This window comes from Ipomoea nil, unplaced genomic scaffold, assembly GCF_001879475.1.
Source record: "Ipomoea nil cultivar Tokyo-kokei standard unplaced genomic scaffold, Asagao_1.1 scaffold2957, whole genome shotgun sequence".
Taxonomy (NCBI): Eukaryota; Viridiplantae; Streptophyta; class Magnoliopsida; order Solanales; family Convolvulaceae; genus Ipomoea; species Ipomoea nil.
The window spans coordinates 2,984,918-3,128,297 of NW_017619385.1; the positions used below are offsets into that span (position 1 = coordinate 2,984,918).

Here is a 143,380-nt window from a genome sequence, read left to right on the forward strand (position 1 = left end):
TAAAAACTTCCCCAAATTGGTCCTCCGTTAGAAATTTCATCTATTGGGTGTTAAAATGAAGGGCACTTTCGTCCATTCACTTATTATATGCCTAATATACTCTGAAAAATAGTCGATGGACCATTTTGGGAATAGTCGAGGGATCATTTTGAGAAAAACTCATTTATTTATTTCCATTTTTTTAACACTATCAAATTAAAATTTCTATACAGTTTTTCTTACAAATATAAATAGTTAAAATTCACAATCAAATCTCAAAATTTTAAACGTTCTCTACAATTTTTTTCCTTTTGTCTAAGCATACAAATTTTTCCCCTATCCCTATCAAGTTTTACAATAAATTTCGTAACATTCATAAATACTCATATACTTTTTATTTTTATCTTTTTATGTTCATATATATATATATATATATATATATATATATATATATATATATATATATATATATATATAATCATATAATCATATTAAAACTTCAAAAGACAATCAATCACTATGTATTACATTAAATATTATTTTTATAGTTAAAATAAAATTATTATTTTTTACGTACTTTGGTAAACAAGTTTAACATTCAAATTTGAGCTTATTAACATTCATACATAAAATACAAATAAACTTCAAAATGACAAGAACTTGTAATATTGGTAAATGATGAGACTTTAGGTTTAGAATTGTTTGTTTTGTGCTAATTATTTTTGCATTTGGTTTATTTTACTTGTCCTTTAAGACATAAAATTGATAGCCATAGTTCTAGACTCTCTTTAGCATGATGTACTTCTGGGTAGATAGGCATTTGGAAATGGTAGCTATGATTTGTACTAACTTTGGAATGAAACTAATGGCCTTACAGGCTAAGTTAAGCCAACTTTCCAAAAATATTTTCTAAGATTTTGTCATTGACCGAGAAGTGACGCGTACTTCTCAGTTCGAAGAAGTGACAGAGCATAGCGATTGATCGTAAAAAATAATAATTTTATTCACAAAAGGCATAGTGACCGAGAAGTGAAGCGTACATTTTGGGTGTCTAAACTGATAAAAATAGTAATGTTATTTTCAATGGTAAAAATAATATTTAATATGATACATAGTGATTGATTGTCTATTGAAGTTTTAGTGTGTGTGTGTGTGTGTGTGAACATAAAAAGTATATGAGTATTATATTTTTTGAAATTTACAGAACTTATTGTAAAACTTGATAGGATTAGAGGAAAAGTTTGTATGTTTAGACAGAAGGAACAAATTTGTATAGAAAGTTTAAAATTTTGAGGTTCGATTGTGGATTTTAACTATTTATATTTGTAAAAAAAAAAATATATAGAAACTCTAATTTGATAGTCTTACAAAAATAGAAATAAACAAAAATGAAATAAATAAATGAGTTTTTCTCAAAATGATCCCTCGACTATTCCCAAAATGGTCCCTTGACTATTTTTCAGAATATATTAGGCATATAATAGGTAAATGGACGAAAATAACCTTCATTTTAACACTCAATAGACGGAATTTCTAACGGAAGACCAATTTGGGAGAGTTTTTAAAAGTCAAGGGACCATATTGGGTGCAATTAAAAGTCGAAATGCAAAATTGAGAATGAGCAATAGTCGAGGGACCATTTTGGGAAAAAACTCTACTTATTAGACAATAGAACTATAGTATCCTTCCATGGCCCAAACCCCACTACATGGTAAATTTTTATGTGGATCATGGTCTACACAGTATTGTGTTGACTATAAAAAAAAATACATTTTTAATATACTAAAAGTACATTATTTGTGTACTAAATGTATATTATACAAAATAATGTACTTTTAGTACTCAAATAATATACTTTTCATGAATACAAGATACATTTTTAATATATTAAAAGTACATTATTTATGTATTAAATGTAGAATATGATATAGATAGGAGTACATGACCATATTATGCTCATTCTTTATTGTTTGTCATTAGTACTATAGCACAAAGTAGAATAAAATAGGGTTCTTAATTAAAATATTTCATTAGTCTTAAATTAAACAAATTGTCCTATTTAATTTACTATAAACATTTTAAATTAAAGTTAGTAGAGAAAGACTACATTTCTTTCCCAGGGCGTTTAGTTGGAGAGGGGGAATTACGTGGGAAAGGAATTGTAATTCCATGAGAGATGAATTACTGGGAATAAAGTGTGAATTTAAATTCCAGTGTTTGGTTTACGGGAATAGAATTATTGGGAATTTCAATTCCAATGTTTGGTATACATTGAAATTGAAAGGGAATAAGTAGTATAAAGTCAAAAATGTCCATTGTTGTTGGTAGGCATTAATTTTAGGTTAAAAAGAAAGGGGTAATTTTGACTCATCACTATCTTTTTTTCTTCCTAAAATCCCGGGGGGGGGGGGGGGGGGGGGGGGGGGGGAGGCATGGGATTTTAATTCCATGAAAATGGGAGAATTGCAATTTCTTTCAACTAAACAAGGAAATTTTGTGGCTTTTAGAATTAGGTGGGAAGGGAATTTAAATTCCCTTCAACCAAACGCCCTATCATATTTCCCAGTGGATAACTTTTTGACATTTGAAGTTAGGGCTGTGCAAAACCGACCCTACCTGACAAACCCGCCCGACCCGAGATCCGTTGCAATGCTTCCGAATCCGAGATCAAAAATCCGATCCGCCAAATGAAACGATGCCGGATTACGTGGTCGGATAGGGTAGGCAAAAAACACATCCGACCCGCCCGAACTATCCGATCTTTCCTAGGGTTTGCTAAGGTTTAGAGTGGTATGACGTCGTATAAGGCTGTTATATATGTAACCCTTAGCTACTGCGCAGCCATACGCTCCACTCGCTGAGACCCTTCACCCTAACCTAATTCTCTCAACCTCTCATTCTCTCTGACTTCTCTCTGTCTCCGATTCTCTCTGTGACTCTGTGAGACTCTCATACTCTCAATCTCTCAATCTCTGAGAATCTCAGTCTCTCAGAGTCCTCTCTTCTTCTCTAATCTAGTAATCTCAGTGACTCACTTACTCGTTGAGTCGTTGAGACCCGTGCACTGTCCGGCTGTGTCTGATTCTCCGGTGGCCGTTCGAGGCTTAGAGTGGTGGAAGCCCTTCTCTCTGGTGATTACTGGTTAGAGACCCTTGTTCTTCGGGGAGTATTTGGGGAAAACAAGTAAATCGCTAACCCTAGTTTTTATATTTATGATTATTCACTGTATTTTGATCTATTTGTGTTATATGATGATATATGTGTTATAGTGTGATCTATTTTGGTGAAAGTTGTTTTAAACCGAAACCCTAGTTCTATATTTGTGATTTATGTGATATATTTTGATGTATTTTGGTGGAAACTGTTTTAAACCCAAACCTTAGTTCTATATTTGTGATTTATGTGTTATATTCTGACGTATTTTGGTGGAAGCTGTTTTAAACCCGAAACCCTAGTTCTATATTTGTGATTTATGTGTTATATTCTGATGTATTCTGGTGGAAGCTGTTTTAAACCCGAGACCCTAGTTCTATATTTGTGATTTATGTGTTATATTCGGATATGTTATGGTTGAATCTGAATTCTGATGGCCCTTAAACAGTTAAAGGCTTAAATGTGAAATGGTGGAAGCCCTTAACTGAAATCTAGATAGTGATGAACTGGATACAGTTTCTGAATCTGGATTTCTTTGTGAATTTGTTTATGGATGTATGACCCTTAAATGTTCTTAACTGTTTGTGCATAATGTAAATATGTAAATGTAATATTATGAAATCTTGATAGATGATGACACAAAGAAGTGTCTGAATCTGGATTTCTTTTCAATTGTTTGTATGCTTGAATGCTTGATCTGTTATTCTATATGACAAACAATTGTTTGAAATCTGAATGTTGATGCCCATCTTTTTAGATGGAGAGCATCAGTCAACCTAGTTCTGGACCCCAACCTTCAACTCAGGAGGTACAAGGACAACCCCAAGGCACTGAGATACCTCAGCAGCCTCAGGTGACTCCTGTAGTTCCAAAGAAAAAGAGAAAAGAGGTTGAGTCCAGATCCAGGGTGTGGGAGCACTTTGTAAAGATATATGATAAAGAGGACAATCTGATTGAGGGGAGGTGCATATATTGTGCTAAGATCTTTTGTTGTCAGCCAAAAAAACATGGCACTTCATCTTTAAGAAATCATATGGTGGCCTGTCTTAAAAATCCTCACTCGAAGGATACAAGGCAGTCACTTCTGACTTTCAATGCTGTCTCATCCTCTGCGCCAGGGGGTTCTGAAGGGCTAATGGGGGAATTAGGCACATGGGTGTTTAATCAGGAAGCCATTAGGAGGGCTTTGTGTGAGATGATTATAATAGATGAGTTGCCCTTTAGGTTTGTTGATGGGATAGGGTTTAGGAGATTTATTCTAGTTGCCTGCCCAAGGTTCCAAATTCCTTCTAGGTGGACAGTTTCAAGGGATATTTTCGAAAGATACCTAGATGAGAGATCAGTCCTTAAACAAATTTTTAAGGGTTGCTCCCAAAGAGTCAGCTTAACCACTGACACATGGACCTCTGTACAGAGGATAAATTACATGTGCATTACTGCACATTTCATTGATGATCAGTGGAAGCTGAACAAAAAAATCATAGCCTTTGTCCCTGTTTCATCTCATAGATCAGAATGTGGCTGACTAGTAATTGGTATTTCCCACATTCTGAATCTGGTGGTGCAAGATGGGTTGAAGTTTGCTGATACTTCAGTTAAGAGGGTTAGGGAAGCAGTTAGATGGGTTAGGAACTCCCCTACAAGGCTAAAAAAATTTAGAGATCTTGCTGAACTTATTGGGGTGGAAGCCAAATCAGCTTTGTAGTTGGATGTTCCTACAAGATGGAATAGCACATATATGATGTTGAACACTACAATCCAGTACCAAGCAGTCTTTGATGCCTATTTGGGAAATGATCCCTCATTTTCTGATGACCTGGGTACCTCTGTGCCTACTTTTATGGATTGGTTTGATGTGAAAAGTTTGGTAACTCTGCTAAAAACTTTCTATGACATGACTGTGAGGATTTCTGGTTCTCTTTATGTTACATCTAACACTTTCTTCAGTGAGATCTCTGATCTTAGTTGCATGTTAGATGACATGACTGGTGGTGAAGCTGGTTCTGAAAAGGTAAATTACATCCCTTAACTAAAATGTTTACTGTTTAACAAATGTGTATATTAACAAGTCTTTAATTATTTGGTTTTTTACAGGTAATGGGCACCCAAATGAAAACTAAGTTTCTGAAATATTGGGGGGACCCTGAAAAAATGAACTGTGTGATCTTCTTTGGCACTATTTTGGATCCTAGAGATAAGGTTGAGTACATTCCTGCCCAGTTAACTCAACTTTATGGTGATGATAAAGGCAAATCCTGTTTTGAGAAGATCCAATCTACACTTCTTGAGCTGTATAATGTTTATGCTGTCATTTACTCTGTGGATGTGAACCCTAAACCAGCTGCTGTTGCCCAACCTTCTCAAACTGTCTCTGTGAGTGTGCAGCCTAGTGCTGTAACTGTTGGTAGGCCACAAGGTAAGCTGAAATCTCAATTGAAAAGGCAAAGGATGGAGAGTGGTGGTAGCCTAAAACAGACTGACCTGCAAATATATTTGAGTGAGGCCATTGTGGAAGATAAGGTTGATTTTGATATCCTAAAATGGTGGAAGGTGAACTCTGAAAGACTGCCAATTCTCTCTAAAATGGCAAGGGATATTCTTGCAGTTCCAATATCCACTGTGGCTTCTGAAAGTGCTTTTTCAACCAGTGGTAGAGTGTTGGATCCATTTAGGAGTTTCTTAACTCCTAAGATTGTGAAAGCTTTAATTTGTACACAGGATTGGTTGAGATTACCAAATCAACCTATTCAAATTGAAGAAAATATTGATGATTGTGAAAGGCTTGAGAAAGGTAATAGTAGTTTACTTAAATACTTTCATTATTGTGTATTTATTTGTATGATAATTAATATGTGTTTTTTATTTGCAGAGTTGCCAACTGGAGTTAGGACTGCTGGAACTTCCCTACCAACCATTGCAGTAATGTTCATTCATTCTGCTCTCAGTTTTATATTTAGTTGTTATTCTGTTCTCTTAGAAAATTAGATTACCATTCTGTTTTTATTTATGGCTTATGAATTCAAATATTCAATTATGTAAGTGCATTTTAGTGCCTCAGCCCCTTCCACAGTTCCACTTGATTGAACATTTGAACATCAGGTTATAGCTTGACAGGTATGTGCAGTAGTATGGGCTATGATGATGCTTCCACCCTTGTCTGAATCAAAGGATTGGGGTTGGTATGTTGCTCAAGTTTTGGATTTAGTTCCAAAACTTTAGAAGCAATTTCCCTCAAATCTTAATGATATGAAACAACAGCAATCTGAGCCTATTTTGGATTTTTGAGCAAATAATGTTAAACTGTTATTCTTTTTCATTTTTTTTCTTTTTGTTATTTGCTATTTAAATTTGCACCTTAAGCAGGAAGATGAGGAATGCTGAGTGCCTGAGTTGCTGGTTTGCTGAGTTGCTATTGGCTGTTGCTGCATTTGGTTTTTGAATGGTGCCTTAACACTTAACAGCTTATTTTTTGAAAATTTGAATCTATAAACTGTTTTTGAATTGTAACTTGTAAGCTGTAAAGTTGTTAGCTACTTAGCTTCATTAACTTGTAACTAGTTAGTAAGTTACTTTGTAGTTGTGATTTGTGAACTTGTAATTTTGAAGTTGTAAATTGTTAACTACTTAGAAGTTAACAAGTTACAACTTATTTAGTGTTGATTTACTTATTCAATAGTTACTTTGTAGTTTTTATGAATTTTTATTTCATATCCGATTTAGTCCGTAATCCGATGCAAACCGTCCGATATCCGAGATTTATATATCCGAAAAGTTTACATTTAGAAATTACACGGATAGGATTTAATAGCTGTAATCCGAAAACCGAACGGATTCCCATTCCCGAAAACTGAACTCGCCTGAATCGTCCGATGCACAGCCCTATTTGAAGTTTTATTAGAAGGGTAACGTAATAAATTAAAATTATTTGTAATGATTATTTTAGGGAATTGGATAATATTGGGTAACATAATAAGGAATGCGTGAAGCCCAAAGGACTTTGGGTCCACACAACTGTGTGAATCACGGTCTAAAATGACGTTATTTTTATGTTAAAAAGAAATATTTTTTGCTCCATGTGCATGTTATAATAATGAACATTTTAGGGTAAGATAATATATTTTATGAGTTAGAATAGTGTACTTTATGTGTTAGAATAATGTACTTTGTGTTAAAATAGAATAATGAAATTTCTGAAGTAAGATAATGGCCCTGTTTGGTAAAATAGTTAGCCTATAGGCCAATTTTAGTTTATTTGACCACTATTAGCTTTTTGATTTGGTTAAAAAAATCACTATAAGTGTTTGGTTAATTAGCTTTATGTAACACCAAAATGTTAAAATAAAAAAGCTGCCCAAAACAACTTTTTCAATTAGCTTTTTGAGAAAGGAAATTATATCAAACAGCTATCAGCTAACAACTAATTTACCAAACACCTTTCTACAATCAGCTAATGTTATCAACTAGTTATATCATCTAACTAACCCAATCAGCTAACAGCCATTTACTAAACAAGGCCAATGTATTTTATGAGTTAGAATAATGTACTTTATGTGTTAGAATAATGTATTTTATGAGTTAGAATAAAGTATAGTGTACATTTTGTCTTAGAATAATAAAATTTTTGTGGTAAGATAATGTATTTTATAATTTAGAATAATTTACTTTATGTGTTAAAATCATATACTTTATATGTTTTTGGACCCTAGTCCATACAATAATGATTGACTCAACTCCAATCTGCCAGCATAAGATAGGGTCCACCTTGCAGGTCCAAAGATACACAATTTACATACTAAATATTCACAATTTACCTTTTAAAAATTCACAATTTGTGATGATCCTATATTGTATTCACAACCCCCCCACCCCCCCCCCCCCCCCTATATATTGTATTCACAAATTTTCAAAACTTAGAAACACAATTTATATTTTAGAAGTTCACAATTCTAATATTAAAAAGAATTAATTACCGAAATGGTCCCTTGACTGTAGCGAAATTACCAATTTGGTCCTTGACTATTTTTTTGACCAATTAAGTCCCTCAACTTTAAAAATCTTAACCAATTTGATCCTCCATTTGTTTGACCGTTAGTCAACCGTTAACTTGGGACCAAATTGGTAATTCGCTATAGTCAAGGGACAATTTTGGTAATTAACTTTAAGGGTGGACAATTCGGTTAAGTTTTCTCGAACCGAACCGTACCAAACTAGTTAGATTCGGTAATATACCGAACAACCGAACGGTAATAGATCCTTGTATATCGAACAGTTCGGTAAAAACTCGAACCAAACGGTAGAGCAAGTAGCAAGGGACTTGGATTTACTTTTTATTTATTTATTATTATTATTTATTATTATTATTATTTATTATTATTATTATTATTATTATTATTATTATTATTATTATTTAAAAAAAAAAATCAAACGGTATTCGGTTCAGTTCAATTTGTTACCGAACAATTTGGATCGGTTCGGATCAGTTTTTTATCGAACCGTTCGGTATACAAGAATCCAATACCGTTCTGTTGTTCGGTATATTACCGAACCAAACTAGTTCGGTTCGGTTCGGTACGGTTCAATTCGAGAAAACTAAACCGAGTTGCCCACCCCTAAAGTTAATTACCAAAATGGTCCCTTAACTATAGTGAAATTACCAATTTGGTCCCAATTTAACGGTTGACTAACGGTCAAACAAACGGAGGACCAAATTGGTTAAAGTTTTTAAAGTTGAGGGACTTAATTGGTTAAAAAAAAATAATCAAGAACCAAATTGGTAATTTTGCTATAGTCAAAAGACCATTTTGATAATTAATTATATTAAAAATACACAATTTAAGACCAGGATCCACAAGGCGAACCTTGGTCAATGGTATAACAACTGTAACACGGGGTGAGAGGTCCTCATGTTTAGGATTTAAACCTAAATATGAAAGAAGTTTCATTTTAATCCCTAACTATTTAGAGTAAGCATTTATAGTTAAATTTTTAGCCTACTTTACTCAAAATTTTAACTATGCTATGAAACTATTCATGATCCTGTTAAACCATTAAAAATTAAAATCACTATACAACTATAATTTTGATTTACAGGAAACTCCACAACTGTTACTAGAAAACGCACATTCCCTTATTCAACTATAATTTAAAACTTACATTCCCTTATTAAAATAAATAATAAATTTGACCACTCAGTACAGTTTATCCATCAATATTCAAACCCAGTTACTCTAGATGGGCTAAACATGCTGAGAAATTGCTCAACTCTAAATCTGTAATGATACATAGCATGATTTCCCATGAACACTGGACTTGAAAAACAAATGGTTTTAAGAGACTGATAGAAACTATAAATTTCTGTACTTTGAGATCATTGTGTAAATCCTATTTAGTAGCCTAGAAGCTTCATTTTCTCCAGCTGATAAGGGATCAGTCCACTCCTGAAACTGGTGAAGGCTGCCTGTGAAGTCTGTGAAGAGACCATCCACGCCGATCTGGTTTATCCAGTAATCGAACTCGTTGTACGGGTCTACACTGAAGTTGAGGTGTAAGTATGCGTTTTCGTTGCGAAAAGTGTAAGGGTGAACCTGGTGTGTATTGCCATGAAGATTCAAAGAAAGCACATCAAAAGGCATGATAGTGTGAAAAAAGTCCGGGCAAAATATTAAGCAACTAAAGAACACAGGATTTTTTGACTCACCACTACAATGCTGAAAAGCGAGGAAGCATGAGAGTGTTGACATTAACAAATACGGAGTGACAAGAAACAATAACAATGGCAGAAAAGTAAAGAAGGCAAGGTTTACGTGATTCGGGCAATGTATTAATTGTGATGGTGATACAACACCTAGGAATACAACCAATGTATTTATAGGTCATCTATCCCTATACAATGGGTTCAACCCAATCCGCTCCACTTCTATTCCTTATAGAAGTTAAAGTAGAAATATGGATTCTCGGGATCTCGACTATTTTTCTTTCTCCAGTTTTTCATTTCTCCAGAAAAATGGAAATTTATTCAGTTTGTAAATGCACCCTAATGTGCCTGTTTGGTAAAGAAAATAAACCAAAAGTACATCAGAGTTGATTATTGAATATTGGCAATCCATAATCACAGACTTTATGGTGGACCAATTTGATTGAGGGAATTCATAATTGTTCATTGAACTGTGAAGAGCCTCCTTAACAAGTTTGCTAATTTGATTACCATAAAAAAAATGATGATTTAGCCATACAGAATACCAAATTTTAGCTACCAGATTATCTGCAAGAGGAAATGTGACGTACCTGCAGATTTTTGGCATGCGCTCGTGCTACAAGATCAGTAGGTGGTAGCAAGTAGTTATTAGATACTGGAACTATAGTATCCTTCCAAGGCCCAATCCCCACTACATAGTCCTTGATGAAGTCAAGGTAACTGTCCGAAGTGATTTCTGAATACGACTGAAATCACAGAATACAAAAGAGTTTACACCTTCAGATAAACACACTATTTCCTTAAAAAAACATATGTTATAATGATATATTCATAACGAATGCAAGGAAGCCAGAGACTATGAGAACCTGGTTTGTGTCTTGAGTACGAACTGTCACATTATCAATTAGAAAGATCTTAGGCAGGTCCGTTTGGTTGGATATGTATGTAAGAGATGTAGGGGCGAAGGACTGAATGAAAACGGGCTGTTTCAACCATTGCTTTGACATATAAGGACCTTTATACCCATATTTTTTCAGCGTCTCAACGAACTTGTCTTCAAACTTCTTACCACCTGGCCATTTAACCTGTTGGAAGTACCCACTATAGTGAATTGAATGTCAAAACAAAGTACGCAATAATACCCGCTATAGTTCGTGTACTACCATTCTCTTCCCCTTATCATTGTGGAGCAAAAAGGCATAGAGAACTCACACGTTCGTTAATGAAAATTGGGTTCTTAATCTCGGGATATATTCCAACAACTCTCGGGGCATCAAGTGCAATAGAAATGTATTCCTCAAATGTAATGATAGGAAACTGCCCTGCATATTCAAAGAGGGAAATTTTTATTAAAAAGAAGAAGAAAGATGATTAATAGGAGATGTTTTATGACTAATGTACACTTTAAGCTCATTTGTGCACAGAGTTATCATATGATGAAGTTTTTAGTGTCCCTAATCACGTGTTAAGGTGAAATTTATCACAGTCACAACAGTGGACTCGTTATGGACGACTTCATATACAAATCTTTACATCTTTCGGGAAATTATATCATATGAACCAGCAAGAACTAACCGTTATATTGCTGATCTCGGAAATCATATCTTTGCCTTGTCCTTAGGGTCTTCAATTCTTCAAGTGTGAAATCAACTGTATATGACCAAAACAATCTTAAAATATATGCATGTCATACATAGTTAAAATGAAAACAAAATAAATGCTTACGAGCAAGGCATGACTATGGATAATCTAGTACATAGAAAATATTGTCGGCGTCCAAGATAATACATGTTGGGAAAACCAAGTCATTCAAAAAATGAAAGTAAGAAAGCTAGTTGAAAGAGTAGTTCGATACCAACAAAATGACCAGTAGTTTTGACCCCTTCAACTACATAGGTCCTGTTTCTATCTGCAAACTCCTTGTGCTCGGCTATATCAGTTGTAACATCGAGGACAACATCATGATGGCAAATAAGAACACCATCTTTTGATGCTAAGATGTCTGTTTCAATAAAGTCAGTACCTTCTTCAATAGCTCTCTGCAAAGGATTTAGATTTACGGACACATTACATGTGAAAAGACAGATTAGAACGGACTATTTGGCTTGGAACCAAGCAACAATATTTTTAACAGAAGCAATAGGTATGAAATTGTTGGACGGAGGCAAGTGAAGGGTCAAGTCCAGCACCCTACCTCTCAAAAATGTGATGGCGGTATAAGGAAATAAAGTTTTGCCATCGCCACGAGCTATAGCTTTTGGCATAGAGATAAGCGATTGATCCTAACAAATGGTATCAGAGCCAGGTGCTAGGAGGGGGAATTGTTGGGCAGAGACCGGTGAAGGGTCAAGTCCAGCAATAGGGTGAGTAGTAGCAAGCGCGAGTGGTAAGCGCTTGATCCTAACAGAAATCTATGAAAAACTAAATTTTATTGCTTTTTGCCAGAAAGTATCCAGCATTTAGTTATTGGAAGACTGAGAATGTGCTAAGATTCAAGAGGAAATGCAGGCAGCATATTAATAAGTCATTATTTTGGTACATGAATTTCAATCCCATTCGCTAATCAATTTAAGCAAGAAGATGCTGCAAACAAACATGTGAAAGCTGAGAAATGTATATAGTGTCTTTGCTAAAGTATACCATGTATGCAGCAGCAGTTTCTTCAGGTATTTCTCCATTTGAACCTCGGTGTGCAATATTAAATGGGCGAAACGTTTGCAAAGGCTGCTTATTTCTATCATTTCTCCTGCTGGGGAGCGGGTACAGAGGCCTTGCAGAGCACCCGACAAATAGTAACAAAAGAATGATCGGGACAAGACCTGCACAATCCATCGTCAAAAAGAAACTATTCATAATCTACACATAAAACTACATCTTTGCACGTCACAACTATAAAAATCTTGATTTTAGAAATTCTATTAACCGAAACTCCAGAAAAAGAATACAAGTTCATCAGTTTTAAGCCGGAGGAGAGTATAGGAACTAGGAAGCAATACCTCGAAATAGGAAACCTATCTGACATAATCCATCCAATACTATTAAGTTAAACATTATCCAAATCTTTAGAGGAATTAGAGATGTGCATACTTTGTTTAAGGCTTGATTAAGACTACAAAAGCTTAAACAATTGACATATTAAACCAGACCCTCATAATTACTACACTCTACAATGTATCAAGATTTACTTCAAGTTGCTGGCACGGGCTTAGCTCAATGGTTCAGTAGACAGTATTTGGCAGAAGAGACCAAGATTCAAACCTCGACAGCACACAATGTGGGGATTATGTTCAAAGTGGGCAGATCCCTTGTGGGCACGGGCAGGCATTTAGCCCTGTCTGCTGAGCCATTAAGTCATTGTGATTTACATCCTCCCAAATGCTCTTGGGCCGGGGTGTGGGGAGTCTTGGGGTTGGGATTCAACCTTTAGGGAGAAGATATACTTCAAGTTGAATTATAAGACTCCTAGAAGATAAAATAAAAAATGCCTGTAGATTCACAAAATAAAAAATAAAAAATCCATAATTATCTCAAAACTATTTCCCATATGTAGAAATAATCTAATTAAACCTCAGGCTCAAATCTTGGCCTACTTTTTCATCCTGATAACAAGCACCTCAATACAATGCTATTATATCTTCCAAATACTGGTTGTTAGTTGATAATTCTGTTGCTTAAAGAATGATCCATCTAAAATATTTCAGAACACCACAGAAGAATATAAAATTACAGCCGGTGGATCAAAACAGTAAAATTTAGCTTTAAAAGGGAGCTAGCTAAGCAAAACCAAGAAATTATCAAATACCCAAGCAGCAAAAAATGAAGAAACGAAAATAAATCACATAAAATGCAGGAAAAGAAGCTTTCAAAGAATTTGTGATCTGGGTATGAATGCTCACTTGGAAATGAAGCCATTAAAAACTGCCCCTTCTTCTCCCTTTCTCTCTCTCTCTCTCTCTGTCTCTCTCTCTCTCTCTCTCTAGCTCCCTTGTTTTACTTCAGAGTAGAGAAGAAGACTAGGAGAGTAGGAGGGAATGCTCATATATAATCTTGACTTCTCCAGTCGTCGCCGAGGATTTGCAAGCAACTATGCAAGCAATTCCAAGAATATTCTTTAATCTGTACGTATTAGGAAATAAATAAAATTCTCTTAGGTGATAAAAATATTTGTGAATTTTTTTTTCTCTTTGTTTTTTTTTTTTTTTTGTCCTTTTAATATTTCAAGATTTAATCACCATTTTGATTCCTCAATTATTTTTTAACTGTCAATGTAATTCTTAATTTTTAATTTCAACAAAGTTAATCATCAAATTATTTAAAATTTTGTCAATTAAATCCTTTCAGTAACCAAAATAATAATTTACATATTTTTTAAATTTTATCAATTTGCTCCCTAAAAAAATTTAATTGACGAAATTTTAAATAATTTAATGATCAAATTGATTGAAATTTAAAATTAAAAAATATATTAATAATTGAAAAATAATTAATTAACCAAAATATTGGTTTTCCCTACTTTCAATTTTGATAATCTCATATTATCCTTCAAATTGTCCAATACACGTTTACAACGTTACCGGACATCACTGACAATAATAAATCACCACTGGTACAAAGGAATGTTCAAAAGGATAAGAGTAAAAACCCAAAAACAGACAATTTTTTGTCTCCATTCTTTTCCCCTCTATTAATTTTTTTTTTTTTAACCTCATATTTGTTCTATTTGGAATAAAGAGCAAATAGAACATCTAATTTATACGAAAATAATAATTAAATTGTTTATTTAAAAAATTTGTTAAGCTAAAACAAATTAGATAAAATAGTGCAATCAAGTCTTTTAGTTCGCCACATTTTAGTTGAAACTAGTAATTATTGACTTGACGCTAATGACATTATTCTAAATTTGTGGTATGCATATACTCATGGGCACTAAGCACAATTCAAAAAGTTTTGGGATTATACCGGGTGCAATGGAAATATTGTGAGACAATGACCTTGTTTAGTAAATGGCGAATCCGTCATCTTGGCGTTTTGACCAAGGTCAAAATGTCAAAACATGTTTGGTTACTTAGCGGTTTGCTCCAAACCGCTGAAAAATGAAACACTGCATTTTGCACCCACCATAAATCTTAAAACTTTTTGCATTCACATTTTTTGTTGTATTCGGTACTCAAGTACATGCAATAAATACCTTTAAAATATGAGATACTTTTTTTTTCTTTTTATATCCAAAATAAGTGTACATTATACTTCTAGTATTTTCTGTGCGCGATGTGCAAAAATAGGTGCTTTATATTTAGATTTATTTAGTATTAGTACTTTATATTAAAATATTAGATTTATTTAGATTTTAAATATTTATATTATTGTAAATAATAATAATGTAAAACATTTTTATAAATTTGATATTTATATTTTATTAAAACTAACATATAACTCCAATTATAATGTGTATACATTATTATTGTTGAAGGTGATAAGAAAATCTATGGTGGATGAATTTGCATGGTAACAATCGTAAAAAAGATAACGAAAGTTATAACGGTAGGGATATATTTGTCCAAAATATTATATAGTACAACTCTTATAACATAATGTAAAAAAAAAAAAAAAAAAAAAAAACAGAAAAATAGACATAAGTGGAGGGTATAACATTTATTCACACTTATTATTTTTTTTTTAGATTAGATAAATGTTGTGTGTGTTATTAAAAAAAAAAAAACAAAAACAAAAACAAAAACAAAACAAAACAAAAAAAAAAAACAAAAAAAAAAAAACAAAAAAAAAAAATTGTTATTGTAATTACATGAAATCCTTTGAAAGGCCCGCACGGGTAGCTCAACTGGTCATAGAGGTGAAACTTTGGAAGAATGACCAAGGATCGAGTCTCACCAACGGTAGTGTGGGAGCAACCTCTCAAAGTGAGGGGGGCTTAATGTTCAGTTGAGTCACCATGATTTACAACCTCCCACCGCTTTGTCGGGCCCTTAGGGTTGGGGTTCAGCTTTTTTGAAGGCCTCATCTTCAACATTATTACGTGTGAAGAAGAGGGTTTTTTTTTTTTTTTTTTAATTATCAATCATGGTCAAGAAGAAGATAAAATTCATTCTATTCAAGATTAAGGCAATTATGATTTTTTTTTTCTTACCAAGACTATGTGGTTTAATTGTATCCGGGTTGAACTTTCACTTGGAAAGTTATGAGTTTGAGCTTCAGTAGAAGGTTTTTTGTGTTTCAGTAGGTTGGAAAAGTATATGAACAGATACTACATTGTAATAGAGCCAGTAGCATTCAAAAAAAAGATTTTTTTTTTCTTTGTAAAATAATTTGTGAAGTCCCTTCACCTACTATCGAAAATGGGATGAAATGTCTTCTTTGTTTAATTTCTTACCCCAGGCTGAATCGCCGCCGAGATTCGAACCTTGATCTCTTATCCCAAATACACCCCAAATATTGCCCACTAAACCATTCTTTGTTTAATTTCTAATCAGAGAGGAAGAGGGCGAAGGTAACCATGATTGTCCAAATCATGGCCCCTTGTTCAAGTATATTTTATACTAGTATTTGTCCCGTGCGATGCACGAAAAATATGTTATAAAAATATACTCTATATGAGGTTTATTCATATATAAAATTTTTGTTATTTAATAATTATTATGTGTGAATTCCTATGATAAAATTATGAACATAAATATATTTACAATTAAAATAATATTTAAGGTGGGTGATTACTACAAATCTTAAACTATATTAAAAATTTAGTACATAGTATTTAATATTACAAATTTTTAAGAACTTAGTAAACTATAATAGTAATTGAATTACAATTTTAGAGTCACCACGGATCAAAATTTTTAGACCTTTGAGATTTCTAACTCTAGATGTAGCAACATACAATTAACCTTTAAAGACCAAAATCACAATCTTAGTTCGAACATTGATTTTTTCTTCCAAATACTATCGAATTAAGTGTGTAATCAATAAAAGATGAGAACTAATAATTCGATAATATAATCTTAATGTTACTAAGCCACTTCACGTCAATTAAGTTGGAGAGTGTTGTTGGATAGTATCCGATGAATCCACGAATAACGCATCTTTATCTCCGTAGTCCTCAATATGCACATCAACAATCTTAAATATTAGGCTGCCTAGCTATGCCATATATTAATTTCAAACTTATGAACTTTGGGGTTGCATGCTATAAAAAGTATATTTTAAATATACTAAGGGTACATTATATATGTATGTAAGGTACTTTCAATATAAAAATAATGTATTTTTAATATATTAAAAATGTATTTGATATTCATGATTCATACAATTATGTGGACCATTGGTCCTCACAATAATTTGCCAGTAGAAATTGAAATATAAATAAATATAATAAATAAATAAATAAATAAATATATATATATATATATATATATATATATATATATTAGAAACTGTCCTTGGAAATTATTATTATTATTATTATTATTATTATTATTATTATTATAATTAACAATATTATTATGGTTTTGTGAAAATTAAATGTTGATTATCAACATTTAATTTTCACAATAACAATATTATTATGGTCTTGTGAAAATTAAATGTTGCACAAGACCATATGTCTTTATTATATATAGGATTTTAAAAAATGGAATAAGCTCTTATATTTATGTATACCCCTTTAGCATTTTGCAAATTTAAAAAAAAAAAAAACAAAAAACAAAAAAATAAACTTGTGAATAATAGATGACAAAAAAAAAAACCAATAATAGCATTATATTCCGACCTTATCGAATAACAAATTTTAAATTTTAAAAAGTAAGAATTTTATTTGAGAAAGTATAAAGTAAATATTACCTTATAAAGAATCATGAGTATTTTAAAAAAATAGACGATTAATATGTTCTAATATTTAAAAATAGACGATTAATATGTTCTAATATTTATAATCTATAAGTAAACTATACAATCAATTAATGTTACATGCACATTGTCTATTGTTTAATAATAATTAAAAATTTGTGTGAGACTTTCTCACGAATCTTAATTTGTGAGACAAATCTCAAAAATGGGTATGGATAAATTAAATAAAATGAATTTGAGCTATTTATTTATGTATTATTACTTTTTTTTTTTGCTTTTTTTTTTTTGTTTTGTTTTTTTTTGGTTGCAATATACGGAGTGCCTTTTTAAATTTGCATTTATTTGAATTCACTTGCTTATCTTTTATACCCAATGTTTTCAAAAAAAAAAAAAAAAAAAAAAATCTTTATACCCACTACTCCCCTCACCCTCACGGCAGTTGCAAGATTCCCTACACGTTATATATTATAGCTAAGAGCATCCACTATAGAAGATTATTCCAAGTTTTTTCTACATAAATTCTTTCAAGTCAAGGAGCATAGTTGATGTGGAAATGAGATAATTGAAAAAGAATCCTTTGCAAATCAAAGAATAATGTCAGATTTGGTTTTTTTTTTTTTTAAAGAAAAAGAAAAAGCTGTGCGCGAAACGCACACAGCTGGCTAAAGCCGGGCGCGTGCAGTGTCTGACATTGCAGTTAATTTTTATTTTTTTTTAATTCAATTTTACTATTTTTTTTCTTTTTTCTCTCCCGCCTCACCATCTCTTTCCTAATGACTTTTACATTCTTCCCACTAATTTTTCCCACTGATAAGGAAAAAGTCAACTCCGGATCTATTGCTCAGACTCATCTGTCCCAGTCTTTTCCAATTATCAAATGCGTTAAATTGTGAATTATTGGCATAAAGTAATAAAAATTCTAATATTATAATCATTTTATTTTGAAAGAGATTGGGTTGGGTACTTGGGTTTCAACTTTCAACTGATTTGTTCCTTAAAAAAAAAAAAAAAAAAAAAAAATTGATTTGTAAACCAGCCAATTTCACGTGATTCTGTTCCTCAAATTTTTTTTTTTTTGTTTTCAAAAAAAGTCTTTTTCTTTTTTTGTAAAATAAAAAAAAAATAAAAATTGAGGAATAGAATCACGTGATACGTCAACTTCGGACTGGCTGACTGGGTTTATTTAATTATTATTTGACTTCCCCCTCGATTGGAGTGCACTACTCCAAATTAATTTTTTTCACGCGGATAGCATGTGGCTAAAGATATCTCTATCCTAGTAATTTTCTCACTTTTTAAAAAAAAAAAAAAAAAAGAAGTAATTTTCTCACTTTTATCATCTTATACGGAGTAATATTTATGCGAAAGGATCAAATGAGAATAGGAGGTAAAAAGTGAGAATTGATTACCGTTCATTAAAATTTATTAATGAATATTTTAGTGAAAAAAAAATATAAATCTTGTTTGGTAAAATAGTTAGTTTATATTTTATAGAGTTAATTCCAGCAATGGTCCTCCGACTATGTTGATTTTCCAAAATTAGTCCTTTACTTTTAATTTAGACATTTTACGTCCCTTGACTTTCAATTTCTTTCCAATTGAGGTCCTTTCGTCAGATTACGGCAAATTGGACTTTAAATAAAAGGGTAAAGTAGTTATTTCATCGGCCTAATGTATAATTCTTTGTATTTCTTCCATTTATACGTGACTTCGGACATCAAATTCACTTAATTGCTTAATTCCTAAATCCACTCTAAGAACAAAATTCCATTAGGGATTAAGCAATTAAGTGAATTGATGTCCGAAGTCGCGTATAAATGGAAGAAATACGAAGAATTATACATTAGGTCGATGAAATAACTACTTTACCCTTTCATTTAAAGTCCAATTTGCCGTAATCTGACGAAAGGACCTCAATTGGAAAGAAAATGAAAGTCAAGGGATGTAAAATGTCCAAATTAAAAGTCAAGAACTAATTTTGGAAAATCAACATAGTTGGAGGACCATTGCTGGAATTAACTCTATTTTATAGGTCAAGTTTAACTTATTTGGCCACTATTAATTTTTTGATTTAGGTCTTGTTTGGTAAAAAATTAACCTATAGGTCAATTTTGACTTATTTGACCACTATTAATTGTTTGATTTAGTTAAAATATCAATATATAGTTTGGTTAATTAGCTTTTTGCAACTCTACAAGTGCTAAAATTCAAAAAGTTACTCCTAGCAACTTTTTCAATTAGCTTTTTGCAACTCTAAAGTGCTAAAATTCAAAAAACTACTCCTAACAACTTTTTCAATTTTTTTTTTTGAAAAGAGCCTGTACGGCATTTTATTCGAAGTATGCAGAAATAGAAGCTGGAGGAGCAGAATCCCAGTACATAGGATTCGAGTCAGTAAATGTAGTAGATGCTAATGTATGAGCTAAATAATTATCTACTCTAGGAATGTAATGAAGTAAACAGTAATCAAATGTCGATAAACTAGTCCTGCAACTATCAATGGCATAGCCCAAGTAATCCCGTGACGAGTGTGTCGTAGAAGACAGGCATTGTTGAAGCACCAAACAATCCGTGTATAGCTCGATAGAGTTTATTTCGCGACTCCTCAACCATGACAATACTTCCTTGCATGCAACAGCCTCCGCCATTAGGGGTGAAAAACAATCTATCACTGTAGTAGCCATGGCCGCAATATAACTCCCTTGGCCGTCTAGGATAATTGCTCCCATTCTTGTCCTGTTCGTCTGTGGATCGTAAGCCGCATCGAAGTAGCATTTTCCCCTCATGCCGTGAACAGCATTGCGCGCGGTGTATGTCGTAGAGAGTTACGGTCGGTGTACTGTGACGATGGGCGTGGCAGCCGTATGTAACGCCGTGGCTATAGGCACGTCCGCACCGGTTGTTACTGCTATGGTGTGGTCTACTGTGGTAGCATGGATCGGCTGAGTTGGTGTTCGGTGGTGAACCGCCTTCCAAGCATTGAGAGCTGATGCCGCCATCACAACCACTTTCCGAGGCCTGGGTAAGTACGCATCCCACACAGCTCCATTCCTTGTGCGCCAAATATAATAGAGTATTGCCACTGCATAAATAATCCCGTCATCATCTAAAACATTCATCAAATCATTAAACCAATCTCCAAAAATATTTATAACATTATTGGGGATTGGAAGGTGGGATTGTGTCCAAATGGCTGCCGTGTAGGTACATTTGATCAAGGAGTGCACAACATCTTCATGTTCAATTCCACACATAGCACATGTTGGGTCAATATCAACCCTCTTTATAAGTAGGTTCTTTGTAGTGGGCAAAATATCATTTAGAGCTCTCCATAAAAATGTTTTCCACCTGGGTGGGATTTTAAGCTTCCATAACTTTTGCCATTTATCAAATGTCACAACCTGTTGGCTATATTCTCCAACTACTGTTCTGTATCCATTCTTAACAGAATATTCACCTCTTGGATCCCCATACCAGTACCACAAATCCTCATAATCTGGTGACACAGGTATTTTCAGAATTCGCTCAATATCCTCAGGTATGAAAATATCTGTTAGAATATCTTTATCCCAGGTTCGTGTCTGTTGATCCATCAGACCCACTACTTTCGCCTGTGCCAATTGGGGTGGTTTTTCTGTTAATATCTTCGGTTGTAACCCATCATGCAACCATGGATGATCCCATATCAATGTTGATTGGCCATTTCCAATTCTCCTCCTAACTCCCCCACAAATCAATTCCTGTGCTGCCAAAATACTCCTGCAACAAAAGCTCGGGTTATTTCCCAAACATGCATCATAGAAAGAATTAGTGGGATAATACCTGGCTTTATAAACTCTTGAAACTAATGATTGTGGCTGTGTCAGGAAACGCCATCCTTGTTTTCCAAGCATAGCCAGGTTAAACGCTCTCAATTCTTTAAACCCCAATCCTCCATATTTCTTTGGAATACATAACTTATCCCAAGCTTTCCAGTGAATACCCTGATCATTATTCGACCTCCACCAATATCGATTCATGGTTCGCTCAATGGCAGCGCAAAGAGAGGTCGGTAGCAAAAAGACACTCATTGAGAAGGTAGGCATAGATTGAGCCACACTTTTCAATAGGACTTCTTTCCCTGCTTGTGACAAGAGTTTTTTATTCCACGAACTAATCCGCTGTCTTATCTTATCCTCAATATAAGCAAAAGCTGCCCTTCTGTTTCTGCCCACAAATGATGGGAGCCCTAAGTACTTTCCAAAATTCTGTGCCTGCACCACCCCCAATATATTGGCCACCTCATCCCGCGTTTCATCTCTTGTGTTCTTACTATAACAAATACTCGATTTGTGATAGTTGACAGCTTGACCAGACATTTTTTCATATTTTTTCAGACAACTTTTAATCACACCTGCTTCTTGGGCATTTGCTTTGAAAAAAAGCAAGCTATCATCAGCAAAAAATAGATGGGTAATAGAAGGTGCCCCTCTAGCAACTCTACATCCATGTATCTCCCCCTTTGCCTGCGCTTGTTGTAGTAATAGTGAAAGCCCTTGAGCACAAATAATAAACAAATAGGGCGATAGGGGATCACCTTGCCGTAAACCCCGAGTCGGAGTAATTTGTTCAGTCTGTGAACCATTAATTAATACGTTATAAGACACAGTGGTCACACACATCATCAGTAGTCTCACCCATCTGTCATCAAATCCCAGCGCCATTAACATGCTTTCCAAAAAGGGCCATTCCATACGGTCATAGGCTTTCGCCATGTCGAGTTTTAGAGCCCCCCAACCTGCTAAACCACATTGTTTCCTGTTCAGGTAATGTCCCACCTCCGCAGCTATCAGTATGTTATCCGTAATTAATCTCTCAGAGATAAACGCACTTTGGGATTCAGATATGATATTCTCCATTAATGGTTTCATTCTGGCAGTAATAACTTTAGCCATAATCCTGTAGATCACATTGCTTAAAGCAATTGGCCTATAATCAGAAACCATCTCCGGGTTTTTCTTCTTCGGGATTAAAATAATATTCGTCTCATTCAGCTTACTCGAAAATGAGCCAGTATTCAAGCAATTCATAATATACGAAGAGACATCAGTTCCCACCACATCCCAGAAATGCTGATAGAATCCTGGATTCATCCCGTCCGGTCCTGGTGCTTTATCAGGATACATTGAGAATAATGCAGATTTTACCTCACTTACTTCAAAAGGGCGCAATAACCCCTCATTCTGTACTGGCGTTACACGCGGTTGTATAGTCGCAAAGAATTCATCATTAATTGTAGGAGAGCTCGATTTAAAAATGCCTCGATAGTAATCCAAGATGATATTTCTCATGGCATCACCCTCAATCCAATCCCCACTATCATTCATTATTTTAGCAATAGAATTCTTTTTCTTTCGATTAGAAGCATACCTGTGATAAAACCTGGTGTTTGCATCCACATCCTTGAGCCAGTGCTGCTTGGCCCTCTGCCTCCAATAAGTATCCTCCTGCAACTCAACACGTGTCAAACACTCTTCTAATCTCTGGAATTCAGCTAGGGATACTGGATCTGTACATCCTCTGAGGCGTAACTGTTCCTTCCGTAAGCACAATATTTTTTCACCAAACTTGTGGAATCGGTCTCCACCCCAGCGCGTTAACCGGTTACCACACAATGTGACACATTCCTGCAATCCCCTACCTCTTCCTTCGTCCCACGATTTTTCTACCACCGCTCGACATCCTTCATCATGTAACCATGCCATCTCAAATCTAAAACCTCTTCTCAGACCCCCCCCCCCCCCCTCCTTTCCCGAAGATTCAGAATCCCAAGGAAAAGAGCCGAGTGATCTGACTTTCTGGTTAAAATATTCTGCACACTTGCATCGGTTACCAGCTCTCTCCAATCTTGCGTGGCCAAAACCTTATCCAACCTTTCCTCGATCCAGTTTGGAGTTCCCTTCCCTTTTTCCCAAGTAAAGGGATACCCAGACATCGGTAATTGTGTCAAGCCACACTCCTCAATTGCCTCTCCAAAACCCCTCAACAAGCTGTCCGGATGAGGATTCCCTCCTCGTTTCTCACACTGGTATAAGAGATCATTAAAATCTCCAATGATTACCCATGGCAGATCCGACTTTCCTGCCAACGCACGAATAAGATCCCATGACTCCCTTCTCTGTGGTCGTTTTGAGAAGCCATAGAACCCAATCATCCTCCATTTATCAAATCCCGGCATACTCACTTCCACGTCAATATGATTATCAGAATAACCTATCACAGTTGCTGTATCATTCGCCCTCCATAATATTGCCAAGCCACCACTCAATCCAGAATTATCCACATTCAAAAGACCATCAAAACCAAGTTTTACCCGAAGTCGTTCTGCATGATCCCGGTTAACCTTGGTCTCAATCAAAAATACAAAGTCGGGTTTCTTACGGGACACCATGTCCTCAATTTCCCGAACTGTCCGTGGATTACCCAAGCCACGGCAGTTCCAGCTCAGAGTGCTCATTGGGATGGGCGGGTCTGCACTGCAGCACCCGCCATTCGCAAGTTTTTTTGTACGTCTGTCATCGTTATATCCTCCTCCACAACTCCCTCACCTCCTCGGCCTACCCCACATCCCGCATCATCCGATGGTACCGAGCTCGGACCATCCGATTCCACACCCACACCCACGACAACTCCCCTCCCAGCCTCACCATCCGTTCTCCGTCTTTTTGGATCCACCCTCACCCCCTCACCCTCCCCAGCAACCTCCCTCTCCCTTGCACTTTCCGACTGCCCCATCCCACCCTTTCCCGTCACCCCAACTTCCACGGCCCGACCCCCTAACCCGGTCAACTCCTCCCTCCCTACTGCCCCACCATTCTGCCCGTAACCCCCCATCCCAAAGCCAATTTCTTTTCTCCTTTCTTGTCCTAGTTTGAACCATTTATCCCCTATGTGCTTGGCTTGACTATTACCCCCCGCCCTCAATGTCGCAGCAAACATGTACTGATCCGGGGTTAACAAAGAACGTCGAGCCGCTAAACAAAACTTATCAGTGTGTCCCATTATTCCACAGAAGAAACAGAACATATGCAGGCGCTCGTACTTGAAATTTATCCAAGTCCATGTCCCATCTCGCATAATCATCTTCATACGTCGTTTTAACGGAGCCGTCACATCATGCGTTATGCGTATCCGGTAAAACGAGGTCCATGACCTCTCAAAGTTCCGCTCATCATACCGTTTAAACACCCCCGCAAAATCACCAATCCGTTCTAACACCTTCACCGTTCGATAACCCAACGGAATATCGTAGACCTGTATCCAGAAATCCACAGTGTTCAACACCACTTGCGTTGGATCGACTCCATCCTCGAGAATTTGACAAATAAGTGTTGTGTTTTCGAACGCCCATGGCCCCTCCTCCAACACCCGGCGCATATCGGCTTCGTCAAAAAACGTAAAGAGATACAGATTCGGGAGCACATCTGTTATCTCTATTCCCATGAGAGGCCGCCAAGCTGCTGCCATGACCCTCTTCATCACCTCAACCTTGAGAATTCGATCGGTCAAGAACTTCCCGATCAACGTCCACGTTGTTCGCATATCGGCTGCGCCGGACCTTCGAACATCTCCTCCTCAAACCGCACTCCATCCGCATCATCCTCCAGGTTCATGTCTGCCGTTGATGCAACAAGCTCTCGTAGATTCATCCTCGCACGAATGATGTTCAGTCGGAAAACGAAAGTCTAAACCCTAGGAACGCCGGAACCCTAGAACACAGGGAGAGCCAATGCCGGAACCCTAAATCGCAGGGAGCGAATGCATTCTCACAACAACTTTTTCAATTAGTTTTTCTAGAAAAGAAATTATATCAAACAGCTATCAGCTAACAGCTAATTTACCAAACATTTTTCTACAACAGCTAATGTTATCAACTAATTATACCCTCTAATGAACACAATTAGCTAACAGCCATTTACCAAACAGGGCCTTAGTTAAAAAATCAATATAAGTGTTTGGTTAATTAGCTTTTTGTAGTTTAAAAATGCTAAAATCAAAAAACTACTCAAAATAACTTTTTCAATTAACTTTTTAAGAAAAGAAATTATACCAAACGGCTATCAGCTAACAGCTAATTTACCAAACAACTTTCTACAATCAGCTAATGTTATCAACTAGTTAACCCTCTAATTAACCCAATTAGCTAACATCTAACAGTCATTTACCACACAGGACCATAGAGCTAATTTTATAATTAAGGCAAAAGTGTCAAATAGGCTCATATACTACTGCGAAGTGCTCAATTCCCACCACGAACTAAATTAAGTGTCAAATGAGGCCATGTACCAGCTAAATTTGTACGATTGATTTTTTTTGCAGGTTGTCTATTAAATTATTAATATATATATATATATATATATATATATATATATATATATATATATAACAAAAAAAAAAAATCAGCCACCGTCTGTCCGCGCCGGACAGCTGGTGGCTGCGTATTTCACAGACAGCCACGACTGTCAAACATGAGGTCCAGATTTGGACCTCAAACGGCTTGGAACGAGGGCGGCGGCAATGGCCAGCAACAACATTATATTGTGCATAATGAATGAATGAACTAAAAATAAAGAATGAATGAACTAAAAATTCATAACGAATGAACTAAATACCCATAATGAATGAACTAAATATCCAGCATGAATGGAAAAAAAAATCAGTTTCGATTTACGTCTAAATATCCAGAATCAATGAACTAAAAATCCAGAATTAATGAACGAACTAAAAATCCAGAATCAATGAACTAAACATCCAGAATCAATGAACTAAAAATCAAGAATCTATGAACTAAAAATCCAGAATGAATGAACAACATAATCCTGTTGAGGGGAATCGAAACTGATTTTTTTTTAAAAGTGGGACGCGCGTTTTTAATAAAACGACGTCGTTTTTGCATCCGTATGCACCATGCATGGTGCATATGGACGCACAGCATAACGATCCCTTTATTTCATCCCTACTCTTAATCTTTGTAAGTAAATACCAATACTTACAGAGGTTGTAAAATATTTAAAACATAAAGATTTGGAAATTTTGATATGTGATAAAAATAATGACTAAGACTGTTAAATGATCAACAACTATACTATTAATAAAAACAAAATTATCTATTTCAATTTTTTGACCAAAACAGTCCTATACAATTAACGTTCGCGTAATATTGTAAAATAATATAATACAATTTCTAATAGAATATATTGTTTCCTACTTTCTATTCGTACTACAATTCTACATTAAAATTCATATTCCTAATACAATACAATAACATTAAAATTCATATTCCTATTCAACAATATTATTCCGTCAATACTCCCATCAATACTTCAATACTATTATTAAAAACAAAATCTTCCTTTTAAACTTCCCACCCAAAAACTTAATAATAATAAGGTTAGTAGTAAAAAAAATGGAAAAATATAAAAGAATCCGTAATTCGAGAAGCCATAATGTTCTAAAATTATTTCTACGTGTAATTTTACTATTAATCTAATGAATATGAATGTAAGGAATATTTTGAAAAAATTGAAAAAGAATCAGTTATTAATAATTTAGATTAAAATTACAAGACGTTATTTTACTATTGGAGCATCCACAATGGTTGGGGGGTTTTTTTTTGGTGGTTTTTGGTCATATATATATATATACATATATATATATATATATATATATATATATATATATATATATATATATATATATATATATATATATATATATATATATATATATATAGAGAGAGAGAGAGAGAGAGAGAGAGAGAGAGAGAGAGAGAGGTTTAAGATCAGGTGCACATACCACTTCTCGTGCGAAAATGCGGTATGTACACTTAAAGACTTAAAACCATGCGCTTGAAGGCAAAAAAGTTGCATTTAAAAGTAAATAGATGTGAAATTGATGCAATTTACAGTGCCAAAAAGGGAGGTTATTCAACTTAAGTGTTATTAAACCAATTACCCATACAAATCGTTTGTAAATCTCACAAATTCCATTAGAAATTTAGTAATATGTACAAATACTGCCCATAAGTTGTGCACTTGAAGGCATAAAACTGTGCACTTGAAAGCATAAAATATGCACCGAAGGAAAAAAGGGTTCACTTGAATGCTAAGTTTTTATTTTTTTATTTTTTACACAATAGTAAAACACATACATTTTTAGGCATTAAATTGAGCACTTGAAAGCATAAAGAGGATCATTAGAAGGCAAGAGAAAAAAAAAAAAAAAAAGACACAAAAAGAAAAAATTCGAAGGAAATTAATTATGCACTCTTAGAAAAGAAAACATGCACTTGAAAGCCAAAAGATTTGCACTCAAAGGCACAAAGATGTGCACTCAAAATAGATGCACTCGAAGAAGAAAAAGTATGCACTTGAAGAAGGGAAAATATGCACTCGAAAAAAGACAAATGTGCACTCGGAAACAATACACAAGCTGACTAAGGACAACAGTGCACTCGAAAACAATACACAAGCTAACTAAGGACAAATGTGCACTCAGAAACAATACAAAAACTGGCTAAGGACAAATGTGCACTCGAAAACAATATAGAAGCTGACTTATTTACTCAAAATTATATGCATTTTATAATAATTTTAAGCTTATGGCATTCATTCCTTCGTTTCAGATATGTCAAAATATGAAACTATTCCCAATTTGAACATGAATAAAGAAATTTAAGCCATAAAATTAATTTTTCAAATTATAATTTTGCTAATACTCGTAGGATTAGAATTGGTATTTGCTCAAATTTTAACATTAATGAAAATGAAATTCTAATTGGAGGCTAATGAATTGATTTGGTATGTATTTTAATTATGTAGTAGTATAATAAAGCTTAATTTGACTGATTTAAAATTTCAAAATCAAATTCTTTGTCTAGGATGGGCCGAAAAATGACCCTTCTATTTTAATATATATTTCTCAGTAAAACCACATCATTTAAAATACAACTTGATGCAAAAAAAATTTGAAAGCAGCATTTCTCTCAAACGCCACTAGAAACGGATTATTGAAAATAACTTGTTCAACCAAAGTCACAAGCAATTTTGCAAGTAAAAAAAAAAAAAAAGAGAGACCAACGATGCAATGATGCAAGCAACTCGCACACAAAGGCAAGGAGTAAGTAGAGACTAGAGACTAATACATAATAGAAAGTGAAAGCAAATAAAGGATTTTGAAGAGACAACCTTGAAACACTTTTAACACTGTTAAAATATAAAAACTAGAATTTAAGCATCAAAAACCCATTTCTATCGGATGCTTAAAGCTCAAATCTACCGCCAAAACAGTGTCTCACACACAACAATGTGTAAATGTGTACTTCATCCAGAAGCGGAAAAGGGTAATGAAAAACAAAGATGCTAAAATCTACTCGACTGGGCTAGAAGTTGACAAAAGATACCCATCATCCATCTTTAGACAGCCATCATATCACCATACTGGCGCATCAGAACGATGGAGCCAGCAAAGAGTCCCAGCGCTCGAAGCACTTTCTGTGAAAAGGTTGAATGGGGAAACATAAATAAAACAGAGAAAAAAACTATTTGTGTAGGTAAGGTAAGTATTATAGATCATACTTAGTAATCCAAAACAAAACTATGATGTAATAAACACAGGAGGCATAAAGAGAAATCCGAACTTGAAAATATAACTATATTGACAGGATATGCTGTGTGCAATTTAAGATCATAGCCAAAGATTAGGAATAAACAATGCAACAAAGTTCCAAACAAATTTAATAATAATTCATCTTATTCTAGATAGCACTGCAATGGCTCAAGGAGTAGGGCTGTAGGGACACATACATGATGGTATCTGACTGTCCGACAGAAAGCATATTTCACTTCTATGCAACTATGGCTCTAACCATGTCATGCTAGTCCATTACAAATAACTACGCTATAACCAAGCCTTACATTTAATCAACAAAAACATGGACTATAGAAACAGATAGAAGAAATGCATGCCGTTTGCCTCAACTCTTTCCACAACCGGGGCCAGAGCGGCCAAACTATTGAACACAGGGATACTTATTTAGGATGATGACGAAGAGAGCTTAAACAATATGTTTAAATCATGTAACTAAGATTTTATTTATAAGCAACCAGTTACATCCACCAAGTATATAGTTTCAAACCAACCACCAATCTGAATTCTGAATCACTTGATGCTCACAAACATGCTCAATCAAAGCTTTTTTTTCATGGATTCCTAGCTTCCATCAAAGAGCAACACTTAAACTAATCGACGAACCCATCGGCAGACAGCTCCCTAGATTTTAAGTAGGCACATTACATTACACTATGCATCATCTAAACAATGGGAAACAATGCAAGCTATTGTTGTACCTAAACCTACCCAAATTACCATCAATTGAAGGATTATCACCAGTACCATCAAAACAAGGAACCATAACACAAATTTGAGAGCATCGCTCTTATGCAAATCAAAATAAACACTTCATAAAACCACAACCCGAAACCACACAAGTTCTGAAATAACACAGAGGTGAGAGCATCGCTCTAATGCAATGTAAACCGAACGCTCGCAATGACCACAACCCACAACCACACCAGTTCTTAATTTAATATTAACAAAAAAATGAAAAAATTCATATCTCTAGGCTTTTTGTGAATAGATAAAACGATAAATCATTTGTACAATTTAGGAGTTTCTGCTGCGCAATTTTTCAAACTATAAAGCCTAAAAGAATAGATTAAGTAAAACCGGATACAAATTAAATAGCGAAGAAATTACCATGTTATGATTCCACTTCTCCTCATCGTGCACCTGAGAGTGCAAGAAAGCCTTGACTTTCTCCAACGATATCACAGCGTCCGCCATTGAAACTCACAAATGCAGGGAAAGCGAGAAAGCAAACTTAGGGTTTGAACTTTGAAGTCTTTGCGAAGGGGCTAAAGATTTACGTGAAGGTGATATTTTGTACAGAGAGCTACCTAAAGAAAGGGCATTTTCGGAATTCAAAGATTCATTCCCGTTTTTTTTTTTCTTTTCCTTAACTTTTTATATATTTATTTTTATATTTATATTCGGTATTTTTTTTTATGTAAAAAAAAAAAAAAAGGTATATCTTTCTTCATTTACATAGGTAGTTTTTTTTTTTTTTTTTTTTTTTTGAAAATTTACATAGGTAGTTATATATACTAGATTATATAAACTACCTACTATCCACTACTTATACAGTTCTATTAGGGGTATTAGCAAATAAAATTTTTGATAAATTACTCATGTTTGTGTTTGATAAACGTCTGTTTTTTAAGGTAAACAAACATAAATGAATAAATTTTAGAACTCGTTTAATACACGAATAGAGTCTGAATATTTGTATGTCCATTTGCTAAGAGTTCATGAACGCATTTGTTATTGTTCGTTCAATAATGTTTATGAATATACTCGTTTAGTGTTCATTTAATAATGTTCATGAACATGCTCGTTTAGTATTAGTTTAACATACTCATTTAAGTGTAATTTATTTTATTTTTAATTTTAAGATACTACTTTAGTTTAGCCTAATTTTCTATTGTCTTTATATTGATTGTGTGGTTATTGTTCGTGAGCTGAGCATAGACTATTTCTTGTTCATAACCAAATTATGATCATGAACATGTATATGTGTTTGTTTGTTTAGCTTTCTTGAACATGTAATTAACGCGTTCGTGAACTTGTAACGGACACGTCCGTGAACTTGGTAAAGTAAAAATAGATGAAGTTATGGGTATAATAGTTATGAGCTGAGTGATTGGTAGAGCAAATCCATCATCAATCATGACATTATTAGATCTAGGGTTGGTGTAATGCCATTGCCAAGAGAAACATTATTTGCCTAAAGTTTGTTGAGGTGTTTGAGGGTGAAAAGTTTGTTGTCGTTGATTCATGATGAGCCTAAAGATTTGACATCTTTTAGGTTCAAAGAGAATGGAGAAGAGTTTACCCTGAAAGCTATCAAGGCCGGTCCAAGCATTTTATAGGTCCGGGGCGAAATTGAAAAAAAAGGCCCTTATATGAAAAATTTAAATTTAAATTTAATAATACTAATAAAATCATGATGTCAAATAATATGAAATAAGATTATAAAATTTTCAACAATTTTTTTAAATACAAAAATATTCATGTCATTCAATCCCTGCAAAAATAAAAATTAATATTTTGCATAAATAAATGAAATTATAACATATAGGTCAATTAATTCCGAATAAATCCCCATTAATATTTGGACATCAACATTCAACAGGAGACATCCACAAAGATTAAAAAGAGACAATATGAATCACTAAAGCAAAGTAATTAGTAAATTAAACCAAAAAATTACTTTGGCATCTGACAAATGTCATTTTACTTTGAGAAGGAATAGATACAACAATACAGCTCATCCAATTAACAATAGCTTATTCAATATTTCAATTAACAATTAAGAATTTAGAATTCTGGATAAATGGATAATTATTTAATCTGCAAACTAAGCCATGAAAATCCCAATAAAAAATTATCATTCTTAAATAAATTATAGAGCTTTCAGAAATCAGAATTCTACAAATTCCTAATGCAGTGCATTCTACAATTCTGCAAATCCCAATTCTTAAATGATCAAATCATAGACTTTTCAACAATACGGCCTAATTCCTAAATCATAGCTTTCAAAAAAAAAAATCTCAGATCATAAAAATTAAAATATCTTTGCAAATTACAATTGTAGATCGGAGTGGTGAAGGCGCGGCGAACAGAGTCAGGACCGGCTGACCGCAGAGAAAATTTGTTATTTGTGGATTATGAAAGTAGATTATCGATTCACTCAATTGCCCATTCTTTTCCTCCTAAAAGGTTGAATCCCCAACCCTAAGGGCCCACCACACCCCTCAATTTCCCATTCTTATTTAGCTTGAGAGGAATTGAACGGTTGCTGTGGCGGAGAGGTATTGAATGGTTGCGACTTGCGATGCGCTGATGCCTCTTTTCTTCAATTCTTCATGAATCTTCCATCTATTTGACTTCCATAAGAATTCATTAAGTAAAAAATAATTAAATAATTTTTTCTAATATATACTAAGTAATATATACAATATACAATATATTATTATATCTTAGTTTATGGGCCCCCTCTAGGGATGGGCCCTGGGCAGGGGCCCAGCCTGCCCATGCCTCAGGGCCAGCCCTGAAAGCTATTCAGAGTGAAGTCGTTCACTTATCTGCAATCTAAGAAAAAACTACCTGATGTTTGATAAAGTTTAGAGTGAAATCATCCAAAGGCAAAACCTGCAATCTAAGAAAAGACTACCTGATGTTTGATAAAGTCTAGAGTTAAATCATCCAAAGGGAAAAAGGACTACTTGGTAGCGAAAAGAGTTCAGAGTGTTAGTTGTCTAGAGTAATTCGCCTCGTACGTCAACTTCTCAAGGGGTGAACAATTATACAATTTTATATCGACTTAACAAAAGATTGTGAAGATGTACTTAAATTGGAGTCAAATCTCCCCTCATAAGTCAGTCAGTTTTTGTAATAGAGTTAGGGTCTTGATTTGTGTGGCAGTAGTCAATTTTGCGAAAAGCTATTTTGAGTGCCGTATCAATACAATTTAAGTTGTCACAAGTTTGTGTGGCATTTGCTCAGCAAAAGAGATAGGTGTCTTAGGCATAAAAGGGGAATAATCAACCCCAGAAATCACAACCCCATACAATAGGCAAACAAATTACACCCAAATTGGGATTTTATTATAACCCAATTCCGACATACCAAATGGAAACTTAGGCCAAAGCTTCAATAGGTCAGGACTTTCATAGAACACAAAATTGTATTAAAGAGAGATTATTTTCTTTTAAAAAAAATACAATTCCTATCAAACGTGTATCTAGCCTAAGCTTAAAATGGAAGCAAAAAAAATATTACTAATAATAGAAACACTCACATATGACTCTCATGTAAACCTCAACATCTAATGATCTCTGGATCACTCAACAAAGAAAAAAAATAAAAAAGCATGGGGGGTTGGGGGCAATTGTCACAAGAGGGAGGTTAATGAAAGCAACTAAATCAGAACTTTTGGAAAACTTAATCAAGTGTGCAAAATTTATTATTGCTTCGACTACGCAGAAGTTGTGTTCTTATTCATCCCTCCTTGACGAGTGCTCTCGTTCTGGTCTACACGCCTATAGGTCTCAACGTTACGCCCCTTTGACCGAATACCGAAATCAGCCTGGTTCCTGAACTCGCTCCTGCCATAGCCTCTCCCGCCACCAAAGTTTCCACGGCCTCTGAAACTTTCACCCCGGAACCCGCCTCTTCCAGAAGAGTACCTCCCCCCTCCTCTTGAGCTGCCCACAACTGCACAAATGGTGGTGTTATTGTCGGTCAGTCATCAAAACCTAAAATTTTCGTAATGCAGTAAGTCACACAATATCAATTGAAACATGCCTCTAGTGGTGGTTCTCTTTTCCTCGACTACAGCTTGGCGACCCTCTATTGTTATTGGCGAGGCCTGAAATATCATGTGTTAAAATAAAAAGATAGTTAAAGCTAGGGTGAGACAAAAAGTTGCCGTCCTATCAAAATTCGCCGGCATAACAAGATAAGGTGTATCTAACAGGTTGGATTCAGTCAAATGTGGGAGCATTAAAATCGACAAGTGGAACAAACAAAAGCCCCTGGGTTTATCTAAAATGATTTAATCTTCCAGAAAAATTTTAAAAAATATTGGGGGATACATGCAAATCTGGGCAGACATTCTTGGTCTAAATGGACAAGATTCAAAAAGACAACACGGATCGACATTCGTCCATTTAATTAGGGTGTGCTACTGTGCTTAAGTACAACTATAAACTGTTGGAAACTAACAAATTCCTAATCCATAGTGGGGAAATATTGTAAGGAAGACTGTAATCATTTAGATTAGCTGTTACCTATACAACACAGAATACACGTGGCATGCCCGCACGGGCTTAGCTCACTGGTTCAGTAAACAGTATTTGGGAGAAGAGACCAAGGTTCGAACCTCGGTAGTGGTAGTGTGGGGATTATGCCCAAAGTGAGCATATCCCCTGTGCCCACCGGCATATGGTCCTATCTGCTAAGCCATTGAGTCGCCGTAATTTACATCCTCCCAAATGCTCACTCGGGCTAAGATGTGGGGAGCCCTAGGGGTTGGGGATTCAACCTTTTGGGAGTAGGGATGGCAATTTGCCCCGTCCCCAATGGAGAAAATTTTTGGGGAACGGGGATGCGTTATATATATATATATATATATATATATATATATATATATATATATATATATATATATAATTAAAATTTAGGTTTTTAGTTTTTAAAATTAAAAATTACAATTTTGACTAAGAGTTAACCGGGGACGGGGATTCTAATTCCCCGCGGGGATGGGGATGGAGATTATTTTCAATTCCCCACCGGGGATGGGGACTGGGACGGGGACGGGTCGGGGTTTCGGGGACAGGGATCCCCCGCCCTGTTGCCATCCCTATTTGGGAGAAGAATACACGTGGCATGAGTGGTTCTATTTTAGACTTGTCCAAAATAAGGGGAAGCTAAACAAATTAATGTTATGGTTCTTCAGCTTCTCTCTGCTTAGTACAATGGGTTACAACTGAGTTAGTATTAGACAGAAATGGTGGACTGGTGGAGTAATATAATCCATAAATCAACCAAACTCAACTGAACCAGGATTAAGGCTTAGCTGCATTGATCCTAGTCAAAGATTAAAGTTATCTGCTCTCTCTTGATCAAACAGATCAATCTCTTTCGATGAGTCGAAATATTTATAAGTGATTTTGATAAGCTGGCTGCACGTTTAAGCCATTAAAGGAGCACGAGATCAAACAAAACAAAAAAAAAACGGCATCCTGAAAATTTCTGGCATTAGATGGCAAAGCTAAGAATCCAAGGCATAAACACAAAGCGAAAATCACAAAAGCATTATTAGGCTTTGATCTTTTAATAATTAAATAGAGCTGGTTGGATCCTGTAGAAGGATGCCGCCTTCATAAAATGAAATCATCACGAGAAATGTTACCAAGTTATTACCTCTATTGCATTTTGCATAGCACTCATAGACTCAAATTCCACAAAACCGAAGCAAAATCCCTGCTGCTGAGAGCAAAGACAAAACTTGTAAGCAACATATAAGTGATGTATATAGGTTTGAATAAAACAGAAAATGCACATGATTTGTCTGAACTGCACCTTATTACTTCTGACTTGAATACCATTATGCTTAATGGCTCCAAATTTCTTAAAAACCTCCAGAAGTTGTCCAGCTGTTGCAGTGGAGGGCAAGTTCCGCACATAAATGGAGTAACCTACAACCCCCAAGGCAAAAAGTGAGCTAAATATACAATTCAGGTAAAAGGTGTCCTGAGCAGGCCCTAACTATAAGAGGCACCTTTAAGCCCGTACCATACCCAGACTAATTCCCGTTCGCACCGGCCGGCCCAATTAAGGGGCAAAGTTCTGGCCAGATTGGTTTTTCCATACAAGAGGGGGTTCGAACTCCCGACCTCTCTTAAGAGACAAGAGTGCACGGCCACTCATGCCAACCAAACTGGTTATGCTTTGGGATTTGTTCTAGAATTGTGTCAGCGTTTCATGTATCCTGAGATTATAAACTCCATCTACTATCAATGCTATCTTAAATTCTCCCGACTAGTCAACTTGAGTAGATACCTTCCTCGTGGGTATTGCTACTTTCAGGAGCATTGTCATTTGAAGGAGCCAAAGGTTCTGGTTCAGTGGGAGGCTTTTCAGACCCAAGCGCTTGTTGATCAGATTTTACAGTTGCCACCTGGGTGCTAGATGTTGGAACGTAGGCTATAGTACGAGTAGCCGCCTTAGTGACCTTCACCTATATGGTTTTTGTGAAAAGAATTATCAAAATCATTGTTCCACAGTTGTAAAGGAAAAGAATACTAAGAACGGAAGTCACAAGAAGAGGAGAACTAAGCAGAAAAACTTACAATCGAAGCATATGATTTTTTCTCCTCTTGGGCAGCAGAAGGATCTGAACTGTCAACAATATCAGTTTCTTTTTGACTTGAATAAACTTGGGGTTCATTAAGAACCTCTTCTTCAATCACTGATCCTTCCTCATTATCTGAGGGGTCACAAACTTCTGGACCATTGTGTAACTCCTCAGATGCTATAGGAGTTGCAGGATCATATGTAGAATGATCAGGAGCATGAACGGGCTCTGAACAGATTAGGACACGAGCATAGTTATGGATATTGACAAATAGCTGCATACTTACTCTCGATACTTGTTTTAAAGAAAACAAATTATACCTGGATCAGACGGTAATACTGCAACCTGACTAGCTTCATTTACAGCATTAACTGGTTCAGAGATATTCTCTACAGCTTCATTCTCTTCAATATATCTAAAAATATCATTCAAGACAAAGTATCCCTTCTCTTGTGGAGCTAGAAAAAATGTTTGAGTAAACTTCTTTCTCACATTATCCCTTCCGGTCAAACACCCCGTCACTAAAAGAATCACCCCAGCCTGGTGAGAATCCTGAGCATCTGCAGTTTTAATCTCTGCTTTGTAGTTCTTCGAATCCAGGGACAATATCTTTTCATTGATTGCCTAATCAAGTTGGAGATCAAACAACTTTTACTAAAAGTAACCAATAACTAAATTAAGACAGTATAGATGAACAGATACTACAATGTAATAGAGTCAGTAGCTTTCAAAAAAAATTAAGACAGTAATTATATCATACAACTTATAAATACTCAAAAAACCAATACAAGTAGAAGACACATTATGTCAACATGATAGCTATTAGAGTATTAGCTAAATGTAAATGTCAAGATTGCAGGTGAACAAAATTTTTAAACAAATCAATGAAAATATGGATGAACCTCAAAGTCCTAAAGTGCTATAGAATATTTTAATTGTGCTATTGTGCTTCAAAGATTCAGCTATATTCACACTCAATGATGATAGTGAAGATGAAGGGCATGTTTTTCCAACACTGAACACAATATGAACAAAGAAAGGAAATTACTGAAATACATACTTCCATTGTTGTCACAGATGATATCACTCCATTTGGGTCTTGTCGGCTTAGGATGCTTGAATCTTGATAAAATTTGTAAACTAGTTCTGGAGAATGGTGTAGAATATGATAGTACTGTTCCACAAAGGCATTACCAACTATTTGCGCACTTGGAACAGGAACAGTGGTAGCAGGACTTTCTGCCTCTGTTGCCATCTAATAATATACCACAAATTACACAACGTATCAGAGAAAAAGATTTAAGTAATTACTTAACAACTAGAATTTGAAATGTTCCAAGTTAATGCATTTTCTATCCAGATAGAACTTGGAAGGTTCAGATTAAAGGCCTACAAACTTCAGAACATAATAAACTATCGCATAAAGATGATTACAGACTGCGGCTTTTCTTGCTTTTCAGGAAAAGCTCTAATCCCAATAGTGTGACTCACCTATGCAGATTCTGGTTCTCTATTCAATTATATCAAATGTTAAATCTCTCATCAACACTTGAGCTAGGATTTCTTTCTTAATAACTTCAATCCAAGATGGCTTTCGTCTACCTCTCCCCCTAGTATCTCCTATTACTAGTTTGAACCACGTTATAATACTTTCTAGTTGGCGTGTCCATATTAATTTGTTGCACATTTCCAAAGTTATCTCAAATAGGCAACTCTTCTACCTTGCTCCAAATAAGGTCATTTCTAATATTGTCCTTTCTTGTATTTCCACACATGCCTTAGGCTCTTAGCATTTCCATTTAGCTAGTAACTACAACCACTTTATGCACATTTTGCCTTTCACAACTTAACACTTGTGGCCGTAAAGCATGGCTGGCCTAATGACCATTCTAAAGAATTTTTTTCCACCTCTACATACAATTTATTGTCACATATAAATATAACTTTGCACTTCTCCACTTCATCCAACTGGACTTAACTCTTTACATTCCTTCATCATCTAACTTCCTATTAAGAACAAAACCAAGATATGGGAGTACACTGGGGCACATATATTCCCATTTCACAGAGTCAAAGATATAACATTCTTAAAAATGCAATGTGCAAAGTTAGAACTGACCCGACCCTTATGATTCAACATACTTGTAAATAAGAAACTAGTTGGGCCCTTATAGTTCACCATAGGCTCTCAACTTCCAACCATCAAACAGGTTGTCTGAAAATCACAGTTTACCATATACTAGTGTGTATATATGATGAAATAAATTTAAAATAAAATAATTATAATAATAATAATAATAACAAGTTATATTCTTTAACTTCAGATATGTGATAACAGCAACAAACATACCTGCAATCTATAAAATCTATAAAATTCTCATATGGTCAAGTCTTAAATCAAAATAAACACATAATCAATAAGCACAAGCAAAAAATGGGCTTGTTGAAGACTGCATGCCCTCCATCCCCACCCACACACCAACCGCGTAAATCAAGGTATCACTCAATTGAATAAAGTTTTTAGTTTTTTTTTTTTTTAATTTACAAAAAAAAAAAAAAAAAAAAAAAAAAAAAAAGAACAGAAAAAAGAAATTAGAAAAACTACTGCAGATTGCAGAAGATACACTGAAATATGTTGTAATCGAATAACTAACAAATACCCAGATCAAAGAACAAACTGATCTAATTAAAAGTAGGAAAAATCCATTAAGTTCGCTGATCCATATAAAAAAACATCATGGCATGACCAACAATGATTATAAGCCGATACCCACTAAGCAAAATGATTCGAGAAAGCAAAAATACACCAAGAGAAAACCAATAAAATGACTTGATCTGTTTCCACTGAAATCAGAGTTAAATCTTTACAGTGAGAGCAGCGGTCACTGATCGCTCCGAAGAAACTTAATCAGAAAACAATAAGAAATTGTACCCCCAAAAAAAAAATGAACAAAAAGAGAAATGAAAGTAGAAAGTACCCGTCGCCGTGTGAATCAAGCGTTCGCGGAGGAGATAGAGATAGAAGACAGTACAAAGATACTGGAGAATTGATGTTTTTGTTGTGCGCTGTGATAGATGAGATCACACTCCAAATCCAAAGGCAATGTTTTTATAGAGTATGACTATTGATGCACATTTATTTTATTCTTTTTGGGTACATATGATGTATAGTCGTATAATATACTCCGCAGGTATTTATACTAACTATGGCAAAAATCCCATTAAGACCAGCAAATATTAGGGATGATTTGGTTCACGAGATGTGAGAATATCGTAATAGGATTTTCTTCTTAAAGGTTATGTGAGATAGGCTCTATATGAAAATTTGAAAAGTAATTTTGGAGAGTATTTTTTAATTTTTTTGTATTTGGCTATTAAAGAAATAAAGTTAAAAGAAAATATTTATTTTGGTTAACGACACGATGCGCAAAAGTAGATGTCCAATATTAACGCTCAAGATAAAATCTTAGTTATATTTGAAATATTTTTTAACTAATACGAAGTGGTATATAAAATTTTTTTAAAATAATACATAGTTGTAGAATTCATCTTATATTAAAAAGTATAGGTGATAATTTGGATAATAATTATGGTATGATTAATAATTGTTAAAGTAAAATTTTTAGATATAGTAAATGATTAAATATAATTATAGTAATATTTAATATATATTAACGGAAGTTTAACCGTGCAAGATAATTTTGCTCGATAAACATAATAGTACAATATGTGTAACACAATGGCAACTCAATAAATATAGAAATACATACGTAAATCATGATTATGGATGGAAATAGGCCGAGCCGAACCGAGCTTTTTAAAATTAGGCATGGGCCTGTTACGAAAATCTAAGGCCTAGACCGGAGTCTGAGCCTGTATGTAGGTTTTTTGTTAGGCTCAAGCCTGAGCGGAAAATTTTACTGTGGACCATGGTGCATGTAGCAGTGTGGTCCATGAAGTAAGTAGCATTTTTTTTTAATACAAGTAAGTATCATTTTAATTACACTTCAGTTTTATTTGACAAGATTGCTCTGTTTTTCAGTTTCATTTTCCACACACACTAGTTTCATTATAGCAATTGACGGTAAAAATGTTACCAGTAATAATAATATTAGAATAACATTGTGTGAAAGAGTGACAATAGTTGTATTGCCTTAGTGTCTTAGTATAGAAAGTACAATGTGTCTTTGTCCAGAGTATTGAACGTCCCCTTTGCTAGCTGATGAGAGCCCCATTTATACTAGAGTCCTAACGGTAACAACATGGGACATAAATGGGGGAGCCTAAGCCTTTAATTCCCTCTCATCAATGGTGGCTTCAATGATAGTAAATGTGACACCTGTTGGAATTCCTAATCGTTGGAGTTTTGTCCGTTGGGGTCTTGCCCGTTGGGTTCCCATGTGATGCCGGGTCAGATGCCCACTTATGATCCGGGTCGGGTGCCAACCCTATTATCCTGTCACCAGTCCCCCCTACTTCTGAGTCAACGAATGTGTTTGAGTTGACTACCGAGTAAGACTGAATTTGCTTGATATCGTGTAGAATACCGGTTGATCCTGAGTATGTGATTTTATTTTACAAATCACATATGATTTTATTTTAATTTTTATGCTGGCCGAGACAGGCTTTGGCCTAGGTTGGAAGAGGTGCATGCCTCCGACCGATCGCGGCCGAGGCATCGCCTCGACTGATCGTGGCCGAGGCATCGGCTCAACCGATCGCGGCCGAGGCTTCGCCTCGACCGACCGTGGCCAAGGCGTCGCCATGACCGACCGTGGTCGAGGCGTGCGCCTCGGCCGATCGTGGCCGAGGAGTCGCCTCGACCGATCGTGGCCGAGGCGTCGCCTCGACCGATCGTGGCCGGGGCGTTGCCTCGACCGATCGTGGCCGGGGCGTTGCCTCGACCGATCGTGGCCGAGGCGTCGCCTCGACCGCTCGTGGCCGAGGCGTGCGCCTCGGCTGATCGTGGCCGAGGCGTCGCCTCGACCGATCGCGGTCGAGGCGTGCGCCTCGACCGATCTTGGCCGGGGCAGGCTCCGGCCTATTTTTTTTTTTTTCCCGAGACGGACTTCGGCGTTGGCCTAGGCGTCGCCTCGACCGATCGTGGCCGGGGCGTCGCCTCGACCGCTCGTGGCCGAGGTGTGCACCTCGGTCGTCGAGGCGTTGCCTCAACGGATTGCGGCCGAGGCGTGCGCCTCGACCGATCGTGACCGGGGCAGGCTCCGACCTATTGTTTTTCTTGTTTTTATTTTTTATTTTTGCCGAGACGGACTTCGGTGTTGGCCGAGGCGTGCCTCGGCCAAACTGTGTCCGAGGCGGGCCTCGGCCAAACTGTGGGCGAGGCGGGTGCCTCGGCCATCCGAGTCGAGTCACGTCTCGGCCAACCTGTGGCAGAGGCGTGCAACCCGGTCCCTTTTTTTTTTTTTGAAACAACATGGGCGGACCGCGATTACCAAACACTAGTCTCAAATGACTACCAGAATATTAAGAAAAATAATTAATCAAATATTTCGAGCTTCATACCCGATCGATCATCCTTGCAGATGATGTGGACTTGTAGATCCTTTTTGCCAATCTTTTTGTATGCTTTAACGTAACAACTGCGGGCCGCTCGCTGGTCTCCTCTGATGACCCCTATCCCATTCGGAGTAGGGAACTTCATACACAAGTGTTCCACCGACACTATGACCTTGAGGTTCTCCAGTGCCGGCCTCCCTAATATGATGTTGTGCGCACAAGTGAGTCTTACCACGATGAATTCCACGTCGAGTTTGCGAATGTTAGGGCTCGTGCCTATCTCTACTGTAAGACCACTGACCCCTCCGTTGCCATTGAATCCAGAGAGTGGGGTACGTACTTCGTTGAGCTGGTTTCTAGGTATCTCTAACTTGGTGAAGGCGTCGTAATACATCACATTGACTGAGCTTCCCGTGTCAACTAAGATGCGACGGACAATGACATCATTGACGTCCATCTCAATCACTAGGGCGTCACGATGTGGTAACGGGCCCTCTGGGAGGTCATCATCAGAGATGGTGATGACCTCCTGTCTCTGTTTCTTTTCTCTGGGAAGACTCACCACTTCTCCCACGTATAGCTGCCGGCTCCACTTCTTTCTTTCCGTGGGCGTGTCGCCTCCTGCGGGTCCACCATAGATAAAGTGTATGGTGTGCTTCTTTTGTCATCTGAGCGCCACCTCGGTTTCTTTCTCGCTATCATTCTGCTCAGATATTTGGTCATGGTCTCTTTTTTTTGGCGTTCGAGGTGGACGACTCGGTGCCATCCTCATTCCTCCAGACATTTTTTGGTGGATTGTGTTGCGGCTGTTGCTGCTGCTTGGATCGCTTGACGAAATGTCGGAAGTAGCCCTGTTGGATGAGTTCTTCTATTTGTCTCTTCAAAAAGTGACACTCATCCGTATCGTGGCCGGCTTTCCTATGAAACCTGCAGTACTTTGTTTGGTCTGACTTTGGGGAGACCTTCATGCACTCCTCGGGGAATTCATCATTCCCATCTCCTCAGTTTGCTTTAGAATGACACTGACGGGATGGGTAAGAGAAGTTAAATTACGCAAGGGGACCAGGCGAGGTCGTTCGTGGTCTCGGCCTTTCCCTGCGGTTGGGTGGTTCGAGAGTGACGCCTGGCTGGGCGGACCCACTTTCCCAGGCTTCCCACCTTTCCTACCATCCTCTTCATCCTTCTTCTTCCTGTCGACGTCCTCTGCTTCGGCATAGCGGCTAGCCGTCCTTATCATATCTTCGTAAGAGCAGGGGTGGTGGGCGTTCAGCTGCTTGTGGAAATACCCTGATCTTAAGGCATGGATAAATATCGGGATCGCCGCCTTGGAGTCGAAGTCGTAGACATTATTGACTTCCTTTTTCCATTTTATCATGAAGTCTTTGAGGCTCTCGCCTCTATCTTGCTTCACTACACAGAGGTGAGAGAAGGGCTTCTTACGCTGTATGCTACCAGAGAAATATGTCAGGAAGCTCTTGGACAACTCCCCAAAATTTTGGATCGACCTATCCGGGATGGTATTGAACCAGTCTTGGGCCGCTCCATCCAGGGTGGACAAGAACGCTCGGCACATGATGGCGTCCCCTGCCCCGATCATTACCATAGCAGCCTTGTACCTCGTCATGTGGACACGTGGGTCAGTGGCCCCCGTGTACTCCTTGATGGCGGGCAACCTAAAGTCCCTTGGCAAAGGTACATCCATGACGCTTGGGGAGAATGGCGCTGCCATCCGTACCTCGGGTTCCGGCAACTGCTCCCGTGCCTCCACCCTTCTTGCTAACTCCTCGATTCTTCTCTGCAGCCTCTCGACCACGGCCGACTCGTCCGGGTGCCACCGCGGGGCCGGCTGCCGCTCCTCCGTGTGTCGGCGTGGAGCTAGTTCATCGACGTGCCGTCTATCTGAATGTCGACGCGGAACTGGTTCCTCGACGTTCCGTCCATCCAAGTGTCGGTGTGGAACCCGCTCCTCAGCGCGTCGCTTCTCCGCCGAGTGCCGACGCGGAGCCGGCTCATCAACATGTTGCTCTTCCAAGTGTCGACGTATGGCCGACTCATCAACGTGTAGGCGTGGGGTCGGCTCCCGAGACTCACCCACCTCCTCTGTGGGTGATCTCTCGGCTTCTCTGTTTTCGTATTGGCGAGGGCCTCTGGCAGAGGACCCCTCGGCCCGTGATCCTAATCTTTGCCGCACGGGCGCCCTCTGTCCCAATCGTTCTGGTGCAAATTGGGAAGGGCCTGGTTGTCGTCTGGCCGGTCCACTTCTTTAGGTCTCTACCCTTATTTCATGGAGCCGCGGCGGGGGCACTTGGCCTTGCAGTCCCACCGCCACCTGATTTAGCGCTGCCATCACTGCTTGCTGAATGGTCGCCTGGAGATTCACAACTTGGTTCGGCCCTCCATTGTTGAGTTGGTCTCGAAGGTCCCCTCCATTGTTGAGTTGGTCTCGAAGGTCCCCGGGCCTCCCGTTGTTGAGCTGTTCTCGGAGGTCCCCTCCACGATTGTTGGTGAGTTGGTCCCGGAGGTCACCTGAGGCATTGCCATTGTTCACATTGTGGGATCCGTGGGAGCTGCGGGACACCATCTTTCAAGCTTGCTGTTGAAAGAGGAATGAGTTGTGTGTGTAGTCGCCTGCTTGAGTATTGGACTCAGGCTCTCAATGAAAGCACCAATGACTGTAAAAATGTTACCGGTAATAATAATATTAGAATAACGCTGTGTGAAAGAGTGACAATAGTTGTATTGCCTTAGTGTCTTAGTATAGAAAGTACAATGTGTCTTTGTCCAGAGTATTGAACGTCCCCTTTGCTAACTGAGGAGAGCCCCATTTATACTAGAGTCCTAACGGTAACAACATGGGACATAAATGGGGGAGCCTAAGCCTTTAATTCCCTCTCATCAATGGTGGCTTCAATGCTGGCTTCAATGATAGTAAAGGTGACACCTGTTGGAATTCCTAACCGTTGGAGTTTTGTCCGTTGGGGTTTTGCCCGTTGGGTTCCCATGTGATGCCGGGTCAGATGCCCACTTATGATTCGGGTCGGGTACCAGCCCTATTATCCTGTCAGCAATATCAAAGTATCATTTTAATTCTAGTACAATTTCATTTAACAATATACATTATTGCATGAGCTCTATTTTGTATAGTGTCATTTTCCACACACAATAGTTTAATTATAGTAATATTAAAGTACTATTTTAATTACCCTCTATGTTCATTTGACAATATATGTTATTGTATGACTCTGAATTTTAGTTTCATTTTCTATATGCACTAGTTTCATTATAACAACACTAAAGTATCATTTTAATTATACTACAGTTTCATTTGACAATATACATGGTTGAATGAACTCTATTTTTTAGTTTCATTTTTCACACACACAAGTTTCATTATAGAAATAGTTGAGTATCACTTTAATTCTACTACAGTTTAATTTGATGACCATAATCCATAGTATAACAAGAGCCTGAGCCTACAATTGGCCTAGTCTGAAACCTTTTTAAAAGCCTGTTTAATATGTAGGTCATTAAAAAGGATTTAAAGTAAGTCATGTTTGGCGACTCGCTTCCACCTGCTGACCAATCTTCTCCGATGATTGACATCGTGCATGAGACGCCGCTGGACAACGACGCTGGTTTCCTCACTCCTCAATCTGGTGCTTCAACACCGGCAGCCTTCGGAAGAACACTTCGGGAACCGTAAGATTTCTACGGGAAGATTTCTGGTACACCCTATGCATTTAACTCACGGTTTGCAGCCCTCGATCAGTTAGAGGATCAGAATATCCAAGTTGGTTTACCAGCACAGCCACCAAGCTCTAGTAGCCCGTCATTGACACATGCAAACAGAGGAAAGGCTAAGCTACATTCAACCCCTAGATGGAAGTGTCTATAAATGACGATGATAAAGGCTTTTGGATTCAACCAGAAGCCTTTTCTCCACTCTCGCGAGGAACTATCAATGTTTTTGGCAGAGGAAGAGGTGGAAGGGGAGGATATTCAAGGAAAGCTGCAGCAGAAGCCGAGCATATTGTGGTGTGAGGTACAGACAAAGGCAAGACCTATAATGCAGATCCTGGAGTCACAAGCTCGAAATGATCCGCAGGACAATAGAACTACACCCCAAGCAGAATTAGAGCAATCCAATGATGCTATGGAAGTGGAAGGTTGACAAGTGAATGATCATGTAAGACTTTCCCGTATAATATATTTTATATATTATGGGTCTTACTTATGTGGTGCAAGTGGACTAGGCCCATTAAGTAATTGGTTGGACTAGACATTTAGGTTTAAGTCTGTATTCCACCAATGTTCCTATATAAAACCTGTATTATGGGATACAGGATACATGATATTATGTGGTACTCATACTGCTCAGAAAATACCAGTACACCATCTAGGGTTCTGAGTCAAGTATGGGACAAAACGGCTAACCCTATTCTACAGATCTACCGTTCAAGAGGCAATACAACAGGATATCAACCATGACTGGAGATCTACAGTCTTTATGCTTCCGCTACTATGAGTTAAGTTTCTCGTAGATTATTCTCTATATAGTTAGATCATATTTAGATCTTATAGATCAACATGGAGGCAGTTTTCCATTCGCTCTTCCGAGCGCCGCCGGCTCACATAAAGCAGCTTGTGGAGGGATTGCTAGAGACAATTCTGGACAATGGCTGCATGGATTCATTCATAACATTGGAATATGTTCACCTACGGCAGCCGAAGCTTGGGCTTTGCTTAAGGGTATCCAACTAGCTCGCCACCTTCACTTGGACCAGGTAATATTCGATTGCAATTTCAAAGACATAGTTGATTGCGTCTTAAATAATAAGAAGCTTGGCAGCATGGCAGATAACATCGTTGTAGCATGCGCAAAAGAACTCAGAAACTTTAGTGAATGGCAAGTTAATGTCATTCATCGAGAACAAAATTCAGTTGCGGACATACTTGCAGCAATGGCTATTAGCAAACCAGGGGCACCCAATTTCTTAGTCAACCTCCGGACGAGGTCATAAAAGTAGTAGATGATGATGTTATTGGTGTCCCATTATGGCGACAACTGATGTAATAACTTGTATACTTGTGTATCCCCTTCCTTTATAAATAAATGTTTTTAAAAATCATGCTTTGAGCTTATTTAAAGCCTACATGTTAAGTCTTTTCAAAAATTTTGATAAGTATTTCTAAATAATTTTAGAAATATACCTAATACAAAACTAATATATAACTACATAAGTATATCATCATAATGCAACACATAATAACATTAAAACATAAAATAAAATAAAATAAGTCATGACTTTAGCATGCTCATTAACTTGTTTAGGAATAAATTTAATTGTATCATTGCTTGTCATCCTATATAATCTCATAAATAGTTAACAATCAACTTACATAATTAAGTCGTGACACTTTATTAAATATTATAACAGTAAGAACAATTAATAAACAATAAGAACACTTATCAAAATTAACAACAATGTTTATAGTTGAATCAAAATTTAGAATGAAATTTTGGAAGTGGAGGGTTAGGGTTTGGTAATTATATATACTTGGAGTTATATTGTAAATATTGTTGTAATTCGGCCTATCAACTTGTTAGTTCTCGCGTGATAGTTGTACGGTAACGCATCGATTGTATGTATGAAGAATATTGCAATATGGAATGGAAGAGTAGAGAGAAAAATATAACACAAGAATGTAGAACTCAAGAACACAAGTTCTCTCTTTCATTATGCCTTGAACATGTATATATATACATCTATATAACCCTTCATTTTCTATAACATAAATAATGGAATAAATATAAGGCAAATGAAAGGTCTTGTGATAATGGCCATAATAATAATAATATTTATAACACTCCCCCTTGGCCATTATCAAACTATACTCATGCCTCGTTAAAAACCTCGCTAGAAAAATCCAGTGGGAAAAACCTAGACGAGGAAAAGAGTACACGAAGTATGTTGATCCATGTGTTGCACCGGTTGCCTCATTAAAAAACCTTAGCCTAAGAAAACCCAGTGGAAAAAAAACTTAGCCAAGGAAAAGAGTACAAACATAAGCCTTCTGGGTATAATCTTCAAGATTTCAAGAGTCTTCAGGACTATCCACTCAAGTGCACCAACATCGGTTGCCTCATTAAAAACCTTAGCTTAAGAAAACCCTGTGGGAAAAACTTAGCTAAGGGAAAAAGAGTACAATATTCGTAGCATAATATTCAGGATATCAAAAGTCCTCTAGATTGTCCATTCTAGCACAGCTAGGCGTTGTTGCTCCCCCTGAAGATAACAATCTTCTAAGCCCACGCATCCCAATTTTATGAACATATTACTCAAAAATGGATGTAGGCAGAGACTTAGTGAACATATCTGCAAGATTGTTCAGTGGGGAAAACATTCTCAATAAGAATTTTACAACTCTTCTAGAGTTCATGTGTGTAGAAGGACTTAGGTGCAACATGTTTTGTAAGGTTCCCCTTAACAAAACTATTACTTGCTTGTGCAACACAATCTTATTTGTCCTCATATGGGACATTGGGGGTAAAAGTATAACATAACCAGTTTTGAACTTGGCATCATAGGGATAAAATAAAAGAGCTAATGCCCAAGTTGCCCATCAAAACCACATATTGGTTTCTCACATAAACGTCAAAATCTTTGTACCTCGAAGGTGTTGGAGGATATGTTAAATACCATTCCAATTTTCATTGTAGGGAGAAGCACTAAATCTTGCTAGCAATTTCATCGCAAATTCAATATCAGGCCTGATGCGATTATGGAACTTCTAGTTCAATAATAGTGCTCCAATAGCAATGAAGTAATGGACTTCCAGTCCCTAAATATCCTCATTATAACCTTCGAGTCTAAATGGTCATTTATCTACTTCAAGAGATTATTGGACAACCGTTTGTGCGATAAGTAAATAATACTTGTCTATATAAAACATCTTCAAGATATTTTTCAAGTAGGCTAACTGGTGTATAAAACTTCTTCAATGAGAAGCTCGATCTTTAGGTCGAGACAATACTTGGATTTCCAAGTCTTTTATTTTAAAACTGCATTTTTCGGCATGAGCTAATATCACCAAGCTCTCTATGTGTTTCAATGATATTTAAACCGTCAATATCGACTGCGATGATAAATAAATAACTCCATTAGCAATTCTTTAACGAACACATAATGGTACATATTATTTATACATTCCTTCTTCGGGAGGAAAACACTCAGTCAATAATATTCAAGTCATACAAAGACTTTAGTAGTTTAATGATACACGTTGAGATTTTCACTTTCCACATTCCAAAAGTGTTGAATCCATCGGGGATTTACAAATAAATATTAGCGTCTAATGACCAGTAAATTACGGTCATGACGTTCATCAACTGCATATCTAAATTCATAATTCACTGCCAATAATGTTAATTTGCGGAACGTAATGCCATATGTTGTGGGAGAGAATATTTGATCAAAATCAATTCAGGGTCTCTGCGTAAATCCTTAAGCTACCAGTCTCGCTTTATATCATACCACCATATTGTTTGTATTTCTCTTTCGTACAAACACCCATTTGTAACCTACAGGGTTAACATTAAATGGTGTACGTGTTATAAAGAGAATACAGTTTTAGCGAGCTGAGCTGTACATGCCTTAATTGCTCCGTTATACATAAAAAAATACCAAGGCACAACTGGTGCCTAGCTCTGGATCCAGATTCTCATATAACGAGAACAATTTGTAAAGGCAATTCTGTTGTCGACAACTATAACATTTTTCATAAATCTCTCCCATATATATATAAAATAATGGCAATTTCTAATTCAACCAGACTCTAGACATTTCCCAAAGATATTTTTATCTGGTCGTTCCGCATCCCAGTATTATGATTTTGGGTGCACCTATAATTTTACTGGGATTTTTCGCCTTCCGAACGAATGTCTTCTGGACGAATATCTGCAGGACATACTTCTTTAAGCGATTTCAAGAATGACACCATTTTCTACTAGATTTAGCTTTCCGCGGATTATACCAACATGTCTCCACGCTTCTGGCGTCAAGGAGCATTAGTAGATACATATGGTCCAAGTTGGGGAAAATATGTAGGACCTAGTCACTCCTTTTATGATCAATATATATATTGGCAGATTAATTACCTTCTGAACTTCTAGTTCAGTTTACTTCTTCTGAACTTCTAGTTCAGTCTACCTAGTACGTGGATTTAAATATTGAAGATCAATCATTCATAGAATTTCTCGGCATTCTATAAAATTTGAGATCTTATCTCCCCCTAATGCCGTGAAATGATCTTCATAAAGTGTGCAATCAGCGTACCTAATTATATATTGATCCCGTATCATGGGCTCTAAGAATTTAAATAACAGACGGAGGTTTATAATCAACATATACATGCCCACAAAGGTACGCTATGGTGGTGATATAGGAAAAAGACTGCACACTGTGAATAAAACGCAGATGGGAAATGTTTGGTTTTATACCACGTACTAGGTTCTAGGGGAATAATTATGATATGCAGTAGGTGAGATTGTGATAACCACAATAGCATATAAAACTGATGTCCCCAACAAGAAAATATATAATCAGATATGAAAGCATACATATCAAATGATATTATAAGGGTACACAACAATCATAGGGAAGCTGTGAAGCTTGTCAAATAAAATAGATCTTCAAGATTTCCCAAAAATCCTTATCCTCAACTTTACATTAGTTCACTCACTGGTTTGGGAATTGCTTTGTGCAAATTCACATGATATAATTCACTCCCCCATTTGCTTCGGGCAAACTAATATGAAATGATTTATTCCTTCGTTTGCTTCGGGCAAACTGATATGATATCATTTTCTTCTATCTTTCAAATTAATAACATCTAAATCAATCATATCATGTAAGGCATAAGTCAAGGATCATTCTTATAAAGGAGTATACCACTCCTTAAACAACACAGAATTGCACTAAGCCATAATCGGAGAGGGATTTGTCATGTTGACATCTTAAATTTAGTCAAAAGATGATTATCATAATTTGTTGATAATAGCAATCCTTCCGGGATTGATATAGGATTTATGGAACAAATAATAATTCAATTTTGAATTAGCAACCGGTCAATTGCATACGAGAGTCATGTTGCATGCATGAGAACAAAATTGAGTAAATAAGCATGCAAATTAAGAGGAGTAACTCCGAGAAGTAAACTTCCTCCGGAAAATAAAGTTCCAGAAAGTAAAAAACATTCGAAAAGTAAAATTTCAAGAAGATTAGAAAGTTAAGCTTATAGAAGTAAACTTTCCGAATAGTCACTTCGAGTAGTAAAATTAGCAAGGAAAAAGTGAAAAACAGCAAAGTAAAATCACTTTGCATTCATAATAATTTGCGTCCAAAAAAAACTTAACTTTTCGAATATTACGGTCATGAATTAACTTTTCGGATGCTTCAGGCATAAACTAACTTCTCGGATGCTTCAAGCATAAGCTAACTTCTCGGATGCTTCAAGCATGAGATAACTACTCGGATACTTCATGCTTCAGGCATGAACTAACTTTTTTTGGCCATGAATATATTTTCATGCATTGTTCAAAACATTATCATGACACCAATCATTTCTTCATCAATACCTCGTCATTTCATTATCATCATTTATCGCAATATTTGCTTCAGGCAAATTAGCTAGAATCATCAAGATGAGGTTCATTCTCCGATGAGCAAATGCTTTAGTGCGCGGCACGTAGGGATCAATACCCTTCAGACCCAATTGTTAGCAAATCTGCTTCTGGCTAAGATTTTGCCTCGATAAGTTTGGTCATCCTTGAATATCTTGATCACTTTATTTCTTATTCTGAGCTCGAAACTCATACCACACTGGTTATAATCTCGACCACAACCCCTTATGAAGTTACTCAACTAGATAACATTATGTGCTTCAGGCACCTGTGCAAAATCAACCAAACATGCACTTTGATTCTTCATCAACAACTAGTTATGTTTCTTAGCCACAAGAAGTGCTAAAATCACCTTAGGATGCTTCTCATAATTTGTTGTCTTGTACTATTGCTGGAGTACAAATTACTCACACGAAAAGTTGACAATGTCTTTTCAATTAAATATTTCTCTAAAACTTCTTGTTTAGAGTTTCACTTCTGAGACTATTTTGTGCAGAGCTGAATTATAGTCAGTTACTGACTTATAATCTTAAAACTTAAGATTAATCTAGTCAAATTGTGTCCGAGGAAGGACAATAGATGACTACTAGTCAAAATGGTCCTTCAGGGACTTACATAACGCAATAGGGACTTTTTCAATCAAATACTCATTTTTAAGATCGTAGTTCAAGTAGTGACGTATGAAAATGAGAGCTTGTGCCTTCTGGGCATCGATGCTCTGTGACTTAGCAAAAAAAGCTTGGCTCAATTCTTTGGATGCCAAATAAATTTCAATATCTAGAACCCAACAATTGCTTCCTTCATAAGCGAGTTCAATAAATTCACATTTGACAATGGAAGACGTAATCTACAAAACATATATCATATATTCTCATATACGTTCATAATATCACATGTTTATAGCAAAATAAAGAATTTAATATCTTCTAGATGCAAAACGAACTTTCCGGGATGAAGTCAAAATATAAAATCTAAAAACAAATTGATCTTTCGAATATACACAAATTAAAAACGAAATGGTGCAACACGAATCGGTGAGGCAAACACCAAATTGATGCAGCAAGCATCGACTTGTGTTTATAGCATCAACTCGTGCTACAAGCAACAAGGCACGAATCGGTGCGGCAAACACCGAATTGATGCACCAAGCATCGACTCGTGTTTATAGCATCAACTTGTGCTACAGGCAACAAGTAGTGCTTCACTCTCCAATACACCAAATTCATGCTCTCAAGTCATCAATTAAGCTTTAAAGTCTTACTCACTCTTAAGCTTCCACAAAATAAACTTTAACAATCTTAATTAAAAATCATTCATTCATTGCCTAATCGGCACAAAAACTAATTGCTAATCACATGCAAACGACATATCATAAAAACATAATAATGCACTACATCATAGGGTATATAACATACAAAGTATGCGAAATGAAAATAATATGTATACATACATTGCATCTTTATACGAAAAGCCACTTCTATTTACACAAACATATATATCACATGCTTTTCTTTCAATTTGAAGAATCAAAAATAAAATTGGAAATATATATAGGAATTTACACAATCATATATATACGAACCAGTATGTGCAATTCATATTTCAAATTTTAGAATCAATATGTATCATATCAATCATGCATTTCATAATTATATCAAGAGGTGTAGAATCAACATGTGCCATATAAAACATGTATTATATAAAAACATGTATTGTAACAGATTCAGGCATACCGTTCACCGAAGATTACGATAGAGACTTGTGCTGATAACGTGTTGTAATTCGGCCTATCAACTTGTTAGTTCTCGCGTGATAGTTGTACGGTAACGCATCGATTGTATGTATGAAGAATATTGCAATATGGAATGGAAGAGTAGAGAGAAAAATATAACACAAGAATGTAGAACTCAAGAACACAAGTTCTCTCTTTCATTATGCCTTGAACATGTATATATATACATCCATATAACCCTTCATTTTCTATAACATAAATAATGGAATAAATATAAGGCAAATGAAAGGTCTTGTGATAATGGCCATAATAATAATAATATTTATAACAAATATAAAAATATATATATAATAGATTTTTTTTTTGAAAGAAAAGATTTCCATATATTACGAAATCAAATAAGAAGTAGAGTCAGCCACAGAGTCCCAATATATCGTGCTAGCCTGATCAAAGGCCGCAGAAGCTAGTGTGTGAGCAAGCAAATTAGTTGTTCTAGGCACATAACTAACTAAACAAGTAGTAAAAGTAGATAACGAAGACTTGCAATCTGAGATAATGAAGCCAGTATAAGAAAGAAGCTCGCAATGGTCATTTAGCAAGAAACGACGTAATTCAGTACAATCCGTGAGCATCTCCAAAGAAAGATCTCCCCGATTCTTCAGCCAAGATAGCACCTCCTTGCACGCAAAAGCCTCCGCCATAAAAGGAGAATGACAATCTGACAAGGGGCCGCTGATCGCCGAGACAAAAGCACCCCCCGGCGCGAATAGCACAACACCGAAAGTAGCCCTCCCCGTCGCCGCTCTGTAACCCGCGTCTAAGAAACATCTGGGTCGTGTAAACGGTGGCAGCGACAATGATCCAGCAGACGTGGACGCCCTAGCATTGTTCGAAGCAGAGGACGCCGGAGCGTCATGAGCAGCCTACCATGCAGCCAGCGTAAACCGCGCCACCGCTCCTATTTTCTCCAGTCTCGGCAGAGACTTCTCCCATACGGCCGAGTTCCGTGCTCTCCAAGTGTGATACATAGCTGCGACAAGAAGATGAAAGTTATCCTCAGTAAACAAAGCCATGGCACTGGTTATCCAAGCATGCAGCGTGCTGCCGTGAATCGAGCCGGTAGGCAAGGCCAAGGCATTCAAAACCCGGAGAGTATAATCACAGATCAAGAAGACATGTTTGGTGTCCTCATTATCAACACCACACATGGGGCAGACTAGGTTATATCGACTCTTCTCGTAATTAAATTAGCTGTAGTAGGGAGAATATCACAAAGCGCCCTCCACATAAAGGTTTTCCATTTTGGGGAGATTTTTAATTTCCATGGAGCAATCCATTTACCAAACGCCCCCGACTGCGTCTCTAAAGTCCCAACAATGCACCTATACCCATTCTTCACTGAGTAACACCCCCTGGGATCATCATGTCGATACCAAGAATCCTCATAATCAGGGCAAACGGGGATGGAAAGGATTCGGGCCACATCATCATGCTCAAATAGATCGGTTAAAATATCATAGTCCCACGAACCATATTCCTGGTCCATCAACCCAAAGACCCTTGCACCACTCAATTCCATAGGCATCTCAGTCTGAATCATAGGGTTTGGCTCACCAGGAAGCCAAAGTTGTCCCCATATCAGTGTATCCTTGCCATTACCAATTCTGCGTACCCGCCGGCGGCGGTCTCAACTTCCATCGAGTGCCCGACGGGCAGTCGCCTACCCGCCGGCTGCCCGCTGGAACTGGGCAGTACGGGGCAGCGAGTAGGTGGTGGAGATTTGTCCCCGCACCTACCCCCACTGGTACGAAGGTAAAATTCCAGTTTTGGGGTTCACTCGTGGAACTCAAAACCATGTCCAAACACATTCTAACATGCAACAACAACACCACGGACTCAATTAACGAAGATTAAACCAAGAATAATTCCAAATACGCTCTAACACGATTCCTAAGCATGCCAAGACTAAACATCAATCAAGTAACGGTTCGGGAGCATCCGGAACCTCAAGAACATCAAGAAATCTATATGCAAAGTCCTAAAGACAAGTCCTAGGCTAGACTCAACACCCGATCATGCATAAACCCACCCAAATATACCAAGAACATCACAACAACGAGATTCACGATATAAACCCTAGGGACAAGCTCTAGACATAAATAAAATACAAGATTACACATATAATCAATCACAACATCAAGATCACCAAGATTATCAAATAAACACAATATAAATCCTAGGCAAGACTCAATCACAAAATCACACACACAATTATCAAAGGAGCCAATAAATAAGATATAGCAAGGAAAATAGGTTTTGTAAGACATGGGTTACCTCTTAGCCCTAATCAATATCCTTGGCTACTAATGTTCTTCTCTAAGATCTCCCTCCAATAGATTCCTCTAAGTTCGTTGGTGGGGAATTCCTTTGCTAGGTTTCCTCAGGGAATATCTCGCGTGGCATAATTAATTGCGGTAGGGTTTCTAAATGTTTTCTAATCTCCTATATATAGATTCAGGAGTCCTAACTAGAATCTGAATAGTAAAGGCCCACATTTCCTATTCCTAATAGAATTAAAGACTTGATTAATGATAAGGGTCCATGATTCATTGTGGACCATACTAATTAATTAATGGGAATTCTAGTCTAATTAAATCCTTTTTAATTATATGATAACGGAATTAATTTCACAATTAGTCCGGATACGGAGTCCGTAACACGGGGTGTTACAAGGGGCATCCGTCAAGGGGACTCCTTATCGCCCTATTTGTTTATAGTATGTGCCGAGGGTTTGTCTTGGCTGCTTCAACGTCAAGAGGCTATGGGGAATATTCACGGTATTAAGGTGGCAAGGGTGCTCCATCAGCCACACATCTTTTCTTTGCGGACTATAGTCTACTATTTTTCAGGGCAACTGATAATGAGGTACAAGTGATTAAGAGTTGCTTACAAAAGTATAGTGTTGTATCTGGGCAACTTGTGAACTTTGAAAAATCTAGTGTTACCTATAGCACTAATACCTTACCTGCGATGTGTACTCATTTGACTTCTGTTCTAGGAGTGCGCCAAACAGCAGACTTTAGACGTCACCTTGGCCTACCGTCATTTCTTGGACGCAATAAAACAGTCATCTTTCAGTATGTGGAACAAAGAGTGCGGGACATGATATGTTCATGGAGTAAGAAAATATTATCTAAAGCGGGAAATGAGGTTTTGGTGAAAAGTATATCACAATCCATGCCTATATTCACCATGTCCGTATTTTTGCTCCCAAATACTACCTGTGAATCTATTGAGCGGATCTTCAACAGTTTTTGGTGGAGTAAACCGATGTGTAATGCCAGAAATATTCACTGGTTGAGTTGGGCCCGACTTGCTATCCCAAAATGCAATGGTGGATTGGGATTCAAACGACTCCATAATTTTAATGTTGCTTTGTTAGCAAAACAGGGATGGAGATTGCTTGTGAACCCAAATTCCCTTGTGAGTCGTATTATGAAAGCAAGGTATTATTCGAAGACATGTTTCCTTAAAGCCTACATTGGTCATAACCCCAGCTTTTTATGGCGCAACATTCTAGTCGGGCAAGGCCTCCTGCGTCAAGGCTTGATTCGTATAGTGGGTGATGGGAAAGACACTCTCGTCTGGGGTTGGCCCTGGCTAGCAGACATGAACAATCCTAATTTGCTTACAAAATGCATTGAACATCTAAAAAATACTCGGGTTTGTAATCTGTTAACTAATACTGGGGATTGGGATGAAGAGTTGTTGCGTGACATATTTGTGGAGGAAGATGTGGAAAGGATTATGCGTACACCTAAATCAACTGCCCATAACGACACATGGTGTTGGAAAGGGGATTTAAGGGGGTTATATACTGTCAAGCATGGGTATCATCTGCAAACTACCAGTCCTGCAATTTACCTAGTGGAAGCGATTATGGGAGCTGAAGGTGCCTCCCAATGTCAAGAATTTTATGTGGCACTGCATGCGGAATATATTACCTGTGCATGAAGTGTTGCGTTCGAAGCGAGTCTTTGCTGGTGGGGGTTGTTTGTTGTGTGAGTCTGATATTGAAACAATATTGCATATCTTTGGCGAATGTCCTGTTGCATGTCAGACTTGGGGTGTGAATGATGTATTCAATGGTCGTTCTATTGTTGAGTTTGTGGAGAGTGTGTTGTGTATGCATGATCAGGACCAAGAAATTCTGATGGTGGCGCGGTTCTAGACACTGTGGCAGGTTCAAAACAATAAGCTATAGAATGCGAAAGACTGGTCTTTGGATGCGATATTGAGTCGCGTTGATGCTGTGGCAAATGCTTGGCGAAGCTCCAATTCCCCCGTAGCCCAGAATCAAAACACTCCCCAATCCACTACCCTTTGGACGCCACCTCCGATTGGCAAGATTAAATGCAATGTTGATGCTTCCATTTTGGAGAATGGGATGGGTTTTGGTGCAGTGCTTCGTGAGTCGTGACCATGATGGTCGATTCATATCAGCCTACGGAGGTCGACTTCTATGTGTTTGGGATTCATATGTTGTTGAGACAATGGCCATAAAGGAAGCTCTTACATGGTTGAAGACCCGTAATGGTTTCCATGTAGTTATTGAGTCAAATTGCTTAAACCTCTATTCAGGCTTTAATTCCTTATCTGTAGATCTTTCATATGTAGGTCTTCTCATAAAGCAATGTCGATTGATTGCTTGTGACATTGGAGGCGTTGTGGTCTGCCATGTCAAAAGGTCAGCGAATCAGGTTGCTCATGTGCTTGCACAGGCGACTGTTTCATCGTCTGTCCTTGGTGTGTGGGACGGTGTTCCACCCAATTGTATTTTGGGTTTGGTTTGATTAATGAAGTTGCTTTGTTTATCAAAAAAAAAAAAAAACTAATTCTTATAATAATAATAATAATAATAATAATAATAATAATAATAATAATAATAATAAAATAAACCAAACATACAAAGTAATTTTACATTCTCAAAATTCCACATTACCTTTCAAGATGTAATCATATTACCTAAGGTAATGTCACATTCCGCAAACCAAACGCCTCCTAAATATTACTGCAAATCCTACATAGCATTTGTTGGTTTTATGATTTTTAGGCAGTCAACGGCCGCCCAACACAACTGATAAAATAACGAGTATATGAGAAAAATATAGAAAAAATATATGAAGGGAATAAATATGTTGTATTGCTTAGAATTACTTGTCCCCTCCCCATGTCTAGGGTTTTTTTTTTTTTTTTTTTTTTTCTTTAATGTATTGGGATGGTAAATGTATGTGTAGGGGTTATTTATACATATTTTGGGCTAGAAGTCCTACAAGGAATAGAAATCCTATACTGCTTCATATTAGGAGTTATATCATATTGAAATTGGTCTCTGTACAAGATAGACCCAATCCTTGGAACATTATGAATAGTATGTCTAATCATATCAAAACTCATTTATTGTGTCTCGTATTGGGCCTCCCTCTTGGGGTTCTTTGATCAAGTTATTTCATTGGGTCAGTCCATTTAGTCAGCTTGGTACACCATTCATCAGTAGTATTTCATTACCTTCGGTTTCAGATAACTTGAACCAAACAAGATAATATAACATTACATTTCTTACATTACTAAGGTAGTCCAAGATTCATTGAACCAAATGCCCCGTAAAGGTTTGTTTGAAAACTTGAGAAATGACTTATTTTTGTGAAATCTCTCCCATACAAATTTATATATGTCCATCAAAGTGTAGGACACTCTTATCATTGTCATTTTGTCATCAACTTCTTACAATCAAGAATGATGGCTGAGTTTTTATGTGTGGTTTGTGACCTATTACATATGAACATAGTTTATCTAGTGTGAACCTTTAAACAGTGGTTGTAACTTCTTTGTGACCCCAAAAGAAGGATGGTTGAGGCTCTTTTCCCTCCTCACCGTTATCTCTAATTCCATTTTTACCTCCACATTTAAGAACATCTCCAATTGTTTGAATTTTTTGTCAAAATTTTTCAGTCAAGCAAAGAAAGAGAGGAAGGAGAGGGAAGGAAAAAAGAATGAAAAACGAAAGAAAAAAGAAAAAGTAGCAAGATGAATTTTACAAGCTTTTGAACCTACGTGTTTTCTCTATAGCAAAACTCTTCCTTCATCTAAATTTCTTGTCACTACAAAAAAAATGCGGATATAACGACGGACCAATTCCGTCGCAATAGGGTAAAATCCGTCGCTAAAGTGTTTAGCAATAGAATTCGTCCGTCACTACAAAGCATGTCGCTAGAATCTAGCGACGCAATTTATTTCCATCGCTAACTTTAGCGACAGAATATTTCGTCGCTAAACAAAAATAATCTGTCGCTATATTTTCCCGACGACGAATTTTATGACGAAACTTGCGAGGGAATAATGACAAAATATTCCATCGATTCCTACCACGAAGATCTGGTGACGAAATTTGTAAAGGAATAGCCACGGCCTATTCCGTCGCTATCGTCTGTCACTACATGTAGCGTCGAAAATTATCATCGCTAATTTGTTTTATTATTTGAATTGAATGCCATTTAACTCAACTTAGTAACATAAATATCCATCTCTAAATTCAACTATAAATTTTTCTGTCATTGCCATTCTTTATTGTTATTAGATACTTAACTACAAATTTACTACAATATTTGCCCATCGCTAAATTTTTTTTTTTTTTTAAAAAAATCTACCCGCTAATTAATATCATATACTTACATTAAACCTATAATATAATACTTCAATAATATAATTGTAAAATATATTATATTAAAACATTTAAACTCAATAGCAATAACAAAAGTATAACATTGTATAATGTTAAATAGTTAAAAACATTACCAAAAATATTAATAAACATAATCTAATCATCTCCTAAGTTTTTAGCATTTGAATTAGCAGAATGTTCAGCTTGAATAGTTGGAGGTTGTGGCATAGGAGTGGATAGCATGTCGTTGCGACGCAACTCATCCATCAAACTTGGACGCAACTCATCCATCAAACTTGTAAACTGAGCTTTTATTTGAGCCTGCATTTGAGTTCTTCCAGCTTGTAGTTTAGCCTCCATCTCAGCTCGCATGGTCTCTAACTGTTGGTTCACCATCTCTTTCATTGCATCTTGATGAAGTTGTGAAGTAGCAGATGAACTACATTTATTCTTGTTGATAAATGAGGATGTCTTAATTCCCAAACCATAAATACGCTGTTTTTTTACCCCACCAACAACATCCACATACCCATGTGACATGTTTATAATTGGTGGCTCAGTTGACCATTCAACTTCTTGCGTTGCAGCGTCATGTCGTGTTTGTATTTCTTCCTACAATTAAAAACATATACAAAATAAAAGAAGTATATAAAGACATAAGAATTTATCTATTTAACAATATATGATATATGATTATTATGCTATATTTACAACGATTCTCTTTGACCTCTCATCAACGAATATACCATTCCTCTTTTTGTGTATATGCTCAAAGCACTCAAACAAATTAGGCCCTTTAGAAGTTCATCTCGCTATTAAACAAGCACAACAATAAAATGATACTAAATTTGTAAAATGTATACAAATAATAAATTTTTAAGTTAAATGTATTACCAATTTGTGATAGTGCTCAGATCTAGATCCTCCGGTATGTCGAGAACATTCCGTACCAGGTCCGGCCACCTCACTCATCCTATTTATCTTCTGAATCGACAACCCCATACTCCTAAATAGCCTTTTGGTTTCATAGAAGTTGTCAGGAACTAGATTATTCTCCGAAACAACTTCTTTCATAAGTTCAACGATTTGATTGAAACATTTTTCTGATATGTGATTCTCTGATTTCAAGCTCATAAGTCGAGCTACAAGAGACAACTGCGAGTGCTTTTTACACCCAGGCCACAATTCTTGATTTGCAGCTTTCAACATGTCATCAAACTTTTGGGCCTCAGGATTTGGCGATTTTTCTATTTCATCCACATTAAATTCAAGACCGACAGCATCCATAACCATTGTGTGGTAAGTATTAGATGCTTCTTCACTGGCCATTTGAGATGGGCCACCAACATCTCGATCAACATCTACCCTCACAATTCTCTCACCATAGAAGCGCCAAACATAGTAGTCCGATACAAATCCATATTTTGCTAAGTGGTATTTCACGGTAGGCACATCTAAAAACTTGGTATTTTGACACTTGCGCTGAGTACATAGACACTTAATTCTTTCCCCGTCCATCCAACTAGTAGCAAATTGGATGAAAGTTTCAAGACCAGCCAAAAACTCCTCAGTGAGAAGACCATTTCTCATTCGTGTATACATCCAATGACGATTTGAACTCATTGGTATTTATCACCTATTTCAAAATATTTTTCAATACTACATCATTTAAAAAATAAAATCGAAACTACATTTCACCGAGACAGAAATCATTCGAAGAAATCCTCATAGACATTCAAATAGAGATTCAAATAAACAATAATATTCTCATAAGCCTCCGGTACACATAAGAGGTTTAGCTGGAGAAAACACAAATGCCAGTGCCCACAGGCAGCTGTTTAGCTGACAAATAAACAATAAATGAAAATTTTGTAAGTTCAAACCTTATCAACCCAAAAAGAACTTGAAAATTCTTGTAAGTTCAAAATTTTTAGCTCGCAATACCTAGTAGGCACTTGGTAAAATAAAATATATACCTTACTGTCAAACCCAGTTTCTTCAAATCATGCTAAATTAAAATGAATCAAGAGATAGATTATTTATCTAAAAAAAAATGCATACCATAAAAAGCTTAAGCTATTTGTGAGGACACATTTGTTATTGGGATAAGGGTCAAATAGACCTTCAAGTATATGCCAAAGTGCAATTAACCCCTCCAACTAAAAAAAACCTTCAATTAAACCCTTAAATTTGTTAAAAATGTGCAATTATCATTTTTACCAAGTTACCAAAAGATAACCAATTAATTTAAATGGCATTTCATTTAAATATTTATAAAAAAAAAAAAAAAAAAAAAGAAGCTGCCGCGCCGTATTCATCCTTGCTGTCGAATTCTCCGTTCGTTGTCGCCAGTGGTGAATAAGCCGTCGGATTCATCGTTCGACGACACCGTTACATTTGAAAGAGAAGCTCGCTGGCTTCTCTTCTCCGTTCATGGAGAAGCCAGCGAGCTTCTCCGTCCAAATCTGGACGGAAAAGCTCACTGGCTTCTCCATATACGGATCGGAGAAGAGAAGCCATGGCTTGAGCTTCTCCGGAGAAGCATGTTGGCTTCTCCATGAACAGAGAACCTCCGTCCATGGAGAAGCCATGGCTTCTAGCCCATGAACGGAGCTTCTCCGTTCATGGAGAAGCCATGGCAGCAGGCTAGGCAAGCTGCCAGCCTGCCCCTTGGCGTTATTTTATTTTATTTTAAATTTGTTTATAATATAATTAATTTTTTTTTAAAAAACAACCTTAAAATATTAATTGGCATGGCAGGTGACTTGAAGGTTACATGCTATTATAGGTCAAATAGGTTAATTGCACTATTTTAACAAATTTAAGGATTTAATTGAAATTTTTTTTAGTTCGAGTGTTTAATTGAACTTTGCTATATAGTTGGAGGGTTTATTTGACCCCTATCCCTTTGTTATTTATAATTTACTCCACAAACAACTAGTGTGGGATAAATAAACAAATATCCCTAATAACTCAAATGTTTGGGAAATTTTATGACTACACATTTACAATATTTGCATTATAATTTAGTGAAAATTTTATATGTTAATCATTTTTGTAAGGTAATAGAAAATTGTTAATCATTTATAATGTAATATGAATGCAACAATGAGAGTTCACATTTATTTCATGACAACCAGAGAGGAGTGGCATCTACTGGTCGTCAGATGACTATATTTTATGGTGGCCAAGCCCACGTTTTCTAATGAAGTGCCTCCCAACGAGGTCTGTCATAACTTATTCAGTTATTCAACTAATGAATAACATCTGTTCAGCATGGTTGCTTATCATATTATTAATGTTTTTACCAATCTTTTTGCGGAATATCAATGGAAGATATTTTGCTTCATTCTCTAAAATCTTTATCACTAATTAAGCATAAATTGCCATAGATGAGGTGCTTATTTTGGTTGGAGTTGCATTGGTTAACGTCTAAACTTTTGAGATTATTTTTTCCTGAGTTTAGAAAAATTAGCAAATCTTTCATTCTCTTTGATGATATTGGTATTCTTGTAGCCTTTTTTTCTCCGTTCTTAAGCTAAAATCCAGGCTAAAAGCAGAATCTATCTAGGCTACTAGGCTAAAAACATTTTTTTTGGTCAGTTAATATATAATTTCTTTAGCTCTTTCACAGTCTGTATAGTATCATTATATGCATGTAAGATCCAAAAAAACATAAATCAAGAAAACACCCAAAATTCTGCATTCCCACGAACAAAATGTACACAGAAACATGAAAAATTAAATGTTATAGTAAATACCTGCATTTTTTTTTAATGTATATCAGAGGCAATAATTGAACATTAATTAATGTACTATGGTATGATCAACCCAAATTGTCATTAAAGGGTCCAAATTGTCATACCCCAAAAGTGTATAGCAATGAATAAAAAAATCTTGAATCATCAGACTGACATTGTCAGTCCAAAATTCCGTGATCAATCAGGTAGAAAGCTCAAAACTTTGAGAATAAAAACATGAATGAACAAAAAGGGAATTTTGACAGAATTAATGTAATGATCTTTTACATTAAACTGTGGCATCCTAAGCACCAGAAACAGGTGAACCAAAAAAAAAAAAAAAAAAAAAAAAAAACAGGAAATTCAGTGAATTAGCATGTTGTGAATGTAGGGAAAAATTTATAATTTGGTGAACTCACCAACTGGACTGAAACACCAGAATGGTATGATGTTGATACCAGATATGCTGAACTTAATATTGCCGATTAGAAAAGGCAAATAAGATTAACAATAGAACTTGTAACTGAATTCAAGAAAAACCTAAAACAAGAAATCTAATTTTTGAACTGGAGATCAGATTAGTTAATGAAGTGAGAACCAACACCCCTTGTAATTAAGCATCTTGATCCAAATTGGGGGTGCAATTGGTCAAACAAAAATGACGTTTTCCCAACATTATGACAATGGTTGTACAGGGAAACCAGTTCATGATCCTTCACTAACATCTAAAGGGGCTAAATCCAATTATATTAATTATTAGCAGATATAAATATGTATCTCTGTAGATACCAGTTTCCTAATTGCCTCACCAAGTTGTCTTTTACAGACTCTTCCTATGAAAAAATCATGTAAAAATGGACAAAATGGAATGAGATTGGAAAAATTAATAGTAACAGATTTTGGAAAGAAAGTCGGTATCGAATAGAAAATTAATTAAATTTTAAGAATGAATGAGATCAGGCTGTAGCTTCTAGCCTTATCTCAGCAGATTAACAGCGAAACAAACAGATGCCACACACATACAGAAACGCATAAACACTCAAATCAAAAAATTCAATAAGCACAAAATACAAGCCATAAACAAATACATACCAGAGAATAGAGCTAGGCGGCAGGGGAAGCGACGGTAAGAATAGAAGCAGCGCCGTCGGTGGTGGCAGTCGGAAGAAAATAGCGGCGGTGGGCGATGGCAGTGGGTGTTAGGGGAGAGAAGTGGCTGATACATCCTTAGGGTTAGGCAGCAGCGTTTTGTAGCGTATTTTGTTAATGTTAGCGATGGATTTGAGTATCCGTAGCTACAGATTCCAAAATCTGCCGCTATATTAAAAAAAAAATCGGCTTAATCTCTCCGCTCGTAACTTTTACAACGGATTTGGGGTGCATTTGCCGGTGATGCAGGATATATTGGGTGGATCTCAAAATTGCATGCATGAAAAAGTGGATACAAGGGAGGGAAAAGCGTAAGGTTGGAGTCCTAATTTGTGAATATCAAGACTCGGAGGGATAGCATCCGATTTTTGATCAAAACTCGGAGGGTTGGCATCCGATTTTTTTGATTAAAATGCGGAATTTTAATTCCCAACCACCGCCCCACCCACGGCCCCAAACCCCAATGCGCATTTTGAATAAATTGGCGATTTTAATTTCCCAACAACCGCCCCAAACCCCAATGCATGGTGTTGGTCAAACCCCAAGCTTTTGCAGACACTTTCCCTTCCCAATGAAACTTTAACTTAAATGTTAAACAGCTTTATTGGACTTTTCCCCCATGATGTTACAATGCATGCATGCTTATTTCGGATGTATGAGTATAAAATGTAGAATGCTCCACAATTGCATTTGTTCTACTGATTCGGATTCATAGCCATACAAAACTGTTCTCTCTCCACATATTTGTTTGTTCTACTGATTGCGATTCATAGCCATTTCACAAAGCTGTTCTCTCTCAACATATTTGTGTTATTCAAAGGTTCTTCCCAAGCCACTTCTCAAGCATTTAGATTGGATCAGCACTGCATCTTCCCAAATATCTTCTCAAACATCTTCCCAAACATCTACAGTTTGCAATATTGAGGTAAAAAAAAATTATATTTGAGTTGTTTTACACTGCGTAAGAAAAAAAAGGTTTATATTTGAGGTAAAAAAAAAAATTATATTGAGGAATATTATTTTAGTCGGTTCATATTTTATACACCGCATTATTTATTATTTTGTTATGTTGTTTTATTGTAGATTATATCCCCGTTTATAATTATATTGTTTTAGAAAAATCAGAAATTTACTGAATGGGAAATATATATATATTTTAAATGCCGTTTATAAATTATTTTTTATGTTTAAATGCAGTTATTATTTTTGTATTTGTTAAGTCAGAATTTATTTTTTTGATTTGCCTCCATTTTAAGTAGTATATTGAGTATAGTATTATAATTTCTCTGGAGTGATGAAGTCTGAACCAAAATAAAAAAATAAAAAAAATTAGGAGTGTATAAGTATATATCTTCAATGTCATAGAAATATGTAAAAAGAAAATGTTAGTGTAGGTAAAATCTCAAAAAATATTTAATTTATGTACTTCATCAATGAATATTGGTACAAACTGAACCGAATGTTATGTGAGAAAAAAAAAAGTATTATATTTGAGGTAAAAAAAAGGTTTATATTACAACGTCCCATTTAATAAAGTTTTATATTACAGCGTCCCATTTAATAAAGTAGTTGGTAAAAAAAGGTTTATATTACAGCGTCCCTTGAAGGCAAAAAAATTAAAAATTCGAGCTTATTTAGAATTGTAAACCTCGGACCATTATGGTCCGAGTCTTACAAATTTTAAAAAATTCGGAGCATTTTGGTCCGATTTAAAAAAAATTCGGACTAACCTGCTCCGAGTTTTGCCATAATGTTATTATTTATTTTGTTAGTATTTAACGAAATTATTTATTTATGTTATTATTTATTTTGATAGTATTTAACGAAATTATTTATTTATGTACTGTCGTGTTGTTAATTGCGTAACTTGTTGTTCGAAGTTGTTATAATGTTCTTAATTTGTAAGTATTATGAATTGTTTTGATACAGGAATGGCTAACAACAGGCGAGTGCATCTCGGGCCACTACAAGAGGGTTTGTTACCATTTCAAACCCGTCACCGTAGTAGGGCAATTTGGACGGATCCAACGTACGACTTTCAACTTAAAGCCGTTAAATACGATATGTTGACTAGGTGTGCAGCCGTGAATGATGATAGAGTCAAAGCATGGCTGCGAGTTGCTGGTTTGTACGGTGTTTCTCAGTTGCCCAAAATTCAGTTGGATCATGGGCTTATTACTGCCCTTCTAGAGCGATGGAGGCCGGAGGTCCACGCTTTCCACTTGCCCTTCGGTGAGGTTGGAATAACTCTTCAAGATGTTGAAGTGTTATTCGGCCTTAAGGTCGACGGACTTTTGGTGACGGGTGAGGATACAATCGGCACCCCGGCAGAAGTAAAATTAATGTGCAATGAGCTGTTGGGATTTGAGCCAGCCGATAGGTTCCTATCCACCACCATGATTAACGGGACAGCTGTCCCGGACATTCAGGATCTTCATGCGGACAGCACAGACGAAGAAGTGTTGTTGGCAGCCCGCCGTTTTATTTATTATTTATTAAACGATTTTTTATTTCCCGACGCAACCAAAGGGAAATATAAATTGTACTTGCTCCCATACGTTAATAATCTGTATATTTGTGGTGAATATTCTTGGGGTTCGGCTGTTCTGGGATGTCTTTACAGGGCGTTGTGTAGAGCTTCCGAAGCCGACAAACGTACAGTGTATGGGTGTCTTCTTCTAGTCCAGATTTGGGCATGGGAGAGGCTGCCTATGTTTCAGCCGCAAGGTGTATTGCCGTGCAACCAAATCGCTGACTACCCTATTGCATACAGGTAACGATCTCTAAATTGGCTGCATCAATGTTTGAATATTGAAGTAGTAGTATTTATTTACTTTGACATTGTTGTAGGTGGGTTTGTCGGCATTCTTGGTTATCAGTGCCTACGCACACTGTCGTAGCCTATCGCGATCAATTAGATCGTGTAGCTGAACATAGAGTAAGTAATTTTATGAATATGAATACCTTTACATGGAATATTATTTTGGTCAGTTCATAATTTATATTTTCTATGCAGTTTAATTTCACCCCTTACGATGACTATCTCGATGCCTTGCCCCCATATTGCACAGCGGGGAGGAATTTGTGGACTGCTCGTGTTCCGCTTATTTTTTACCACGTGGTGGAATATCACCACCCTGACCGGTTCTGCAGGCAATTTAATGGTTTGCAGGTTGTGCCAGCAGATGTGGTGTACGACCAACGGTTGCACGATATGGACCAACGGGGTAGGTCTCGGACTAATTGGTCACTAAAACACGCAGAGCACGTGGCCCGTTGGAATGCTCGGTATGATTTGGTTATCCACATGCAAAGAACTGATCGACCGCAGGTTGTGGATGGGTACCACACATGGTACTACATGCACGGTCGACGGCTTATTGGTAACCCTTCGCATTATGGTAACCAGGGATTCGTGCAGTGTGCCGCATCGCTGAATGATGCGGTTAGTATATTACTAATGTTTTGCATTAATTGGAATAGATTTAGATTTGTTATTATTTTATTCGTAATAATTCCTAACGCATTTTGTTTAAATTAGATGCATGCTTTCAACCGGTTGAGGTTAGATTCCCATCAGGTCCTCGACAATCCGGAAGCCGATCGTGATGCATTCATTAGGGATGTTGAGCAGCGGAGTACTGATATGATGATCAATACTGAGTACGAGTTCCTATTGCACGTGGCGCCGCAGCAATACTTTGGGGCCCCGATGCTGGATGAACCATTTGGCCCTCGGCGTGCAGATGGTCGTCGAGACAGGCCCAACATGCGTGGTGGTCCAGCAATTGGTGGTCGAGCTAGGTGCGCCGCGAATCAACAATTACAGGCGCAATTGGTTTTTTAAAATTTAGTTTTTTAAAATAGGTGGGCCGAATTAAAATTTAGTTTTTTAAAATAAAAAAAACTCGGACCGTGAATGGCCGATTTTTACATTCAAATTTTGTTTTTCAAAATTAAAAACTCGGACAGTGAGGGGCCGATTTTTGCATTAAATAATTTTTTGTTTTTTTAATTTTCAAATCAACAAAAATTTTAATTGCACTAAATACGAAAGTCAATTAACAATTCGAAAATCAGTGTCCGATTCATGCATTACATTAAGGTAGAACCATTCTACGGTTCTTCATTTAATCGTGCGTAATCGTAAATCTGAAAGGACCACAAATGATTATACAGGCCTTCCAAACCACAACGCGAGAATACAATTAAGTTTATAGTTTCAATTTCAAAATTCAAAAACAACAAACTATGAGCTCCGTCGAAGAGGGAAATGGTATCCGCTAATTCCAAATACGCACGTTGATAGTAACCGTTGTGGAATCTGATTGTGGTAGTGCCATGTACCACATCAACGAAGTCATTCTCAGTTACCGTTGCAGCAATGAAGTCTATTAGTAGCGATTGTTCACGAGAAAACTCATGGATATCAATCAATAATGTCCGGCAACCTATTAGTGATTCAATCGAAACACTATGATGGATGCTCGACCTCGTTGGTACAGCAATTATTCCACCAGTACTATCAGGAGCTATGTCACGGCTGTCCCCATCACCTAGGGCATGTTGTAGTTGAACTTGAGTCCTATTTCTTATGACAAAAAATTGAAATTGAAAACGACCAACATGTCGCATGACTATTTGGTCATGCTCTTCAATTCCATAAGCAGTAAGAAATTCTTCAGCGTCTTCGTAACAAGACATTGATTCAACATGCAACTCCCACGGGTCGGACGGACCGTGATATAGTAGTGCAGTACGGTTGACGTGCTCAACAAGGTGCTGAAACATGCAGTATGGAAATGCAAAGAACCATGGGCCGACGAACTGAACGATAAACCAACTTATTGTGCCGCCCAAAATGTTGTCATGAACTCCGAGTGTGCGAGTAAATCTACAGACTGCATTGTTTATCGAAACACCATATTAGAAAAACATAATACATCCGCAAATAACATCAGAAAAAATAAAATTTAAACAACTGTAACTCGTACATCGGATCTCCTCATTGTGGAACTGATAACCAACTTCACCATCAATAAAACTCTGCAGAAATTGCTCGGCTCTACGTCCGGTGTTTATTCTCGTTGGGAATGTAATGGTAAACCCTAAAACATTCATTACCATTAACCACGTTTGTGAAACGACAAACGTGTAATTTGTTCGTCCCTGCTCTCTCATTAATGAGAACATACAATAACACTGATTGTGTATTGTATGAATAAAATATCTAACTATTTTCACTCCGTTCGGTAGCTGAAATTCGTTACAACTGTATGATGTCCAGATTTCCATCTCTCACAACGTAGTGTATACAAACAACTGAAAATTAGAATATCTGTGGTAATAAAAATATGTTGGCACTGATGTTATATTCTTTATTATGATGGTTGCATGTATTTATACTGCAATACAATAATTTATTTTACGAATAGTCATTCGTATTAGTCATTCGTATTAAAGGAATTGTCATCTCACAGTCATTCAAAATAGTAGTACAATCTCTCAGAGAATATATTCTTATTGAAAACGATAAAATGACTGGTCTCGGGAATATATTTTTCTCAGAAATGATCGCGCCTCGGGTATAAGCGTGTTAGAGATGACCCGCGAAATGCTAAAAGCGGACCACTGCGGTCCGATTGTAAAAAAAAAAAAAGTTAAAAATCGGAACAATAAGTTCCGATTTTTCACTTTTTCAAGAAAAAAAATTAAAAATCGGACCATTGCCGTCCGTTTTTAACGAAAAAATAATTAAAATCGGACCATTATGGTGCGTTTTTTTAGTTTTTAGTTTTAAAGGTAAAACGCATACCGTACGTTTTTAGTTTTACATATATATATATATATATATATATATATATATATATATATATATATATATATATATATATTTTCAGACTTCACGTGAATAAATAAAATATTCGTCTCGGAAATGATAAAATGGACTGTCTCTACCTCGGAAATGTAATAGATATTCGTCTCAGAAATAATATAATGGATTGTCTTTACCTCGAAAATGTAATACTTTTTCACAATAGCAATACGAATGGTCATTTCCTATTAAATGACTAGTCTTCTCACACTTATGGCAGCATAGCAATCCAAGGGAATATATTCTGTCAGAATTTCTTTATAGGCCTATATATAGCCTGCTATACATCACCGCAACCTGCTCACATTGAAGATTACTTGCTCAGATTGCAGTTCCCATTCTACAACTTCAAAGCATTCATCATCTTCGTCTGAACAATTCATATGGTACGGTATAATTTTATTTACTCATTTTTTTAATTAAAATTTCGTCTTTAACATGAATATAATTTTTATTAGGGTAAAACCTATGTTGTGTTTGTTGGTCGCCAACCGGGAATATATGACAATTGGGAGGACGCAAAAACTCAAGTGCATCGCTATAGCGACAACTTGTATAAATCATACAACTCGAGGGATGAAGCCATTCAAGCTTTCAACAGATTCATAAGTAGTCAACGACATGATTCCCGACCATGCAGTTCTAATTCCGCTTCAAGTTCCACCTCCACCGTACCAAATGAGGAAATCTTAGCTCGTATGCAAGATGAACTGGCACGTGAGAATCACGAGCACGCGATGAAACTGGATGCAATCGTTGAAGAATTTAAGCATCTACTTTCCAAATAAGTTAACATAATGTTTGAATAAATATTTGCATGAGTTTACTCCATTGTTGTTTGGCATGTGTTTAAGTGTTATGTTTTGTACGCATAAACCAACCCTATCATATTTTCCTTCCATACTCCAATTAATTTTATAAAATGTCATTTTTGATAGTGACAACACTATCACAATAAAAAAAATTAAAAAAAAATTACTACTTCACAATAGTTGGAGTCTCACGAAATTTATTTAACTGAAAAGTGATTTTATAAAAAAATGCTTTGTGAAAGGGACTACACTTTCATAAAGCTGATAGAGACTACACTCTGGTACACTACTATAAATAGAACACTACTATACAAACAACTAAAGCTGTTAGGGACATTTAAATATAAGTATTTCGGACTCTAGTACAGTACTATAAATACCCCAACTGCCCCACAACTGCCCCACAACATTTGCGAATCTCATATTTACAAAGACCCAAATTGAATTTTCTCAAACTGCAATTTTTTTAAAATGGCAGCTATATCTACATATGTTTTCATTTTTTGGGGTGGGGAAATACAAACTAGTGGGGCACCGCCACAGATAAATTATTCACTCCAGCCTCGAGTAGTTATTCCAATACCATCTATTCATCTAATATTGGACTCATTCCTATGGAGTTAATGATCAGACAAGCAATGGGAATCAACATTGAGGACAATGTTGAGCTGATTGGAAGAGTGATAGTGGATGCTACAATGGGAAGCACACACTATCTACTACACATTGCGCGAGAAAGAGACTGGGAATACTTCATACGACAAACAATGCCAAACGGAGAGTTACATGTGTACGTTCAAACAGAAGATATTTATGGTGGCGGATTCGGAGTTAACGATGTCGATCCACCAGAGGAACTTCCATCAGAGTCAACAATGGTGGAAAGTTCATCAGAAAGTGATGCCACGTATCAACCTTATGAGTCCATACTGTCCGAGGGTTCAGGAAGTACAGACGACGAAGACATACAGGAGTCAGTTCCATACGACTTCGATTCAATGAATGTAAATACTCAAATGAATCGAGGTCGGGGTCATCGATTGCCAGATTCTGCGGTCCCGTCTTACCAGTCACCGATACCACCTACAACAACTGCATTCGCATACGGCTTTACGGAGAGGGACGATGATGAAACCCTATCATACGACCCCTCCACAAATGTTATTGCAAAAGGAATGGTATTCCCGGATTTTCCGACCCTAAAAAAAGCAGTAGGAACATACAATATCCTGCACGGGCGGGACTACATCACCAACCACAAAAAAAGGGCAAATTGGAAGGTCTCCTGTACACATTATATCTCAACACCATCTTGCATGTGGACATTATCCACAAAGAAGTTGCATGGGGCGTCTACTGAATGGCAGGTCACGAAGTGCACTCAGCCCCATCAGTGCACTGTTCAATTCAACCAGCGGCCGGCGGACAAACTGTGCACCAGCTCGTTAATATGTGATCTGATCTTTTCAAAGATCACTGCGGATCCACAGTACAAAATAAAACACATCCAAGTAGATGTGAGACAACGATTTGGTGTCGACATTTCATACCGGAAAGCTTGGTATGCCAGACACAAATGCATTGAAATGCAGTACGGGAATTACCAGCAGTCATACAATGAGCTACCACAATTCTGCCGGCAGTTGCAACTGTCCAACCCAGGTACCATTGTGGAAATCATGACCACACATAACGCAGAAAGGGGTACAGGGTACGCAAATTTCTTGTACGCATTTTGGGCGTTCAAGCCCGCATTAGATGGTTTCCGCTACTGCATCCCGGTTATTTGTGTTGACGGTACCCACTTGTACAACCGGTACAAAGGTCATCTCCTCCTAGCCTGCGGATATACCGCCAACAAGGAAATCTATCCACTGGCATATTCGATCGTGGACTCCGAAAATAATGCCAGTTGGACTTGGTTTCTTCGACTTCTGGCCGAAAATATCTTTCCACATCACAATTCCATGTGCATCGTCTCGGATAGACACGCTGGAATCGATGCGGCGTTTAATTCCGTCGAACAATTGAAGGGGGGCCGTGTCAAACGCCGGTTTTGCCTAAGACACATTCGCAGCAATGTCATGTCAAGGGTGACCAGAAATAGGCAGTTACGCAAACTTGTGTGGGAAGCTGGTACTGCTGTGACAAGGGATCAATTCCTTCAACACATGCACGCAATCCAAATCAAATGGCCCGCTGCATACGCCTATCTTGCCGACATTGATGTCGATAAGTGGACATTATCTCACGACGATGGTCACCGGTACGGTATCATGACGACCAATCCGTCTGAGTCACTAAATAATTCACTAAAGTGTTGTCGGATGTTACCCGTCACGGCAATAGTCCGAATGACTTTTCACAAGTTACGGACTATGTTTGCCGACAGGCGTACTGCGGGAGAGGGGATGCAGCAACACGGCCTGCGATTCACGACTAACATTACCGATGATTTGTCAGCTCGAAACAATGAGGCAAGCGGTGCTAGCGTTCAACGTTACAATGACGCCCTCGGAATCTATGGTGTTGCCCTAAATACTGGTTATGTTTCCCAAAGTTAACAATATCACTTTCAAGTGAATCTAACGGAACGTACGTGTAACTGCGGCTTGTGGAACGTCAACGGCTTACCTTGTGCACATGTGATTGCAGCATGCAATTACCGAGGGCAAGGATTCGGCCCATTAGTGCCAGATGTTTACTCGGTTGAAAATTACAGGAACTGTTATGCCGGTAATTTTTACCCCGTAGACGAAAGAATTCAGTGTACCGGTCCAGTTACTTGCCTTCCACCAATTTCTGCTAGGCAACCAAATCAACGAGGACAGCGCCGCACGCGTAGGTATCCAAATGAAATGGACTTCGGTTCAAATCGAAGTAGAAGATGTAGGTATTGTCGGAGGACAACTCATTCTTCCCCCAACTGTCCTACTTTGAATCATCAATAAAATAATGCTTTTTTAATATTTTTAATTATCCAATTTTTCATCTAAATTCAATTTTTAATATCAAGTATAGACACGTACTGAACCTTCTTCGACAAAAAATATTATGAATACATTCGTTGCATTCCTTAAAAAAAAAAAAAAAAAAAAAAAAAACTTAATAAATTTTTTCAATAGATTCGAACCAAAAGGGTCCGAATCTATTTAAAAAACAATAATAAAAAAAAAAGTCGGACTCTAGAGAATCGATTTTATTTCATCACAAACTCGGACTCCTTTGCGTCAGTTTTCCTTCTCTGGGGTCCAAATATTGATTTACGCAAATCTCGTATCCAGCCAACATATTATGAACTTTTCTGTTTATGATTCACGGATTTGATCATCCGTCTCCGTCGCTATGTGTAGCGACGGATGATCAAATCCATTGCTAAAGTGTTTAAAATGTTAAAAACTTAAAATACTAAAAAATTCAGGTTGTAAATTTAGCGGGAATTGAGAGTTCGTTGCTACAGTGTTAAAAAAAATCCGTCTTAGCGACGAATAATATTCGTTGTTATAATATTAGAAAACATAATTGATTCAACTCATTTAATCAATTGCACTATATAATATTCGTTATTTATATAATTTTATATTGATTTAAATATTTTTAAAATATTATAACAAATTCATTTCATGCAATGCACAGGTAAAAATACTAGTTTTGGTTAAATAATAACTTTATATCATTTTCGATGTTTGTGATAGATTCAAATTTACAAAATAACCCAAAATCGTCCTCGACTATAGTGGTTTTTCTCAATTTCGTCCTAAACGACTTTGGTGACCTAATATCGTCCCAGACTTTTATGTTTCGCTCAATTTCATCCCATACTTTTGTATTTTTGCTCAATTTAGTCCCTCATTTGTTATTCTATCCATTTGGTGTTAAATAAATAGACAATTAAGTAATTTTAATATTGGCATCTCTTTACTCATAGACATGTGAACTGCGAAATCCCTTTTTTTTACGAATTAGTCCCAGAATTACTCCTAAAACTGCAAATATAAAATTTGATTTGCAGGTCCGGGAGTAATTCTGGGTGTAATTCGTACAAGAAAGATGAATTTCGCACTTCACAAGTTGAAAGTAAAGAGAGATCAATATTGACATTACTGAATTGTCCCAAAATTTAACAACAATTTGACGGAATAACAAATGGAGGACTAAATTGAGCGAAACACAAAAGTCTGGGACGATACTAGGTCACCAAAGTCGTTTAGGACGAAATTGAGAAAAACCACTATAGTCGAAGACGATTTTGGGTATTAACTCTTTTTAAAATCATAATTGTAGTCCTTTAATTTTATGGTGACCAAATCTATAGTATATTTGATAGAGCTTATAAATTATATTTGGTGAAAGAATTATACCTTAAAACAAAAGTGTTATAGTTTGATGGTATCTATGAAAGGGAAAGAGCAGAAAGATCAAGAATGAATCAACTCCAGAATCAAAACCCCCTTTCTCATTAAGCATTGAAACAAACATATATACATCACAAGGATAATAGTTACAATATAATAATATCATAAATGGGGAAGATCATGGGTTTGAGGGAGATAATGGCCATAAATCAATAATATTTATAACAAAAAGTTTATTTTAAAACTCAACTCAAAGTAACATTTTAAAAATAAGCTCTAGTTTTTATTTTATTTTATTTTTGGAACCTACTTGAAAAATATATCTTACTGTTGCCACATAGGGAATAAAAATAAGGAAGTAAAAATTACTTTTCTTCTGCGTAATAGAACTCTTAAATTAAGAGATTTGATGCATTCAAAAAAAAAAAATTAAGAGATTTGATGTCTTTATTGAGCCGTAGAAGAAATGGAAAGTCAAGACTGTCCATTTCCAGAAAGGCGCGAAAGTGGCCTCTCAAAACTAAACGGACAATTTTCAAGTGCAAAATGTGAAGGCATTTTCCATGCATGATGCATCAGCTACTCAATCTCAATTTTCCAATATATATATAAGGGCAAGTTCTAGTGCGGTCAGGACTTAACGTGCGGCCGCACTAATAGGTCGGGAATGCAAAAATGCATTAATAGTGTTAACAGGGGTGAGTCAGGATTTGTTGGTAGAGGGGCCAATCACAATTTGAGAGAGAATAATAAAACATATTAATATTTATTTAACATATTTCAAAATACATCATTATATTACAAATTTACTAAAATTTGGAACGTCTTCCACAATTCAATGACTCAATACTTGTAAATGAATTTACTTGAGATGTTGAATTTTTAGAATTCTTTCTTTTAAAGAAAAGATCAATTATTCTTTGTGTCTTTTTTATTTCAACTCAAACTTCTGATGTTCACAGTGTTTTTTTTTTTTTTTTTTTTTTTTTTGACAAATCAATTGAATTAACTAAAATTGGGGGAAAAAAAAGAATAAATAGACAAAGATTAAAGTAGTAGAAATTTATGAACAGATACTACATTGTAATAGAGTCGGTAGTATTCAAAAAAAAAAGTAATAGAAATTTAAAGATTTTGGTAGCAAAATGACAATTTATTATTATAATAAACACAATTGCAATGTATTTCATTTGCAAATTAAAAAAGACAAAGATTAAAATTGTAGAAATTTAAAGATTTTGGTAACAAAATGACAATTTATTATTATAATAAACACAATTGCAATGTATTTCATTTGCAAATTAAAAACGACAAAGATTAAAGTAGCAGAAATTTAAATATTTTGATCGCAAAATGACAATTTATTATTATAATAAACACAATTGTAATGTATTTCATTTGCAAATTAAAAAACTAACTAGATAACAAATTAGCAATCCACTAAGTTACCCCAAAAGCTTGCTTGGAGCGGGGCAAAATAACAAATATTTAGTGAAGGGGGTCAAAAAAATACAATACTAATTTTAAAAAAAAAAATGGTTGGGGACTGGGGAGGGTGGGGGGCAACTTTCATGTGGCTCCGCCATTGAGTGTTAGGAAATGCACCACAATGAAATGCACTAATGCACCACAATGAAATGCACTAATGCACTACAAAACGCACCACACAACCAAAAAAATGCACCATACCTCCCCACATTTGGTGGTGCGTTTTGTGGTGATGCATACCTAATGATGCGTTTTGTGGTGCATTTCATTGTGGTGCGTTTCCTAACACTATTAGTGCGTTTATGCATACCTAAAGGTGTGGCAGCACCGGCCGCACGTTTAGGCGGGGCTGCATTTGAGCTGACATATATATATATATCCTTGACCCTCAGAGTCCAAAGGTGGAATGCATACATGGGCAGGATTTTAGGAACACCCGGCCATGGCCTTGGCAGTGAGAAAGCTCCTCTCTTGAACAGACAAGTAAGGTTTTTAATAACCAGTTGAGTACTTAAGGATATTTAGTTTCTCAATTCTTGTATATTAAGTCTATAATTTCCATTTGCACTGAAAATCGTGTGAAAACTGCTTTTTTGTAATATCAAAACAAGCCCTTATTATCCATTTGTACCATATATGCATCCTTACTTTGCCAAAGTTTGCCCATCTTGATATAGTGATAATGTATAATCTCAATGGTTAACAGGCTGGGAGAAAGGTGTATGATTCAGTGGAGAATGGTCAGCTAACTGACCTTGATGAGCATGGAGATAGAGTGCTGGTAATTTGAAATTTCATCAAGAATTTTCTGTTTTAGTGAGTGTTGAGCATATAATATATAAACATAAATGTGCAGTCCAACTATCAGTTTAGCCTTTCAGTTGAGATGGAACACATACTTCAATTATAAGAAGCTAATAACTTTGTCTTAAACCATTCAGGCGCCAAATGTAGGATTTTGCCGAGTGATTTCGCTAGTAAGTAATTGGGAATTGGGATTATATTGTTCCTCTAGTCAATGAATTTCTGATACAGCTTCAATAATTCAGTGTACCCAGCTTTTTAACTAGTTATTTGCAGGCCAAACCTGAGGCGGGGAAGTTGATTCTCGCAACACTGGCACTCTTGCTTGCATCGACGTCTGGTATATTGATTGTAAGTAGTTCTGCATTAGGATTGTCTTCCCCACCAGAGCACAAAGATCTCGGGAATTTCTTTCAATGACGTTGAAATGTCTGTTTTGCAGAGAAAATTTGGGGGGACGATTATCGATATTGTTTCAAGGGATATCCAAACAGATGGACAAAAATCTGAAGCTTTAGGAGATGTAAGAAAGACCATATTAGAAATATTTTTTATTGCCATAGTTGGGTAAGTCCCTAATTAGTTTGGTTGAAATAAACAGATGCCTAGAGAGATATGTAGTCTGCTAATCTTTTGAGGTACAATGCAACCTCCAAGCATCCAAAAAATGAATCAATTGCTTAAACTTCACGTATATGGATGATGTCAAGAATCAAGATCAAGTGCTTACCTTTACGCCAAAAGTTATAGTTATTAGTTCCCCCGCGCCACATGTTCGATGGTGCTAGACTTGGCCTTTTAGACCTCCGCCCCTCCCCCACCCCCCTTACTACGATTCTCCCCCCCCCCCCCCCCCCCCCCCCCAGCACCTGTTAGCCTAGACTTGGCCCTTTAGACCTCCGCCCCCCAACAATCAATCATTATTGGGTGGACCATATTTTGTCTACAGTAAAATAATGTACATTTAGTACAAAAATAATGTACATTCAGTACAAAAATAATGTACATTGTATTCAGGGGATGTACATTATTTTTGTTCAGAGTGTACATTATATTGTATAATGTACATTTAGTACAAAAATAATATACATTTAGTATATTAAAAATGTACTTTTTGTTATGGTCCACATAATAATTTGCCCCCAACAATTCTTCCCAGCACCTGTCAGCCCGGATTTGGCCCTTAAGACCCCCCCCCCCCTCCCCCTTGCAATTCCCTCAACACCTGTCAGCCCAGAATTGGCCCTTTAGACCTTCGCCCCCTAGCACCTGTTAGCCCGGACCTGACATGTGTTTTGATACCACTTGTTTAAATAGTTTTTGGTGTAGCGGTAAGTGTTTGATCTTAACCGATAACATTACTAGAATCTTGCACTAGAGGAAGCTGGACTCTAGTAAACACAATGGCTCTTTAAATTCCTATCCATGTCATCCACCTTGATTGTTATGGCACTAATGGAGTTATAAAATATTTTTGCTTCTTTCAGTTCTATCTGCACGGCGCTTCGTGTATGGTTGTTCTCTTCTGCTAGTCAAAGGGTCGTGGCTCGCTTGAGAAAGGACTTGTTCAGCCACCTTATTTACCAAGTAACGACTTCTATTCATGTTTCTAGTTACCAGGTATCATTTCTGTCTAACCTATGAAATTTATGTTTTGAAAAGGGTTGATTCATAATTGTAGGAGATAGCCTTCTTTGATGTTGCTCAAACTGGGGAGCTCCTTAGTAGGCTCTCTGAAGATACCCAGATCATAAGGAGTGCAGCCACGACTGATCTTTCAGGGGCTCTCAAGAATCTTTCTACTGCTTTTATTGGTGTAGGATTCATGTTTACAACATCATGGGAATTAACATGTAATGGCTATATATGCAACTCTTTAATCAGGCATAGATTTTTTTGTGTTCTGTTTTGTTTTCAAAATCATATGTATTCATGTTGTGTCTTCCATGTTTTATGATCCAGTGTTGGGGTTAGTAGTTGTTCCAGCCATATCAATTGCTATGCGCAGATTTGGGCTGTATATGCGTGAGCTTTCCCACAAGACTCAAGCAGCTGCAGCAGTAGCCTCATCAGTTGCTGAGGTTAGTTGCTCCACTGATATTGGTACTACTATTCCACCTGGATTTGGAATAAAAGTATTCCTAAGCTTACGTTAGATTAATCCTAAGCCGCTAGAACCCTTGTTCAATAGTGTCATTGGAGGAGGTAGGAGTTGCCCAAGCATCCTCCCAGTCAGTCCCTGTTGTAGCTTGGGGAGCCCATCCTAAACCCGCAAGCACCCTCCCAGTCAGTCATTGTCGTTGACGCTGCGCACAAGGGATCCATCCCAGCCCTTAGAACCCACAAGCACCCTCCCGTCCATCCTAAGCCCTTAGAACCCCTGCCCAAGAGTCGTTAGAGGAACCCAAGCAGCCTCCAGTCAGTCTATGTCGTTGACTCTGCACACAAGGAAACCATCTCCACACTTCCGCCAACTTGGGGAGCCCATTCTCAAATCTAGGGATCCTAAGGGCCCAAACTCTAGCTTGAGGAGCCCTAACTCCAAGATGTTGGTGGTGAGAGTCAAACCCCCACCTTGCCGCTAGAGTGGTGACTTTAGGTCAGGTGGTCTATCACTTGAGCTAATCCTGCAGAAAGCTAGCCTAGATATTCTAGTTAGCCATACAAAGCACACAAAAGTGGTTATCATTGAATAGCTTAGGCTAACCCCATCCCAGAAATTTTACCCCTTTCTAAATGACATGGAAGAGAGATAATACATTTTTTATTCTTTTTTTATGCTGATGTGTATTGAAATGGGAGAGAGAGTTTGCTAAATTAGAAATAGGAGAGAGAATTTGTTAATGAGAGAAAAAGCTGCAAAAGTTGCTGAAAAGGACGATGTCTTTTTTATTTATTATTTTTTTAATATTATTTTATTATATACAAAATTGATGATGTGGAAGTGGGACCCATTTTAGAAAGTGAGAAATTTTTGGAATAAGGATAGCCTTAGAAAGTGAAGCTTGAAGAAAGGTTTGTGGTACATTAAATGCTAAGTACTTTGGTGTTTGATCATCTGCACTAGGAATATGCTCATTGCTGTTTGTAAATTGTAATAGAATGTTGTTATTGCTGTTTAGGAAGCTTTTGGCGCAATACGCACAATCAGATCTTTTGCACAAGAAGATTATGAGATATCGCGGTATGCAGAGAAAGTGGACAATACTTTGAGTCTTGGACTTACTCGTGCTGTAAGTTCCTCAATATTAAACTCCACCCTCATCTATACTTGGCAATGGGAAATGAAGAAAATAAATGTGTCTATTGTAGTGAGTTGAGAGTTTGAGTCAAATCCATTGATGTTTTGTTGAGCAGAAAATAGTTGGTCTTTTCTATGGAAGCCTAAGTGCAGCAGCAAGGCTACCGGCTATGCTTGTAGTTCTTTATGGAGCTACTTTGAGAATTCATGGCTCAATCACAGCTGGGGCTCTGACATCTTTCATTCTTTATAGCCTAACAGGTGAGAAACTCTTGGTTTTTTCTTCACCTCAATATCTGTAAATGAATTTAACATGGTAAATACACCAAAAAGCATGATTAAATTCAATCTTTTGTTATTTATACACTATTATGTAACTTTCCTTTTCCCTTTTTGCAGTTCAATCTTCAGTGTCCGGGCTATCTGGATCATACACTGTGGCGATGAAAGCTGCAGGGGCAAGTAGGCGAGTTTTCCAGCTCTTGGATCGCGTCTCATCTATGCCAAAATCGGGAAACAAATGCCCTTTGGGGTGAGTTGTAGCCTTGTAGGTCTTCTGAAGCCGATTCTTGGGTGTTCTTTCCTCATATACGAAGTCAAAAGCACTTGAAAAAGTGAGTCTTGAAAACCATTGTATGTTGCAGAGACGAAGATGCAGATGTAGAATTAGACGACGTCTGGTTTGCCTATCCATCGCGTCCCAACCATATGGTCCTCAAGGTAATAACTAATAACCATTCCTCTTTAGGAATCATCATATCCTTGTTCTGGAAACGGATTTTGCTCACTGGAGTACAAACATTCTACGGTTTTAGGGTATTACACTGAAACTGCAACCTCGCTCAAAGGTTGCCCTGGTCGGTCCAAGTGGCGGTGGCAAGGTAATTTCTCATAATCTCATACCATTCAAAATTTGTGTTTCCCCGCCATGCCTGTCTGTGTAGAGGATGCAACACGTTTCTTTTGCTGCAGACTACCATAGCGAACTTGATTGAACGGTTTTATGATCCTGTCAGAGGAAAGATCTTGCTGAATGGGGTTCCTTTGGTAGAAATCTCTCGTCAACATTTACACCAAAAGGTAAAATTACGGTACTATACTATGATCTTTCCATGAAGAGTACTATGTCTGCTTTCTTTGAGTTTTCCGTAAATGCTAGTTGGAAAGTGCAGGTCAGCATAGTGAGCCAGGAACCAGTTCTTTTCAATTGTTCCATTGAAGAGAATATTGCCTTTGGCTTGGGTGGCAAAGCAAGCATGAGCGATATAGAAATCGCAGCTGTAAGTTTCAACCCCATTCATTCATTCAATCATTCATACTCTCCCGTAGATATACTCGTATACTTTTCACTTTTCTACGTTGAAACTTGAAAGCAGAAGATGGCAAATGCCCACGAGTTCATATCAAATTTTCCCGACAAATACCAAACGAGTGTGGGTGGACGTGGATTAAGGCTTTCTGGTGGTCAGAAACAGAGAATAGCAATCGCGAGAGCTCTACTCATGAACCCACGGGCTCTACTTCTGGACGAGGCCACAAGTGCCCTTGATGCAGAAAGCGAATTTCTTGTTCAGGTATATTCTCCACAAAGTACAGATTCTTATGTTCTTGGAGATCCCCATTATAATAATCTCGGAGTGGTTGCAGGATGCCATGGACTCTCTAATGGAAGGGAGGACAGTACTTGTGATAGCTCATAGGCTTTCAACCGTCAAAACTGCAAACACCGTAGCAGTGGTCTGTGAAGGGCAAATAGTTGAGAGTGGCAGTCACGACGAGCTTCTCAGCAAGGATGACGGCGTTTATACAGCACTCGTGAGGAGGCAGTTGCAGGCACCCAAAGACGGTTAAGGAGCGAACACTTACCATGGGTATCTATACCACCATTGTAAAGTAATGTAACAAAAATAACAACTTTATAAACAATGCAAAGAGGTCTTTTTACAATTAAAAATAACTTCAGTCAAACCTCGTTAACCGAACCAGACGCATAAAATGGGACCAAACCAGTCAGTTCTTCATGTAAAATTTTATGCTTTTAGTCCACCACAGCCAAACCCAATATGACAATTGAATACGTAAATTGAAGCAGAAACACATATTCGTTATGCAAGAATAGGGCAATAGAGAACGGCCAACAGAAAGGATAGGAAGTATACCTTAAGGACAATTAGCCCCAAGAACACGGTAGTTTCATTTGCATCACGAGAAAGAATTGAGAATAGAACTCGTGCTAGTATGCTAGTGACTCCATATACGATTTGATGTTCATAATATCTTCTTTGGACTGTTGATACTGTGGTGGTTTGAAAAGCTTCCACATCCCGGTTGGATGTCCAACTTTGACTCTAACATCTCCCGCGAGTCTCCCATACATACTTTCACACTCGGGATAAGGCTTGACATAGAGATTGTAAAATTTCAATCTACTAGGTTTAATTAAGGCCCTCAACCCCACCTCGTCACCAAGCCCGCCTTTCGATCTCAAATACTCAATGACCTTAAATCTGGGAACAACCTGTTTCTCAAAATTCACCCCCAAGTATTCTGGAACATCGATTAGGGACTCGATATCGAATTTCATTGTCTCCCCCAAAAACCGAATTTTCCTCTCAATTTCCCCTATCTCGTACAAAATTGCTCTTGGCTCTTTCCATAGCACACTGTAAGCATCTCTATATGTTAAACCGTGTTTGTGCAGGCAATCAACTCTCAACTTCACTCGATACCCGGCCCTGAATGCTCCATCTCGAAAAATCTCATCCTTAACCGGGACTCTACATTTCAAACTCCTTAGTAGTTTCAAGCAATGAGAAAGCTGGCCAGCTTCTAACCCAAGAATTCTCGGATCTCTCGTAACCTCCCTCCTAACTATATCCAAGCCAAAACCAAGACTCTTAAATTCATTGAGCAATGGCTTAAGCCTGTTCTCAATTCCAAATGCTAATACACCTGGGTATGACCCAAGAACACAATCAACCTCAGTCCTTTCAATGCCAATACCACTCATCAAGAATTCAACTTTACCCTGAATTCTATCCGGACTAGTCATTACCACTTCAGGGAATTCTTCTAAAACCCTAATCACAGTACCCTCATTAAACCCTAAACCCTGCAAACACTTCAAACACGCCAAAGCATCATCTGGGTCTAGCTCAAACTTCAAACAAACTTGCAGAACATTCTTAATAGCCAATACAGAAAGATTAAAACCCTGAATTCCAGACATTACCTTTTCCCATTTCTTCATATACTCGTAGTCTAACACCCTAGGGCAACTAGCAACCAGAGAAGTAAGAAATTGTTGAGAGCGGCCCAGAGAAAACAGAATTTGAAGGGATTTTCCAACTTTAGAGGGGTCAGAATTCAGCAAAGATGGATTCTTGGCAAGGAAATGATGGAGTTCAGATAGTGGAAACCCATACCTCTTGAGAAGACTATAAATGGGTATAAGATTTCTTTGGGGGGATTTTTGATTGTAGTCGAGAGGAAATTGAATTTGGGAATTCAGTTTTGCGGCTCTGGGTTTTGCTGAGAAGTGTCGAAGATGAATAGAGTTAGAGAATTTGGATGTTGGAGCTAAAAGAGATCTAAGAGTCCCAACTGCCATGCGAATGAGTTAGAGAATACTGTTGGACGCTGGCTCAAATGCAAATGCCCGAGTGCCTGGCCTCCTTTACACAACACTCTCAAATCTCAATCCCAAATTCCCAATCTAAACCTCAATCTAAAAGAATAAGGATTAAATAGGTCATCAAAGTACACACTAAAATTACAATTAAATTATTAAATTTAAAAAAATAACAATTGAATTTCTGAACAATATAAATTTTACAATTTAATTTAAAATGACTTATTTACCTTTTAAAATGATGATGTGTCGATTTTTTTATTTTAAAATAATTTTTAATGAAATAAATATTTTAAATTTATTAAAAAAAAAAAAAAAAAACAGCTGGCCGGCCAGCCATGGAGAACCTTTCGTCTCCATGGCTGGCCGGAGGCGAAGGGGTCCCCTTCGTCTCTGGCTTCATCCAGCCATGGAGACGAAGATATCGTATATAGAATGCCACTATCTCATATTGTATTACTCTTCAAAAAATCAGTGTTTGTACATGATCAATTATACGTTGTTGCTTCAAGAGTTAACAGTCCAAGTGGCTTGAAGATTTTGATTTGTAATGAAGGTGAAACGAATTGTACCTCAATTACAAATGTTGTTTATTATGAGGTGTTCAATAATTTGTAATTTTAATTAAATTTTAAATGATGTTATACATGCCTTACCTTTCAAATTAACAACTTCTCCTTTTAGTAATACATATACAAAGATTAACTTTAATGTTAAAGTTACTTAAATTATTACTAAAAATTTTCACAATTAATAATTTTTACAAAAAAATAACTTTAATGTTAAAATTACTTAAATTATTACTGTATAAGTAACATCCGTACATTGCACGGGTAAAATACTAGTTTCAATAATAATATTCTATATCATCAATAATAAATGCATATTTTATAAAATAGTAAAGGTAAACTAAAAATGAAACAAAAATTTAAAATGAAACGGAAACATTTCAATAATAATATTCTACATCATCAAATAAAAATAGAACGAAAATTAGGTAAAAATATCACTGCATCCATATTCTAATTAACTAATTGACTTGAAATAAAAAAGGATAATTGACTGAAAATGAATCTAATATTACTAATTGACTAAAAATATAAAGGGAGATGAATATTAATAATTGATAGCAAATAAAAAATGATCCATAATTGACTAAAAAAATGGTCAAATGAATTGCACTTTAATTAAAAATGGAACAGAAATTAAAAATTGGACGAAAATATTTCAACAATAATATTCTACATTACATCATCAATAGTAAATGCATATTTTAAACAATAGTAAAGGTAAATTAAAAATGGAACGAAAATATTTCAATAATAATATCTATATCATCAATTAAAATGGAACGAAAATTAGGTAAAAATATCACTACATTTGATATTCTAATTGACTAATTGCCTGAAAATAAAAAAGAATAATTGACTAAAAATGAATTTGATATTACTAATTAAGAGAAAATTACACTTTTGGTCCTATGACTATAGCAGAGGTGGTAATTTCAGTTCGTGACTTTTAAAACTAACAGATTTAGTCCTTTTAGTAAGCTTTTTTTGACACATTGAGTCCTTCCGGCTAATTTGCCGGTAGAAATCCGCCGGAATTGCGATTGGAGTTGTTTATTAATTGTTTGGGAGGGGTAAAATCGTCCGTTCAGGCCATAGAAAAGGGGGGGGGGGGAAACGGATTCCCATTTCCCACCTTAATCAACCTCCACGCAACCCTAATTTTGTGTGAAAGTAGCGGGAAGACAGCAGAGAAGCGCGAAGACAGTGTGGAAGAAGGAAGAAAGCGGGAACAAAGAGAACTCTTCACTTCGCCTACTGCAATGCGTAAATCATTGGCGACTGGAACGGGTTCTGCCCCAAATACGCTCCAACGAAGTAAGTTTGAATAATTTGTAACTGTTTGAATTGTATGAATTTTATAGTGAATGAGTTTGTGTTGTTTGTGTGGAGTGTTTTTTGTGGAGTTGTATGGAAGTTAAGCATTTCTAGGGTTTGCCGTGTGGGTTATATATGCATAAAGCATAAAGGAGTTTGTACTCGTGTCTTGTGTCTTGTAATGTGGGGACCATTTTCTGTAGTGGTATGTTGTTTATTATTGTTAGTATGAATTTTGATGAGTATGGGAAAGTGTTGTAGTGGTCTGTGGGGACCAATACTACTGTTGTAGTTACTGATTCTTGTCATGTGCATATATAGGGTTTAGGAAACATTGTTGTTATTCTGTGGGGACCATTATGTTTAAACTTTTTGTGCATATACTCTGTTGACTGTTGGCTTTATAGGAGCTGGTGTTGGCCCATTTGAAGTTGTCCTTTTCCATAATGGGATAGTAAATAGGGTTGGTGAAGTTAAATACTTGGGTGGTGATGTAGAACTGTATGAAAGGATGGAAGCTAATGAAGTGTGTCTAGATGTGTTGAAGGATAAGATAAAACAGTTAGGGTATAGTGAGGTTGGTGCCCTGATTTATTGTTATTGGAATGATAGTTTGAAGTTGCTACAATCAGACAATGATCTTATACCTATATTGAATGAGGTCAACCCAAGTAAAATGTTGGAGTTTTGGGTTGAAACAATGGATGAGCAGGACTTGATTGAAGCTGATATGGAAGTACTGGAGCCAGAAAGTGATTGGGAAGATGAGATTGAGGTACAGAGATTGGGGGTAGCTGAGCAGGTTGATGTAGGGACTAGGGATGATGGCCAAATTGTTGATTTCACTGTACAGGATGATAAAGTAGATGAGCATTTGGATGTAACTCAAACAAAGAAAAAGGTTAAGAATTTGGATGACATCTTCTTTTCTGATGAGGAGTCAGTAGTGGATTCTGATAGTGATGGTGATGGGGAAAGCAAATGGCCCATATTTAGAGCTGCAACAGACATGAAAGACCCCCATTTCACTTTAGGCATGACATTTTGTTGGTCCCAAAAGAGGTAGGGTGAAAGTCTAGAGGAGGGGGGGGGGGGGTGAATAGACTTTCAAACTTTTTCGCACAGCACAACAAATGTTAAGACAGAGATAAACCAAAACTCATAACTAGATTGTTAGAGTATGGTGTACAGCGGAAATAAATAAACATAAAGTGTGTGTGAGATTGTGTGAGCAGTATATCTTCGTGAGAGCAAATATATAAAGAGCAGTATGTAAAGAAAAAAGTAAAGAACACAAGACAATTATAGTGGTTCGCGAGGTGGCGTAATCCTCCTACTCCACTTGCTCTTTTCTCCAAGAGCCAATTCGCTATATCTACCACTCCTTGGTTCCAAGATACAATGAATTTCCGTGATCTAGTGTTTTGATCACAAAGCCCGCACTAATCACGCCCAGTGACACCACACTGCTGCTTCGGGTTTCACGTCGCCGCGCTACTATCCCAGGATTTCACGATTCCGCGTTACTTTTCCCCCGTCTTCCACACTGCGGTAGAAACGTATCCCGTGATCTGGTGCTTTGATCACCAAGCCCACACCAATCACGCCCAGTGCCTCCGGCACTGCTGCTTCGGATCTCACAGCTTTGTGTGACAATCCAGGATTTCACAGCTCCGTGCTACTTTCCTCCCTTCTCTTGTTTTGCTTCAAAACAAGTGTTGTCTTGCTTCCAACTTCTGAGACTCTGTAGATGATCTTCAATGATGCGCAGGTCTCTTTGATGAAGATAAACACTCTGGAATGATTTCTCTTGATAGCTCTGAGTGTTTTCTCTCTTTGAATATATCAAGTAAAGCACTTGATATTTTTGCTCTGCTTTGCTCTGTTTAAGAACTCTCAGAATATTTCTCTTTTAAAGCTCTCTGAGTTCTTTTTCTTTTCTCACTTCTCACTTGAAGATTTTTGGTATGCTCTGTACCAAATGAGATTTTTGCTCTATGCTCTTTCAAGCTTAATTGCTCTATTCGATCCCTTTTATGGATTCGAATTTTCTGCTCTTTTGTTCGTGATCTTCAAGTCTTCATATCTTCATCTTTTTATAGCTGGTAATGAGAATCTGTCCGTTGGAAAGAGACGCTCTCATTTTTGAAATCTTGTATCTTTTTGTCAGAGATCTTATCTTATCTTCTGCAAAGATGTCAGAAAGGATAAACTAGCCGTTGTTAGAGCTTCATCTCCATGTAAATGGGTTCTCAAACTTCATATGATATTTCCTCTGGTTTTACGTTGAGTGGGAATATCTGGGTGTAGATTGGCTTCTCTGATTAGCTCTGAAGTGGTCATTGTATCTTTGGGATTTAAAAATATTCATCAATTTAATCCCATACTAGTTAAACTAGTATTTTTCCTTGTGAGAATATTTTCACTGTAAGTTCATCTTCATCTTCTTCATTCTCACGTCTGGGTGTTCTCAGACTTCAAACTGGCTTTGAACTTCCACCCAATTTGAATTTCTCATTTGTAATTGACACCCAATTCAATTGGCTTGTAATTGGCACCCAATTTGAATTCCTCCATTGTAATTGGCTCCCAAATTCAATTTCTCAGACTTCAAACTGGCTTTGAACTTCCACCCAATTTGAATTTCTCATTTGTAATTGACACCCAATTCAATTGGCTTGTAATTGGCACCCAATTTGAATTTCTCCATTGTAATTGGCACCCAATTTGAATTTCTCCATTGTAATTGGCTCCCAATTCAATTGGCTTGTAATTGGCACCCAATTTGAATTTCTCCATTGTAATTGGCACCCAATTTGAATTTCTCCATTGTAATTGGCTCCCAAATTCTCACGTCTGGGTGTTCTCAGACTTCAAACTGGCTTTGAACTTCCACCCAATTTGAATTTCTCATTTGTAATTGACACCCAATTCAATTGGCTTGTAATTGGCACCCAATTTGAATTTCTCCATTGTAATTGGCTCCCAATTGACTTTGACGCTCCCAATTGACTTTGACTTGCAATTGGCGCTCCCAATTGACTTTGACTTGCAATTGGCTCCCAACTGCTGCTTCCCAATTTGATTTCAGAAATTTCAATCTGCTGCTTCCCAATTTGATTTCAGAAATTTCAATTGCTTTGAACTAGCTCCCAATTCCAATTCCTTCAAATTCCTTTGAATTGGCTCCCAAGTGCAATTGCATCTCAATTGCCACCCACTCCCAAGTGCAATTGCATCTCAATTGCCACCCAAGTGAAATTGCTTCCCAACTGCTGCTTCCCAATTTGATTTCAGAAATTTCAATCTGCTGCTTCCCAATTTGATTTCAGAAATTTCAATTGCTTTGAACTAGCTCCCAATTCCAATTCCTTTGAATTGGCTCCCAAGTGCAATTGCATCTCAATTGCCACCCACTCCCAAGTGCAATTGCATCTCAATTGCCACCCAAGTGAAATTGCTGCTTTGAACTAGCTCCCAATTCCAATTCCTTTGAATTGGCTCCCAAGTGCAATTGCATCTCAATTGCCACCCACTCCCAAGTGCAATTGCATCTCAATTGCCACCCAAGTGAAATTGCTTCCCAATTTCCACTTGTAATTGGCGCGCCCAACTCCATTGCTTCCCAATTTCCACTTGTAATTGGCGCCCAACTCCATCAGATTAATTTAATTTGACTTCTCAAATTTTACCTTGTAAAATTGTTGATGGTGAGTTTTAAACTTGAGCCATTTCATCAGATAATATATCAAGCATCATCCACTTCGTCCGTACAGCTTTTAATTAAATTTCCAATCACATTTGATGTACTTCTTTCTTTCCATAGGTGCTTGATCTCCAAGTCAATTTCATGCATTCTTCCAATATTAATTTTCTTCACGAAAATTCTTCTGGGATATCTTCTTTGAGTAGTAGCAACGTGAATATTGTATCATTCATCTTCTTCTTCAATTTGTCATTTTCTCCAGACAAATTCTTGATTTTCGGCTTTATATCTTCTTCTTCTATTTTCATCCATCTTCCTCTGTTTTTCTCTTTTCATAATTAAATAATTTCCCGATCACGGTCTAAGACTCTACTAGACCTAGAAATAAAATTGGGGGATCTACAAATACAAATTTGGCATATCAAAACCATTACACTTTATTCCTAACAATTTCCCCCTTTTGATAATGCCAAAACCTATACTCAGTCATTGGCTTTAAGTCTTTGAAAAATAATCTTTTTGCTCAATTTTATTTGACAAAGCCAAGATGAGTTTAACAAATGGTTTTCTAGACACAATCAAAAGAAACTTGTGAATTAAATTTTTAGACAAGCTCCTAAACGCATCTTGAATTATTTTTATTTTGATCATCATCAATTTTTAATTTTGTCGTGCGTTTGACATATTTCTTGTCTTTTAATTCACGAAAGTCTAATTACATTAAACAAATAAAAGTAAAGACTCAAAATAGACCATGGGAAATTATTATTGATATATTTCGAATTTATAGAGAAAAACGCAACAGAGGTTCGAAAATAGAAAATATCAGCTTAAGAGAATTTTCAGATTACCTTCTGGGTTTCTTCACACCAAAGTCTTTCTTCAAAATTTCCTTGACATGTTCTATGAGCTTGAAGAAATCATCTTTGAACTTTGCATTCTGAAATTTCTTTGTAAGCTGTCCGACCATGTAATGTCCAAAAGCTTCTTTGATATTGTTACCAGGAAGAACTTCGTTTTCCCACCATAAGACACATTCTTCGAAGCTTCTTTCTTCTCCAAGATTCATGCCCATATTTCCGGTGAAATCTCTTAGTTCATACCACATCTCGGTTCTTTTCTTTTTGCCTTCTTCTTCTTTATTATTTTCCGAGATCCATTGGGCTTGATCGGCTGCAAGCCATTTCTTGATCATGCTTGGTAAATTTTCCTTGGTCCATATTGTTGTCTGAGTGGCGGTACCCTTAGAGCATTCAAACAAGCCACGCTGTTCAGCAACCTTTGATGTACTCGTACCAATACTAGGATTCGCAAACTGAGCAAAACCAATCTGAGATGGTCCTTGTGAGGATTGTCCGCGACTTCGGCCTCTACCTTGAGTAGATATTACTGGCGGTTGTTGACTTCCAAGAATAAATTCTTGTTGTTGCAAAGCCAAGTGACTGAGAATTTCTTCCCCCTTTTTGGTGTTATCAACCAAAAATGCAAGGGTCTTAAAATCTCGGTCTTGATTTGCCTTTACAGTTTCAACACTGTTGTGTGTTTCAATGGAAACGGTTTGCACGTTGTCCAGCTTGTTTGTTGTAACTGCGAGTTCAGCTTCAAGTTTGTTGATTCGGCTTTCTTAGTCTTGAATTGCTTTGATCTGTCTCAAGTGACGTTCGTTGTGAATCTTTTCAGCTGCTTCACGTTCCTTCTTCATGAGCTGAAGCACTTCAAGTAAGCCTTTTGTCAATTATCCTTTCAAAATTCTTTCAGCTTTGTCAATCTGGGTCTTCAAAATATTTTGATGCTCCATTAATTCCTTCAGATTGACTCGTGTATCCGTGTGTTGTTGATCCATCTTTTGGTTTTGTTCAACCAATTTTTCTCCAATTGTTTGACAAACAACATCACTGGATTCGGCCACTTTGGCAAATAAGGATGAAAATATGCCATCATCTTGATCATTCATCTGCACAAAGTTTTGAGGGGATCTGAATGGACTTCTATTCGGATCTGTGAGAACAATTGTATCAATAAGTTGCATTCCTTCTTCTTCAGGTGATTCGGCTTTTTGATTGAGATCACCAACTTGTTCTTCTAGGACTTCTGTTCTCGTGTAATTGTTTGCAAATATATCTTCATTTTCTAGAACAGGGTCCACGGTAGGCATGGTAGACTCGGTATGGTGTACCGGCAATACACTGGATAAATCCTCTGTGATTGGTTGTCTATTCTCAATAGCAACTTCTACTACAACTTCCACTGGTATATCTCTTCTTCTTTCTTCTGACACTTGTTCTCTTATTTCTTCTCGTACTGACACTTCTCCTCTTAATCTTTTCTTCTTTTATCCCTTTTGTAGCCATAATATATAATTTTTTTTTTTTGAAAGCATATAATTTTTTTTTAATTCCTTTTTATTTTATTTTTATTCATATATATTTTTTTGTGTCTTTTTGGCTACGCAACTTTTGATCTTTTTATATACGTAGGGATTTTTCATTTTGTAGGAGAGAGAGACAGAGAGAAAATAGAGATAGACAAAACCAGTAGCAAAAACATCCAAAAATTTTTTTTGTTTATCTCCTTCTTAGGGAGAAAGAGAGATAACATTTTTGGATCAGGTCACATCACATATTCAGGCTTCATCAGTAGAGAGACCAGCGCCGTGATTAGTCTCAAGATCAGCATGCGGTGGAGACGGAGAGCTTGCTTTCAGAGTATAGACTAATCCGGGTTCCATTGAGAGTTGAGCAGATCGCTTGAAGCTGCGGGTTAGAGGACGAGAGGACAGTGGTGATGGCGTCGAGCGTCGTAGCTGCACTGCTGAGACTTTCGGACCTTTTTGAACTTGATCCTTGGTCGGTGGTTGTCCTTCCTCTTCTTCAGAGAATAGGATGAGAGGATCGCTAGGTGTGTCTCCAACTTCATGTCCTCTATTTGCAGCACGTCGAGCTCTCAGCATCGCTTGTCTTGCTTGCTCGGCCACTCTCCTGGAAGATCTTCTCTTTTCTTGATTCTTTGGAGTCATCGAAGCCTGCAAAAAGATACAAACAAAAGAAATCTCCACACAGATTTGTTTGCTTCAGGTCCTAATTTATAGGCCTAGGAAGGTGCTAGAAAGGTTTTCTCTGGATATAGCCGACGTTTGGTTTCAAAAGGTGTGATGAATGCTTTCATGACTCTTCATTGGTCGAGAAAGCGGTGGATGTGATGGGTAGCGGTTTCTAGGAGATTAAATGAGGAATTAGGGTGACGATTTGAGAGAGAAAGGAATCGGTTGGGAAGGGTGCTGATATAGGAGAGGATTATGGGGGGAGGTTTAGAAAGGGTAGGAGTTTATGGGTGGAGGTTTGATGCCCAATTAAACTCTAAATTTTCCTCCTTTATCTCATGATTTCCTTCTCAAATTCGTGTACCACAAACATAATAACACTCAAACATCTCGTTAGTAGCAAAAATTACTCCACAAATAATTAATCACACATACCAATTATATTAAACTCATACACGGTAATTTCCAATCAAAAATTAAACACATTTTGGAAAATTAACAAGATTAACATTCATATTCCAATTAACATTTAGAAACATCTTTATAATTAGCACACAAATCAGATTCCAAAATATTTTAGAAACTAACAAAAATTTTAACTTCTAGATTTCTAAAACATTTTATAGCAATTTATATCACATATACTGCATATATACGAAACACACATACAAATAACATATTAAATCACATTTTGCACATAGCACATATATATTATCAAATAAACATGGTAAATCATTTTTAGAGCAAATTGTTCATGCAAACAAGTTAGTTAATTTACAGAAACATGAACACATACTCAAAAACTGATTAACACATTAAAACATGCAATTTTATACAAATTATCAAATAAATCACGAATTGCATATTTTATCAAATTAATTTGCATGGCATATGATCTCATGTTAAATAATACATGCAAATACACAAATAAATTTCTAACACATATTGCAATTTTATCACATAAATATTTCGAATAAAAACATGCATAGAAACACATAAAACAATTTATCCACGTAAAACAATTAATTTTGAGCACAAGTATCAATTTAAATAGAGAGATTAAGTCCAGTGATACTTAGCTCATTTCGATCATTCCCAACTCGTGCCTTAAGGTTGAAAATCTCGTTTCGCATAAAGGCTTCGTGAGAATATCAGCAACTTGGTTTTCCGTGGGGATATATTCGATCTTCAGATTTTTCTTTTCAACGTGATCCCTTATAAAATGATGTCGAATGTCGATATGTTTGGTTCTTGAGTGAAGCACCGGATTGTGAGTGATAGCGATTGCACTAGTATTATCACAATAAATACTAACGTCATCACAATTAACTCCGTAATCCTTCAATTGTTGCTTCATCCACAAAATTTGCGCACAACAACTCCCTGCAGCAATATATTCGGCCTCGGCGGTACTAGTTGCGATGGAATTTTGCTTTTTGCTGAACCAAGAAACAAGCCTTCCCCCCAAGAACTGGCATGTCCCGGAAGTGCTTTTTCTGTCTATTTTGCAACCTGCAAAATCCGCATCTGAAAAACCCGTTAGAGTAAAATCTGTACCTTTTGGATACCACAATCCAACATTGATTGTGCCTTTCAAATATCGTATGATCTTCTTTGTTGCGGTGAGGTGGCTTTCTTTTGGATTTGCTTGGAATCTTGCACACAAGCCCACAGCATAAGAAATGTCCGGCCTGCTTGCAGTAAGATATAGAAGTGAACCAATCATTCCTCTATATTTTGTTTGATCGACATCCTTTCCATCTTCATCTTTGTCTAGCCTTATTGATGTGCTCATTGGAATTTTGATCGATGATTTTCCATCAAGGCCAAACTTCTTTATCAAGTCGCGGGTGTACTTTGCTTGATTGATGAATACTCCTTTTTTCAGTTGTTTGACTTGTAAGCCCAAGAAGTAATTCAATTCACCCATCATGCTCATTTCGAATTTATTCTGCATAAGCTTCGAAAATTTCTCACACAAAGAATTGTTAGTGCTTCCAAAAATAATATCATCAACATATATTTGCACTAATAAAATATGATCACCATCTTGAATTCTAAATAGAGTTTTGTCAACAAGGCCTTTGGTGAATCCACAGCTTATCAAGAACATTGACAAAGTATCATACCAAGCTCGAGGTGCTTGTTTCAACCCATACAATGCCTTTTTAAGTTTGTAGACTTTATCACCTTCGCCTTTTACCTCAAAACCTGGGGGTTGTTCGACATAAACTTCTTCTTCGAGTAGACCATTCAAGAATGCGCTTTTCACGTCCATTTGATAAACAGTGAAATCTTTGTGTGCGGCGTAGGCTAGAAAAATTCTGATTGCTTCAAGTCGGGCCACCGGTGCAAAGGTTTCATCAAAATCTATTCCTTCTTCTTGAGAGTATCCTTTTGCAACGAGCCTTGCTTTATTCCTAACAATCACGCCTTCTTCGTTTGCTTTGTTCCGGAAGACCCATTTGGTTCCTACAACATTGTGGTTCGCCGGTCTTGGAACAAGTTCCCAAACATCATTTCTTTTGAATTGATCGAGCTCCTCTTGCATAGCATTTATCCAATCCGGATCATTGAGAGCTTCGTCAATTTCTTTTGGTTCAATCTGAGATAGATAACACGTGAACAATGCTTCCATGGTGGATGATCTTGTTTTCACGCCTTCATGAATATTCCCAATAATTAATTCTGGAGGGTGATTTTTGAGCCATCTTAAATCTGGTTCAAATGGGTGCATGGTACTGGGTGGATCCATTTGTTGTGTACTGGGAGAGTTGGTTCGAATTTCATCAATTAAATTGTCTTGAAATTGATTACCAACATCACATGCAATTTGATCATTAATTGTATCACCAACTTGTACTGCATCCTCATTCTCACGTGAGGCATCACTCCCAAAATTATTATTAAAAGAATTTCCAACTTCTTCTGGGTGAGGGATGGGATTTTCTAGAGAATTAATTTCCAACTCATCCATTCCCTGCAAAACATCATCTTCACACTTATCATTAGTATCACAAAAATCAATATGGCACTTGTTACCATTTTGTGCAATTTCTTCGTCCAGTGCATCATTTTTGATCTGTGATTTTTCATCAAATACCACGTGTATGGATTCTTCAACCACCATTGATCTTTTATTCAGAACTCTGTACGCCTTGCTGGTAGCTGAATATCCTAGAAAAATTCCTTCATCTGCACGCTCATCAAAAGCTTTTAAATGCAATTTATTATTAATATGAATAAAGCATTTGCATCCAAGAATATGAAAATAACCAATATTTGGTTTTCTCCCTTTATATAGCTCATATGGCGTCTTCTTGTGCTGCTTATGGATCATGCTTCGATTTTGCGTGTAACAAGCAGTGTTGATAGCTTCCGCCCAATAGCATTTCGGGAGACCGGCAGCACTAATCATCACTCGTGCGGCTTCTTTGAGCGTCCGGTTTCTTCTTTCGGCAACACCGTTTTGTTGCGGTGTTCTTGCGGCAGATAATTGATGAGAAATTCCTTGTGAATTGCAAAAAGCTTGTATAACTCCATTCACGAACTCGGTTCCGCGATCCGTTCGTATTTTTGATATTTGCAATTCTTTCTCATTTTGTAGTTGCTTCAACAGCTTTGGTAGAACTTGCTCAACTTCATTTTTCTTCTTGAGAAACACGGTCCAAGTGTACTTGGAAAAGTCATCAACAACAACGAGAGTATATTTCTTACCACTTACACTTATTGGATCAACCGGTCCAAATAAGTCCATATGTAGTAAGCTTAGCGGTCTTGACGTTGACTCGTGTGTCTTTGATTTGAATGATGATTTGATTTGCTTTCCGCGTTGGCATGCATCACACACTTGGTCCTTCTTGAAGATAATATCTGGCAAGCCTTCTACTAGATTCTTCTTTGCAAGCTGATTGATAGTCTTGAAGTTTAAGTGGTTGAGCTTTCTGTGCCATTCCCAATTAGCTTCATTCGAATTTCTGGCCATTAAGCACACTGAATCTTTGCTTGTGCTCCCATCCACAATATACATGTTCTTTCGCCGTTTTCCAGATAAAACAATCTCATTTGTGAGCTCATTTTTGATTAGGCAATTATCTTTAGAAAATTCTACAAGATAGCCTTTATCACAAAATTGACTAGTGCTTAACAAATTAAATTTTAATCCTTCAACGAAAGAAACATCTTCAATCTTCAAACCATTTTTCTTGATCGTGCCAACTCCTTTTGTAATTCCATAATTTTGATTTCCTCCGAATATAACTTTTGGTCCATCGATTTCTTTGAAATTAACTAGATATGATTTATTTCTAGTCATGTGGCGTGAGCAACCACTATCGATGTACCAAACATCCTGCAAAAAAGATTAATTAATTTTAGGTACCCATATTTGCTTGAGTCCTTTACTGTTAGTGATTTTTGGTAACCAAACCCACATTGATCTTATTGAATTAAGATGAGGCGATTTGTAACCATTTGAGACACGATAATCATAACTCACATTAGAAAATATTTTTGGCGCCGGGTTTTGAAAATTATTTTTATATTTTGGCACCTGGGAAGAGAATGGTTGCTTTGGTCTATAAAAAGCATTACATCTATTACACAACCAATCTTTTTGAGTGGGATGAAATCTCCCAACTTTATTTCTAGAAAAGCTTCCCTCTTTTCTATGAAATCTTTTTGCACTTGACTCTTTGGCATATCTTTGCTTGTAGAATTTTTGTTGCTTTGCCGTAGTATAAACTTGTTTCGGCCTTTCAACATTCAACTTTGCGTTTGATTGATAGCCAAGTCCTTGTCTCATCGTGCTATTCTGACTTTTAACAAATTTTACCACTTGAACTTTATTATTTAAAGTAGTAGTAGAATTAGTCAGATTTTGAGGGGTTTGAGAACATGTGGAGTCATAACCAATTCCGGTTCTATCTCCTGATGGATTTTGCATGCTCACCATTTTATCTATAATTTTAGACGAATTAGTGAACGTAGCAATAGTAGCTCTAAGATTATGTTCTCTAACCTCTCTTGCTTTACACTCTTCTTGAAGATGAATATTTTCATTCTTCAATTTACTCACTTCAAGTAAAGCATCTTGCAATTTTTTATTCATTTCTTCTTTTTCTAGAATTAGAATATTATTGCGCTCCTTGAGTTGAGGATGAGTGAGCATAATCTCTTGACAATCTCGCATTAGATTATCAATAGATTCACGAGAAAAAGAGGAATTAACAGAATTGAAAGAATTAGAACTTACCTCTTCTTCCTCTGCGTCAAGAGCCATAAGACAATCTTCACTTGTACTCAACTCAATTGACTTGCATATTAGCGTCGTATCATCATCCGAATATGAACTTTCATCGCTTGATGATGAATCCTCCGAATCATCATTTTCGTTTGGTTCGTTGCCAACGAGAGCTTTTCTTTTGTCGCGCTTGAACCTTTTGCTTTCGGATTTGTTCGGCGTAGATTCAACATTTTTGCCTTGATACTTGCTAACGATCGGATACGGACAATTTATTTTAAAGTGTCCGGGTTTGCGGCAATTGTAGCACGAATCCTTATTTTCTTCGACTATTTCTTCTTGTGTTATGCGAGAGATGGATTTTCCACGAACAGAATTTTTGTTGTCTCCTTTTCGCATAAACCTTCTAAACTTTTTGACAAAAAGAGCAAATTGTTCGTCAGTCATAAAATCAACATTATTTTCTACTGACATGGAGGTTGACGGTTGTTCGGCCATTAGAGCAGAATTTCGAGCTTCATGTACATCATCATCTTTGGCCTTCATTTTGAACTCATATGCTTTTAGATCACTAAATAATTTGTCTGTTGACAACATTCTTAGATCTCGGTGATCGCGCATAGCCGTAACCTTCATATCCCATGCAGATGGTAAGCCTCGTAGAATTTTGAGATTAATTTCTTTTTGGCTAATATTTTTGCCAAGATCACTAATCTCTCCAAGAACTTTGATTATTCGAGCTTCCATGTCTGCAACACTTTCATTTGAGAGCATTTTGAAATCTTCGAACTTCTTCATGGCGATTGTGAGCTTATTGTCTTTTTCTTGTTCATCTCCTTCGCCAATCTTGATGAGAGTTTCCCATATTTCTTTGGCAGTGGCACACTTTCGGATCTTCGGAAATATTGTATCATCAATGGCTTTGAATAGAATATCCTTGGCAATATTGTCAAGATTATTCCGCGTTCTATCGTCCGATGTCCATTCCGGTTTTGGCTTTTGTACGTACTGTGGAGCATCCGGGGATATAACAAACGCCGTATTGATTTTTAATATTTCTATAGGGCCAGTGGAAATAACTTCCCACATTTCATCGTGTAAGGCCGATAAGTGTACCTGCATACGAACTTTCCAATCATCAAATTTATCAAGAGAGAATAATAGATTTTGAGCTAAATCTTTCTTCATCATCATCACGAGAGATATGAAAGATTAATCCAATTCACACACTTGTAGAATGGATATGTCTAGCAGTCAGAAACGGTTGACCCAGTTAGGCACGTGCTTAGATAGCAATTTGGCCTAAATAGACAGCCTGCTCTGATACCAATTGTTGGTATCAGTTAGAGACAAAATCTGACTCGGATAGGCACCCGCTCTGATACCAATTGTTGGTCCCAAAAGAGGTAGGGTGAAAGTCTAGAGGGGGGGGGGTGAATAGACTTTCAAACTTTTTCGCACAGCACAACAAATGCTAAGACAGAGATAAACCAAAATTCATAACTAGATTGTTAGAGTATGGTGCACAGCGGAAATAAATAAACATAAAGTGTGTGTGAGATTGTGTGAGCAGTATATCTTCGTGAGAGCAAATATGTTAGGAATAAATTGTAATAGATTTTGATAAGCCATATTGTAATTCGTAGATCCCCAATTTTATTTTATTAGACTAGTCGAGCCTTAGACCAAGAAAGGGAAAAATAAATTTATTAGTTGAGGAAATGGATGAAGAAGATATCAAGCCAAAAATCAAGAATTTGTCAAGAGAAAATGGCAAACAAAAGAGGAAGATGTATGCGTATGAGATTCAAGAAGAAATCCCTCAAGAAAATCCCTCAAGAAATCCCGAAGAAGAAAGAACGTGACTAGAAGTTTGCATGAAGCTATCTTGAAGATCAAGCATCTATGGAAAGAAAGGAGTACACCAAGTGAAACTAGAAGATGACTAAAAGGCTGTACGGACGAGATGGTAGAAGCTTGAAATATTATGTGTAAGGTCACAGGTTTGAATCTCACATCCCACATATTTTAAAGAAGCCAAGTTAAAATTCCATTTGATTTCCAATTTGACTATGAGATGAGATTTCAAGGGATGCAATTTGCAAAGTCAAAGGGAATGAGATTTCCAAATTGACTAAGGGATGAAGTTTACAAGCGAAGGGATGCAGTTTCTCAAATTGGTATCCCAAACAAATTGGAACCCCGAAATTGAAATAGGGATGCAATTTCATCAGAAGAATTGAAGTTCAAATCCCAAACAAATTGGAACCCCGAAATTGAAATAGGGATGCAATTTCATCAGAAGAATTGAAGTTCAAACCCCGAAATTGAAATAGGGATGCAATTTCATCAGAAGAATTGAAGTTCAAATTGGTACAGAAGAATTGAAGTTCAAATTGGTACAGGGAAAGAGATTTCATTTCCCAAAATAGAAAGGGATGAAGTTTCACAAGGGAAGAGATTTACAGGGAAAGAGATTTCATTTCCCAAAATAGAAAGGGATGAAGTTTCACAAGGGAAGAGATTTCCAAGTCAATTGAAGAAAGAATTGAAGTTCAAATTGGTACAGGGAAAGAGATTTCATTTCCCAAAATAGAAAGGGATGAAGTTTCACAAGGGAAGAGATTTCCAAGTCAATTGAAGAGATGAAGTCTGGAAGCAGTATACAGATCCAGATACACGAAAAACAGAGGAAGATATTAGAAGAAGTTGCAGGAGCAAAAATACTAGTCTAACTAGTAAGGGATTATATTGGAGAATATATTTTGAAGATAAAAATCCCAAGAGGCGTGATCTACACCAGATGGAGATTCATGGGACGCCATTTTTGCTGAAACCTCAAGCTCAATTTGAAATATCTGACAAGATCTGCAACGTTATCTTATCTTCTGACAAAAGGCTATACAGCTAAGCAAAATTCGAAAATGAGACCGTTTCTTTCCAACGGACGGATTCTCATTACCATCTATAAAAGGATGAAGATTGAAGCTTTGGAAAGCAGAAGCAAGAACGCAATAGAGCAAGAATACAGAGCTAAACAGAGCATACAAAATTCAAAGAAAGCTTTCCATCTCAGGAGCTTAAATTGATATATCTTTTGTGAGATAAACACTCAGAGTGATACAGAGCTTAGAAAAGAAATATCCAAGAGTGTTGAAATCTTCATCAACTTCAAGAGATTAAGCGCATCAACGAAGATCATCTACAGAATCTCAAAGTTGGAAGCAAGGCAAAACTTGTTTTGGAGCAAAACAAGGGAAAGGAGGAAAGTAACACGGAGTTGTGAAATCCTGGATTGTCACACGGAGTTGTGAGATCCGAAGCAGCAGTGTCGGGAAGACATTGGGCGTGATTGGTGTGGGCTTGGTGATCAAAGCACCAGATCACGGAAGATACGTTTCTACCAGATCGTAGAAGACGGGGGGAAAGTAGCACGGAGTTATGAAATCCTGGGAAAGTAACGCGGCGACGTGAAACCCGAAGCAGCAGTGTCGGAGGCACTGGGCGTGATTAGTGTGGGCTTGGTGATCAAAGCACTAGATCACGGAATTCATTGTATCTTGGAACCAAGAAGTGGTGGATATAGTGAATTAGCTCTTGGAGAAAAGAGCAAGTGGAGTAGGAGGATTACATCACCTCGCGAACCACTATAAATTGCCTTGTGTTCTTTACTGCTTTCTTTACTTACTGCTCTTGCTTGCTTCTCACGTCAATAATCTTGACACGATCTACACACACACCGTATCGTTTATTTAATTCCGCTGTGCACCTGACTCTAACAATCTAGTTAAGAGTCTTGGTTTATCTCTGGCTTACCTTTTGTTATATTGTGCGAAAAAGTTTGAAAGTCTATTCACCCCCCCCCCCTCTAGACTTTCACCTTACCTCTTTTGGGACCAACAAAATATATAAAGAGCAGTATGTAAAGAAAGCAGTAAAGAACACAAGACAATTATAGTGGTTCGCGAGGTGGCGTAATCCTCCTACTCCACTTGCTCTTTTCTCCAAGAGCCAATTCACTATATCTACCACTCCTTGGTTCCAAGATACAATGAATTTCCGTGATCTAGTGCTTTGATCACAAAGCCCGCACTAATCACGTCCAGTGACACCACACTGCTGCTTCGGGTTTCACGTCGCCGCGCTACTATCCCAGGATTTCACGACTCCGCGTTACTTTCCCCCCGTCTTCCACACTGCGGTAGAAACATATCCCGTGATCTGGTGCTTTGATCACCAAGCCCACACCAATCACGCCCAGTGCCTCCGACACTGCTGCTTCGGATCTCACAGCTTCGTGTGACAATCCAGGATTTCACAGCTCCGTGCTACTTTCCTCCCTTCTCTTGTTTTGCTTCAAAACAAGTGTTGTCTTGCTTCCAACTTCTGAGACTCTGTAGATGATCTTCAATGATGCGCAGGTCTCTTTGATGAAGATAAACACTCTGGAATGATTTCTCTTGATAGCTCTGAGTGTTTTCTCTCTTTGAATATATCAAGTAAAGCACTTGATATTTTTGCTCTGCTTTGCTCTGTTTAAGAACTCTCAGAATATTTCTCTTTTGAAGCTCTCTGAGTTCTTTTTCTTTTCTCACTTCTCACTTGAAGATTTTTGGTATGCTCTGTACCAAATGAGATTTTTGCTCTATGCTCTTTCAAGCTTAATTGCTCTATTCGATCCCTTTTATGGATTCGAATTTTCTGCTCTTTTGTTCGTGATCTTCAAGTCTTCATATCTTCATCTTTTTATAGCTGGTAATGAGAATCTGTCCGTTGGAAAGAGACGCTCTCATTTTTGAAATCTTGTATCTTTTTGTCAGAGATCTTATCTTATCTTCTGCAAAGATGTCAGAAAGGATAAGCTAGCCGTTGTTAGAGCTTCATATCCATGTAAATGGGTTCTCAAACTTCATATGATATTTCCTCTGGTTTTACGTTGAGTGGGAATATCTGGGTGTAGATCGGCTTCTCTGATTAGCTCTGAAGTGGTCCTTGTATCTTTGGGATTTAAAAATATTCATCAATTTAATCCCATACTAGTTAAACTAGTATTTTTCCTTGTGAGAATATTTTCACTGTAAGTTCATCTTCATCTTCTTCATTTTCACGTCTGGGTGTTCTCAGACTTCAAACTGGCTTTGAACTTCCACCCAATTTGAATTTCTCATTTGTAATTGACACCCAATTCAATTGGCTTGTAATTGGCACCCAATTTGAATTTCTCCATTGTAATTGGCTTGAATTTCTCCATTGTAATTGACACCCAATTCAATTGGCACCCAATTTGAATTTCTCCATTGTAATTGGCTTGAATTTCTCCATTGTAATTGACACCCAATTCAATTGGCTTGTAATTGGCACCCAATTTGAATTTCTCCATTATAATTGGCTCCCAAATTTCTCCATTGTAATTGGCTCCCAAATTCTCACGTCTGGGTGTTCTCAGACTTACCCAATTTGAATTTCTCGTCTGGGTGTTCTCAGACTTCAAACTGGCTTTCAACTTCCACCCAATTTGAATTTCTCATTTGTAATTGACACCCAATTCAATTGGCTTGTAATTGGCACCCAATTTGAATTTCTGTAATTGGCACCCAATTTGAATTTCTCCATTTGCAATTGGCTCCCAACTGCTGCTTCCCAATTTGATTTCTCTGAAACTGGCTCCCAATTTCAATTGCTATAGAAATCGGCTCCCAATTCCTTTGAATTGGCTCCCAAGTGCAATTGCATCTCAATTGCCAGGAATTGGCTCCCAAGTGCAATTGCATCTCAATTGCTCCCAATTTCAATTGCTATAGAAATCGGCTCCCAATTCCTTTGAATTGGCTCCCAAGTGCAATTGCATCTCAATTGCCAGGAATTGGCTCCCAAGTGCAATTGCATCTCAATTGCCACCGTGAAATTGCTTCCCAATTTCCACTTGTAATTGGCGCCCAAAGCTTAAACTAGCGCCCAACTCCATCAGATTAATTTAATTTGACTTCTCAAATTTTACCTTGTAAAATTATTAATGGTGAGTTTTGAACTTGAGCCATTTTGGATAATATATCAAGCATCATCCACTTCGTCCGTACAGCTTTTGATTAAATCTCCAATCACATTTGGTGTACTTCTTTCTTTCCATAGGTGCTTGATCTCTAAGTCAATTTCATGCATTCTTCCAATATTAATTTTCTTCACGAAAATTCTTCTGGGATATCTTCTTTGAGTAGTAGCAACGTGAATATTGTATCATTCATCTTCTTCTTCAATTTGTCATTTTCTCCAGACAAATTCTTGATTTTCGGCTTTATATCTTCTTCTTCTATTTTCATCCATCTTCCTCTGTTTTTCTCTTTTCATAATTAAATAATTTCCCGATCACGGTCTAAGACTCTACTAGACCTAGAAATAAAATTGGGGGATCTACAAATACAAATTTGGCATATCAAAACCATTACACTTTATTCCTAACACATTTGCTTCAAAACAACAGTTTAGGGAAGCAGTTCAAAATTATGCTTTCAATAATGGCTAAGAAATTAGAACTCTAAAAAATGACAAGGAAAGGGTTATTGTTAAGTGTACACAGGAGGGTTGCCCTTGGAGAATAGGGTTGAGGAAAGTAATAGGGTCATATGCATGGAGGATTTTGAACATGGTGGATGAACATGAAGGTTATTCTTGGGTTTGGGAGAACTCACTGGTGAAATCAACTGTGGTTGCTAAGAGGTGGGAAACTCAATTAAAAGATCACCCAGATTGGATGATGAGAAAGTTCAAAGATAAGGTTTGCACAGAGGAGGGATTTTATGTGAGTGATTCACAAGCATATAGGGCTATTTGGAAGGCAAAGAAGATAAGAGTAGGTGATGAGGAAGCCAACTTCAAGAAGATTTGGAGTTATAGAGAAGAAGTCTTGACAACAAATCCCGGGTCTTCATGTCTTGTTAAGTTGAGTGACTTAAATGATGGAAGTGGGCAGGAAAGATTCCTGAGAATGTATGTCTGTTGGAAAAGCAGCAAGGAAGGCTTCAGGATGTGTAGAAGACTGATTGGGGTAGATGGTTGTCACCTTAAATCTGAAACTAGAGGAATGCTTCTGACTGCTGTGAGTATAGATGCAAATGACTGTATATTTCCATTAGCTTATGCTATTGTGGAAGGAGAGAAAAAGGAATCTTGGATATGGTTTCTAAGACTGTTGAAAGATGATATGCAGATAAGTGATACAGAGGAGGATGAGTACTGCTTCATAAGTGACAAACAGAAGGGTCTAATTCCAGCCTTTGGTGAAGTGCTACCTGGTGTGGAAAACAGATTTTGTGTGAGACACCTACATGCAAATATGAAGGTGGCAGGTTTCCAGGGTAAGGCTTTTAAGGATGCATTATGGACTTGTGCTAGGGCAAACACTGTAAATGCTTACACTGATGCTTTGTATAAACTAAGGAGATTAGATGAAGCTGCATACCAATGGTTAGGTGATAAAAGCCTAACAGAATGGTCTAGATCCCACTTCTCTACAAAATCCCATTGCGACATATTAGTGAATAACATTTGTGAGTCTTGGAATGCCTCTATAATGGAAGCAAGGGACAAGCCTATCATTGAGTGCCTAGAAATTATAAGGAAAATGATAATGGCTAAGTTGTTTGAGAATAGACAGAAAGCTGCAGAATGGAAGTCCTTGATATGTCCTAAGATTGTCAGGAAGTTGAAGCAAATAGAGAAGGCTACATCTGGTTACTTAGCAACACAATGTGATTTCTTCAAGTTTGAGGTTAGACACTTATATGGGGATCAACAACAAGTAGACCTTGAAAGAAAACAATGTTCTTGTAGGAGGTGGGAGTTGACAGGCATTCCATGCAAGCATGCTATATGTGCTATATGGAAAAAATTTGGGAAAGGTGGAGTGTTTGACTTTGTCCATCCATGCTACTCAAAAGAAGCATATCTGAAGATATACAGTGCAAGTATCAACCCAATGGCAGGTCCTGCTGAGTGGCCTAGGTGTGATAGACCACCCCCATTGCCACCCTTGTATAATGCCAAGGTGATTGCTTGATTGCTGACCCTTATCCTTTAACTCTCTGCTGTATAAAAACTGATTTAAATTGTTGGTGCTTTTCAGGTTGGGAGGCCCAAAAAGTTAAGGACAAGATCAGCTGCTGAGTTAACCCAAGATGGAAATAGAGTGTCAAGAAACCACATTCAATTGCACTGTTCTGTGTGTAGGGAACCTGGACATAATGCTAGGAAGTGTCCATCTAATCCTAATAAAAAGGTGTTGTACTAAATTCTGTTGGATTACAATATACTGTGTATAAAACAATTGTAACCTAAACTCTATGTATTTCAGTTGAAGCCAAAAAAGAGGGTCTTTATGCCACTCACCAAATCCCCATCAATATGCCTACAAGAGAGCACCAGAGTGAGGAACAGAGTGGACAAGGGGAAGGGGAACAGAGTGGATTAGGGCAGCATGAGGTTGATGCCCAGCATGGACAAGGGGAACAGAGTGGATCAGGAGAACCTAAGATGAACCAACAGCCAGGCAAATCCAAGAAGGGAACCAAAGTGAAGCAATCAAACAGGAAAAAGCCATACTATACAAGGAGCAAGACTGTGTTCAAGTCCAAGTTCTTTGGCAACCATGATGACCCAATTGACATTTAGTGAATGCATGTGAAGTTAGTTTGTATGTATGTTTTGATGAAGTTAGTTTGTGTGTATGTTTTGGTAACTGATTTGGCTGCTAAATGATTACAAACTCTTTAGATAGCAGCTTGTTTTGGTCATAATGTATGATAACTATGAGATTATGGTATGCAGTGTTTTGGTCATATGTTAAATCATGGGCTTTTACAGTTGATGGAATTAATTAAACCGGGGGTCCGACTTAACTAACCCGAATAAGAATACGAATAGTAAATAAATGACACGAATGATATGGTAAAGGCCGTGAGACCGTAGATTGTATTAAATGCCGTAGAATAGGCTATTACAATAGTATTTTAGGACAAGGTATGTAGGAAAATGTAGATCGTGTCCTAACTGGACAAGGTGGGGGGTTTTTATACAAACCCCGCCTCTAACCGCCACCCCCTAAAGCGGGGGGTGGTTAGATCCGAGTTGACCGCGCCCGGTCTCGCAACCGGGCCGTGCTGTGGGGCCAGGCCGAGCCCGTCATGGGCTCAGGTCGAGCCCATTTGGAGGTCGGCCCGGCCTCCGACGTGGCCCGTGCGGGGGCCACGTGGCGAGGCCCCGTCCGGGGCAGGTACGTGGCGCCGCCCCGGGACCCGTTCTTGTCCGCGCCCTCGGGTCGGTGCGGGTCGGTTCCCAATATATCCGTCATCAGTCCCCCACTCTCCAAGCTGCGAGTAATTGTCAGTGAAGGAGAGTAGATGCTCTGGCCGACCTCCCAAAAATGCCGACCCCGAGACGCCCGCGTCCCTGCGTTATAGTTGCCGTCCAAGTGTACTTCTCGCGATAATGATGAAAAAACTCCCTCCGGAATATGACTCCTTCATCTGTTAGGACACATACACAGTAGAGTCCTCTTAGGTCTTGGTCATTTCCTCCAAGTCAACCAATCACATCCATCTTCTCACCCTTTTCCCCCCCATTTTTTGCATTTTGAATTTCAAAACTCCCCCTCTTCCTATCTCCCCCTCTTCTATATAAACTCCTTCTCCCCTCTCATTCTACACTTTTACCATCCCAACATCACTCTCCTCTCCCCCCAAGTTCCGGCGAGCCACCACCTCCACCGGATTCCGGCGACCCCACGGCGGCAACCTCCGGCGAGCCACCATCGAATTCCGGCGAACCCGCGGCAACGAGTCCCGACCAATCTCCAACTTCCCCCGTCGCCGAGCCGTAGGCCCGAGCATGGTACACCCCCCCTCTTCTCTCTCTTTTCCCTTCTTTACTGCTTTTTTTTTTTTTTTTCGAACCACCCTGCCGCCACTGCTTCGTCGCGGCGGCGCTGTCGCGCCACTGCCACGGGGCCGCTCGCAAGCCGCGCCCCCGTGGTCCCCGGCCGACCTCCCGGGCTTGGGCCGTGGCGAGGGCGGCAACGGCCGCCCCTCACTGCCGGGGACGCGCCGCCACTTGGCGACGGGTCGTGCCGACCTCGGTCGCCGAGGCCGTGCCGGCCGGCCTGCTCTGTCGACCCTTCAAACTGCCTTCCCTCTTTTTTTGTTTTTTTTTTTTTTAATTTTTTTGCTACGCCATGCCGGCGCCGAGGCCGTGTCGGCCTCGGGGTCGGCCCGACCTCGGCTTGGTCGGGCGGCCTAGGCCGGGGTCCTTGACGACCACCAATTTTATTTTTTTTTTTATATGTGTCAAGCACGCCCCGTTCTTATACCCCTTCTCTTTTATCTCGTAGGTTTAGTCGGTGCATGTACACCTCTTCCGGTTCCTTGGACGATTTTTTGGACTCCGTAGACACTCACATCCTTCCTATGGACGAAAACAACGACCCCCCACTCCTTTTCCTGCTCATTCCCCCTCTGGGGAAGTTACCATGCCCTACGAGGGTCCGTTGGACGCCCATCCTCCCGTCATGGAGGACCCCTTTGCGGTCCCGTACGAGGATCCCGTCCAGTACACCCCTTTGGAGACACTCATCGCGGCCTCAACTTTGGCTCGGACCTCCGTGCAGGAGTTTGAGGAGGCCGAACGCTATGTTGGATCTGCGGGCGAGGTACGCCTGCCTTCTCTGTCGGCGAATGTCACCGAGCCTCCGACACCTCTCTTCTTCGGGGTTCATGTGCAGTCCCTGTACCTCGGTTTTCGCTTCCCTATCCATCCCTTCATCGAATCTTTCCTCAACCATTACGGCATTGCACCCGGGCAGTTGGTGCCGAATGCTCATTATCTGCTTCTTGCTTTCTTGCTTCGCTGCCACACCATTCGTGTCAAGCCCTACCTGGATCTCTTCCAGAGTTTGTTTCAAGTCACTTCGTCCTCCGGCCAGGCCAGTAAGGGGTTCGTGTGTATAGCGGCCCGGGCGCGTATGAAGACGTTCCATGACTTCAATCAGACCAACAGAGATTGGAAACCGCACTTTGTCTTCATCTCGGTTGGTGATCGTCGGCCGTTCCTATCTTAGAACAACAGGTTTGTGCACCATCGGACCCCGCTCCAGACGGCCGCCTTAGCCCGGGACGTCCACGCCTTTCGGGGTGATCGGGGAGAGATTGTCATCGGCGAGATGATTACGCCGGAGAACATGCGTAGCCTGGGCTTTGTGTCGGATGGGCCGCTATCGCCTCGTATTCGCCCGCGCCTTCTGCGTACGCCCCAGTCGGACGCGCGTCCCTTGATCGAGTTATCAGACGATGAGCCGCCAGAGCAGTCCCTGGGATCCTCGGGGTCTTCGGGCGAGGTTTTTGCCGAGCCTAGGTCCTCCGGGTCTGCTATCGGCCCACCGCGTGCCTCTACTCGTGGTTTGTTCCCCTTCATTTGCTAGACCATCGTTTGTATATTTGGCTTACGGTTTAACCCTTGCTCGTCTCCTTTTGCAGCGCGATCTCCCATCATGTCTTCGTTCCGTGAGCGTCTCGAGCGCGTCGTGGCACGTGGCCCTGTTGCGAAGAGACAGAAGGTTACTGCACAGTCTGGCGCCCCCCCTTCTGAGTCTGGTGCGCTCCCGCCGCGAGGGACGCGGCCGCAGGTGAGTCGCCCCCCCGTACCGCCGGTCGTTCCGCCTCCGTTGTCGCCTGCCCAGCACACGACGCGGAGCTTGCCCGCTATCATGCGAGAGGCCCTCCGGACCATCGAGGTATGTATTATTGCTTGTGGTTTCCTTTATTACACTTAGTCCTTGTTGTTGTCTTGTTATGATTATGCCTCTTCGCAGGGTTGGGCCGTGTCCACCGTGGCCCTTGCCGAGGAGGAGCAGGGTCGCGCTCGCGAGCTGGTGCGAGCCTTGGAGGCTGAGACCAGGCGGGCCGATGAGGCGGTCAGGCGTGATGCCGAGTCCCGGCAGGCCTTGGAGGCGGAACGGAAGAGGCATGCGGAGGAGCTTGGACAGGTCGTCCCCGCCTATAAGAAGTCTGATGAGTTCGAGCGCGACGCCGAGGAGTATGTTCGTGGGCGCAGCGGCGATATAGTCGCCTCGTGGCTAGCTAGTGATGCCGGGAAGGAGACGATTGCGGAGGAGAGTGTTATGGCCTTCCAGGTGGGCCGATATGCTATGCAGCAGGAGATCTACACCGCCCTTCGTTAGCAAGGAGATGCCTTCGACCCGGTCGTCCTCAAGTTGCCGGTCGAGATGGAGAACCCCGAGCCAGTGACCCCTGCGACGGGCTTCTCACTATCACCCCTTGATCGCGCCGACGAGCCTGTGGAGTTGGTGGCCTCCTCGGGAGTTGTTTCCCCCACTTTGCTGAGCGTTCATGTTCCTGACTTGGATGAGGGGGCCGAGGGAGTGACCGTTGCCGTTGCACCGTCGACTGAGCTGCCACTCGCCACCGCGCCGGGTTCGGATGAGCAGCCTTAATTGTGCTTGTTTCAGCTCATTCTCTGTTTTGTGTATCCGGGCATAGACTTTAGACGTGTATTCTTGCCCTCTTTTGCTGTTTATTTCCTTTGATGACTCTTCCTGCTTTATCTTGCTGTGCTTCGCATGTTGGATCTTCGTTATATGCTTATGACTTATGTTTGATTATGCGTTCCTGCTGCCGTAACCATGGTGGGTTTTTTTTTTTTTTTTTTGAGTGCCCGACCAGTGCCGGGGGTCTTGATGCAGCGTGGCGCACCCCGGCAGTACGGCCGAGGTGCACGCAGCATGGTGCGCCCCGGTTGTGCGGCCGAGGCGGCATCTTGTTGCGCCCCGATGTTGCCGGGGCGTGATAGGCCTATCTTTTTTTTTTTTTTTTTGCCATGTGTTAGCCTCTTCGACAAAGTTCGAGGGGACTATGTCATCGGGCTCTCCCGTCGGGGTTGGTACGCGGGGCCGGACCTCGTGCCCCCTTAGGGTGCGTTAGCTTCTCGGGCTAAGTCCTTGCGGACTACACCACCGGGCTCTTCCGTCGGGGTTTGTACGCGAGGTCGGACCTCATGCCCCCTTAGGGTGCGCCAAACCACTTGGGCCCAGTCCTGTCAGACCAGGCCACCGGGCTCCTCCGTCGGGGTTTGTACGCGAGGTTAGACCTCGTGCCCCCTTAGGGTACGCGTTAGCTGCTCGGGCACGGCCTGTCAAGACCGTGCCACTGGGCTCTTCCGTCGGGGTTTGTACGTGAGGTCGGCCCTCGTGCCCCCTTAGGGTGCGTCCTCCGTTGGGGTTTGTACGCGAGGTCGGGCCTCGTGCCCCCTTAGGGTTCGCCGGGGGGGAAGACATGAGTGAGCACTCGTTCCCCCCTGTTTCGTAATTTTTTCTACTTTTTTTTTTTTAAGGGAGATAAAATGCATGAGAACCAACTTTGTAACACAAGGATCCTGCGCACAATGTGTTCTGTAATATGCGATTTTATTCTGACTATTGCCGCTCACTAAGACATTATTAGGGGAGGGGAATGGTCCTCCTCCTAGAATAGCAATGCCAAGACCCGCCTCTCACGTGGTAGGTCTACTGGTAAAATTTCAGCAGGTGCTCTGAGTTCCAGACCTTGGGTATCATCTTTCCTTTGAACTTGTAGCTGCCCGGGCGGACCACGGCTGCTATAATGTACGGGCCCTCCCAATTAGGAGCAAACTTTCCTCCCGCCTGGGGCTGGCTTGCCTCTCTCCTCCTGAGCACGTAGTCTCCCGCTTGGAAGTAGCGGGGCCGTACCCGCTTGTCATGGTAAGCTTTGGTTTGCCTCTGGTAATTCTCAGCTCGAATCGCAACTGCTTTGCGCCTGTCATCGATCAGGTGGAGGTCAGTTCTATGGTGCTCCTCATTCGTGTCGGGGTCGTAATCCTCCTCCCGGCGGGAAGGTATGACTACCTCTGCTGGGGCTCGAGCTTCGAACCCGTAGGCCAGGGAGAAAGGTGTCTCCCCCGTGGCCCTCCGGGGGGTGGTGCGGTAGGCCCATAGAATGGCGTCGAGCTCCTCTACCCACGCCCCCCTGCGGATTCCAATTTCTTTTTCAGACCGCCCACTATAGTGCGGTTGGCATTCTCCACCTGCCCATTTGCTTGGGGATAGCACACGGCCACCCGACTGTGAGTAATGTGCCATTCTGCACAGAACCCCTTGAACTCTTGCCCTTTGAATTGGCGTCCGTTGTCGGTGATGAGTTGCATTGGGACCCCAAAACGACACAAGATGTTTTTGTACACAAAGTGCTTGCAACGGGCGCTTGTTATGGTCGCCAGTGGTTCCGCCTCCACCCACTTGGTAAAGTAGTCCACTGCCACTATGAGGTACTTCCTTTTTCCCGACCCCATAGGCAGAGCTCCCACTAGGTCCACTCCCCACCTGGAGAAGGGGATGACCGAGCTGATGGGGGTGTAGCTCGTGGCGGGTCGGCCGGGGGTGACCTGGAAATGCTGGCAGGTTTCGCAACCCCTAGCGTAGTCAGCGCACTCCTTGGCCATTTTGGGCCAAAAGTACCCCTGTATGATGGCCCTTCGGGACATGGCGAAGGCCCCTTGGTGGGCGGAGCAGGTCCCCTCGTGGATTTCTTCCATGACTGCCCTGGCTTCGTCCGGGTACAGGCAACGCAACAAGGCGCCGTTATAGGACCTCTTGTAAAGTGTGTCCCCCATGATTACGTACGTGGGGGCTCGTCGTTTCACCAATTTGGCATCGGCCTCGTCGGGAGGCAGTGCACCTATTCTCTTGTATTCCTTGAGGTGGTCCAGCCAGCAGGGAGGCCTGGTTTGCACGGGTAGGACCGGGTAGGCGTCCAGGCTCGACCTCTCGAAATCCTCGATTCGGGCTATTTTTGAGATATGTTCTGGGGCCCCTTGGGCGAGCTTGGACAAGATGTCAGCGTCTGTGTTCTGGTCCCGAGGCACCTGTAGGACCTCGTAGTTGATCAGCTGCCCCAGTAGCTGGAGCACCATGTCCCGGTACCTCCTCATTCTTTCGTCACTTGCCTCAAATTCACCTGTGACCTGTCCCACGACAAGTCTGGAGTCACACCGGATTTTGAGCTTTTCCACCCTCATGTTTAGCGCGAGGCGGAGCCCCCCTAGGAGCGCCTCATACTCGGCTTCATTGTTGGATAACTTGAACGCGAAGCGGAGGGCGTAGTAGGCCCGGAACCCCTCCGGGGTTATGAGTATGACCCCACCCCCGCAACTTTTGGCGCTGGAGGACCCGTCCGTTGAGAGGGTCTACCATTCCTCGTCGTCCTCCCTGACCCGCCCCGTGGCCTCCCGGGCGGTGCACTCGACTATGAAGTCAGCCAGTGCCTGCCCCTTGATGGCGGGTCTGGGCTTGAATTGGATGTCGAATTGGCTCAGCCGCATGGCCCACCTGACCAACATGCTGGCCGACCCCGAGGCCCTCAGCACCGCGTCTAGTGGCTGATTTGTGAGGACCTGCACGGGGTGGGCCTGGAAGTAGTGGTCCAGCTTTTTCGCCGTCGCATCTACCGCGAAGATAGCCTTCTCCACGGGTGTGTACCTGACCTCCACCCCCCGTAGAGCTCGGCTCGTGTAGTTACGGGCCGCTGGACCCCCTCATCGTCCCGGACCAGCACGGAGCTAACCGCGGCCTGCGAGATGCCCAGGTAGAGGTACAGGACCTCCCCCTTAACGGGTTTGTCCAGGGGGGGGGGAGTGACATGAGGTACGTCTTGAGGTCCTCGAACGCCTTCTGGCACTCTTCTGACCATTCGAAGCCCTTCGTCTTTTTGAGGACTCCAAAGAATGGCAACGATTTCTCGGTCGACCTCGAAAGGAAACAGCCCAAGGCTGCCAACCGGCCGTTGAGGCGCTGGACCTCCCGGAGGGACCTCGGAGGTTCCATGTCCAGGATGGCCTTGATCTTGTCGGGGTTGGGCTCAATGCCCCTCTTCGAGACCATGTACCCCAAAAATTTCCCCCCGTGTACCACGAAAGTACACTTCTTGGGGTTCAACCGTAAATTGAAGCGTTGCATAATCGGAAATACCTCTGTAAGGTCGTCCGTGTGGAGGTCGGCGTCGGTGCTCTTGACGATCATGTCGTCAACGTAGGCCTGGAGGTTGCGGCCGAGGACCTGCTTGAACACCTTGGCCACCATTCGGGTGTAGGTGGCGTCCGAATTTTTCAGTCCGAAAGCCATGACCTTGTAGCAATAGACCCCCTCTGGCGTGGTGAAGGCCGTCTTCTCCTTGTCGGCTTCCTCCATGAAAATTTGGTGGTACCCCCAGAACGCATCTAGGAAGCTCATAAGGGCACAACCTGCAGTCTCGTCCACCAGCTGGTCAATGTTGGGGAGGGGGAAGGGGTCCATAGGGCAGGCCTTGTTGAGGTCGGTGTAGTCCACGCACATCCTCCAGGTGGGTGGCTTCGGGGTAAGGACTACGTTTGCTAACCACGTGGGGTATATGACCTCCCGGATATGGCCGATCTCTAGCAGGGTGTCGACCTCCTTTTTGACGAACTCCCTCCTCTCGGCGGAGAGGTACCTTTTGCGTTGCTGGACTAGCTTGACCGTGGGATCGAGAGCCAGCTTGTGCGTGATCACGTCTCGGCTCAGGCCCGGCATATCCTCGGGGCCCCATGCGAAGACCTCCTTGTAGCTCCTGATGGTGTCGATTATCCGTGCCCGGAGGTCGGCCGGGAGGCCGACCCCTACCTTCACGACCCGGTCAGGTCGGCTGAGGTCGAGGATGACCTCCTCTGTCTCGACCACGGGCTCGGCTCGAGGTCAACCTGCCTCCTCTCGAAACGCCTTCTCAGCAATGGTATGGACCTGGAGGTCCTTCTGACCAATTTGGCGGCACGCCTTCAGGTAGCAGCTGCGGCTCACCTTTTGGTCTCCCCGGGCGACCCCAACCCCGGTTGGTGTTGGGAATTTGAGACACAGGTGCTCCATAGAAATCACACACCTGAGGCCCTCTAAGGTGGGCCGACCGAGAATAATGTTGTGGGCGCAGCTGATCTTGACTACTACGAACTCGACCTCCCACCTCCTGGTGTGCGGTGGGGTGCCTATCTCCACCTCCAAATTGATCGACCCCTCCGTTTCGATCGAATCCCCCGTGAACCCGGACAGGGGGGTCCGTACTTGCTCCAGCTGCCCTCTTGAGAGTCCCAGCTGGGTGAACGTGTCGTAGTACATGACGTTCACCGAGCTGCCCGTGTCTACGAGCACCCGGTGCACCACCACGTTGTTTATGTCCAGCTTGACCACCAGGGCGTCTCGGTGGGGGAGGGGCCCATCTGGCAGGTCGGCGTCGGTGAACATGATGGGCTCCCTCTTTGGTTTCTTCTCGTGGGGGGTACGTGTGACCTCCCCCACGTACAAGCTCCTCGCCCACCTCTTCCGCTCGGCTGGCGAGTCCCCTCCCTCGAGCCCCCCAAAGATGACGTAGATGGTCCGCTTCTTCGGGGGCTGGGAGTCCTCCGTCGTCTTCTCCTCCTCCTCGGAGCTGTGGTCGTGGTGGTCCCTCTTGCGGGGAGCCGAGGTGGATGGCACCTGGCCACCCCCCTTCCTCCATACGTTGCCTGGCTTCCGGCCCTGCGCCTGCCCTTGTGCCTGGTCGGGCCTCTTAATGAATTGGTCGAGGTTACCCATTTGGATGAGTTCCTCGATTTGTCGCTTCAAGAGGATGCATTCGTCCGTATCGTGCCCCTTCTGCCTGTGGAACCTGCAGTACTTGTTGGGGTCCCCCCTCGCCGATATCTTCATGCACTCCTCCTTCGGGAACACCACGATTCCCTGGTCCTCCGCGTGCGTCAAGATGGTACCCACTGGTTGTGTCAGCGGGGTGAGATAGCGTGTGGGGTTCAGTCTGGGCCCCTCAGCGTACTCACGTCGGTGCGGCCGCGGCGCCTTGCGCTCCTCCTGGGGTGCCTTGTCTTTCCGACCACGTCCTTCCTCCTGCTCTTTCTTCCTCTTCTCGGCGGCCTCGGCGTCAGCGTACCTTGCTGCCTTGTCCATCAGGTCGTTATAGGTCCTGGGGGGGTACCTGATGAGGTCTTGGTGAAAGGCGCCCGACCTCAGGTTGTTCCGGAAAATCACTATGGTCGGCTTCCCATCAAAGTCGGCGACCCCCATGGCCTCTTTCTTCCACTTGTTGAGGTACTCAGCGAGTGATTCCGAGCTCCCCTGCTTCAAATCACACAGGTCGGCAATTTGCTTCTTCCGCTGTATGCTGGTGGCGAAATGGGATAGGAACTGCCGGGTGAGGTCCGCGAAGGTGGAGATGGACCCCGCCGGGAGGGACCCGAACCAATCGTGTGTCTGCCCGTCCAGGGTGGCGAAGAACCCCCTGCATAGGATGGCGTCTGTTGCCTCGGTGATCATCATGGCGGCTCTGTACCTGGTCAGGTGTGCCCGCGGGTCCGTGGTTCCCGAGTATGCTTTAATGGTGGGAAAGCGAAAGTCTCGAAGTAGGGGCTCTGCCATGATGGTGTCCGCGAATGGGGAGGCCAACACGTCCTGGGGCTCCGGAGACCCGTCCCTCTCATCAATCTTCCGTTGGAGCTCGTCCATCCTCCTCTGCAGCTTCTCGACCTCCACCCGATGGGAGCTCGGAGCTCTACCTTTCATTTCCCCCGATCGTTCGACCCGGGAGGCCTGCTCGCGTCGCGGGTGGAGTCGGGGGACCCGACCTGCTGACCCGCTCGAGGCTGCCTCGTGTCGCGGCGGGGCGCGGGGCCCATGGCTCGGCGACCTCCGAGTGACCGATCCCTGTCGTGGCGGCCGGCGGGAGCATGACTCCGCCGCCGGTGGCCCATTGGCCGGCCTCGGACCCAACCTATCCCGGGCTGTCACGCGATCGCCCAATCTCTCCAGGGCGGGCCTGGTTTGGGTCGGCGCCCTTCCATCGTCGTCACGCTGACGGTCCCGGCGGGAATCTCCTCCTCCCCGCCTGTCCGATGGTCGAGGCGAGTTGACCTCCCCCTGGGTGACAGGTGCCTGAGGCGGTCGGGTGCTCGGGCCGCTGCGCCCCGGGTAGGAGGAGGCGGAGGCGACGCCGGCGCCCCCCCGGCGGCGCCCAGGGCGGCTTGTTCCTCTGCTCGGAGGCCCTCCGCGACGCGCGCCAGCGTGGTGGAAGCTTGCTCAAAGACCGCCACCCCTTCCTGGATGAGTGCGCGAGCTGGAGCGGGGGCGGCGGGGGGAGCTGGTGGCGCACCGCTACTACGGTGGTTGGTGTGCTGGGCCCTCAAATCCTCCCCCGACCTGGCGGAGGCGGCTGGTTGGATGCCGGGGGCAGGGGCCCCGTTGGGGCCGTTCCCGTTCGCGACGAGCTGGGTGCCGCGGGAACCATTGGTATGACGAGAGCTGGATCTCGATCGTGCCATCGCTGTCGATGAACAATAGTGGGGAGAGAGCGCTTAAGCTTGTACAGCAGCTCTCAACAAGAGCACCAATGATGGAATTAATTAAACCGGGGGTCCGACTTAACTAACCCGAATAAGAATACGAATAGTAAATAAATGACACGAATGATATGGTAAAGGCCGTGAGACCGTAGATTGTATTAAATGTCGTAGAATAGGCTATTACAATAGTATTTTAGGACAAGGTATGTAGGAAAATGTAGATCGTGTCCTAACTGGACAAGGTGGGGGGTTTTTATACAAACCCCGCCTCTAACCGCCACCCCCTAAAGCGGGGGGTGGTTAGATCCGAGTTGACCGCGCCCGGTCTCGCGACCGGGCCGTGCTGTGGGGCCAGGCCGAGCCCGTCATGGGCTCGGGCCGAGCCCATTTGGAGGTCGGCCCGGCCTCCGACGTGGCCCGTGCGGGGGCCACGTGGCGAGGCCCCGTCCGGGGCGGGTACGTGGCGCCGCCCCGGGACCCGTTCTTATCCGCGCCCTCGGGTCGGTGCGGGTCGGTTCCCAATATATCCGTCAACAGTGTTGCTAAAAGAGTCACACATTGCTGAATTGTAAACCAAAACAAACCATCATCCTAAATTAACAAAAGAAACCATCAATCCTTACATTAACAAAACCAACCATAATTCTTACATTAAGTAACCAAACCATAAATCTTACATTAACACAACATACCATACATCTTACATTACCATGATCCTTACATCACCAAGATCCTTACATCACCAACCATTCCACAATTCTAAAATTACCAAAACACATTACAAATACTGAACACTTCTTTGGATCAGTTCACTAGCAAAACCTACAACCAATAATTAGTGCAACTATTACAACAAAAACTGCTACAAACTTGTTCATCCACTTAGAACTACCAACCACTTTCCCATCATCTTTATTACATTTACGCATCGTATTTAATTTCTGTATCTCTTCCTCTTGTCGGTTGATGCGTCTTAGCAATCCCGGAATTATTTTCTTTGAACAATGGCACATTGGAGGATCATACCAATCAATAAATCCACAGCCCACATTACCCTGGATTAATTCAAAGAACATTTATTCAATTTCATTCATACATCCAGTACAAAAATTACAAAAACCTGTAAAAACCAAAACTTACAATAGCACCGGAGCATTGCCAAAATCTACGACCGGGATTTTCATTTGTCCATGAAGTTCGAATTTTCAATTGTTCACCACATCTACAATGGATAATTGGAAACCTTTCCCCAAATTCATAGTACTCAGTAGCAGAATTAGAAGAACAAGAAGAATACAAATTAGCCATACCCAGGACGACCTGATGGAGAATGGAGCGTGCGAGTGGTGCGACTGATTTCTTCTCTTCCACTTCGTCTCTTGCTTCCTTCGCTTCGCGTGAGAATGGAGAATGGAGAATGGAACTGAAAACCCTTCTGCGTGAAGGTTAATTAAGGTGGGAAATGGGAATCCGTTTCCCCCCCCGCCCCCCCCCCCCTTTTCTATGGCCTGAACAGACGATTTTACCCCTCCCAAACAATTAATAAACAACTCCAATCGCAATTCCGGCGGATTTCTACCGGCAAATTAGCCGGAAAGACTCAATGTGTCAAAAAAAGCTTACTAAAAGGACTAAATCTGTTAGTTTTAAAAGTCACAAACTGAAATTACCACCTCCGCTATAGTCATAGGACCAAAAGTGTAATTTTCTCTACTAATTAACTAAAAATATAAAAGGATCACTAATTGAGTGATATTATAATATTATATATTTTCACTCGAGTAACCCGTCCTGATGGACTGAAAATGTTAGCTCTAGACGATGATGGATAATATTGTGTTGCAACTACCAATGTCGTCTACAAAGAGGTTTCAATAATGTGTAAACATAATCGGTGATATTATGTTTTTTTTAATGGAAAAATTGCTATATATCTAGACAAAAAAAATATATCCCATACAAATGAATTATGATAGAAATTCATTCTTATAACTTAGTTGTTAGAGAACGAGCATTTGCCTAATTTATGAAAATACTAAACAATGATAAATAAAATCTTCAAAGTTATAGCACCGCATGCGTACATCTAGACATTAGCTATTAATTTGATCAATTATTTACACAAATTCAAGCAATGATAACATCAAAATACATAAACGATCCAAACCATATCTTTAAGTGCACTATATAATATTTGATGTTCTAATTTAAATAATTATACATCGATTCAAATATTCTTAATATATTACAAGTTACAACAAATTCATTCCGTGCATCGCACGGGTGAAAATACTAGTTATAGTAATTTTAAAATTATTAGTTTTTGTGATGACCTAGTCAATATTGATTTTATTTAAATGTGAGGTGGCGTATTTTCATTCACGGTGTATAGCACTTATGCACCGGCAGGGCATCAAATATTTTTCCTATATGAAAGTGCAATTAGACCGTCAAACTTTAAAAAATAATAAATAAATAAATAAATAAATAAAACCTTCATTTAGACTTTTAAACTTGTTAAAATTGTGCAATTAACTCAGTTGACCTATAATAACATGTTATACCCAAGTCACCCGTTAGGTTGTTGTTGTTAATTGCACAATTTTAACAAATTTAAAAGGTTTAATTGGAGTTGTTTTTTTTTTTTTTTTTTTTTTTTAAGTTTCTAGGTCTAATTGAATTTTGGTATATAATTGGAGTGCTTATTTGGCACTTATCCATACTAAATTTAATATTAATATTACTCTCAATGATATAGAAATATAAATATAAATTACATTTATAAATAAATGCCTTCATTTTACAATTGTCAATAACATGTTCTCATGTTTTGAAAACCTTATATAATTTTTTCTTTATCAACGCTTCCAAACACATCTCTTTCAATAAAAGTAATCAGACAATCATTCATCAACAGCTAATATAAATATTTGATTAATTAACTTTTTGTAAGTGCATATTGCTCCAATACATAATTAACTTTTTGTAGGTCTGTATTGCTCTAAAACACTAAATTTTAAAAAACTGCTCATATAACTTTTTCAATAAGCTTTTAAAAAAAGTCATTTTGCATGTAATTAGCTATCAACTAAGAGCTAATTTACCAAACATCTTTCTACAATCTATTAATGCTATCAACTAATCAAACACACTAACTCAATCAACTAATAGATATTTACCAAACACCCCTATCTTTTGAGAATTAAAAATTTTACTCGAGGTTGCTGTAAGTATAACACATCCCCTAACTTCTTCATCTCACCACACACTTAAAAGAAATTTATACTATCTCACGTCATCCTACCCATGCAAGTCTGATTCAAATAAAGGATAACGTAGAAAAGCAAATGCCTGAAATATCCTACAAGTTTCAATAACTGCCAACTAGCACTTCTATCATATCTTTAAAAAAACAAAAACAAAAACCAAGAATCATTGAATACTATCCTAAAGGAAAATTTTAAGAGAAATGCAAATATTATATATGGAAAGAGAGATCATCAACAATTTGTCGATTTACAACAGGAAATTCACACTGCCAAACCAAGAATCAAGTTATTGACAATTCAAATTTTGGATGGTGTAAAAGTACAAATAGGTAGGTTGCTCCAGACTTGAGGAGGAGGATTTAGAGATTGGCATCTTAGAAATGAACTGGGCACTACTTGCTGCTGCCACCTCCAAACAGGTAATCCAGGGAGGACCCTCCACCTGGTGCAGCATGGACCTTGGTTGTAGGACGATCCTGCAAAGCAAAGATGGCGGGCATCATATTTCACCGATATTTTGTTGCAAGATGGGTCTTCTACCAACATAACATTAAAACTCCGTACTACCGAATAAAACACTTCACAAGACAGACTTCTATCACAATATACTAACCACTATACCTAAGACCCAACTTCTCACTTTCTGATCACTTTAGAAAACCATGAAAGCATCCAAACAGAGTAATCTTTTTTCTTTTTTCTTTTTTTTTTTTATAAATAATAAACTATTTAAGGTTTGAAATAAAGAACAATAAATGGTCCAGGAGCAGTTCTAAGTGGTTTATCACTTCTAACAGTAAAACCGAAGGAAATAAAATAAGAGCACCATTTGAAATTTGGTCCAAAGATTAGGTAAAAACCAAAACAAAACTTTTATTTGCAGATAAAACCCACAGCTTAAGGATAGAATCTTAAATGAATGGAAACAAGCAACCTTACTAATAAAGGTGCTTGTTGAGTAAGACCAGCTTTCGAGCACAAGCCCCTTGTATATCTAAAGAAAGGCTTTCTTGTAGTCCCTCCCTTCCCCATAGCACATATATTTTCCTCAAAATAAGTATGTTTGTTTTCCTAAAGCTAGGAGGAGGGAAGAAATGAATGGTGGCTTGCAACCTAGAACATGCTTAGCAATGCTTTTAGTTCAACATGCATGTATACTTTTATCTGATGGGAGAGACGAAGAAGTACAAGATGTTGTGGTAGCCAAGGCTATGAAGCAAATAAAAATCAGCATACTGCTTAAACATAACACGATATACATCATACCGTAAGGAAGTTCCCACAGTTCTGACCATCAGCACGGAAGTAGTTATTTGTTTTGCTCCCGGGCACCCCAGCTGGTATCTGTTTGGTAGCATCTGCAGGTGGTGCTGGTGCTGGTGCAGGTGCAACCGATTTCTGTGGAGTTCCAGCACTAACAGCCGTCCCCTGATTCACAGGAGCCTCAGCATTGTTAGTGGTAGGCTTTGGAGGCTCACCACTACCAAAAAGATAGCCCAGAGAACTCTGCCCCCCACCAAAACTGACTCCACGACCCATGACCCCCTGGCTTGAGTGCAAACTTCTGCACTAAAATTCACCAGTCAATATCCTAAAGATGTGTAATAAAATAGCAGTTGTAGAGGAAGGAAATACATACTTCTAATCTATACCTTCCATCTCCCTCCAATAAAAGAAGAAAACAAATGATATAAAATAACAACCAATAAATAAATTTAAATAAAACAAAACTAGCTCAATTGATACCACACCCCAAAAAAAAAAAAAAAAAAAAAAAAAATCCCCTTTAGCCCTTGCTAGTGTTTCTTGGGTTGTTTGGCTACAAAAGACCCTGTAAAAGCCATTTATTTGAAAAGTAATACTAATTGCTAAAATAACTTCACCAACCAAACTATTTAATTTACATTATAGATGAAAGGTCCATATCAAATTTCTTATTATAGTAAGCTTAATTATCAAAAGAAAATTTGAGAGAAAATGAGAACCATGAGAATGTGAGATCCCTTTCATTGGAAAATGCTTTTGCAACACATTTTGAGCCTTAAAACAATATTTCAGTATTAAGTACTCCACAAGATTCAGAGTTCCAGACCTTCCACTTTTCCAGCAACCTACTGAGATCTATTTGATGAGAATTTTTATACACAAAAGTAGAGGCAGAAAATCCATCTCACCCTATCCTGATTTAATCCATTAACTCATACGCATATATGAGAATGACAGAAGTCCACATTACGCCACCGGAATCAAAATTCAAAGGTAACCAAACACAATCTTCAAAATTCAAATTTTTAAAAAAAAAAATACAAAAAATGCACACACAGACACAACCAAATTGACCTCTGTGGCTGCCATTTTAACGCAGCATCAAAAATACATATCCAAATAGCAAAAACTGATATATAAATAACAAATCCGAATGAAATGGAAGATGCTTAATAAAATAGAGATCTACATACAGGACAACGAAAGTACAAACGAATCAAACCGGAAAATCAAAACGCAAATTCGTAGATGAGAGTAACAGTTCGATTCTAGAGAGATAATAAGAGAACGGACCTTTGTTTAAGATCTGTGGAGAGTGGAAAGCGATAGGGGATGGGGGCGCTTATAATTGAAGAATGAAGAGGAAAGGATAAAGAAACGCTTCTGAGTGGAAGATTGCGGTGGTGGGTGGACTGCTTTGCAAATACGAATGCTATAGGGTTTTCTTTGTAATTTATACATATATTTTTTGAAAACATACATATTGTTTTCACTCCTCCAAATCCTCCAATTTGCATTATATAAAAAGAGAGAATGTTGATTTTAGTCCATTAATTATATCTATATTATAAATTCAGTCTATGAATTCTTACACTATACAAATTTGTTCCTTTAATTATAACTAGATATTGTCCCGTGCGATGCACGGGGTTAATACATTTTTTTTAAATGAAGTATTGTTTCAAAATGAAATAAAAAAAAAAAAAAGTAAAGTGTTGTTGTACCCAAAAGAAACAGGGAAAATAACATATTAAATTATTGAAAGAAAGATTAAATTATAAATTATTAAAAACCTCCTTGTAAACTACATTAGTGGTAGAAGTACCACTATTTTGTACTTCACCACAAATTAAAATTTTGAGGCCGTCTGGGTTGCTTATTCTTGATGCAGCAACATATAATTGGCCATGAACAAATACTGGTTTCTTTAACAGCAATCCTACATTAGACAATGTTTGCCCTTGACTCTTGTTTATGGTCATTGCATATGACAACATTAGCGGGAATTGTCTCCTGTTGAACTTGAACGGCAGTCTGGGATCTGATGGTGTGATGGTCATTCTAGCAATTAATACCCTTGTGGCAGCATTTGGTCCTGCTAAGATGCTTGCTTCAACAACATGGTTTGCTAATCTGGTTACAACCAACCGAGTTCCATTGCAAAGGCCAAGAGTGTGGTCAATATTTCTCATTAACATCACAGGAGACCCAACCTTTAAGGTTAAAGAGTGGTTTGGAAGGCCAGATGCTCGTATGCTATTTAAGAATTCCGGGGTGTGGACATCTGCAAGTATTGAGCTGGAAGAATCTGCTTTACATGCTGTGTCACAACTATAGTATGTTTTTCCTTCTCCAAAAGTTATGTCTGACATGTATTGATTAACTTCATTGACCACTTCTAGTGTTGGTGCTAAAATCGCACTACTTTGAAAACACCTCCCATCATTATGACCTCTACTAAAGTTCGGGAACGTACTTTGAACAATAGTGGCAATAAGATCACCAGCTGATTTCAACAACAATTCAGATGGAATATCAACATTAGCGTAACCATCATTATCTTCGCCAATCGTACCATCACCGATTGAAGCAAGCCATTTAGCAAATTGATCTAGTTTATGTTGTTGCATACCCTGTTCCATATTTTGTAAATTATTAGTTAGACAATACCATGTTAGTATGAATAGGAAGAATAATAATACGCTCACTTTGAGTCCTCAATTAGAAAGTCAATTAGACGCGAAGGCCTCCCTGCTATCTTTACATCCAACAGTGAGTAAATTCCACGACACGACCAATGACATCTAAAAATAAATATAAGACAGGTTTTAGTCAATCTTGAGGAAAAGAATATAAAAAATAAAATAGATATTAGGATGAATAAAACAACATACCAAATAGGTGCTTTGGATCAATTCCTTCAAGGGACTTCAAAGATGCAAAAGATTTTAACCTATACATGAATCTAGGGAAGTCTGTACCCTTGTACTCTTTCACCAGAGTCTTATTATAGAATTTAAGCATGTAAGGATGACTGCTTGTTTTATAAGTGTAGAAATAAGTTACGGGTACAAAATTTTTGATATAGTAGACTTTTCATTCGACAATAATATTAGGACTACCAAGATAATCCTTTGGGATATGGAAGTGAACATATTCTCCCTGTATAACATTAACACAGTGCGGGTATATTAGACTGTTATTCAACAAATGAATAATGCAAGAAAACACATGAATCAATAAAACGGAAAGCTAAAAATTAATAATCCAACCATTCTTCGTTCCGAGACATATACCATACACAGAATGTTTAATGCAAGAAAACGAATGATAAAATAAAATGAAAGTAACGAAATTTACCTGTTCATCGTGAAACACACATTCTCTGCATTTTATAACATCACTATCTCTACTTTGATAAATATCATAGGTGCGAACCAATCGCAACTTTATCGTCGCTTCAGTCTTCATAGGAGTGATATCTCTTGCAAGGATGTACATTGGAGCCATGGTTTTAACAGAATGCAGCTCTAGAAGTATAGTATTTGATATGAAGTAGAATTGATTCTGATTCTGTACGATGTATTTATAATTGAAGATAATCATTATTGTAATTAATTGAATGCCGTATCTTGAGAAACGAAGCGTCGAGAATTTGAATTCACGCATGCGAAAAAGATTTTGGTACTTAATATAAAACCTTTCTCAAATATAAGCCACAAAATATAAACCCTAAAATAATGCAACCGGCATATTACCTTAAAAATTCTGTGGCCGAAAGTAATTACAATACCTTAACCAACGTTGTTTACCATGGGCGGGAAACTGAAATTTTTTTTAATTACTAAAAGTTGTGACTTTATTATATATATAGATTATATATAAAGTGATAATTTTAATTCATTACTGACAAATCTATTAAAAGTAACATTTCATTTTGTGAGACCTGTATGTTTTATTGGTAATATGTTATATATATATAGAGAGAGAGATTCTTAAAAAAACATTTAAGCACAATGGATATCCAAATGGTAGAGATTGATTGTGAATTACTCGTATAATATGTATATTCATATTAGTTTAATATATCAACTTTTCTTTAAGTGATCAACCAATGCTCTAATATGTTTATTATTATTATTTTTTTATATTTTTCTGTAAATGAAATAGTTAATTCTATTTTTATCCTAAATTTATAGGTGGCAGTCTATAATTTCTGTTTCTATCCCCAACGGGAATGGAAAACTCTCCCCATCCCCACCCCCATTCCCTGAAAAAATTCCCCATCCCCACTTCCATCTGAACAGGGACCGGATTTCCCCATCAGGGTCGGATTGAATTGGCATCTCTACTCATAGTCTGTAAAAGATCACAAAGATGTAAATCAACCTAAGGTTGTCCGTAACTAATCGACTCAAATCAAGAAGGGCAATAAATCGTTGTTGGCCATCAAACTTATAACTTTGTGATTACCAAGTTAATAATTTGACCAACTTGACTGGGTTGTCCCACTATTTTATGATAAAGTAAAAGGTACAAGTGTACAACTACATTTAAGAAAACTTTGTTTCCTTTGCACTAAAAAAAAAAAAGGAGTTCAAGAGTTGTTTCTTCAAAAAAACAACAGCTAGAAGGTAGTGCCATTTTTATCCGTCTTTGGGAGCCTGCAACTGCCTCCTCACTAGTGCTGTATAAATGCCATCCTTGCTGAGAAGCTCATCATGACTCCCACTCTCAACTATCTGCCCATCAGAGACCACTGCTACTGTATTTGCACTTTTCACAGTTGAAAGCCTATGAGCTATCACAAGTACTGTCCTCCCTTTCATTAGAGAATCCATGGCATCCTGCAACCACTCCAAGATTATTACAATCGGGATCTCCGAGAACGTATATAGCAGTACTTTGTGGAGAATATAATATACCTGAACAAGATATTCGCTTTCGGCATCAAGGGCGCTTGTGGCCTCATCCAGAAGTAGAACCCTTGGATTCATCAGTAGAGCTCTCGCAATTGCTATTCTCTGTTTCTGACCACCTGAAAGCCGTAATCCACGCTCTCCCACATGCGTTTGGTATTTGTCGGGAAAATTTGATACGAACTCGTGTGCATTTGCCATTTTCTGCTTGCAAATAACGTAGAAAATGTCAAAAGGTATATCTTAAAGGGGGGGACTACGAGTGAACAGGGATGAAACTCACAGCTGCATTTTCTATATCGCTCGTGCTTGCTTTCCCATCCAAGCCATAGGCAATGTTCTCTTCAATTGAACAATTGAAAAGAACTGGTTCCTGGCTCACAATGCTGACCTGCAGTTTTGAAGTAGCATTTTTGGAAAACTATTAAATTTATACAAAATCTTAAACTATTCAGTAGAAAGTTTCCTCTAGAGCACACGAGTTTTTCGTACTTTTGGTCCCACGACTATAGTGGGATTATCAGGATTGATCCACGACTTTCAAACCTTGCAATCTCGGTCCACGACTATTGTCTTTTTTGCAAAAATGGTCCTTCCGGCCAGTTTTCCGTCAATTTCTCACCAGAATAAGAACCATTTCCGTCCAAAGGGGGTCGGAAAATTGACGAAAAATGGGCCAGAAGGACCATTTTTGCAAAAAAAAAAAAATAGTCGTGGACCGAGATTGCAAGGTTTGAAAGTCGTGGATCAATTCTGATAATGTGACTATAGTCGTGAGACCAAAAGTGCGAAAAACTCAGAGCACACAGTATTCTTCAAGGAGATATCGTAGTACCATAATTACCTTTTGATGTAAATGTCGATGAGAGATTTCTACCAAAGGAACCCCGTTCAGCATGATCTTTCCTTGGGCAGGGTCATAAAACCGTTCAATCAAGTTTGCTATTGTAGTCTGCAACAAAGAAAAGCGTCATATCCACCTCCTTATACATTGTTGCGATTTTATGATGTTAGACTAGATGTGCGTGCAGATTCATTGTATCTTCTACACAGGCATGACACTATCATACAGACATTTAATCGTGTAAGAAATTACCTTGCCACCACCACTTGGACCAACCAATGCAACCTTTGACCCAGGTTGTAATTTCAACGTTATACCCTAAAACCATAGTATGTTTGGAATACAGTGAGCATAACATTATATCACAACAAAGATATGATGTCTGAAGAGAAACGCTGATCACCTTGAGGACCATATGGTTGGGACGGGATGGATACGCAAACCAGACATCATCTAATTCTACCTCTGCATCTTGATCTCTGTGACATACAACAATCAACTAAACATCACGTGTGGCAAGATTTGGCTATAAAGTATAAACACACGCTTTCTAAGTAAATTTACATACAAAAACAGTTCTATTTTGGACAAGGCAACCTACTTTCAGCTAGTAGTTGTGTAAAATATGGAAAGAACAGCAAAGTACTGAATTTCGAAGGACTAGAGCTTACCCCAAAGGACATTTATTTCCTGATTTAGGCATAGATGAGACACGATCCAAGAGCTGAAAAACTCGCCTACTTGCTCCTGCAGCTTTCATTGCTACAGTGTATAATCCAGATAGTCCAGATACCGAAGATCCAACTGCAGACAGGGAAAAAATTACGTCATATATGAATAACAAACAATTGCATTTAATCAACTTTGAACTGTACATTTTGGTGTATTTATCTCGTTAAATTGATTATACATTTAGCAGAAGAGAATACCAAAGACTGCTCACCGGTTAAGCTATAAAGAATGAAAGATGTCAGAGCTCCCGCTGTCATTGAGCCATTAATGGTCAAAGTAGCTCCATAAAGTACAACAATAATAACTGATAACGTTGATGCTGCATTTAGGCTTCCAAAGAAAAGACCAACTAATTTCTGCAGAAGAAAGCATCAAACGATGGGTTATATTCTTAGCATGGCACACAAGGCTTTTACAACAGAATTTTCTTAAAAAAACTTCTTGTTCTCTCTCTCAAGGAACTTACAGCCTGAGTAAGTCCAAGGTTCAAAGTCTCTTCCACTTTCTCTGAGTACCGTGATACCTCATAATCTTCTTGTGCAAAAGATCTAACAGTGCGTATTGCGCCAAAAGTTTCCTAAACAACAGCAATCAGCAGATTTTATTACAAACACTAGCCGAAAAAGTATACCAACTAATAGTGATAATCATTATAAATGTTTTTGAATTATTAGTAACCCGACTAAAAATATGCTTATTCAAAATATGTTATGAAATTGGGCACCAATTTTGTGAAATAATTTGATTTCATGTTTTAAAACAATAAAAAAAGAGCAGGATTCTTGGTTTATTGCCAGAATTAACATATTTCAAGTGCAGATGATCGAACACGAAAGCATTAACCTCTAGTTACAGCTAAACCTTAGTCAAGTTCCTTAGCACCAACTAATGGCAATAACTCATTTTTGAAGAAAATGATGCTAGCATTCAATATTGCTAGCATGGTTACAAGGCTATAACATTCAACAATGATAATAAATTTAGGGTGTGTTTGGTTCGCACATGGGAATCGGAATCAGAATGGAAATCAAATACTTGGTAATGGTATTTTGGTAATAGTATTTTGCATGTTTGGTAGTAGGGTGGAATTGAAATGATTACCAATATTAATGTTTGGTTATGTATGACCCTATAATGGGAATAAAAGTTTTAAAAATACAAAAATAAAAAATCAAGGCAATTGATCCTGATAGAATGACATACAAAGCACCAATATGAACAAAAAATCAAAACAAAAATCTGAGGGATGTAGTGAGGAAGCAACATATTGAGAGGTGACAGATGAGGAGGGATAAGATGGAATGATACCCGTTTTTAATTAGGGAATGAGGTTTTAATTAAAGGGGTAATCAAATCTCATAGTTATATTTTAAAAAGCAGTCAACCAAACAATAACTATAATTTTGACTCTCATTCCTGGTGTGTAAACCCATAAACCAAACACACCCTTAGTATGCTTTTTATGGCTAACTAGAAAACGCACTAGAATATCAAGGTCAGTATGCTGAGAATACATGGTGAAGGTACAAGTTATATTCCAAATTAGATGCAATAATAGTATCAATATCAGTGGAGCAACTAACCTCAGCAATTGATGAGGCTACTGCTGCAGCTGCTTGAGTCTTATGGGAGAGTTCACGCATATAGCGCCCAAATTTGCGTACAGCAATTGATATGGGTGGAACAACTACTAAAGCCAACACTGAATCATAGAAGATGAAAAGAGACAACATGAATAGATGTGATTTTGAAAACAACACAAAAGAAGCTATCCCTGCTTAAAAGTTCCATGCAATTACGTGTTAATTTCCATGATGTTGTAAACATGAATCCTAGACCAATAAATGCAGTAGAAAAGTTCCTGAGAGCCTCTGAAAGATTGGTTGTCGCTGCACTCTTAATGATTTGGGTGTCTTCAGAGAGCCTACTAAGGAGTTCCCCAGTTCGAGTTACGTCAAAGAAGGCTATCTCCTACATAACGAACTAATGTTTTCAAAACATTTCATAGGTTAGAGATAAGAGATACATGGTAACTAGAAACAAACAGAAGTCATTACTTGGTGAACAAGGTGGCTGAACAAGTTCTTTCTCAAGTGAGCCACAACCCTTTCACTTGCAGAAGAGAACAACCATGCACGAAGTGCTGTGCAGATAGAACTGAAAGAAGCAAAATGTTGTTAACTCCATTAATGATATAACGATCAAAGTCGATGACATGGACTGGAAATAACTATTATGTTTACTGAGAGTCCAGCTTTGACTAGCTAAAGTAATTGATATACTTTTGGATGCTTTGAGGTTGGATTGAATCCTCAAAACAATAACGAAAGACATATTTCTTTAAGAGTTTCTGCAGGCATGAAAAGGGGGTACCAGCAAGTGAATCAAGATTTCAGACATGTATCTAATTCAACCAAATTAAAGGACATACCCAATTACGACAACCAAAAATATTTCAAGAATGGTGTTTTTTACAGCTCCTAAAGCTTCGGATTTCTGTTCATCTGTTTGGATATCCCTTGAAACGATATCAATAATCGTTCCCCCGAATTTTGGCTGCAAAACAAACATTTAAATTGAATGAAAATTCTAAAATCCGTGTGCTTTCGGGGTGGAAGGAGATTGTCTACTTACAACCAAAATGCTAGACGTTGATGCAATCAAGAGTGCTAGTGTTGCAAGAACCAACTTCCCTGCTTCAGGTTTAGCCTGTTAAAGAACAAGTTAAAAAGCTTTACACATTTAAGCTGTATAATACAAACTTCATTAGCTAGAGTAACAATCCCAATTACTTACCAGTGAAAGCACTCGGCCAAATCCCACATTTGGTGCCTGAAAGTTACGTTCAAGACAAAGTTAGCTCCTTATATACTACAGCAGTCATCTACACATAACACTAAAACAGAAAAAGTAGGGTAACCCCAGCCAAGTTGGCTAAGGATATAAACTTGTAACCACAAGGTCACGAGTTCGAATCCCAGTCCCTTTGGTTTGAGCCGATCAGCTATGGGCAAGCTAGGCTGGTTTATCTTCAAGTGGTCCTTTGCCTTTGCCGACTAAGGTCACAAGGCAGGGTTTACCCAGTGCACACCCTCGGGTAGTGACTGCAGGTTTCCCTCGTCATTCAAAATCGAAAAAGTGATGAAATTTGAAATTACCGGCGCTCCATCTCCATGCTCAAGGTCAGTGAGCTGACCATTCTCCAGTGAATCATGTCTCTTTCCCCCTGCCTATTAAAACAGGACAATCAGTCTAACCATGGAGATTATAACTCCCACACAAAGGCATGAGCACGTGCCACATATCAAGACAGACAAAATTCGGCAAAGAATATTATCAAACACATGCCAAGCACCCAAATTTCCTACATAAAACCTCCTAAATGCCTGTTTCCATACAACAAAATATACCTTCCATAGGATTAGCAGTGCAAATTCTTGAGTATTATACAACTCACATACGAGAAAAGAGAAACTATATATCCCACGTACTCAAGTGATTAAAAAAAAAACTTACTTGTTTGTTCAGGAGAGGAGCTCTCTCACTGCCAAAGCCATGCCCATGCATTCTGTCCATGAATGAATTGCACCTTCAAGAAGAAGACTTTTGAAGTCTGAGTCTCTGAGAGTGAAGGTGGGAGGGGAATACTTATATGTTAGTCTGCAATAGTTCCATAAGGGTTGGAAATTGGAAGAAACGAGTGGCTGATGGGAAATGGGTTCATTTTAACAGCAAAATATTTGTCACTTTGTTAGGACTTTCTTGGAAACGACAATCCAGTCTTCCATTTCCTCTCCTTAAAAAAAGAAAATAATACTAATAATAAAAGACTGACACGTAAGTGCTTGTGTCACCAACACTTCAAAATACTTTTTTTTCTTCTCGTTTTTGAATACTTATAATTTTTGGAATTTGATTTCAAGATTTTGAGATCTTTCACTTTTGTTTTTTTTTTGTTGGTTCTTTAATTTGTCAGCTGCGAGATCCGATTATGTTTTTGTCTAATTATAATTTTATCATTGATAATTGTTTGATATGAATTTAAATATCAATAATTTTTTTTTAAAAAAATAAGCTATTAACTTCTAAAAATTATCCTTATTACTTTAAATAAATAACATACTTTATCCCTCTTAATTAAAAATTTTTGGTCTTTTCTCTTCTCCTATTTTTTTATTTATCCTTATCGGCAACTCCTCCACGGACAAGCATCCTCCTTCATCTTTATTTGAACTACTCTTTAACAACCGTGTAATTCCTGGTATGATTTTCTTTATATTTAGTATATTGTTGGTATATATGTTCTTTGGGTGCATTTGTAGTGAGACAAAAATTTGTGTGATTTTTTTTTTCTTTTACTTTGTATGTTAATCGTAAGGTAGTGAAAATATTTTTGTGTATTATGTTAGGCGATTTTGTTTTCAAATTTGGTGTTTTGCCCGCTCCTATTTTAGGTCATTGCTGGTTGTTTGTTCGGGTTTTTATTTAAAATTTTATTTTTTGCTTGAATTGGTTGTTAATTGATCTCTATGTCATATCTTTGAGATGCTTCAAATAGAATGAAATTATGAAGCAGGTAAAGTTAGTTGTTTGTGAAGCAGGTAAAGTTAGTTGTTAGTGAAGCGTATGTATGTGGTCTGTGGAGCATGCTGAACATCAATTCTTGAACAACAGTTTCAAGGACTTCCATCTTGATTCTTGAATACCCTTTTCACTTTGCTTTATTGTGTCTGGTTTTCTTGTTAGTTTGGATTGATCAATCATATTATTTATATGTACAAAAAAGAGCTACCTTTCAGAAATGGTTGCATGTATTCTGCTTGTTTTCAAATATAATTGGCTATGTTCCTTGCATTAGTATTTCACCTTGAAAATATATATTAATCAACAAGTGTAGTTAGCAATTGGGTGGCAATATTTAAGTCACATTTTCCTAAATCAAAAGCTTTTGGAACACATACAAATTAACTTTGTTCAATTCTTAATTAATTAATTAGTTAAGAAATTTTTTATATGTTGAAATCCATTATGCTTGAACAAATAGAATTGCTAACTTTTCTTGTTGTACTATGAAATTAATTAATGTACTTTTGATGTGTTAGTCTCATTAAATTACAACTTTAGCTTATTATTATTGTTATTTCTAATTTAGCAATATGGCTTTAACAAATGATAATATGAATGGAGAGAATTTTAAGTGAATCAACGAATACATTGTGCTTTTTTGTGAGATTTGTATCAAATATATTTGAAAGCATGGGTATAGATTAATGAAATGGAAAGAGATTAAAGAAGAGTTTGAAGCTACCGCCAAATGAAAAATTACACATAGAAGTTTAAAGAATAAGTAGGATGCTATGAAAAAAGAATGGAGAACTTGGAAGCAACTGAAACATGAAGAAACTAGTTTAGGGTGGGTTCCTAGTACAAATAAGATTAGTGGCGCGCTCCAATGAATGGTGGGAGAAAAATACCAAGATTTGTATTATAGATTTTTAAGATTAAAACATAATTATATTTTGGTGTTAATTGTAAACTTATTCTTTTCATTTCTTTTGTAGGAGAACCCAGCCAGACTATAAAAAATTTCGTAATAAATCCATTGATCATGCAATGGAAGATTTGTGGTCTAAGTTATTTGAAGATAACTATGCAAATGGTGAAAGTTGTGTTGCACCCACTATGGATCCCCAATTATTGCACCTATGAATATTGAGGGAGAAAATAAAGAAAGTGAAGAAGAGAATAGGTCTAGGCAAGGATTTGAAAATTTATTATAATCTCAGGATAACCAACATTCTTCTCGATTGCAGGATTTGGAGGTAGATGAGTCTTTATTTTGGAATAATTTCATGAGTGAGGTGAACCGTTGTGGTGGTAACCAGGATGTTAGTAACACTCAATACCTAGGCAGGTAATAATGCTAGAAAATATGCATAAACTCAAAATATGGCTCTCAAACCCACTAAAATGAAGCATAAGAGGAGACAATAAGGAGGAACGGCTAAACTTTCTAGTCAATTGGATAGTTTGATATCAAATTCAAATAGGACATTGGACATTTTAATATCTGATAGTATTGTGAATACTCAAAGTAGTATAAGTTTTAGTCTTGCTGCAGCAATAATAAGTGTTGTTAACCTCATTGTTACTGATGGTATTATGGAAAGATGTGGAGATTTCTGGTGTTTTTCTCTCAGCTTGGTTAAGGATGATTTGAATAGTGAAATTTTTTTTAATATAGAGGATGACTCTTCTAAGAAAGTTTGGTTAAAGTATATGCATGATACAAGCAAGTGAATGCTCATTTTATTTCAATATGTTTGGTTGTAATTTCAATTTGACATTTATGTGTTTTTGAACATTAATTTTTGTATGAACTATATATAAACATTTTGTTTTACTTTATATATTTTCAAATATATGTTCTTAATTACTTTATATTTTATTAAAATATATTGGTTTCATTATTTTATATTTATTAGGTACATCACGGAGTAGGAATGGAAAAGAAAAAAGAGAATGCAAGCACTTTGTGCAATTATAACATCGTATACCACAATTACTTTAACCAAAATATATTATTATAAATATATTTATAAAGAACCTTGTATGACTTCACTTTTTAGAGGAGAGGAATGGATGAGAGAAGTCTTGAATGGACATCCTATTCGATGTGTAAATGCATTTAGAATGGAGTCCACTTTGTTTATCTGGTAAGGGTACGTTGGAGCATAAAATCGTGGTGAGTTATGCCACCATCGGAAGGTCGGCTTTGGTACCACCGTGGAATTCATGGGGTATGGGTACGGCATTTGACCGGGTGCCATCGGGAATGCCGGTCCTTGTTGGATCACATTTACCGGGTCAGGCAGAAGCGCTTCCCTCGCCGGAGTCTAGTTTAGATCCATACGTGAATTGAGGTGTGACCGCAAGTCCGAGATGTTGTCCTCGACTTCATGCTCATTGAAGAAATCCATGTAAGGATACATGTTGGAGATCGAGGGTAGCGTGGTGAACGGGTTGTTACATACCAATCCCCACAAACGGCGCCAAAATGATGTAGTAAATACGGGGCTCACTACGAATACGTATGAGGTATTGGATCGGTCTAGTTTTTTACCCTTGTGGATCGGACCGGGTTTCGGCCCTTGTGTAGTCTGCTTGTTAGTTTAAGGGGTTAAGTTCGATTATAGGCGTGATGCTAGAGGTTCCCGAGCTAAGTAGAGCTATAGAGAAATTGTCAAAAGTCCATCTCTACTGTATTTAATGTGGTATTTATAGGAGTGAGGAGGGAGCATGCACTGGTCTCTCGGCATGTGCGGCACGTGGATCTCATGTAGTAGTCCAGATTGGGGCCCAAAGCGGCTCGTCCACGTGTCCTTAGATTCTTGGGTTTATTGGGCATGATGCTGCCTTGTTTAACCAAGGGAATTAAGTCGGTCTCTCGGCCGTGTTCAGATCTATTTGGGAAAGAACGACTAAAAAAGCTTTCTAGTCTGATCGCGTAATGTTGGGCTTGGTTCAGATGTAGGTCGGGAAAGCAGGCATATTAGGTCGGTGATGATCGGATCAGGTGGTTCTTCTCAAGTGAGGGTCCGATATCGACATAGTGTATGTAGCAGTGTAGTAGGGGATAATCCCTATCATACATATATATAATTAAAAAAAATTGTAAGACCGAGTTAACTTGGCAAACTCGGTCGAATTTGGCCAAATTTGCTGCCAACTCGGTCGAGTTGGGCAACTAGGCGGTCGGGCGCCTAGGGGGTAATTCGCCTCGATCTAGGGGTGCCTAGGTCAATTTTTGCAACAGTGCAATCTACTAAGAATATGGCAATTGTGGAGAAAGTTGGTATGAGTGCTTCAAATAGAGATGTTGGAGAGCGATTTCGATGAAACAATAAGTAGAGCATTTCATGAAGTTTCAGGAGCAGTTAGTGGTAGGAGTAGTGGTTACAAAGGCCTTGCACGTGATATCATAAGACGGAAAATTCTATATTTCAATGTATATCGTCTTACATTACTAATGATGCACAATACATGCCATATTTTAATGTAAAATATGACCATTTTATTATTATCATTATTTTTATAAGATTATTTTATATATATATATATATATATATATATATATATATATATATATATATGATTGTATTGGATGTATTGATGGTACTCATATAGCAGTGTGCACAGTGGCGGACCTAGAAATTCTGTCCAGTGGGGGTAACATATTAAAACAAAAGAGAGAGTTTGAAAAAAAAAAAAAAAAAAACACTTAACAGGGCGTTTGGTTGGAGGGAGTTTAAATTCCCTTCCCACTTAATTCCTACTTAATTCCAAAGGTCATAAAATTCCTTAGTTTGGTTGGAAGGAATTGCAATTCCATGGAATTGCAATTCCCCCATTTTCATGGAATTAAAATCTCATGTCCCCCCCTGGTATTTTAATTCCAGAGATTTAGGAAGAAAAAAAGCTAGTGATGAGACAAAATTATCCCTCTTTTTTTTAAACCTAAAATTAATACCACAACAATAATTGACATTTTGGACTTTATACTACTTATTCCCTTTCAATTCCCATGTATACCAAACATTGGAATTAAAATTCCCAGTAATTCTATTCCTGTAAACCAAACACTGGATTTTAAATTTCCACTTTATTCCCAGTAATTCATCTCCCATGAAATTGCAATTCCTTTCCCACGTAATTCCCTCCTTCCAACCAAACGCCCTGTAAAAGTATAACCATAAATGTTGTTCGATATAGTTAAATTTAAGGGGTATTTAACTTGAAGCAAAGCCAACCAAAATTTGATAGTGTTGAATTAAGGGTTGCAAATATATATATATATATATATATATATATATATATATATATATATATATATATATATATATATATATATATATGAGTTAATACCATCTGAGGTCCTCTGAGTATAGTGGTTTTGCCACGTTTAGTCCTAAACTTTCAAATTGACCATTTGTGGTCCTTCGACTTTCAAATTTAACCGTTCATGGTCCCAGTTAACCACCCATGGTCCTTCAAGTATCGAAATTTAACCAGTAGTGGTCCTCATGAAAGGACCATGGATGGTTAAAATTTAATAGTTGAAGGACCATGTGTGGTTAACTTGGACCACGAATGGTTAAGTTTGAAAGTCGAAGGACCACATATGGTTAATTTGAAAGTTTAGGACTAAATATGGAAAAACCACTATACTCGGGGGACCTCAGATGGTATTAACTCTATATATATATATATATATATATATATATATATATATATATATATATATATATATATATATATATATATATATATATATATAATGATGAATATGATTGTATTGGATGTATTGATGGTACTCAGATGAATATGATTGTATTGGATGTATTGATGGTACTCATATAGCAGTGTGCACCGTGGCGGACCCAGAAATTCTGTCCAGTGGGGGTAAAATATTAAAACAAAAGAGGGAGTTTGAAAAAAAAAATAAAACACTTGAAAGTATAACCATAAATGTTGTTCGATATAGTTAAATTTAAGGGGTATTTAACTTGAAGCAAAGCCAACCAAAATTTAATAGTGTTGTATTAAGGGTTGCAAATAACTATATTAAGTAGGGATTTGAACCCACACCAAACCAAAGAGTTAAACACATACCCTTCCATCTAATCTAACCCATCCTTTATTTACAATTATATGTTTTCTTTTACTAATACTAATATATGTACTATATATACATACATTTATATACAAGTGCTATATATAGGGGTGGGGGAGGGGGGCAGCTGCTCTAACTGCCCCCACTGTAAGTCCGCCCCTGAGTGTGCATCCTTGAGGTCGATCAATTGCGATATAGAGGGAGAAAATGAATTCCTACTTTAATTTCAATGTTATGGTAGCATGTGGTCTTTGATATGTGTTTCACTTTTAATTTATATTTGTTGGATGGAAAGGATCAACACATGATACATGTGTATTTCTTCATGCAATTAATACACCATCAATGAACTTTCCCAAGCCACCACAAGATATCATATTTCTATTACTTTAACTCAAATAAAAATCATATAATTTTATTCCTTATAAAAGTTTAATGTTATATTTTTTTAGGAAGATATTATTTGGTAGATAAAGGATATCCAGATAGACAAGGATATTTGGTACCGTATCCAAGAATAAGGTATTATCAATCTCAATTTGAACAAGAGCCGCCAACTAATGCTCAAGAAGCATTCAATCGTGTACATTCTTCTCTTCGAAGTTGTATTGAGAGGTCATTTGGAGTATTGAAGAAGAGATGGAAGATACTTGCTAAAATGCAACAGTTTAGTGTGGTGACCCAAATTGATTTTATTATGGCTACATTTGCACTACATAATTTAATTTGGAAGAATTCGCAAGATGACATGCATGATGTTTAATGTGCTTGAGCAGCATCATCCAGATTACATATTGTCCGATGAATGTCAAAATTGAAGTAGTAATATCTCCACCAATGAAAAATTAAGTGAGACTTCTATTGAGATGAAGGAGATTCGCAACAATATTGCTACTTCATTATGAGATGCTAGATCATGAATTCATGATTATGCTAATAGTTTCATTTCAAAATGTTAAATTTTAATATGTAAACAAACCTATTTAAATTTAAAACTATTTAAATTTTATGAAGATGTCATTTTTAGTCTTTTTACATCTATCAACTTATCAAAAAGTTAATTTTACCAAACACTTTTAAAGCATAATCAGCTAGTTTAACAGCTCTTCAATTTTTAGCTTCTAGCTTATAGTTTTTTAGTTTTCGGCTATTTTTCAGCTAGGTTCGCCAAACATAGCATGATGGTTTTTTTTTTTTTTTTTAATGCATATACAATACTTTACTAAGTGCTATATAAGTGATTGACATAGTAAATGAATACTATATAGGGCAATTGTTTAGAACAGTTGTAGATTAACAACTATATACGACGGTCCGTATATTAAATATCTTCTTCTTTTTTTTTTTTTTGAAAATAAAGAGCTAATTCATTAATCATAAATTGAAACAGTTACAATAAAGATCAATAGAATGATAAAACATTCTTTACAGTCAGACATAGAAACAACTTTCCTAGCAATGCTAAAAGAAACTTGAATCGCAAACTGTGTTACAAGATTGAAGCCGAATTCATTGGAGGAACCTGAAGCTTCTTTGATGTTGGTAATGATCTGGCTATCTAAGACTGACTCTGTTTGAGAAGTCTTGCATACCACCTGAGTAACTATTGCGGTTCTTCTGTCCGTAGACAATATCTTCATTAATCTGAACTGCATATCATGGTTCAGATCTTCTTCGTTGCTCATGATGAGATAAACATACGCCATGATCAATTAAAAATCGTTTCACCTTAATGAAAAAAGAACTCGCCAAAGAAACGAGAGGGAATAACTCGCCAAAGGAGCGAGAGGAAATAACTTATCAAAATAACTCATGGAAAAAGTGAAAAACACAGATATGTAGATTTTAAAAAAAAACATAACTACACGCCCTCTCCTGTCAAGAAAACACCATGCCTTCTTGTCCTTGATCAAAGCACAAAACTTCTTGTCCTTTTTCAGAACTCAAAGCCTTCATTACCTAGATTTAAGAAAAGAACACTGACACAGCCTTCTTTTCCCTTTTGTTGAAAAATAAGCATTGAGAATGGTGAGGAGCTTCTTGATTATTAGATCTGGTGCTGGAAGTTGTGAAACTAAAAAACAAAATACAAAGGAACTACGGAAGTATGAGACCGCCGGCCAAGGACAGAGTCGGCCAGTGGCCGGTGGCCACACTATGAAGGAACGACAAGATGCAAGGTTTGGGAGGACAGAGAGGTTTTTTTGCAGTATTTAAAATGCCATATATAATATTTAAAAAATAAATAAATACCTTTGTACATATTATGTATATAAAAAATTTAATAACTATATACAACAGTTCCCAACCGGAACCGCCGTATATAGTTATTTATTTATTTTTTATAAATATTACTTTTAAAATCATAAATTTCCTATTAACCTGTCCAATTGCATTAAAATACAATTTAACATTTAACATACAGATCAAAATAATAATCTTAAACATATACAGTAATAATCATAAAGAATACAAACAAGATGTAATCAATTATAGCTATCAAATACAATAAGCTAAGTCACAAATACTAATAACTAAATAGTAATAATAAGAATTTAATATCACGTTCGTGTCATCCAAAAAAAAAAAAAAAAAAGGTTTTGCACCATAAATAATGTCTAATATGATCAATTTCTTCTTATGTATAGCTTTGAATACGAAAGATCTACAAATTTTAAATCAATTTATAAAGTTAGTATAATAGAAATAAATAAAATTTAAATTTAATTGTAAAAATTTTATTGAATCGATCATTATTATTTACCTTGTCTAATCCGTCATTTAATTATATTTGCATAATATTATTGTTGTTACAATCAAGCTAGTATAGTTGTTTGCGCTCATCAGCCAAAGTTTTTGGATTAAGTTCATGCATATGTTTATCCATATGTTTTATCCATTTACTAGAGCGTGTGGATAGCATTTATGTGTCACTACCCCATGCATGTACGTACATTTCTCCAAGAGACACTTATATAGATGAGTGATCTCTTTTTGTATTACAGAGGAATGTAGTTTTTCTATCATCAGCCTCTTGGCATCTAGCTAATAACTTATATATACATTAGCTAATAATTCACATTTTGTTTTGAGTTAATTCTATTTTTTGTCCTAAATTTATAGATAACAATCTATTTTTAGCCATTTTTATTAGAACATCCTCATTTAGTCTTAATATTATTGTAGTATGTCCTACCAAAAAAATATTATTGTGGTATGACCATTTGTAGTCCTCGTTCAACAAAATCGTTGAAATATCGTTAAATACAGAGACATTTCAATCTTTTTTATACAAAGTAGGTTGAACCACTATATTTTTTATGTTTATTTTTTTTAAAATATCCATAATTAAAGACCGAAATGTCCTTGTATTTAATGATATGTAAACTGTTTTGTTGATAAAGGACAAAAAATGGTCATACCACAATAATACTAGGACCAAAATTGAATGTTTTAATAAAAAAAGACTTAAAGCCACCTATAAATCTAGAACCACAAATCAAATTAACTCTTTTGTTTTTATATATAAGTTACTATAGTATATGTATATATACATCTAAAAACATAATAAGTGTGAATGAAAGTTATACCCCTCATTGTATGTCCCTTTTTTTCGTTAAGTTTTCTTGTACATTATGCTATAAAAGTTGTACATTAAAATATTTTGGACAAACATACCCCTACCGTTATAAACTTATAACTTCCGTTATCTTTTCCACTATTGTTACCATGCACATGCATCCACCATATATTTTCTTATCTTCTTCATTAATAATAATATATATACACATTATATATTTGAGTTATATGTTAATTATTACCTAAAATATAAATATCAAATTTATAAAAATGAGTTACATTATTATTATTATTATTATTATTATTTAGAATAATTTAAATATCTAAAATCTAAATAAATTTAAAATTTTAATATAATGTACTAATATT

General features: G+C 38.2%; 13 protein-coding genes and 1 long non-coding RNA gene across 18 annotated transcripts; 4 read left to right on the top strand and 10 right to left on the bottom strand.

The window, feature by feature from the left end:
* Positions 1-5,290: 5,290 nt before the first annotated feature.
* On the bottom strand, positions 5,291-13,876 carry LOC109162856 (glycerophosphodiester phosphodiesterase GDPD6-like). 2 transcript variants are annotated; one of them, XM_019311567.1, is made up of 8 exons: positions 13,723-13,876; positions 12,467-12,645; positions 11,682-11,865; positions 11,402-11,476; positions 11,039-11,148; positions 10,693-10,911; positions 10,386-10,572; positions 5,291-5,300 (listed from the first exon to the last, which is right to left on the bottom strand). In XM_019311567.1, exons 1-7 carry the CDS (start codon positions 13,736-13,738, stop codon positions 10,390-10,392), a joined length of 966 nt encoding a protein of 321 aa, XP_019167112.1. In that variant the 5' UTR covers positions 13,739-13,876; the 3' UTR covers positions 5,291-5,300; positions 10,386-10,389. The 2 variants fall into 2 exon arrangements, with proteins under 2 accessions (XP_019167112.1, XP_019167111.1); XM_019311566.1 differs by lacking the exon at positions 5,291-5,300 and adding an exon at positions 9,238-9,716 and having other exon boundaries at positions 10,417-10,572; positions 13,723-13,870.
* Positions 13,877-24,175: 10,299 nt separating this feature from the next.
* Positions 24,176-25,264, bottom strand: LOC109162726. Its single transcript, XM_019311409.1, has one exon. It carries the CDS (start codon positions 25,262-25,264, stop codon positions 24,176-24,178), a length of 1,089 nt encoding a protein of 362 aa, XP_019166954.1.
* Positions 25,265-33,508: 8,244 nt separating this feature from the next.
* LOC109162859 (putative G3BP-like protein) lies at positions 33,509-39,812 on the bottom strand. 3 transcript variants are annotated; one of them, XM_019311571.1, is made up of 9 exons: positions 39,680-39,812; positions 37,762-37,956; positions 37,022-37,325; positions 36,697-36,929; positions 36,407-36,584; positions 35,927-36,042; positions 35,768-35,833; positions 34,148-34,211; positions 33,509-34,057 (listed from the first exon to the last, which is right to left on the bottom strand). In XM_019311571.1, the coding sequence occupies exons 2-9, from the start codon at positions 37,954-37,956 to the stop codon at positions 33,819-33,821; spliced, it is 1,395 nt and encodes a 464-aa protein (XP_019167116.1). In that variant the 5' UTR covers positions 39,680-39,812; the 3' UTR covers positions 33,509-33,818. The 3 variants fall into 3 exon arrangements, with proteins under 3 accessions (XP_019167116.1, XP_019167115.1, XP_019167117.1); XM_019311570.1 differs by having other exon boundaries at positions 37,762-37,961; XM_019311572.1 differs by having other exon boundaries at positions 35,768-35,830; positions 37,762-37,961; positions 39,680-39,811.
* Positions 39,813-40,237: 425 nt separating this feature from the next.
* LOC109162623 lies at positions 40,238-55,657 on the top strand. The gene is made up of 3 exons (XR_002051121.1): positions 40,238-40,308; positions 52,165-52,170; positions 55,644-55,657. It is a non-coding gene; the product is annotated as an uncharacterized LOC109162623 (long non-coding RNA).
* A 4,728-nt stretch (positions 55,658-60,385) lies between these two features.
* On the bottom strand, positions 60,386-65,627 carry LOC109162622. Its single transcript, XM_019311313.1, has 3 exons — positions 65,186-65,627; positions 61,248-61,989; positions 60,386-60,965 (listed from the first exon to the last, which is right to left on the bottom strand). The coding sequence occupies exons 2-3, from the start codon at positions 61,974-61,976 to the stop codon at positions 60,510-60,512; spliced, it is 1,185 nt and encodes a 394-aa protein (XP_019166858.1). The 5' UTR covers positions 61,977-61,989; positions 65,186-65,627; the 3' UTR covers positions 60,386-60,509.
* A 1,927-nt stretch (positions 65,628-67,554) lies between these two features.
* On the top strand, positions 67,555-69,232 carry LOC109162620 (serine/threonine-protein phosphatase 7 long form homolog). Its single transcript, XM_019311312.1, has 4 exons — positions 67,555-68,015; positions 68,093-68,180; positions 68,259-68,687; positions 68,784-69,232. The coding sequence occupies exons 1-4, from the start codon at positions 67,585-67,587 to the stop codon at positions 69,087-69,089; spliced, it is 1,254 nt and encodes a 417-aa protein (XP_019166857.1). The 5' UTR covers positions 67,555-67,584; the 3' UTR covers positions 69,090-69,232.
* An 8,954-nt stretch (positions 69,233-78,186) lies between these two features.
* On the top strand, positions 78,187-82,812 carry LOC109162727 (ABC transporter B family member 27-like). Its single transcript, XM_019311411.1, has 14 exons — positions 78,187-78,255; positions 78,479-78,553; positions 78,714-78,749; positions 78,853-78,927; positions 79,019-79,143; positions 80,064-80,163; positions 80,258-80,429; positions 80,539-80,711; positions 81,699-81,809; positions 81,934-82,078; positions 82,217-82,349; positions 82,462-82,537; positions 82,633-82,698; positions 82,762-82,812. Exons 1-14 carry the CDS (start codon positions 78,187-78,189, stop codon positions 82,810-82,812), a joined length of 1,407 nt encoding a protein of 468 aa, XP_019166956.1.
* A 108-nt stretch (positions 82,813-82,920) lies between these two features.
* Positions 82,921-83,542, top strand: LOC109162866 (ABC transporter B family member 25-like). The gene is made up of 2 exons (XM_019311578.1): positions 82,921-83,097; positions 83,194-83,542. Exons 1-2 carry the CDS (start codon positions 82,930-82,932, stop codon positions 83,515-83,517), a joined length of 492 nt encoding a protein of 163 aa, XP_019167123.1. The 5' UTR covers positions 82,921-82,929; the 3' UTR covers positions 83,518-83,542.
* A 174-nt stretch (positions 83,543-83,716) lies between these two features.
* LOC109162865 (transcription termination factor MTERF15, mitochondrial) lies at positions 83,717-85,493 on the bottom strand. The gene has a single exon (XM_019311577.1). It carries the CDS (start codon positions 85,425-85,427, stop codon positions 84,051-84,053), a length of 1,377 nt encoding a protein of 458 aa, XP_019167122.1. The 5' UTR covers positions 85,428-85,493; the 3' UTR covers positions 83,717-84,050.
* Positions 85,494-112,886: 27,393 nt separating this feature from the next.
* LOC109162728 lies at positions 112,887-114,415 on the bottom strand. The gene is made up of 2 exons (XM_019311412.1): positions 113,783-114,415; positions 112,887-113,720 (listed from the first exon to the last, which is right to left on the bottom strand). The coding sequence occupies exons 1-2, from the start codon at positions 114,413-114,415 to the stop codon at positions 112,887-112,889; spliced, it is 1,467 nt and encodes a 488-aa protein (XP_019166957.1).
* Positions 114,416-116,105: 1,690 nt separating this feature from the next.
* LOC109162729 lies at positions 116,106-117,953 on the bottom strand. The gene is made up of 2 exons (XM_019311413.1): positions 117,094-117,953; positions 116,106-117,048 (listed from the first exon to the last, which is right to left on the bottom strand). Exons 1-2 carry the CDS (start codon positions 117,951-117,953, stop codon positions 116,106-116,108), a joined length of 1,803 nt encoding a protein of 600 aa, XP_019166958.1.
* A 4,242-nt stretch (positions 117,954-122,195) lies between these two features.
* LOC109162824 (protein SPIRAL1-like 1) lies at positions 122,196-124,668 on the bottom strand. Of its 2 annotated transcripts, none has more exons than XM_019311515.1 (3): positions 124,558-124,668; positions 123,265-123,562; positions 122,196-122,474 (listed from the first exon to the last, which is right to left on the bottom strand). In XM_019311515.1, the coding sequence occupies exons 2-3, from the start codon at positions 123,535-123,537 to the stop codon at positions 122,391-122,393; spliced, it is 357 nt and encodes a 118-aa protein (XP_019167060.1). In that variant the 5' UTR covers positions 123,538-123,562; positions 124,558-124,668; the 3' UTR covers positions 122,196-122,390. The 2 variants fall into 2 exon arrangements, with proteins under 2 accessions (XP_019167060.1, XP_019167062.1); XM_019311517.1 differs by having other exon boundaries at positions 123,265-123,567; positions 124,558-124,630.
* Positions 124,669-125,039: 371 nt separating this feature from the next.
* LOC109162730 lies at positions 125,040-126,774 on the bottom strand. The gene is made up of 2 exons (XM_019311414.1): positions 126,625-126,774; positions 125,040-125,897 (listed from the first exon to the last, which is right to left on the bottom strand). The coding sequence occupies exons 1-2, from the start codon at positions 126,772-126,774 to the stop codon at positions 125,040-125,042; spliced, it is 1,008 nt and encodes a 335-aa protein (XP_019166959.1).
* A 935-nt stretch (positions 126,775-127,709) lies between these two features.
* LOC109162822 (ABC transporter B family member 25-like) lies at positions 127,710-133,486 on the bottom strand. The gene is made up of 17 exons (XM_019311513.1): positions 133,276-133,486; positions 132,918-132,989; positions 132,556-132,591; positions 132,394-132,468; positions 132,191-132,315; positions 131,817-131,916; positions 131,559-131,730; positions 131,343-131,461; positions 130,226-130,336; positions 129,971-130,115; positions 129,699-129,831; positions 129,431-129,506; positions 129,280-129,345; positions 129,028-129,135; positions 128,467-128,574; positions 128,190-128,387; positions 127,710-128,111 (listed from the first exon to the last, which is right to left on the bottom strand). The coding sequence occupies exons 1-17, from the start codon at positions 133,333-133,335 to the stop codon at positions 127,911-127,913; spliced, it is 1,905 nt and encodes a 634-aa protein (XP_019167058.1). The 5' UTR covers positions 133,336-133,486; the 3' UTR covers positions 127,710-127,910.
* Between the last annotated feature and the right edge of the window lie 9,894 nt (positions 133,487-143,380).

Coding starts and splice junctions, on each gene's coding strand:
- LOC109162856 (XM_019311566.1), bottom strand. Junction 11,477..11,681: donor AACTACTGGTCATTTTGTTG/GTATCGAACTAC, acceptor GGTCATATACAG/TTGATTTCACACTTGAAGAA. Junction 9,717..10,416: donor CGCATGCCAAAAATCTGCAG/GTACGTCACATT, acceptor AATACACACCAG/GTTCACCCTTACACTTTTCG.
- LOC109162726 (XM_019311409.1), bottom strand. CDS start 25,264: ATGCGAACAACGTGGACGTTGATCGGGAAGTTCTTGACCGATCGAATT.
- LOC109162859 (XM_019311571.1), bottom strand. CDS start 37,956: ATGGCAACAGAGGCAGAAAGTCCTGCTACCACTGTTCCTGTTCCAAGT. Junction 36,585..36,696: donor AAAAATCATATGCTTCGATT/GTAAGTTTTTCT, acceptor AAAACCATATAG/GTGAAGGTCACTAAGGCGGC. Junction 34,058..34,147: donor AAAGAGAACCACCACTAGAG/GCATGTTTCAAT, acceptor CCATTTGTGCAG/TTGTGGGCAGCTCAAGAGGA.
- LOC109162622 (XM_019311313.1), bottom strand. CDS start 61,976: ATGAGTTCAAATCGTCATTGGATGTATACACGAATGAGAAATGGTCTT. Junction 60,966..61,247: donor CTGAGCACTATCACAAATTG/GTAATACATTTA, acceptor TTTTAATTGTAG/GAAGAAATACAAACACGACA.
- LOC109162620 (XM_019311312.1), top strand. CDS start 67,585: ATGTGCAATGAGCTGTTGGGATTTGAGCCAGCCGATAGGTTCCTATCC. Junction 68,016..68,092: donor GACTACCCTATTGCATACAG/GTAACGATCTCT, acceptor ACATTGTTGTAG/GTGGGTTTGTCGGCATTCTT. Junction 68,181..68,258: donor ATCGTGTAGCTGAACATAGA/GTAAGTAATTTT, acceptor TTTTCTATGCAG/TTTAATTTCACCCCTTACGA.
- LOC109162727 (XM_019311411.1), top strand. CDS start 78,187: ATGGGCAGGATTTTAGGAACACCCGGCCATGGCCTTGGCAGTGAGAAA. Junction 80,164..80,257: donor TCAGCCACCTTATTTACCAA/GTAACGACTTCT, acceptor TCATAATTGTAG/GAGATAGCCTTCTTTGATGT. Junction 82,699..82,761: donor GTCCAAGTGGCGGTGGCAAG/GTAATTTCTCAT, acceptor CTGTCTGTGTAG/AGGATGCAACACGTTTCTTT.
- LOC109162866 (XM_019311578.1), top strand. CDS start 82,930: ATGAAGAGTACTATGTCTGCTTTCTTTGAGTTTTCCGTAAATGCTAGT. Junction 83,098..83,193: donor GCGATATAGAAATCGCAGCT/GTAAGTTTCAAC, acceptor ACTTGAAAGCAG/AAGATGGCAAATGCCCACGA.
- LOC109162865 (XM_019311577.1), bottom strand. CDS start 85,427: ATGGCAGTTGGGACTCTTAGATCTCTTTTAGCTCCAACATCCAAATTC.
- LOC109162728 (XM_019311412.1), bottom strand. CDS start 114,415: ATGAGGGTGGAAAAGCTCAAAATCCGGTGTGACTCCAGACTTGTCGTG. Junction 113,721..113,782: donor AAACCTGCCAGCATTTCCAG/GTCACCCCCGGC, acceptor CCCCTTCTCCAG/GTGGGGAGTGGACCTAGTGG.
- LOC109162729 (XM_019311413.1), bottom strand. CDS start 117,953: ATGAAAGGTAGAGCTCCGAGCTCCCATCGGGTGGAGGTCGAGAAGCTG. Junction 117,049..117,093: donor GTGGTGTTCCCGAAGGAGGA/GTGCATGAAGAT, acceptor CAAGTACTGCAG/GTTCCACAGGCAGAAGGGGC.
- LOC109162824 (XM_019311515.1), bottom strand. CDS start 123,537: ATGGGTCGTGGAGTCAGTTTTGGTGGGGGGCAGAGTTCTCTGGGCTAT. Junction 122,475..123,264: donor ACTGTGGGAACTTCCTTACG/GTATGATGTATA, acceptor TTTGCTTTGCAG/GATCGTCCTACAACCAAGGT.
- LOC109162730 (XM_019311414.1), bottom strand. CDS start 126,774: ATGGCTCCAATGTACATCCTTGCAAGAGATATCACTCCTATGAAGACT. Junction 125,898..126,624: donor GTGTGTTTCACGATGAACAG/GTAAATTTCGTT, acceptor AATATGGAACAG/GGTATGCAACAACATAAACT.
- LOC109162822 (XM_019311513.1), bottom strand. CDS start 133,335: ATGGACAGAATGCATGGGCATGGCTTTGGCAGTGAGAGAGCTCCTCTC. Junction 132,316..132,393: donor CAACGTCTAGCATTTTGGTT/GTAAGTAGACAA, acceptor TTTGTTTTGCAG/CCAAAATTCGGGGGAACGAT. Junction 129,507..129,698: donor GGAAATAAATGTCCTTTGGG/GTAAGCTCTAGT, acceptor TGTATGTCACAG/AGATCAAGATGCAGAGGTAG.